The sequence below is a fragment of the Anas platyrhynchos genome, chromosome 3 (assembly GCF_047663525.1).
Source record: "Anas platyrhynchos isolate ZD024472 breed Pekin duck chromosome 3, IASCAAS_PekinDuck_T2T, whole genome shotgun sequence".
Taxonomy (NCBI): domain Eukaryota; kingdom Metazoa; phylum Chordata; class Aves; order Anseriformes; family Anatidae; genus Anas; species Anas platyrhynchos.
The window spans coordinates 61,336,899-61,481,077 of NC_092589.1; the positions used below are offsets into that span (position 1 = coordinate 61,336,899).

The 144,179-nt window shown below is 38.6% G+C and overlaps 2 protein-coding genes and 2 long non-coding RNA genes across 6 annotated transcripts; 2 read left to right on the forward strand and 2 right to left on the reverse strand.

Moving 5' to 3' along the window:
- Positions 1-29,115: 29,115 nt before the first annotated feature.
- On the forward strand, positions 29,116-89,675 carry HBS1L (HBS1 like translational GTPase). Of its 2 annotated transcripts, XM_027454489.3 has the most exons (18): positions 29,116-29,273; positions 31,100-31,165; positions 32,816-32,953; positions 36,055-36,249; positions 63,895-64,003; positions 72,604-72,860; positions 73,314-73,479; positions 74,434-74,551; positions 77,306-77,452; positions 78,150-78,224; positions 78,998-79,115; positions 79,298-79,366; positions 82,468-82,572; positions 84,601-84,691; positions 86,216-86,324; positions 86,952-87,052; positions 87,904-88,048; positions 89,001-89,675. In XM_027454489.3, exons 1-18 carry the CDS (start codon positions 29,231-29,233, stop codon positions 89,010-89,012), a joined length of 2,064 nt encoding a protein of 687 aa, XP_027310290.3. In that variant the 5' UTR covers positions 29,116-29,230; the 3' UTR covers positions 89,013-89,675. The 2 variants fall into 2 exon arrangements, with proteins under 2 accessions (XP_027310290.3, XP_071892089.1); XM_072035988.1 differs by lacking the exons at positions 29,116-29,273; positions 31,100-31,165 and adding an exon at positions 35,550-35,631.
- A 330-nt stretch (positions 89,676-90,005) lies between these two features.
- Positions 90,006-94,898, reverse strand: LOC140002192 (uncharacterized). The gene is made up of 3 exons (XR_011808365.1): positions 94,849-94,898; positions 94,666-94,755; positions 90,006-90,138 (listed from the first exon to the last, which is right to left on the reverse strand). It is a non-coding gene; the product is annotated as an uncharacterized lncRNA (long non-coding RNA).
- Positions 92,414-103,556, forward strand: ALDH8A1 (aldehyde dehydrogenase 8 family member A1). 2 transcript variants are annotated; one of them, XM_005014086.6, is made up of 7 exons: positions 92,414-92,622; positions 96,959-97,106; positions 97,497-97,652; positions 98,845-98,994; positions 99,610-99,866; positions 100,670-100,831; positions 102,188-103,556. In XM_005014086.6, the coding sequence occupies exons 1-7, from the start codon at positions 92,485-92,487 to the stop codon at positions 102,638-102,640; spliced, it is 1,464 nt and encodes a 487-aa protein (XP_005014143.3). In that variant the 5' UTR covers positions 92,414-92,484; the 3' UTR covers positions 102,641-103,556. The 2 variants fall into 2 exon arrangements, with proteins under 2 accessions (XP_005014143.3, XP_027310292.3); XM_027454491.3 differs by lacking the exon at positions 92,414-92,622 and adding an exon at positions 92,636-92,739.
- Positions 103,557-117,504: 13,948 nt separating this feature from the next.
- On the reverse strand, positions 117,505-119,860 carry LOC140002010 (uncharacterized). Its single transcript, XR_011807856.1, has 2 exons — positions 119,107-119,860; positions 117,505-118,994 (listed from the first exon to the last, which is right to left on the reverse strand). It is a non-coding gene; the product is annotated as an uncharacterized lncRNA (long non-coding RNA).
- Positions 119,861-144,179: the final 24,319 nt, after the last annotated feature.

The following is a 144,179-nucleotide window of genomic DNA, read 5'->3' on the forward strand; positions in this document are numbered from 1 at the left end:
ATCAACTGTAAATATTGCTTTCTTTTTCCCCCCTTTTATCCTGTTCTTGCACATATAAGCTGTGGTTGCTATGAAAAATAAATGACATTTGCTGAAGTGATATCCACAGAGGCAGAGTACCAGTGATACTCAGCCAGCTAACATGGAATTTAATCTATCTTCCTTTATTCTGTTCAGTCATGGGCCAGATAGCATGAGACTAATTTTTAAGATTCAGTTGATCTATATTTTAATTTAAAGACAGTACCTTGCTATTTGGGAAGGTTTGTACTTGGCTAAGATGTAGGTGTGTTTTGCCTGAGCAGGCTTTTGAGTCTTTGATGCAGAAACTTTGTGCTTACCATTTGAGTTTATTATGTTTGATCAGTCTTTATGGCACCTTGGTGTCCATGAATAAGCCTAGTCTTTTTTTGTGTAATCTGTAAGAGTAAAATAAAGAGATTCAGAACTAAATGTAATTTGACTGTGAAGCTGACAAAAAGCATGGGTATGATTCAGTACTTAATGGAGATCCTGCCCCTCAGCTTGACTTCAGTGGTTGCTGGCCTATGATATAAAGCCCTAAGAATGGGATGTGTACCAATGTTTGGTAAAAAACAAAACCAACTTTATTGATTAACTTTTTTTTCTTTTCTTTTCTTTTTTTTTTTTTTTTTTTAAATTTTACTTTTTTGACAAAAGATGACATATAAAGCAGAAACGTATATTTCCCTCTCTCTCTCTCTTTTTTTTTTTTTTTTAGAGAAAATAAAACTCAAAAATGCTCCAAATAGAATAGCATCAGCAATTCTGACTAACAATACTCATGTACTACTGGCTGTCATATTAGCATTTGAACAGTTGAGGCCAGACCACAAACCAGCTTATAAATCTAGCAAACTTATTTTTTCCAGGCAGGGTTATAGACAGCTTTCACTCTCTGAGCATCTGGACTACTGTTTCTAAATTAACATTAAATGAATGGTGGAAGTGTGGTGCCATCCTCAAAAGACTATTGTCATTGAAGTAGAAACAAGTGTAATTGTCAGATTATTGTCCAACCTGCTCTTGAAATACACCCATCACTCTGGCAGTGAAGTGAGTAAAGTCTTCTGCAATACATCCAGAAGACTTTAACACCCATCTTCATACCAGCACATAATCACTTGTATTAACTGAAGTGGCCTTTAAGTCAGATCTGTAATGTTTGTCAACTTCACAGTACAATATTCCTCACCAAACCTCTCCAGTACAGGCAATATCCTTCAACCTCTTACATGTATTTAGCAGAAGAACCAGGATGGCTACTAGGATTTGCAGGAGGACTGAGACACAGAATACATCCACTATGCACTCTGGATGTGAGTAGGATACTTTTGGGAGCTCATAATACAAGCACATATAGGGCACTGTCAGAAATCTCCCTAGCAGAGAGTAAACCAAGATTTGCTTTCTGTCCTAGCCATGTGATGTTGTTGTCTCTCCTCCAGTTTCTGGTCTGCCACACTGCCAAGATAGTTCCTCCTTTTGTGTTTATGGTGTTTTGCTTTTGTGTAGCATTGGGCAGGTTTCTTGTTTGAATTTTGGTTCACTAAATTTTCACCATTCTTCCCATTTAAAAAGGCTAGTGTGAACTGTGATCCTACTTGTGGCTGCCCACAAGTTTCTTTAAGTTGGATTTCCCTTGTACTGTGCAAGTCATTATTGAAATATTAAATACATCTAGAGTTGGAAGAACCATGGCAAAATCCACTTGAGATACTTTCTTTCTTTGTTGGGGAATTGCTGGTAACTGGATTTGAAACTAATTTTTTAGCCAATCTTATCTACCTGATGGTCACTGTATCTAGATTCTGCTTCCGTATGAAAACACCACATAGACAATGACAAAACTACTGTGGTTGAGATACAGCATATCTTCTCCTTCTCCCCTATATGCTAGGTCTGTTAACCTATCAAAGAAATAATTTACTTTGGTTTGAAGTGAGCTGTTCTTGACACACCCTTGTTGCCTGTTTTTATCACTTTATTATCTTCAAGGCACTTGACATGGATTGTTTAGTAATTTGTTCCCGGATTTTTATAGACTGATTAGTTCATAATGCCGGGTATCTTCACATCTTCCTTTTCCCTTCTTTAAAAGGTGTATGTCCTTTCTCATTTTCAGGAGACTCCTTTGTCCTCCCCAGGTTCTCAAAGGAAATCACTCATATCTGGGAAAGTGTCTCTGTTAGGTCCAATTTCAGCTAGCCTGGCTAATTCCAAGTTTCACTAGTTTTCTAGAGTAATTTTCATCTTGCTCTGCCAGCTAGAATGCAAGTCACTTATCTAAATCTTCTTTAGAAAGAATACACTTGCTCTTTCTGTGCTCTACCCAGTATTTTTCTGTCCTTGTTAAAATACTTTTTCAGACAAATGTCTTGATTTGGTTGCAACTTATTTCTGTGTTTGTGGTGTGAAGGCACATTTACTTTCCTCTTACATAAAGCAATGGATCTATGCATTTTTTTCCTCCTTTTCTAATACATTTGTAGCTACTTTTTTTTTTTTCTTGCCTTTTATGCTTCATGATAATTTAAATCTCTATTTCATCTGAGGTTTTCTGTTTTTTTTTTGTTTTTTTTTTTCCCCCCACGAACGTGTTTAGTAAATATATTTGTAAAATAATATGCCTCTCAAGACTGCTTGCTGTAACTGTGGAAATCCTAACCCGAAGGCCAGGAAATACAAGTTTAAGTACTACTTACCTTGCAAAATAAAGCTTCAAAATCAATGAGAATGAAAGCGAATAAGAAACAGACTACAATCACTGTTCAAAAAAAAAGTGACTTCTTCATCTGACTTGAAGCCAAAAAACAGTAACTATGTGTTATATGACATTATGAACTGACTCAAAGATATTATATATATATATATATACACACACACACACACACATATATATATATTTTTTTTTTTTTTTGCCTGTGTCTTCTAATATAAGGAAATTCTAAAAAAAATAGTGTCTGATACTATTAGGAAAATTGTGTTAAGTGTATAGTGTACTATTAGGAAAATTGTGTTAAGTGTATAGTGTGTGTATATATATATATATATATGTATGAGCTATTGTTTTTTCTGTAGAAGATCATATTGTAGATTTGACAGGGGAATACCATAGCTATATTATGAGATGGGTTGTACTGATCATGTAACTGACCTAAAATGTTTGGAAAATATCATATATACTTCACAAATAGCTTCTGTGAATACTTATTGTCCCTTGCATGATCATGCACCTTTCTCTCTTGTCTTTAGAAGTCTGTGTTTTTCTAAAGAGGATGTGTTTTCTTTTAAAAGCTGCTGTGATATGCCTTTGAGCATGTTTCATTTGCTGTTTTGACTGGCTTGACTTCTCACTTCAACAATGCAGCTGAACTACAAGTCTTGCATTAATTTTAATTCATCCTTTTGATAACATTAATAAAAAAGAAGTCACTCTTATCAGGGGTGAGGATCAAGGAGGATTAAGAAGCTGAAGCTTGTGGGATAGAATAGTGTGTGAATCAGGTTTGCCAGATGGGAAATGAAAAGATGAAGAAAGAGGAGTAGGGGAAGGCTCATGAAATAGAGGAGGTGGAGGAAATTGGGAGTAGAGTGTTACTGTGAAACTTCAGGCTTTGTGGGAATTGATGGTTATCAGATTTGCCTTCAAATATCCCAGAATTTTCTTAGGAGCACTATGATTATAGACAGTACAGTTCTGACATTGATTGCAACAGAGGAAGGTGGCTAGCCTCATTATTGTACTGCATGAAGATGGGAGCGGGTCACATGCGGCTGCTGTGGTGAGATCATACGATATGAGTCTGTGCAGGGGTGTGAATTGCTAAGTACTTCAGGATGCCTAGAGTAAAAGGCAGAGAAGGTTCAGATGCAGGCTGCCCAATGACCCAGCTCCAAGGCCTTTCCCACCCATTCCACAAGGCAGTGGTGGGGCATCTGAAGGAAAAGTTGCTTTACCTCTCACCTGTCATCACATCCTCCCCCAGTATCCCTCTGCCTAGTTTCTGGAGATGCATACTGAGTTTTCTTGCTCTTGGCCACACGCAGATTATTTTAAGTCACCTGAAGGAGCAGGGAAATTGACTGCAATGGATGGGTATCAAGAAAGCCAGGGAGCAGACTGGTTATGAATTAATGAACACAGTTGTGGCCACATTAATTTAAAATAGAGACAGAGTTATTAGCATGTTACTATTCATAAGGGAATTTGCAAAACACTGAAGGGCAGTTGGTGCCTACTCTGCGGTGAAAGTCAATGATGGCTAGACACCTGACTCTCTTCCTTCTGAATCACTTATAAGGGCTGAGAGAAAATAAAATTAGGGAAGAGGTAGCCTAAGGAGTGTTGCAGGGGTGAGTGGAAATGAAAAGGGAAAGAAAAGGAACAGCAAAACTTACCCACATTTTGGGCTTACAGGGAATGGCAATTCGCAATGGGTAGTATATGAGGCAGAAAAACACATCTGCATGCATCTGCAGAGAGAAGTTTTTATTTTTATTTTTATTATTTTTATTTTTATTATTTTTATTTTTATTTTTAACAAAAGAGTATTCCATGTAATTGCAGGTTTCATGTTAAAATAAGTTGATGCTTCATTAGAGCATTTGCAGTGTGGCTGGTCAATTTGTAGATATATATAGACATCCTCTGGAGTCCAAGAACCTTTTCTCTGACTTCCAGTGCTATGTTTAAAATAGCACTATGCCTGTTACTATAACACAGCTTTATCATGTGCACTATTCAAGTCTGCCAAAATAAATGGGGATGTAAAGGAAAGAGGGACGGTGGCTGACCGAGTAATATTCAAACTGTCAAATTCCTCATGAACAAATTAGCTGATCCTAATCTAGTTGACATTGGGAAACAGTCCAGGATTTTTTTAATTATTTTTTATTATTTTTTATTATTTTTTATTTTTTGATATAAGATGATGTTTTATTGGAACTGAAACAACTGCTTCCTTGGCTTTGATTACATCCTTCCTCATCAGAGTGCTTGGAATGGCTATCAGAGAGAAGTCTTATTCCTTGCCTTACGCATCTTGCATGTACATCAGTACAAAAGGTTGGGGAAGGGGAGAAGGCGAACATCTTTACTGAAGGCAGCCTGGAGAGGAAAGCCTACAGTAGTAGATGTGAAAATGCCAAGGGGTTGCTAGAAGGCTAAACCAGAACTGAGCCGTTCCGCCATACAATACCAAGCAAGACTTTGTCCTGGTCTTTCTCAAATGGGGCCTTTCCTTATCCATCAGCTTGGAATAATTACGTACTCATATTTTTTTCTCCTTGAGCCTGTTGGAATCAAACCTGACAACAAATGCAAAGACATGAAAGACTTCTGTTGTTGAGTTATGTGAGTGAACTGTGCCAGTTTTCAGTTGTCTTGGGAAATCTCTCGGTGTGCATATGATGTGCTTAAATATGGTGCTTGGGAAAGCTCTTCAGAAGTCTGTTCTTCAAGTTTTGTTCCAGTTCCAGCAGGCTGGTCCACAAGCTCAGCTTTCTGCTTGAAGAATGAACAATTTGTTACTTCAAATACCTTTGGGTTATAGATTAAAAGTGAGGTTTGGCTAAGTATCAGTGGATGTTTGCTGGATGCTGGGGAACTAAAAGGCCACAACCAGAGGGAAGAGAAGGAATCTCACGTCTTCTGTTCAGAGACAAAGACAGAGGAAAAGAAAACCCTTGAAAGGGGAAAATTAAGAGTTACAGCAACCACATATTAGAGCTAATTGCCCGGACACTTTACGAAATTTGATTTCAGTGTGGGGGGAACTTAATTTGCTCTTGGCAACAGGGTAGAATGCCTAATTCAACTTAACAAAAATACGTTTTTTGAAAGAGGAAACAAGACTGACAGAATTTTGGCATGTCAACAAAAGGCAAGAATACAAAAAGAAAAGGATTAGTGAAAATGAAGATCAAGAAAGGATCAAAAATATATTGGCTAGAGTCCAGGAAACATTTGTTACATTTTATAAGCAGCGCTATTCTTCCCAAGTGTGTAGAACAGAGGAACTAGCTGATCTTTACCTAAAGCGATATTGGCCACCCTGCGTGCTAATGAACAGATGTCCCCATAGGAATCAGAAAAGCATTGATCTCCATACTGTAACTGAAATGGAATAAACTGCCAGGTCCACGTGCATTAAAAACAAATGGCAAATTCAGAAGGGACTTGTACAATTATATTGATTAATAAGTAAATATTAATGTCTAATACATTAAATATGACACAATAAACTGGTTTTACACTTCATAAAAGCTTTTCTTGACTTTTATTTCTACTTCTTACAATACAAGGACTAGAGTTACTCCGTAAAATTATCTGTAGAATTATCAGGCAACAGGTTTAAGTGAAGGAGTATATTTTTTCCAGGTGATGCCCAAGTGCCATAGGATACCAAGATGTCCAAAGTACAGATGACTTAAAAGAGATAAGATAAATCAGTATAGAATGTGTCCCTCAGGAGGTTTCAGCTTTCACCAAAACTGCTCATTGCTGATAAATACCAGCATTACTCAGTACTTGGCCTTGTTCCTTATGTTCTCTCCTTAGCATTTTTGCTGGTGGCTGACACACAGGTCCAATACGGAACTAGATCAGTCTTAGGTCTGATCCAATATGAATATTCTTACAGTCTACAGTCTAGACTTGCATTCCTATGCCCTGATCATATTTCTGCCCTATTTTTCTAACAAACAATTTAGGAAAAATTGACACCCAGCTGAGATTCCCAAGTCAGACTTGGTAACTAATACGTAAGCACTCCTTTAAGAAGTCGAGTGGATTAGCTCAAATGAGGCTGAGAGTGGTTCAGTTAGCCTCTCTGAAATGGACTAGGAGTATTCACATGGTGAGAAATGATGTCTCAATGCAGTGCTCAATGAATAACCCAAGACCAGCTTTTATTTCATGTGGTTGCAATCACTGATGTATGCCTTGGAGTAGAACGAAAATTTGGAGCAGAATTACTGGAAGAATTATCTGACTATTGATGTTTCCCATCCCAAATTTTCATATTTCTTCTGTGTAATAAGATGCAATGGAATGAATAGACTGGAGAAATTCTTCCTGCGGTCTCAACTAGGAAGTGTGTCGTTTATTTTATTCAAATAATTTATCTGCAAAGCAGATTTAACTTGAATGACTTTCCAAAACTATACAAAGTTATTCCAAAACTGTATAATGTCAATTTTCAAACCTCTTGCCTGCAAAATTTGTCTGGATACTGTGAGACTGCTGGAACACTTTTTACCATGCCTAAATTCCAATCAAGCGAGAAAAGAAAAGGTTTAGGACAGAATACTGTGAGGACTGTCAGAAGGACTAGTAATAATAGAGCTGAGTCTGTCACTGCTAAACCCTGTATAAATGGACTTTGCTGAATGTGTCGACTTACTTTGATTTAGCTAGTCTCAAACAACCCACAACCGTCTTTTTCTGATATGGAAAAACTTTTTTTTTTTTTTTTTTCAGTTTATGTTATGTCATTTGGAAAGGGATTCATGCTTGACTAGAAGAAACGTTCTCATACCTGACAGAACGTCCATGGTTCTATTTTTATCTGCGCAATGATACTGGTGTAAGCAAGTGATTAAACATTCCTGCATAAGCAAGGTATGAGTCACTGGCTCAAACAGAGGCCATGTTAGCAACCAAAAGATAGAATCAGATGACATTCCAGTGGTCTCTGACCATGAGCCCTATTCCCAGTTCCTAGGAAATGACCATGACCACCAGAAGTAAAAGTAATTTATAGTCGGAGTTGGAGCAGTCAAGTTCTAAATGTACCACACTAGAAATGGCCTTCCAAGAGACGAGGAACAAGAAATGTAAGCAATCTTAACCTAATAAAACACTAATGTGCTTGTTTTGGGGCTTACAAAGAAGATGCAGGCTTGTGACATGAAAAGCTGTCCAAGCCATTTGTTTGAAAAAACGTTTTTGGAAACAACTAGAGATTGTTATCAGAGTTTTTTAAAAATGGCAATGAATCATCAGAAGTCATTTGCAATGACTCATAATGTGGTCAGAGTTTTCATATGTCAAGCAGGTATTTTTCTTAAAGAATACCTTTTGGTGTTTCTTTTTTATTTTCAGTTATTCAGGATATTACTTAGTATTTAATCTTCTGCAGAAGTTCATACTATTAGGACATTTGGCTCAGACTGCCAGACTAGCTCATCGTGCAACACTACCTTCTGTACCCCTTTCAGTTCAACTCTTACATGCTTCAATTGTCAAAACAAAGAGAGTTGAACTCACCTTTGGGTTCCATTAATTTGAGAGAGAAATCTACGGGTAGGTACCCAAGACTGCAAACTGCCACAAGATGGGTTTCATGGGCTTCTTCTCTTCCAAGGCCAGCTTTTGTGCAATTGGGGCCTAATCCAAAGCCCACTGAAAGCCCACTCGTGTTTGACTTCACTGAGCTTTGGATCTGGATTCTCGCTTAGAGCCAGCAGCAATATTGTTCATCGACGTTACTGCCTGTCACATTGCCAGGACGATTTAGCTGTCTGCTGGAGCAGTGCTTAAAACTCTCAAGGCAGAGGGATGCAGTTGAGCTCCAGACTTCCTTCTTAACTTCTGTCTTGTTAAGCACCTGTGCAATAACAGTTCTTAGAGGTTCAACAGCAGCTAGGTGGGTAGGATTTCATTTTCCTGTAATGCATGATTTAGTGTGGTACCATACTACTTCCTTCAGGATACTAGCCTAAAACCACTCCACCCCAATTTCAATAACACCTGTTAATTATTCGGTAGAATTTTTTATTTTGACTGTACTCAGTCTCTGGGGAAGATTTGTGCTGATGATTTTAAAGGTAATTTTCCATTTGGCTTGTTATTTAATCTTCTTTTCTCTATTGTACGTGACATACATTGGAATTTTTCATTATTTTAGCAATTAGTGCAGAACTGTAGCTTATAATTATGATCTATAAATGTTATTGCTTGTACCTGCAGTCACATCAGGAAGATGTAAAAAATGTAATAAAAGTACCAGAGAGTTTCCCCACATTTATTTCTTCAGAAATCAAAATAAAAACAAATGCACATGTAAAATCTCTGTACATAATTTTAAAGACATCTATTGTGTGTTAATTTTTAGGTAATTACTTCATTTTAGAGTAGTTTGTTGATCTGGGCAGAAATATTCTTCACCAGTAAAATATATTCTTATGTATAGGGATGGATTCTTAACGCAGGTTCAAATTAAAATCAGTGAGATTAAAGCTGTAATGCAGTTTTGCCAGTAGTAGCCCCCACACTTCTCCCTCCTGGGATTCTTGGAGTGAAATCCAAGGGTTTGCTGTAGGTGGAATAAGAACATCTTGGGGAACAGTTCCTGGGGCACCAATACATCTCTGCTGGGCAGAGCAGCTGGGATCATGGGATAATCTGCAGCAGTGTCCAAGCTGACTCCCCACTGCTCTTGTTAATGCTAATCTCATTTGCAGACAGTTTTGCCCTTTTGTCCGACTCACCAAGGCTTGCACTGAGTGGCACATGGATGGATTTGATGAAGAAGTCATTTTGATTCTCCTCTTCTGGCATACTCAAATAAAGCTGTGGAGGCATGTATGAAGTAGTGTGGTCTACAAATGTGTTATCTCCTTTCTGTTGTTTGACAGACTTTTGATCCCCTGCTGACTCATAAAAAGGCGAGTTGGCAGAAAAGCCACGGTGGGCCATGTGCCCCACTGGTGATAGCAATAAAAAAACAATGTCTTGGACTGGAAGTTTTTTTCAGCCTTTGTTTCAGGAGATATTTTTCATTATCAGCCTTTGCTTTGAAACATATATTCTTTCAATTAATTATATTCAGTATTGGTCTTGTAACAGTTTTGAAAGTGTTGCTTTGGCAAATAAATAAATGTATATACAGCATACGAAAATACTTTGGGATAGTTACTATTTTTTAATTTGACTTGAGATTTTTGTCACTAGTCTTTGGAGGAAATTGATAGTGTTAATCAAACTGAAATAATAATCAAATTTTCTGGGTGCCTATATTATAACAGCTGTAATTGTACATTGTATTTGTATATTCAAGTAAGCATTTGAATATATAGAATTGATGCATAAACATATAAAAATATTCCTCAGCTATTTTGTACACATATTTAATGGCATTTAAAGATGCATTTGGGGTACTTCTTCATGAATATGCTTATTGAAAAGCCTACTGCATACTGAATAATTCTGGTGATTTCAAAGATTTTTTTGTATGGTTAATTAATAGGTGGTTCTATCAGCAGAGGAATTGCTGGCTTTTTACAGATTTGAATCCTTTGTTCCTTAACCCTTTCCCCCACAATAGTCCCTTCTCTACAATAATTCCCTCAGTACCTCAAGAGGGAAAGAGATGTTGATGCTGTGGTTGACTTGGGGGTAATACTTGGAGGTATTGTAGTATATCAGTGGCCAGTCACTGTGAGTGAGTACATTGGCCAGTAAGCCAAATATTTTTTGTAACTGCCAAGTTCTCCTTCACTGTGCTCTATTGCAGTATATACGTAGAATGCTATTCCACCTAGAAGCTGAATTCCATGAAACACTGAACATCATAATTATCATTAAGATACTTACCACACATAAGTTTGTAGAAACTGGTCAACAAAATCAGAAGATATTGGGCAGGAGACATACAAAAGAAGGGACAGAAAGACCTCTGGACAGACAGCACAGTCAAATCCTCATTGCATTAGGAAACCAAGCTAAAAAAATGAAGCCAAGCTAAATAAACTGAAAAATTAGGGCATCTGACTCAGAGTATTTTCCCCAGCTATTCATTAATTCTAGGAGTGAGTTTGCCACAGACATCTCTATAGTTGTCCTGAAACTAAGTTTTCACTGAAAAAGTAAAAAAGCTAAAACAACAACAACAAAGTGTTGCATGGTCTTACTGTTGTAAGCACAGTCTTCCAAAGAAACATCAGTAAATAAAGCTTTTCCTACTTTGTTCCATAGTCTGGAGTAGGGAAATAGGGTAGGGAAATTGTACTACACATAAGGGCTATAAATACAATGTTCTTGCACAGTGTTTCCTCTGGTCTAGCTAGAATGACCTATAATTCTCTTGGTTTGGGTTCTTTTTATCTCAAAAACAATTGTCAAAACTTTTGGTGTTTTTGCATCCTCTTGGCCTAACTTTAGTGTTTCTTTCTTTCTTTTCTTCTTTTTTTTTTTTTTTTTTCTTGCTTCTAGTCTTCAAGGTCTCTTAGCACCTGTTGACTGTCTCATTTCCCACACTTTGTGTCATCATGTGATAACACCAGCTGAAGGGCTTCTTCTAAAACAACAACCACAGAGGCAGTCTGTGGTTTTGAGAAAGGCACATCTTGCAGAGGGCGATATCCAACACTGTTGTGATGCCACCTGCATCTATGTTTGAGGTAGTCTCAAAAGTAATGTGAATCATGTGTGACTGTATGAGTTCCAAAGGTCCAGTGTAGGACCTTGAAAATAAAATTAACTAGCTTTAGAGAAGTTAGTAACTATCTTAGCAAAAAGAAACAAATTTTAAGCATTGAAGTCAATTACCTCCATTAAGGTACTTTGGGGCCCTAGCTATGTCCTCACATGCCACAACTCCTATTTCTTAGCTCTTTCCCAGAAGCTATGGCCCCAGTCTCTGTACCACATTCCCATCCTACCCTGGGATCCCAATAGAAGTTGTATCCATAGAAGGTCATTTTTATTCAAACTGCCCCTGATTCAAGGGCTGTGAACATCTACTTTCCTAAGACCTCATTCCCTGCCTTCAGATATATCGAGTGAAGAAGGAAGTGACATCTCCTGACTATCTGAAAAGAAAACTCACCACTATCATGACAGAATTGTGATTGGACAAGAACAGTCAAGAACTCCCTCCTCCCTCCACAAACAGATAAAACTAGGATGGTATCAGTAGCTGCCTCTCAATGTTCAAGCACCTCAGCTTGGAGGGTTTGGCTTTCTCATGTCATTAGTTTTCACTAGAGTATATGATGCTTTCTGAAAGATAGGTACTGCCAAAAAGAATACCAAATCATGAGAAATACTGACAAAAACCAATAGGGTATATGATGACTAAATAGAAATTTCAACTACTTCACTAGCCCCCAGAATGAATGGGAACCTGAACCTGTGGAGAAAATTTAATGCTGTAAAGATTAACAGTGTACTCAAATTCATACTGAAAGATTGTCTATGTAATAAATCTTGACTTCTCCTCTCACAGACTACAATTATGGTTGATTTTAAGGCAGTCTAAGAAGACAACTGTATAGAGTTATGATTAGTTTGTTTCCTTTACCTTCACCTTTCCGTAAGTCCTCAGATTTTTCAATTATCAGTTTTTTAAAGATTTCTATGCCGTCTTGTTGTTTTATTACATTCAAAAGATCTTATCATTGCATACATCAAAGCCGTGACTTTTCCCTCACACACTGTTTTCATTTGGATAAAACCAACCTAGTGTCAATCAAGATGGCTACCACCTGCCCATTTTCTCAGCAACTATGGTCAGGTTTCCATAGCTAAGGCAACTGCTTCACCCCACTGCTTTCAGCTAGCCGTTAGCCTGCTGTAGAGGATAGCTATTACATCACATTTTTATCTGAGGGAACAAACAGGAAACAAAACATGCAAGAACTGGGATGCAGGTTGAAACTGCAAGAGCACTCATCTCGGAGACCCTGAGGCCCCCAAACTATGATAGGGTGTAGCAGATAAGGTTTTTAGACACATAAAAGTCAAGACAAATAGAAGGGAGGAGTGAAGGGATCATGACACAGAGAACTGCATAAATGACAAAGTACACTGCAGATGGAGAAACCTAAGAGAAGAATGCTGCAAGCTTAGATAAAGGTCACTGAGCTTTTTTATCCTTGTAAATAAAACAGGGTTCAGGCTCATACTCATGCACCCTTCTGGAGTTGCTGATACTTTTACAGTTTTATCACACTTCCTAGCATGGTTTTAACCCTAGACAATTAGAATTACCCTGGAAAATGTGTGGGTATTACAAATTGGACAGCACGTTATATGAACGTTTCCATTTAGGACATTTGGATAAAATGGGTCTGGATTCAAGCCACATGATGTCTGTGGTCTTCAGGGCAGCCTCCAATCTGTTTTTCTTAGTTGTATTCTTAGTTGTAGCGTGTAAAACCTGTTTCAAAAATGGAGGTAGAACAAAGTGGCCAGGATTTTTTGATGCAGGTCTTAACTTTTTTTTTTTTTTTCTGATTTTGAAGCATTTACTCATGAAATTATCATAAAATAATACAGTCTAAAAGTCATGCACCAATTCATAGAAGAACTCATTCAGATAGTTGCTGTAGGAGGTCAGATTATGTGATAACAGCAGTCTCTTCCTGATTGATAATATGTAAAATGATCAGTATTCCCGGACATGACAGAAAAGAAGTTTGTCAGAAAAGAATAATAAACTTGCAGAGAAAACATGTACAGGTGAGTTTAACTAACTTGAAGATAATAGCTGCCTCAAGTTTAAAGACAGGAACTTACGTGTGGGTCATAAAGTGTAACATGAACATAAAATATTGTCTTCTAGCTCTCACTGATGTTAGCAGGAAAATCTCGTGGTCTTCACCAGCTAGTGGATGAAACACAAATAAATGAAATATTTCCAGTTATATACTACTTTTATATATTATTCTTGATAGATTACTTTCTGTCTTTTGTACACAGATCAGATTTAATTGTTTTGTAAACGTTCTCTCACTTTTATGCAGATCACTGTTTCCTTTTAGGATTTTTTCAGGGGAGAGATTTTGATTTTTCAGAATCAGGTGGGTTGTGAGAGCAGAGATGGAAATAGTGAAATCGTCTCATTTTTGTTTCTCAGTGGGAGGCCCACAGGGAACAGTAAAAACAAGTTTCCTCAGCCCAGACAAGTTTAGCAAGATAATGTGAGGTGAGGGTTGAAATATATTCTCTGATCATCTGCAGGCCATGGATTTGATGAGCATAGAGCCCTTATTGTTGATGCTGTACAAATCCCCCAAGAGTTGTCACACTCCAATTGCATAACCAACCATTCAGTGTTGAGTAGAACAAATTTACATTACTGAATGAGGAAACTCTTTGAGAAATATTGTTATGTGAATTCTCACGTCCATGAATCAAGCAGCTAAAAAAATGTTTCTTACATATAGCTAATTTTTTTGATTGATGGTGGCTTAGCTGTAATTCCTTATCAGAAAGGAACGCCATAAGTCATGATTGCATGGTTAAGCCTGTGGTCTTACCCAGCTGCCTGCAGATCACTCCCAGACCCACGAAGGCCAGTGTTTGACCCTAGCTTCTTCCCCCAGTCTCCTTTGACTCCCATGCCTGTGAGTCACCACCATTTTTGTTCTACCTCGACCACCTCACCACTTGAAAAGCTCTGTGCTGGCTTCACTTCCTGGTTTTCCGTGCTAAGTTTAGTTCACGAGAAGCTGCTGAACTTCTGTACACAGGTAACATGGAGCTGGGGTTCACCACAATTGCTAAAGGTGAAGCCAAGGTCACCAAGAAACAGGAAATCACTAGCTGAAGGAGCAAACACCATTGACAGAAGAGCTATTTGTTCATCATTTAGGAATGTACCTGTAGATGTGTGTGTTCACAGAGGCTGGATCCCACTTCTCCAGCCCACACAGTGCATTCCCCAGCAGGAGCCCTGCACTCCAGCCCGCCTCACCACTAACCTGCACTGCCCTGGCACAGTATGAGCATTCTTCCAGCTGAGGACATTCAATTCCAACCAGCAGAAAGCATAATGAAGAGTAATTTGAAGCTAATACTTGCACACACTGACAATAGAGCTCTACGGTTTGAAATATGTACTCTGCACATCTGCTGAGCTGTGGTTATACAAATCACTCTGTATTTTTATTAGACACTTATTCATCTTCTAAAGTCAAGAAGGGGAAAAGCATAAAGAGTAAACAAAGACAGGCTACATATGGACTGCAGAGAACTGGTAGAAATTATTGATTTTTCAGTAATGTTTAATTGGCTGGCTTTCCAAAGGTCATTATTTAAAGATTTGGAATCTCTGTTATTACAAATGTCCCTTTTCCTTGAAGATTTTGTCATGGGGAACACGAATATAGAAGAATCCATTATTCCCTCCTTCCCTGGGGCTGCAATTGTAATGTTAGGCCAGATAGTACCTATTACCTGCCTGCTTCCTGTTATTTTTGGAAGGATCTTCAACGGGGTGAAAGTGCTTATTCAGGGTGTGGGAATAGGAAGGTTTTATTTCACTTCGAATATAAACTCGGTATTGAGCCAGTATTTTACATGACAAGCTAAGGACCAAAAAACATTGAATTTTATGTGAGTCTTACAATAATATCAAATAGATTTGGAAGACACCCTGAAATAATAAGAATGCACATCCTGTGAGGATCTGGAGACGATGTTGCATTATCATTCTCAGCAAATGCTCTACACCATGTGTCAGTGCTTGCAAACAGCATTTTTTTCACATAACCTCACAGAGTACTATTCACACAGTTAAGCGTGTTAGGTCTGTATCAGGCTTTCACTATAAATAATCACATTTGCTTATACCTTGAACAGATTGTTTGTTTGAGCATTCTCATAGGAATAAAACTTGTTACATCGAAGCAACACTTTCATCCATTCACCAGCTAAAATAGTGTAACTTTCTTCTCAACCTTGGTGATGCTAAGAGATCAATTTTAAACTATATTAAAAGTCTGTCTGTGTTTTACTTCCTGCTACTTTATAAAGTGCTACAAGAGGCAGTGTTAGCTAACAGTCTGAGAGACAGAATAGCAGAAAGACTAGCAATTTGTCTGGGTAAAACTTACATAGACCTAGTTTTATGTGTTTTGCCTTTTCTGAAGGAAACATATGCAACCATTTTGACTTTCCTCAATTTCAATTTTCCTTCCTTGATATGTACACCTTTTTGTGGCAATAATTTTGCCTTCCATTTTCATTCGTTTGAGTTATGTCCCTGGTTATTCCCCAAAGACTCCAAGATCTCATTTTGTACTTTGGAATAGCTCACAATCAGTGTGACTAATTAAAGCTTTTTTAACTTTCTTTGGTGAACAACACGATTTTCTACCATTTCACACATAGCTTTGGATACTTCTTAAAATGAATGCATGATGTAGAAGACAGGAAAATCAATTTATCTGGTCCTATAACTAAACAGGATTTATTTATGTATTTATTTATTTTTAAAGCATGTTTCTTGCATCCAGGTTATCAAATGGAATCCTGCAAATTTAATGTGCAAGCATGTTGAGGGATTTCTTGAAACAGCAAAAATCCTATGGCTTGCTGTAGCTGAGCAAACCAAGCTACCAGGGCAACTATGAGAAGTTCCCATGACAGTGTTCCCACATCGCCCAATTGAGGAACTCAGAAAAATATTGTTACCAGTAGCTGGCTTCAAGGACAAGGTCTATGTGACTGCTAATCACAAAGGGGTTGTTTTCTTGCAGGTGGGGTTGTTTTCTTGCAGTTGTTTGTCTGAGTGCTTTTGACCAATAATCTTGTGTGAAACACTGTCCACCCCTGTTAAGTTCTCTATAAAAGTTAGGCTATTCGGGCAATAAAATGGAGGAGCATGATCTGACTCTACTGTGTGTCTGTCGTGCTTTCGGCCGTGCTTCCTGCAACATATGGCGCCCGAACAGGCTGAGACCTGACCAGGACCTGCACAGACATCGCACCGGAGCAGGACATCGCAGCACCGGAGCAGACATCGCAGCCGAGCACGGACATCGCAGCGGCGCCGGGACAAACATCGCAGCGCAGCGGGACACCAGCGGCACCGGCACATCGGAACGCAGGTAGACCAGGAGACCAGCGGCGCCGCGATCTCGCCGCGCCGTCGGGACTTCGGAGCGCCCATCCGAGCGGCGCTTGAGCAGAGCGGACACCGGCCCGGACACACGGTACACAGGCCTCACGGTGAGACGCGGTACTCCCGCTGAGAGACGCGGAACACGGTGGGAAATAGAGTCGCGGCGGGACGTGGAATTGCGGAGGGCCGCGGGAAATTGACGTGATCACGGTGCGATGCGGGACATCCGAGATCGAGCTGCTACGGGAGACCAGAGGCATCAGCGGACAACGGCAGCCGACCCTCAGCGTGTGGCGAGTCGGCACAGAGCAGAGGGGCGGACATCAGGACCCTGCAGCCTGTCTGACGTGACCATGGAGGCAGCGGCGGCTGTGCTGCTTCTCTTTGGCATTCTTTTTATAAGAGGTTTATCTTGCAACGCAAAAAAGACTATTCGTCCCCAGATCGGTGTTATAACTATGTTTCTGGATAACATTCCGTGGGGTTGCCTCAGTCTACGGACTATTAATGACGATTTAGCTCTATTGCAGGGCAGGAGTGCAGAGACGCAGATTACACTGCCAAATGACCACCGGCAGGCTCGTTCACAAACAGCTTCTAGGATTGCAGCCGGCACTGCCTGCAGCCGTATAGCAGACGTTACACTCTCTTTCCTAACTAGTAATCATGTGTCTCATCCATTTGTGGTGAATGGTCAGTGGCAAAAAGAAAAGGGGGAGAGTAAGGGGCGGCAAAGACAGAAACGGTACCAGGAGGATGCCACTGACACTGACGGCACGGGTAATAGGAGTAGTATAAGTGACATAGGTGCAGGGCGGCGGCAGGCACTGCCGCGCTGTGGGGCATTCTGCCTGCTGCTCGCCCTCACCTGCCTGTGCACTGCTGCCGACAGTGCTAGAGCAAAATGTGAAGACTGCTCAGACAGCAGTGATGAGAGTGCTTGTGTGAAGAAGACGTGTGCTGAATCTGACTTTGTGTGCAACAGTGGTCAGTGTGTGCCAAACAGATGGCAGTGTGATGGGGATCCGGACTGTGAAAATGGGTCTGATGAGATTGCTGATCTGTGTTATATGAGAACATGCCGGGTAAATGAAATCAGCTGTGGTCCTCAGTCAACCCAGTGTATCCTGGTGTCCTGGAAATGTGATGGTGAAAAAGACTGTAACAGAGATCCTGATTGCAAAGTGATGAAATTAACTGCCCTTCTCAGACCTGCAGGCCAGACCAGTTCAGATGTGAAGATGGGAACTGTGTCCATGGGAGTAGGCAGTGCAGTGGTGTGAGAGACTGTCTGGATGGCACTGATGAAGCAAACTGTAACGATGTTATTCAGTGCTCAGGACCTGGCAAATTCAAGTGCAGAAGTGGAGAATGCATAGATATCAACAAAGTGTGTAACCAGCAGAGAGACTGCAAGGACTGGGGTGATGAGCCCCTGAAGGAATGCAACATACATGAATGTGACTGTCCAGCTGGGTTTGAGTTTGTAGACAAGAGAAACTGTGGAGATATTGATGAATGTCAAAACCCTGGTATCTGTAGTCAAATCTGTATCAACCTGAAAGGTGGCTACAAATGTGAACGTAGCCGTGGCTATCAGGTGAATCCTGCTACAGGAACCGGGAAAGGGCCATACTGGTACAAAAACACAAATAACACCTGTGATTACAATGACGCTGCTAAGCAGGATTTAGGGGTTTGTAGCATGGAGACAAGGGGTAACAACTACAGTGTTTGGAACAATTGTGCAGCTTTGGCCTTACCTCCTGATGTGCTTCTGATTTGTGGGGATGGGGCCTGGCAAGGTATCCCTGCAAATGCTATCAGATGTCCATGTTACTTAGATAAACTCATTGTATTTGCTCCTAGCTTGTTACAGTTGCGTGAGATCACCAGACATAAATGGGCATTGCTTGCATCGGATTGCAATGATAATGTTGAATTGTGTGGGGTTGCAGCTAGAGCGGCATTAGCAATTTCAGTGCCTGGAGTGGCATCTGCGGCCGCACGTAACAACTTAGAAAAATTGGTATGCTGGGCCAAGAGGCAAGCCTATGCCACGACAGAGATACTTGAGGAGATGTTACCAGATCAAAATAGTCTGCGACATCTGCTTTTACAGGATCAAGCTGCTATTGACATCTTGCTTTTGGCTCAGAGGAATGGGTGTGAGGACTTTAAGGGAATGTACTGTTTAAACCTTTCTGATCATAATGAGTCAATTCACAAATCCATTACTTTCCTGAAAGAGCATATGAGAAAGATTCAGTATGGTATCAATCCTTTCAATCAATGGTTCACTGACTTGTTTGAAACAAGGTGTAGATGGTTGCTGGGTTTAGTCACAAGGGGATTAAGGATTTGGTTTATGGTGGTGGTAATCATCGTTGTGTGTTGTAAGTATAGCTAAAGAGTCACTTGTAAAACTGCTGTGTTGGGCTTGGTTTGCTCAAAAGAAGAAGGGGGAATTGTTGAGGGATTTCTTGAAACAGCAAAAATCCTATGGCTTGCTGTAGCTGAGCAAACCAAGCTACCAGGGCAACTATGAGAAGTTCCCATGACAGTGTTCCCACATCGCCCAATTGAGGAACTCAGAAAAATATTGTTACCAGTAGCTGGCTTCAAGGACAAGGTCTATGTGACTGCTAATCACAAAGGGGTTGTTTTCTTGCAGGTGGGGTTGTTTTCTTGCAGTTGTTTGTCTGAGTGCTTTTGACCAATAATCTTGTGTGAAACACTGTCCACCCCTGTTAAGTTCTCTATAAAAGTTAGGCTATTCGGGCAATAAAATGGAGGAGCATGATCTGACTCTACTGTGTGTCTGTCGTGCTTTCGGCCGTGCTTCCTGCAACACAAGCACATTACAGGTGTCTGTAAATTCATTAAATGATTCTCATTTGAACAACGTTAATATATTTCAGAGACTTACATAATTCATAGATCTCATACAAATGAAAAACTACTCTAAGATCAGAACAGGATTCTCAATACAATCTATTGGTATTCATATTTGTTGATATCTGCATTTGAAATACCACTGTTATATCACTATTACTTTTGTGGGCCAGACTTGGAAAAGGACCACATTGTACTCAGCAGGGTGCAAATACAGAAAAAAATAAAGATGATCCCTTTTCCAAAGTATTTATAACCCCAGACAAGCATTCTTTCTGGTTGAGAAATAGTTAGTTGCCTTTCAACGTAAGTTATTTTTAAAAACTTCAAATCAATGGATCACAAACAATCTCTTTTTCCTCTTCTGTTTGAGAAGTGATCATTTTTCATGATATGCACTCAAAGATAATGTGTCAAGTCTGCTTTAAAATACTGGAAAGTGTCATGTCTTTATTCCAAGGTGAAGGAAGTCTTGTACAAGCACACAGTACAAAAGCTAAGCTCCTATATTTTTGTAAACTGGCAGGCTCCCTCAGCAGCCGGGGAAAAAAATCCGGCACCACACCCAAGCTTCTTTACGGCCCTTCCCTCAGGCACAGTTTATTATCTGAAATGCAAACTTTTCCAAGCAGCACGACACAAGGTTATTTCCCCTGACTAAAACTACCCCCAAGGGCCCTTGCAACCAGGAGTCAACGGATCCAAACGAGTTTCCCGGGCCTTAGGAGGCCTCAATTGATGCCTTGCCTTGGGTCGAATAACTGCTCAGGACAGGCTGGTTCCAGTGCTCCTCTCCCACCCTTCTCTGACTCAAAGGGGCAGCCGCAGCTATTCGCCTCCTCTTTGCTACACTCTACTCTTTTTTTTTTTTTACTCAATCTTGTGTTTTCACAGATAACATCCATTGACATTTTCTCACTGCCTGAGAACACAGATAAGAAGTTTTCTATACCTATTATTATCTTTTGTTGCTCAGCTCATGGTTCCTCTAGCAGTAATAGGGTGCCTCTCTAAAACAATTTACTCCACTGGAACTCGATGTACAATTTTGCAGTTTTGTTCTACCAAAATCATCTCCTTTATATGTTTTATTGGTCCGGTTAATGTCAAACTGATTCATGAAAGCCAATGCAATTATCTCCATTGACTTTCATGAGGTTTGGACCAGGCCCCAAATGCATTTCTATAAAAAGATGACCAGAACCTTCTAGCTGGAGAGTATTAGAATTCTGCTGTGGCATTTATTGAGAATGAAATGTGGATTTCCACATGAGCACAGCTGAATTGAAATGAAGTAGGAATATCTTTTGTTTCTTTTGATAATAATGCTTGTACTGATCCTGCTTGTAACATTTCAAATAATTCTAAACTTTCTTTTAACAAAGCTAAGTGACCAATACAGGATGCTGGCATTGCATCACAGCTGTAAATTATGATGTCAAAATTATGGTCTGTAATCCAGCAAAGCACTGATGCATCTGTCTAATGTTTCACCAGAATAAGGTTTCTGAATGGCAAGTAGATACTAAAATTTATTACTACGGGTTAAATTCATTCCTGATTAAATTTCATTGAAGTCACTTTTACCTGCCTTGCCAAATAAATTACACTGATTTAATTCATCTACTTTTAATACTGCTGAGTATCAATTATTAAACACTGAATAGAAGTAATTTCATTATCTGCTGAATATCCTACCATCAACTTAAGTAATGTGGATAGACTGTGACTATTTATATTAAATACTTCAGAGTCCAGGAACAGTTTCTGCCAAATGAGACAGGCTGTTCAGCAAACTGCGAAGTGATGAAACCCGGATTCTTCTGCACAGTAACTGTTGCACCCCAGATGCCCTTCACAAATGAAACCAGGGCTGTCTCTGCATCTCTGTGACACTATCACTGGGCCCATAAAATGGCTGACTTAAAACTTGGTACATGCAGGACATGCAATTGTTCAGTTTTGGATGTTTTCTTCTGTCTGAGTGAGCACTCGTGTGTCATTCTCTTGTATCTATCTCACCACTGAATTTTGTGAAGGAACATATGACAACCATTTATCCATAGGGATGTCTTCTACAGAAGCTTGTGAAAACAAACAAACAAACCACAACAGAAAACAACCAATCAACCAAACAAAAAAAAAAAACAAACCACAACCACCCAGATTACTGATGTAGAAAGAAAAAAGAACTTAATTATTGAGTTCTGAGAGTGAAGAGCAAAGAGAGGGATCAGCTTCAGGGACCAGCTCTGTTCATACATGATGTTGTTGTTATCGGAGCTCAGACATGTTAGCCTCTTCAAGGGTTGTCTGCAGGAATGATTTGTGCAAGGTACACTTGATTCAGCATGAAGTCTTGTGGGAAATGATTTTATCCATAAAAGAGGGATAGAAATAACTATTTCCATTGTGTACTTGCTTTTTTTTTTTTGGGGGGGGGGGGGGAGTAAGGGGAATGACTTTAGCTTTTAGGAGAACCTAGCTTGCACTACAACATTATTATCTTTTTCAGTAAATTTACTGCATGAATACAAATATTAAAAAGATGTGGACTTCAATTCAAAGGTGAACATTGATACCTCCAATCAGCAATAAAATAATGTAAAGCATATTATAATTTTAAGTATATTAAGCAAAATTTATGTGTCGTTAGCCTATACTCAGAAATATCTTAGAAAGTGAGAAAACCTTTCAGAACAGGATACTTTGGAGGTAGGACAAGCTATATCAGTTAAACTTTTGACACCATTGTTAAAACATTGATTCATAGAGCCTAAACCATGTTTGTTTTTATAAACAGTGTGAGTATGAAGACTGAGCAGATGAGTAAGGTACCTGCAGTTAAACTGACATTGCACACAAGGTAGCTGCTGCAGCACTATAAGGCCAAAAGTTAAATGTTCATTTTTGTAATATACGGTGTACAGACTAGAGAACTTTGGGCTGCTACTGTTGTTTTTAATTGGTGTTTCTCCTTTACACTTTGTGGCTAATGTTTTCCTATTATCAAGGTCTTGCATATTTTCTGCACCCACCCAACTCTGTGGTATTATATGTATTTTTTAAAGGTCTGAGTGACAAGTACATTGATATAAGTGAATCATCATTTTGCAGGCATAAAATTTTATCAGATTGGTTTTCAAGTAGATTTATACATTTAAGAAAGTGCATCTGCCATACAAGATTAGCGCATGGAAGATAGGACATTTGTTCTAATAGCAAGTGATAGAATTTTATACTTTATACATGTGAAACAAACTAGATAGTAAGTTAGCAACTTGTTAAGTAGTTCCTGGTTATCAGATACATTAACCAAAGCTGAACTTAAAGGATATTACTGTGAAAGATTAGGCCAAGTTTCCATTCCTTGCTTTATGTTCCAGGACTCCATTCAACCCTAGGGCAAACAACATATCCTAGGTTGATAACCTAATGACAAAACAAGAAAAGAAAAATAAAAGAACATCTGAAGTGCAGTATTTTCTTTAATTGCATGATGAATTAGCAATACCTGCTATGGGATTCTTTAGTCTGCAGTACGTGAGAATTAATCAAGGGAAAAAAAAAGGGACTTGTTAATTTCATGTAGAAATACCCCTTTAAAGTGAAGATTCTGGGAGAAAGAAAGCGAAGGCTTTAGTCAAAGACAGACTACAATCTCAGTCAGAATGACTTACTCATGTAGTGATGCTCCCTGTCACACTTCATAATACCATGTAAAGCTTTTCATCCTGACATACCCAAATTATAAAGATTTTGCAAGGTGGACGCATGCCACCATGGTGTGGAGGGCAGCAGGCCATACAAGCCCTGTCATGCTGCCAGTAAGGGGGTACTTGAAGTGAGCCTAACAAACACTGTATAGCTGAGATTTTTTCTCTTTCAGGTCACCCTATGACTTACCTAGAGCCCTAGTGTGAGTCTGCACTTCAAGTAAAACTGATACAGATTCACTAAGTTTGCCAGAGCCACAATTAATATATAACTATCAAATGACAATTCTTCTGGATGTCTTCCGGTAGTCTGAATTTATTCTTCCTCTGGGAGTTGTGATGTTTTCCATGTATTAGCCACGTATTGCTTGTTTGCTTGTTTAGGGGAATAACCAGAAAGAGCAAAAAATAAATCCCAGAAAGACTAGTATATGGAGTTTCCTTGACAACACATCCAGTCTGGTCTGCCCTAGTTTATATAATGGAGTTTGCCAAAGGCTTGTCCCAAAAACTCAGAAGTGTAGGACACAGAAAACAAATTCAGAGTAATTATGAGATAATATTCTAAAGTTTAACAAGCTGCCTTCCAACAATTTGGCTATAATTATGCCTCCCTCAAGGATATGTGTGTCAGCATTTCTTTTTAATTTAAGGCCTATATGTCTATATGAAGAGATCAACAGTGGAATGTCCTGGTAAGATTTGCATGATGAATGACTCTAACCAGGGAAGTGAGGGACTTTTCAAACTATGTTAGTCCTACTTTGATTTGCACCTATGTTGCTTAAAAGATATTTTTCAGAATATAAGTTCTGTTTTTCTGTACAGTGAATAGAATAAGATCCCAACGGTGTTACTGGAAACTTGCCTGAATCCCTATGTTTAAGAAATGTATTGCACCACAGATGTATTGGTGAAGACATACAGTTTATGATAATAGCAAGGATCCATGACAAACTTGTGACTGCTAAGTTAATATACACAATCACATACAAGAGAATGGTGCTACACCATAAGTATATGAGTCATCATAATATGCTTTAGCACAGACACGTGCATCTTGTTTAACCCTGAATCATAATGACAGCCTCATGTTTTGTCTCTTCCGTATGTCTGTAGCTCTCAATAATTTATTCTGTCAGTTGCCTGTAACAATTAAAAGTGGACTGAATCATTTATATGAAAATTTCAATCCCTTCCAAAACTTTTATGCACATTTTTAAACATTTGCTGTGAACATGTTTAAAGATTCTCATCATCTACACAAGTATCTAAACTTTTTGAACCCTGCTAAGCTTTTGACCTTGATATTTCTTCTGGAAGTGAATTTTACAGTCCAATTCTGTGTTGAATGAAAATTGTTTGCTTTTATCAGTTTAAATTTGGCCTCCTTTTAGTCTTGAGTAATTCCCTCTTTTTCTATGAGTGGAAGAAACAAACAAACAAGGAAACAAAAAGAAACAAAAAGAAATAAAAATAAACAAAAAAAGAAACAACCAATGGCTATTTCTGAGCCACTCCCTAGCATATGTTTTGGTCATGTCCTATTTTCTACATCTCCTCTGTAAGACAAAGTCTTAATCGTTTCAATCTTCATGTAAGAAATTTCCCATGCCCCTGACGATTTTCATCACTTGTCTCACCCTGTATCAACTGTACACTTCATAACCAATTAGAAGTGAATGCAACTCTCCAATTGCAATCATGTCATATCTCAACTTTTCATTTGCATTCAATGGTAAAAACAATTGATCTAAGATTTTCAGTGAGTGCTTTACTGTGGCTATGTTTACTATGTTTTCAGCAACTGTACTTGAATTCAAACTCCTGCTTTTGTAGCTGTGTGGTTCAACAACAGCACCCCTCCTCACAGAGGAGCTGAGCTTCCCTTTCTGGACCATCATGTGGTTCATTCCACATAAGAATTAGACTGAGAGAGAGCTGGGAGACAGTAGGATGACAGGAAAATTTGGGCTTGAGCCCAGAGCGGTCAGGGAAATACAGACATAGTGAAAGTCTCTCGAATCCTTACTACAACACTAAGATTATAACTTGTGAGGAACACAAAATGCTCCACATTAAACCATCCAAACAGGCAAATTTTCCACATCAGATTGCCAATTTATTACCTATTCATCTAACTTATTTGGATCCTGTTGAAATTGTATAAGGTCTAGACTAATGTAAATCACTTTAACTCAAACACAAAACTTGCTGTTCTGCAGATAGATCCATTCTCAAAGAAATAAAAAATATATTCAACAAGCTCATTCATGCTGTAGAAAATTGGAAACACTTGCTAAGTTATCATATGGACAAAATGATCATTTATTAATACTATTTGCCTTCTGACTCTTAATCAACTTCTGATATAGACGATTTCATTTTAAACAAAAACAGACACACTTAATTGGCTGCAGTTCTTTTGATCTAGTAGGATCATTTATCAGCTGGAAGAGTACATAGTGACTTTGATAATATCTATATTTTAAAACTTAACACACGTAATGCATAGTATGGTATGACATCTGGAATCATGCTGCTCTTTTCCAAACCATGTCTTGCTTAACTTTAGTTTAAAAAGAAACAATATTGAAATAGGCTGGATATTTTTTAACTAAGAATGTTATAACTGCTAAAAAGCTGGCTAACTTCATAACTTCACATCAAGAAAAAGTAACACCATTGAAAGGATTTTCTCCTTAGCTAAACAAATGATTAAATATTAAAATTACTTTATTCTGGATTATTAAATATTGTATTAGTTGTTTCTCACTGTTAGGAAAAAGAAAAAAAAAAAAAAACCAAAAAAAACAGTGGTGCTGGGGATAGGATTGCTCAGAGACTGATGAAAAAAACAGATTGCCAGTACTGCCGCCACCTGGATTGAGTCTAGTGGTCTTGGTACACTTCCTAATGAACACGCTTTAAAATAATATATAATCTCAGTGGGCAGGAAGGAAACAAATGCTCATAGTGCTTACCAGAAGTGACCTCGTTAGTCATTCCTCAGAACTGCTGGAGGCAGACTGACACGGTTCTCTGCTGGAGCTGTAATTGCTGCTGAAGGAGTAATGTGTAGTCAGACTGCTTTGCTACCTGGTGAATACCTTTCATGAACCTTGCATCCACTTACAAATAGCACTAACTGAGCTATAGCTAGGGCTTGAGAACTAAAGCTCATTATTTCCTGAACACTTCAGTACCTCGTCACCTTCCATAAAATTAGAGTGAAGGAAAGGCAAGGGATGATCACTGTGTATTTATGACTCTTTGATGATACTGCTGTACTATGAAATAAAAGGGAATTTCTGCATGAAATTCTTGTTCTTGTTTTGCTTTGCAGATCTTTATTTGCTATAAATTACTATACTTTAAATGAATAAAAAGAGCCACCTCCAAGTTTACAGTTAATGTTGTGGAAAGACTGTACAGTATGTTGTCTCCTACATTGGGCTTAGATAATCTTTGTATTTTTTAATGCTATTATATTTTTTTCTTCTTTTAAATATTAATTTTGAAATCTTGAAAACAATGTTACATTTGAATATCAAGCAAATGAAACGGGTTGTATCTGCAGAGATCACAGTCACTGAAAATCAAGAGTGATAACATGCTGAATGTGAACATAAAATTCAAACATGAAAAAATGATTAGTTGATAAGCAGCTGGTGATTTGTGTAAAAAGTGTGATTAGAAAGGATAAAAGAAACATCTTTGGAATATGATGGTCAGGTTTAAATGAGAAATGTTACTACCTGAGAGAGAAAAAAAATCTAAATTTACTTGAGTAACTGTTATTGGACATTTAACATTTGAAAAATGGGATCTAAGTAATTTTGGAGGCTGAAAAAACTGCTATTTCCAAGTTAGAGCTGTTGAAGGCAGACTGGGTGGATGTTGTGAGGGTAGTAGTGCTACAAGATCTTAAGTTACCTTACTAAAGGCTCAGATAGTACATGGTGAAATCATTTTTTGAAATTGGAAGTGTGTCACTCAACAGGGGATACCATCACAGCTCTGCACACTGTTACACAAACCTTTAAAGGATGTGGATCACATTTTAGAATTTTCTGCAAACATTCCCGTTGCAAATTTATTTTGAATGTATCAGTCTGCTCATCTAGTTGTCAACTTCCGCTGCTATCAGCAGCAATGGGAAACAGCTATTTAGAAATTTCACACATTTCTGTTGGGAATCACTACTGTTACAAATGCTTTTGGTACATTTTGTAATCAGCCTTAATCCTTTAATATCAGGATTTCAAAACACTCAAGACCTTCCAAAGGATGTTTTGTACCATGTAGAACTATCATACAGCAAAAGTGTAATGTTAAATCATAATGTATAGTGGCAATTCTTCACTTCTGTATCTTTGACCCATATCAAGAGATTGGGACAGATAGCGATTAACACTTCTTCTGTCAAACCTCTGCTGTAGAGAACATTTATGTCACCGAAGGTCATCAGTACACCAACTGTAATTAGAAATTTTTGTTTCCAGCTCCCCTTTAATCTTAGCACCATGTGAAAGACATTGTATAGATCGTAAGTTTGTGCAGCTGCATGTGCTGTTCTGTACAAAATAATTAGAAATATGCAAATAACACAAGGAAACAATCTGCACATTTGCATACAATTTGTATATGAACACAAACTTTGGCTTATGTTTAACATACCCTGCCTCTGGCAGTGACAAGGAAGGATGTGGGGCAGATAGTGACAGTTTTGGCTTGTGGGAGGGGACAAGACAGTAGCTGGCTGCCAGCTGGAAAACCAGGGCCTGTGTGCTTGTGGGGATGTGTGTCTGGAAGGTGGGATATCTGGGGACATCTGGGCCATGAAAGTGGCTGGAAGAGGCCGGATTTGTGGCGGTGTCTGAGGAGGATGAGAAAATGGTAAATAAAGTATCAGAGGTCTCAAGTGGAAGGTAGAGACATCTGACTGGAGAAATATTGGTGGGATCACCAGCCTAGCCGCGCGTGAGCACTGAGTGCAGGTATCTGGGGGACAGCTGAGCCGTGGAGAGAAGCAGCAGAGGCTGTGGGGCTGCAGCTCGGCAGAGGCACACCTGTGCTAGAGGCCGGGGAGCACCCGTGGGCCTGCGACCTCCCTGTGCCACTGAGGCTGTAGGCGTGTGCTTGTGCTGCCTGGCCTCAACTGGCTGTTAGGTGCTGCCTGTCACCGCATGGCAATGAAGTCAGAGCACGAACACCACGGAGCCCAGCACTGAATTTTTGGCATTTAATGCTGCCAGTAGCGACGCTGAACAACGCAGCCGGCATTCACCGACAGCCGCCCATGTAAGCGGGTCAGGCGCTGGGCTGCACTGGGTGCGGGTGGCCCTGTGAGCTCAGTGTAAGTGCTTAGACACACACGGTTCCAGCAGCTCAGCACCTTTGTGCTTAAAGAATAATGCCACAGACACTGAGGTCACACCTCAGATGTCCAGACAGCGGGGTTGGACGGCTGCGTGCTGGTGGGCAGCGACTGAGGGGAGCAGCGCCCATCCCTGCCCCTGCCCCTCCACCCCCGCCTGCTGCCACCCGGGCAGCGGCCGCGACACGCGGGGAGGGGGGGGGGGGGTGGAAGCACCGCGCATGCGCGAGGGCTGCCCGCGGGCGGAAGGGGCCTGGGCGCGCATGCGCAGCGTGACTCGCCCCGGCCCGGCGGAGACCAAGATGGCGCCCTAGTCCCGCCGTGCCAGCGCCAGCGCGGGGAGCGAGGCGCCCGCCGCCATCATGTCCCGGCACCGCAACGTCCGAGGATACAACTACGACGAAGGTAGGGGCGGGCAGCGGCCGCCGGCGGAGCTGCGGGGGCCTCCGCCCTCCTCAGACACTGCCCCGGGCCCGGCCCCGTGGCGCTGTGGCAGCCCCGCGGCGGGGCCGGGCCCGGGGCCGGGGGAGACCGGGGCGGGGGGGGGCAGGGCAGAGGCGGCCCCGTGCCCCCCGCGGGGGCTGGGCGAGGCCTCGCCCCCCGGCCCGGGTCCCTCCGGTCGCGGAGAGCGCGGCCCCGGCGCGCTGGGCCGAGTTGCGGCGGGTTGAGCTGGGCTGATCCGCCTGCCCCCGGCAGCGACCGCCTCCCGGGGGCGTGGGAGGGGCCTGAAAGCCGCCCCGGGTGTAACCGAGCCGGCCCCTCTGCGGGCTTGGGAAGGCTTTGGGGTCCTGCGCCCGCACTGGCCAAGGGGTGCCTGTGTTCTGCCACAACACGGGGGAGTTGTCCCAAAGGTAGAGCTGAGCGTCTGGGGAGGAGCCACTTCTCTGTCGTGTTTTACCCCACAGCTCGTTCGTTCCCTGCAAGCTGATGTCAGGGCTTTTACCTGTACGTTGGCTTTCTTTGTTTCCCATCCCATTAATTTACGCAGACTGTCAAATGTGCCCTTCACTCAAAGGTTTTGTTTGTGTTGGCCCTGGGTGTGGAAAAATGGCCCTACATCCACTTGATACCGTTTCAGATAACGCTTCGGTTTAGGAGCAGCTTTTTTGTTGCCACTCTTGTCAGATACAAAACATTGCACCTGTCCACTGAGTATTTCTTGCAAAGAGCATAGGCCGGGTTTTGTGTCATGTTTTTGCAACTTCTAGGGCAAGTCATTTAAATCTGTGTGAGCCATTACCATTGCATGGCCTGCCTTGCAGGTTATACTAGTGCAGGTATACCTAATAAATTACCAAATAATTCTGTGCCATTTTTGGATGGATATGTTTGTAATGTCCCAGCTCAGTGGTTGTTAAGTTGATATCAGAGTACCAGAAATTCTTTTTAGCTGCTAGCTTTTCCCTTTCACTCTTTTTTTTAAAAAAAAAAAAAAAAACACAAAACTCAAATGCAATAACATCCATTAAAAATGTTTTCCATGTATTTCATTCTTACTTAATGAAAAGTGCAAATTTATTTTCAAGACTTATGTAACATTAGAATAATTTATTTTTTATTTGGAAATAGATTAATTTCTCATTGTGATTCCTGATAAATAATTCTTGATACCATTTTTATTTTCTAATTGAGAGAGCATATGTCTGTGTGTAGGTAGTTGAATAGGATTCTTCCTTTTTGGCTGAGACAATTTTGTGTAGTCAAAGGGGATTGTGAATTGCATTTTTGCCTTACTGAACTTGAGTTGGCAGGTGGTTGACCATGGTGGATAGACCAGAGAAGAAAGGTGAGAAATCAATAAGTATGGAGTAGAAATACCAGTGTGAGTTACTGACGTAGGGATCTCTCTGTGGTTAGGCTATTGAGGTGTCAAGCAGAAATATCAAGAGAAACGCCATGGATAAAAGCCTGTGGAACTGTAGAAAGTTGAGTTTGGCTTATGAGGACTGTCTTCCAAAGGAGATGATGAAGGAGGAGGTGTGAAGCATTGCAACTTTAAAAAATTTTCAGCTAAGGAATAGTGTATTAAATGCTTAATTCTGTTCTCTAAAGAGAAAAACAATTCTACTGTTGCAGCATTGAATTCCTTACCTTGGCAAATTAACAGTACTTACTTCCAAAATACTGGAGATACATGATTTCTTAATACCATATATGAAAACTGTCATTTGAACCAATGCATTAAATATTTAGAAATTGTGCAGACTAATCTTAATGGTTTTGCTTCATAGATTTTGAAGATGATGATGTGTATGGCCAATCAGTAGAAGATGACTATTGCATTTCTCCTTCAACAGGTTAGTTCCAATAATTACATATAAGTACTGTCTACATGTTCAATCATGCAATTTTATTATCTTGGATAATGGATGGTCAGAATGTACTTGGAAGATATGAAAAACCTGGTTTATGGGGATGTGTTGATGGTCTTAAAACACATGGTGTCTTTAAAAAGTGTCAGTAGGACCTGGCTGGGCATAACAGCTGTGATTCTGCACCTGGTATTTGACATCTCATACCCAACTTTGAATAAATGTTTGGCAAAGAGTCTTATTGTGGAAGGCACCACTAGTCCTCAGTTCTCATGCAAGATTGTGTGGTGTTAAAAAGCCTCTGTGCTTTGGGGACATTGCAAAACAGGAGCAAATATAGTGATGTTGTGTGATTGGAGCGGCTGAACCTAGCTGAATTCAACTTGACTGTAAAACCATGAAGTTGTGTTCATCACACAATTCTCTGAAAGATTATTAGTTCAGGGTTTCCCCAGATTTGGTGGCAGTGTTTCTAGAGCTGAGTAAGCCCCAAAAATAGTATAGCTGATGTTAAGCTTGTGATACTGCAGGTAACTTGACTGGATCTAAACCCGCTGCATCTGTGATGTAGTCTGTGGCCTCTGGCTGCAGGTACTTGAGTTAATTAGGTCTTTAAAAGTCTGCCCCTCTGTCATCCTGTTCTCTTTAGATAAGCTAATCAAGTTGTGTGTTCTTGTTATTTGTAGTCATGCTTCCTGATTTAAATTAAGATGGTCTCATAGTCAATTTCTGAGTTTAACTGCTAGTATTTTGCAAACATTTTCTAAGAAATAAGGTAGTTTTATATTTGGTGATGAACTCCTGTAATGTATAAACTACTAAATCGCAAAATTAATTCTGGTGTTTGTGCACAGTAATTTTCTTAAGGATTCTTTCTATTTAATTATTTGTATAATAGTCTTTTAATGTTAATAGTTGTTTCAGTTATGGTGATTGAATATGAAATGGTATCTGTTTGGGAAACAGTTGCTAAGGTAATACTACTTCTGGATATTGCATGTGGTTTCAGTAAGTATTTATGAGCTTGGTAGAATATTAAATTTACAATGACATCAGAAACATAAGGACATCAGTTATGTTACGCTTTTTACATTTCTGTATGTCATATATGTCTGTATATATGTTAATGTGTATGTTAAAGTCAGAATGGAGTTATGCACCTGTTAAAAGTTTGGTGTGAATGTACATTTTAACTCATGACCTGTGTTTCCAACGAAATTCCACAAAAAGAAGAATGTGCTCAACTGAGCTAAAATGTTAACAATAGTTTAGTACTGCAATACTGTAAAAGCAGCATTTATTTTCATGCTTTTGATTTTTCCGGAAACTCTTTGATTTATTTATTTATTTAAAAAAAAAAAAAGTGGAGTAAGGCTATGAAGATGTTAGGCCACAGGTGGTAATTCAATATGAAAAATACTTTTTCATACCTGGAATATATTTTTCTATTTGAGTACTGAACTCTGTAGAATAATTTCGTTACATAGAGAGATACAAGGGTTTTGCCCAGCCTGTCTTTTCACTTGGTGAACACTGGTCAGCATCTTAACCTTTTTTTCTTGTAGATAGGTTTTGGTTTTGAAGGAAGAAATAATATTTGAATTGTTTTAATACTTTGTTTTTTACCTAATATAGCCGCTCAGTTTATCTACTCAAGACGAGACAAACCAGCAACATGCGCTGAGCCGTTAGAAGAAGAATATGGCTACGAAGGTACAGAAGATGCTGCTGGTTATTTTGCATCCAATCATCAGTTGGGTGATGTTGATAGAGGTAATTATAGAAAAACAATATTTCTCAGATGAATCTCTTTTATGACTTAAAGACTAACTAAAATAATCCTAGTTTAGGGTTTATTACATGAAAAAGACTTGAATTCATTAAAATTCATTATTTTGTAATCTGGTACTAGAATAGCATTATTTTGTAAGCTGATATTGGAGCAGCACACTTCATGAACAATAGCATTGGTGGTTCTTCAAATTTGTAACTACCTTTTGTGTGCCACTTGTAACTTTCTTGCATACAGTGAAATATGGTCTTAGTTTATAATTGGAAATGATGAGATTTGATATGAAATTCAAACATAAGAACAGCTGTACTGTTTCAGACATCTAGCTCAATGTTTTGACTCTAAAAATGGATGACTAGGGGAGAGTATAAGAAATAGAGTATTTATGGAATAGTCTCTTGCTTGTATTACGTTCCAAATTTTTGCAGTTAGGAGTATTTAAGAGGTTTTCTAAATCATGCTTTTCCTTGAAACAATGTCTGTAGATTCTTTTATCCTCTATAGTCTTCTCTAATATTGTTTTAAACCCACTAGGCTTTGGTTTCCATTCAGTCCTGCAGCTGTGAGCTCCAGGTTCCAAGCAGTGTTCCATGCTGATTGATGTGGGAAAAAATCCTTGCTTTTGTTTTTTAAACTTGCTAGCTGATAGCTTAATTAAATGTTTTGTGAAAAAGATTCACAAGTCTCTTTCCTAAGTATTAATAGCTAATTTAGTTCTTATGTTTGGGGGAATATTCAGGATTATTTTTATGATGTTAATAAGCACAAGGTAAAATGTATCGGTGAATGAACAGACAATAAAATGTATGAATGAAATTTGTTATTTAAAACAGAACTTGCAGAAAATTTTGTAACAACAGACATCTAGATTCAATATCAAGTAAATTGGTAAAACCTACGATAATATGCAGACGTGGGTAAATCTGTTAAATTGGGGTGTAATACAGCAGCCGTAATTAATGCTGCATAGGGTAACTTAAGAGAGAGCCTGTCAGTCTGTGCATAAAGGTAGTCTAGACAACACAGTAGACTGGGTTTTTGAGACCAGAGGAAGGGGGGAGAATCACTTTCCTCACCCTGCTGGCCACACTTCTTTTGATGTAGCCCAGGGTTTGGTTGGCTTTCTGGGCTGCAAGCGCATCTTGCTGGCTCGTGTTGAACTTCTCATCAACCAACACCCCCAGGTCCTTCTCCTCAGAACTGCTCTCAGTCTGTTCTCTGCCCAGCTTGTATTTGTGCTTGGGATTGTCTCGACCCAGGTGCAAGACCTTGCGTTTGGCCTTGTTGAACTTCATGAGGTTTACAAAGGCCCATCTCTCAAGCCTCTTCTGGTCCCTCTGGATGGCATCCCATGCCTCCAGCATGTGGCTTGGTGTCATCAGCAAACTTGCTGAGGGTGCACTCAATCCCACTGTCCAGTGTTAAACAGCATTGGTCCCAGCAGTGACCCCTGGGGAACAACACATTATCAATCTCCATGTGGACATTGAGCTGTTGACCACAACTCTTTGAGTGCAACTATCCAGCTGATTCCTTACCCACCAAGTGATACATCTGTCAAATCCACGTCTCTCCAATTTAGGGATGAGGATGTCATAGGGGAGAGTGTCAAGTGCTTTTCACAAGTCCAGATAGATGATGTTAGTTGCTCTTTCCTTATCCACCAGTGCTGTAACTGTGTTGTAGAAGGTCACCAAACTTATCAGGCATGATCTTCCCCTAGTGAAGCCATGTTGGCTGTCACCAGTCACCTCCTTATTTTCCACGTGCCTTTCCATACTATCCAGGAAGATCTGATCCATGATCTTACCAGGTACAAAGGTGAAACTGACTGGCCTGTAGCTCTATGGGTCTTCCTGTTTTCCCTTTTTAAAAGTGGGGGTTATGTTTCCCCTCTTCCAGTCAAAGGGAACTTCACTGGACTGCCACAACTTCTCAAATATGATGGATAGCAGCTTAGGAACTATAATCAGCAAGTTCCCTCAGGACCCACAAAATGGTCAGCAAACACATTGTCCAGGGTTCTTCATGTACTTGTTTTGACGAGCAAACGCGGGAGAGCATAGGCTTCTGTTTGCGTTATGGATCAAGGCTGCTGATTTAAGTAACCTTGTGGAAGCTGGAGTTCTGTGGTGTTGAATTTGTTCAGCAGTTCTTTAATCCTCACCATCTTTGAGGAGGTGTTCAAATAAAGAACCTGCAGTTTTCTTCCTGTTGTTTAGTAGTCTTCCTGAAATCTGAACAACTGGCAGAAGGAATTCATGATATTCAAGATTTTCTTCGCTTGTGTTTGTATCTGATAAGAACACTACTTCCAGTGAATGGCAACCTCATGAATTTTCAGTCTACAGTTGTGTGGAAAGTCAAGATGTAATAAGGTTTATTTTAGTTGGCAATTTTACTGGCTACTTTAACTTAAGAAAGTTTGCTTACCAAGTTGTATACTTCCTTTCATTGTCAGCTGTGCTCAAATTCTGAACATTAAAAATAGCTTCTATATATTTTTTTCACTTTTAAGATTTGATTATTTAAGTTTTGTTTTAATTTCCCTTTATGTTCTGTGACATTTTTTCATAGGAATGGAGAAATATGGTACAGATAAAATGAGATTTTGTGATCCAAAAGATGTTTTACAGTTTTAAGAAAGCTAAGATTGCAGGTAATTTTAAAGAGCTGAAATGTTGATCCAGGGATGCTAGTATTTATTTTTTTGTTAGGGTCCGAAGGTCCCAAAAATGCCGCTTTATTTTAGATCTAAATTATAACATCTATAAACACTTAAAATGTGCTGTTAAAATTATTCAAAGTCATTTTGTAAGTAAGTCAATGCAGAATCCCATTTAAGGTGATTATTTGTATTTCTTTTCTGCGGGTAATTGTACATTAAGATTTTTCAGTGACTTTAATGAATATATAGTAGTCAGTAATACGTTCCTTGTAGCAATATTTGAAATGAGTCAAATATTCTGCAGGGTTTAGGGATAAAATTTATCATGGCAAGAAATCAGGTGCATGGTGTTTGTAGGCTGCTTTTTAAGACTTTATTTTGTGCCAGTTTATAACAGTTGTTTGTCTTTTGTAGCCCGTCTTAATTCATGCCTTGATCAAATGAGAGAAGTTTTGGCAGAGTCTGTACCAGAACAAACAATGGTGCAAGCAGTACTGGATAGTAAATTTGATGTACAGAAGGCTTTGGATCTCGTGCTTTCCCAAGGCAGTAAGCAAAATGTGAAGACCCACAATGAGGATGCTATGATTGTAGGAAAGACGACAAAAGGTATACTGCTATTTCATTGTTTGGATTCAAGATGATTCATTTCTATGTACAATTTAATTTTGGCTTCACGAGCTGTGAAGGTGATTATTGTTGCGTTAGTAATTTATTGGAAGTTTTAAAAACACCAGCTTCTATTTCTGTGTTCTAAAAAGCATTTAAAGGAAGCAGTAGCTTTTCTTGGAAGTTGGAAGTCAAAACCTTAGTCTCGGCTTAAATTCAGACTGTAAGCAACCATCAGCATTTCACAGTAAATTTCTGTATTCTAATATACGACTTAATTGTGTGAATACATTTCCTAAGTTGTACTTATTGTTTGTTTGGTGAGCTGATATCTCCCATCCCAAATGCCTCTTTTTTTTTTTTTTGGTAATGTTTATACAGTAACTCTTGTGTTTTTGTTTATAATTTAAATCTTCATAACCTTTGCTGGCATTTCTTTGCTGATTTGTAAGGTTTCTTAAGTATTTCAGTAGATAAACATAATTTAATTGTAGAACAGTGGATATATATGTGAGTAACACTTAGTAATTAAATGCCTTTTCATGTTTCTTCTTGATTTTTGTTGCTGCTGTCTACTTAAAAAAAAATTGGATGTTTCGTTGTGACTGCACTTCCATCTGAAAATTATTGGCTATTGTAAGGTAAGGAGACTTACTTTGTTGTCCAGAAATATTTATTAATAAAGACAGTTTATCTTGTGCAGTAGAAAATGTTGCTGACAACACCAGCAAACCTGGGCTTGGAAACTTGACAGCCAAAGCTGGTTCAGCTTGTTACTCCTTAGCTGCAAATGACAAAATGCTCCTTAATGCTAAAAAATCCAGCGTACCTTCATCTGAAAAGAAAGGATTGAAATCCTCATCACTTGTTCTGTCTCATTTCAGTGATGATTTGTGTAAAGGATCACTTTGTGAGCTTTTGAATGATCAGGCAGAGAATCAACTACCAGAATGTGCTAATGTAGTAAGTTTGATTCCTGACAGTGAAGATGTTTGCTTTAGCATAGGAAGTAACCCATCTGGAAATTCTTCCTTTAAGAAGTTCAAAAGCAAGGAGACACAGGACTTGAAATCCTTGCTGACGCAGAATGTGGCTTGTGATTCTCTGAATATTCAAGACAGCATTCCTCTTGTTTCCTCAAATGTTTCTGATGGTAATAGTAATGCAAATTTTTATAGTCCTCCTTATATATCAAGTGCTTTAGGAAATTTGGCTCTTGCTAATGAAGTCAGTCATACTGCAGATAGAGAGAATGAACTTCTTGAAAATTTATCTTCACTTGTGCAAAGTGGAAAACAAGAAAGCCCCTCTTCACAGATGGCTGCTTTGCCGGTGTTAAGGTCTGGAAGTACATCATTGGCTGACTTACTTCAGGAGCACCAGGAAAGTAGTGCAAGCCACTGTTACTCTTTGGCTGATCTTTATACCCAGTCGACAGCAAGTCTCACAGATAGGAGTTTGGGAGCGTCATCATTGTCACAACTAGTAAGTCAACCACAAACTTCAGGTGGGATGCCAGAGTTAACAGGATCTTTGTCTTCGCTAGCCCTCTCTACAGTTTCTCCACTAAAGGAAGTTGAGAATTTATCACTCTCTGATTTAATAGCAGAGGCTATTGAAGTAGATAATGCTCAAGAAAAAAAGGACGTCTCCATGCTCAGTGTAACTGAGCCCTCTAAAAGAACAAACATTGATTTAAGTGTCCTTTTAAAAAATACAGATGCATCTGCAGAACAAAATATAGTAGGACAGTCAAATATCTTAATTCCTGAAACAAAACATTTAAAAGTAAAGCAGGGAAAAAGTTCTGGTTTTGCTAAAACAAATAAAAGGATCAAAAGAGGGCTTGCTTCTAAGAGGCAGGACTTGTCTCTTTCATGGGTGAAGGCTCTGTGTGCAAGACCTTCAGCTTTTGCTTTAACCTTATGTCTTCGTTATCCTCCAAAAGGATATAAGCGACACACAACTGGTATTCACAAAGCTTTCCTATACAGTAGACAAGTACAAGATGTAAAACCCAAGGAAATAGCTCCTGTAACAGCCATAACACCATTTGACTTCAAATCTGCATCTCCTGATGATATTGTGAAAGCTAAACAACAAAAAGCTTTTACAAGACAGTAGTGCAAGCAAAACTGAAATAATTGATGTTTATATGTTGGTATGTTGGAAAAAAAAAATAGGACCTGTTTGTAATCCAGAATTGAATTTTTAAACTTTTTAATTGACATAATAGTTCTCACTACTAAATTGATAACAAATTTGTATGTGAACTTCTAAGGTGTTGCACTGAATATTTTTATTTTTGCCTAATTTTCACTGACAATTTAACATTTTTAACTTTTATGAAGTCTTGAACTTTAGTGTATAGATAGTTCATGTACAAAATTCTGTAAACACTCTTAGACTTCTTGAAACACCCCTCTAGGGGTGTATGTGTATATAGTTGGGAAGAACACTGACTTATTTTTGTAAACAATTTAGTTTTGCTATGTGGTGTATAGTTTGGGAAGTGGGAACCTCAGTTTATATTACAACTGTTCTATTGAATAGTCTTAAAGCTAAATATTCTCCTAAGGTATGTTACTGAACTACCACTTCTTACTGATTTATTTCTACTCAATGTAGCTATTCTCTTCTGTCTTTATTGTACTTAAAATATTACAACAGAAATACCTTCAGTTTTTAAAAACCTCACTAACCTCAGGTTTTAATTAATGGTTGTGATAGGACATATATAGCTTTTTGATAGGACCAAATTTGTTGGGGAGCAAGTTAACAAAGTTAAAATTGTGTTCCCTGCTCTTTCCACTCTCCAACCAGCTGTCAAAATGTGAGTTTTTTGTAGATACATACCTGGCATGTGTTTCATAAAAAGATTTTGTAGGATTCTACAGTTTATTCTCAAGTATTTCAGAAAAGTATTGGAATAACAATTCTCCTTTCAAATTTAGCATGAGAGTCTTTGCTTAATGTAAAAAAAAAACATTTTGGGCAAAACATAGGTGCTGTTTGTATCTGCATCTTGCATGTTTTCAGGAAAATTCCCATGTTAGTGAAAGTGTGTTCTTTTCTACTGTTGGCACCCATCACTGTTATTTAAAGTTTTACACTGAAGATCAGAATCAGGATATTTTGGACTTAATTGTTTAGGTTGTTACCATATTCTGATGCCCTCGTAAGTCAAATCAGTAACTGCATGTATGTTTCAATTTTTCTATTAGTATACATTAATTCTTTTAATATACTTCCAGTGTCAGTGTTTTAGATCCTGATCAGCAATATGTGCAGTAAGGGTACTGCTGCAACTAAAAAAGAAATAAAATATATTTGTATATGTACTGCCATACATTTATCCCTACTAAACTCGGCAGCTAGTATGGAACAGGAGATAAAATTTTAATCTATTTTAAATCTAGTTTTCATTCAGCATGTTGCATCAAAAAGAATGCAAAAACTTAGGCTTTTTCTTGACTTCAGGTTGCACTATAATTTTCTTTCTAAATCAAAACAAATACGTTCCAGTGCTCTCAGGTACAGATTTCACGTTCTGTATATTTTGATCGTTCATCTAGTTGATGCTAGCTGTTGTCTTTTAGGACTATGTTGACTATGTTATGTTGACTTTTAGGACAGTTTAACCTCTGACCTCTTGAATAAAATTGATATTTCTTATCCTTACTAATAAATGTTTTATCTAATAGCAGTGGTGCAGTGTTTATGTTCTAGATTACTTCTTAAATGTAGCTGTCTGTATCTGTACTTATTTCAAGTGCCTTAAAGCATTGAAGAGTAAGTAATATCATCCAGCATACATACTGTGTTCTCATAACTTCATCACCAGGAACAGGCTTGATACATTTTTTTTCACTTTTTTGTTGAGGATCTCCTCCATAAACTAACATACAAAGAGTTTCTGGAGCCTTCTTGGTTAGTGTCATGTGCCTGTTCAAGATCTGTTTTAGAGTTCTGGCTGATAGAGATTGTACATATACACTATTTGCTTCATTTGTTAGTCTTAACAGCAAATTCTGATTTTTGAACAGCCCTAAATACTTTTTAGCAATCTGTTTATCTGGAGTTAGTCCAACTATTAACTTCATACTGCTATGAAGTTGAAATGTATTTTTCCCGGTTAGGCAAAATGTCTTACTTGAAGAAGTTTAATTATTAAAGTTCAAGTTTTCCAAAATGGTTCATGTTTTTCTAGTAGGGGAATTATATATTTTAGAAGTAAAATATTAGTCCAAAGCTTGATGTAGGCTATGCAATCAGTTTTTGCTTTCTTATGTTCCAAATACTATTTGGGCTCTAATTAACATTTTTGTAGGTAGAGTTTTCTAATAACATGCCTTTTTTAATTTTATTTTTTTCCTTCTAAATCTTTTCTCTCGTTCTTGTTGAACTTTTCATAGGTTTTGGTCTGTTTTCTCATTCCCTTGACTGCTGTTCTTTGCCTCAGACTTCTTAGCATTTGTAATAATCTCAGAGCCAAATACTGCATATATATACCAAGATGTATGTTACATGGGTTCATTTGGGTTGTTTGTACAAGTATCAGGTAGCAATGTGTGGTACTTGGAAATCAGTTCTGGCATGGGTTTCATGTAGATTAGACTTTGAACAAGTGAGTGAAGCTAAAGGGCATCAGCATTATATGTTTATAGGAGGTCTTACTAAGGATTGATACCATAGTAAACAATTTTGGATCTTGTTTGGTAGCTAAATTTTCATATATAAATATCTTTTCATTTGCATGTATCTCAGTGTTGTCAGTGATCTTGAAGAAGTAATAGATGCTGTTCAGTGTATAAGGAGGGGGGGAGGGATTTTTTCTTCAGTTTGTAATACGGAATCCTGAAATGAGCATTGAATTAGTACAAACCTGCAGGCTGAACACTGCAAAACTATGTGATGGATAAACCTGAATTCCAATGAATTTTCAGCAGAGATTTATTTTGATGCTTGCAAAATTTTTTTTTTTTTTTTATTTTTTTTTTTTACTAAAGGTAATATGTTACTATATATGTTGTTCAAATGAAAAAGGTATTTTAATAATTTCCTTAGTTATTCCTTAATTTTCTTTATATTTTTCTTAATGAGAACCAGGTTTGTTTGATCGGTGACAGTTTAAATTGTCCTAGAATCACAATGCTGCATGATATTATTGTGTATGGTATTTTTGCATAGGAGCTCTGTTCTGTCTTTGCACTGAACTGTGTCTGCTTAATGAACATTAGATTTAGTTATCAGTCTGTCTGTTTTATGCTTAAAACAATAAGCTTATTTTGTTGATTTGTGTATATATACATTTTTCCCCCATTGTGCAGCTAGCATGTGTTTGTGTCTACTATGAGTTAGCTGTGTTATTTGTTTTGGAATTCACATATTTACATTGTAAAATATTTGTGTCTATGTTGACAAATACAGACATGCAAAAGTTAATATTTAAGCTACATAGACCTACTCCTGCTGGTATTGGACTGTATACTCTTAAGGTATTGTGTACATTAAATTTATTTTGTACATATTTTTTAATTAAGTGGTTGCTGAATATTTTTTTAATATAAAATTGCCTTTTGGATATTGCTTTATGTGCTTAAATAAAATGTATATTCCGAAATATTGACTTAATTACAATTTCTTATTCTTTTACCTACTAGAAATGGAGTTGTAATTTAATGTTCTATAATGAATTTTTCTGTTGTGGGAACAGACTGTAATTCTTATCTAGGTTTGCACAGCATTATTCTTGTGGAGGATTCTTCTGCAGAAAGTAAGGCAAAAACTGGTACATGCTAGTGCATCTTCAGATGGGATACTGGGACTCCAATTGGCTTTTGGTTACAAATGAGTTTTTGAAGTTATTTAGATACTCTTAATAGCATTTTCAAACCTTATGAGGGTCATAGAAAAGAAAGGATATCAGTGAAAAAAAAATAAAAACGCTCTAAAAAACCTAATACTGGTTGTCTAGCTCTTTCTAAGTACATCTTCCAGTTTTCTAAGTTTCTTTTTCTAGCTGAACTTGTTTTGGAAAGTTAGGGTAAATTGATTTTGATTTCTATCTGAACTTGTTTTGGAAAATCTGGGCAAATTGAAAGTCAAAATACGAGAAGAGTAGGAAAATAACAGCGCTTGCTGGGATATCAGAAAAGATTGCTGCATTGTACACTCTGGAATGTGATTTTAATGTAGTTATATTTAGATTATTTTTAATCACAACAGCAAACGATATATTTTTTTCGAAGTACAGGATGTTCGAAGCATAAAATTCAGATTTTAAAACCATGACGTTAAAAGTTCACATATCTAGCTTTTATTTGTTATTCAGAAATAGCTATATGAGTAATTTCTCATTGAATTGTTCAGACAATTCTAAGGATCTTAAGCTTCAGAAGCAGCCAGGTACTTGAATTTCTGGAACTGTTGTACAATAATATTTCGAAGAGACTAGGTGGTACAGAGAGTTAGTCTTTGTAATTTTGTGTTCTGACTTTTTTACTCTAATCATATAATTCAAATACACTTTTCAGTAATTAACAATTTCTGAAACTTAAAACGTAAGCAAAAAGTTTCAGAGCAACTACTACTACTGCAAAAATGAATAGCTATGCAAAATTGTTGTATGAAGACAAGGTATGATTTTTTTATGGACTACAGGTAGTTAATTACAGTACCTTTTAGAAGGGCACTAGTCAAATACAGTCCTCTGTGTCTTTGAAATCTTAAGTGTTCAGTTTTGCAAAGTTCTTGTTTAAATATTTTTTATATTAAATGTTGATTATGAGTTGGGGTTAGGAAGGGAAAAAAGCAAAATTTAATCTCATTATAATTCACTAACTATTGAAAGTGGTTGCTTATCTGGTTTTGTTTCTTTGAGAATTGAGGTAATTTTTAATTGATAATGTCCTTTTTTTCTGAAATATAGACAGTTGATAAACTCTTAAATGGATTTTATGTTCAATTCACCATGTTTGATCTTCTGTTTAGATGATGAGGAAATGTCATTACTCCAAATTATCTATACTTCTGTGTGCTAATGGTTTTGATGTTACAGGATTTTTTCCATGGGGATGTAAGAGATTTTTTTTTCTGAAATTGTTGTGTTTATTGTCTAGTAGAAGACATGGATGAAACAACAGTCAAAGCCACTAGCAATTTATTTACTTCTCAGCAGCTCTCTTGCGCTTCCTAAATCACTGGATATAAAGTGTCGGTTTAATGAGAATGGGTCTGAATTCTAGTAATGCTGTACCCTACAGCAATTGAGTAATTGCTCCTTTACATAGACTTGTCTTTTGAAGTACTTTTTTTTTTTTTTTTTTAAATAAACAACAGTTAAAACTAATTACAATTTGTGAATTAAGGTGATTTTGGGAAACGAATGATTGTTATGAAGTGGTTCATAAGTTTCTGGTGTCTGTCTGGTTACAGAAGTATGTTACCTGGTTTGTGAAAACATTATGTTGCATACTTAAAAATGGCCTGTTAGAAACAATAGTGTCTGACTTCAGAGGCATGTCTGTGGTTTGATCAGTTAATAGATTTGGATATTTAGTGTCGGTAAGATTCCTTTAGGAAGCGACTCATTGCCCTTCTCTACAATGTTCTGTTAATAAAATGAATGCGAGATGACCAGAACTTGTAAAAAGTTGTTGTGGGCTTCAGAGATTACAATGGTAGATTTAAAAGAGAGTTCGTGCTTCATGAACAATTTGATAAAAATTGCAGATTTATGAACACACAGTGCAAATTGTGTATAATGAGAATATGGGTGCTCTAGAGAAGTCTTTTTTTTATTGTGAGGTATTCGTTTATTATGTCAATAGCAGATGAAGATGGACCTTATCTTCATATTTCAATTGGCTATCTTGAGTCTCTTTGCATTTATAAAATCAGAGTGAAATCTTTGTGTGTTTTTTTTTTTTAGGTGGTGATGTTCTTCACATATATAGCATTGCTCAGGTGTCTGCTTTCTTCTGAGCAGTGACTACTTAGTGATATTCAGACATTTCAGCTTGAAGTGTGCTGTTGCAGTATGTTTGCTCTCACTATAGTCAGAGAAGCTGTAAAGTTGAAATTTCTCAAAAATGTTTGCATAAAAATGGTACCTTCTTAGTCAAAAGGATCTGCATTCTGTGCATATTCATTTAATTTGTTTGCTTTTTCTGGCTAAACTACATTTTCATTTCTTTTTACCCTTGTTAGTATTTCAGAACAAATACAGATACTGGTGAGTGAGCTAGATTCTATTCCATTTCAGGCACTGTTAACGGAATTGTTAACCACTTTATGACACTAAGATTTTTGGTTTTAGTGATGCATGAGCAAGAAGGAGGTCAGATCTCTGTAAATGTGCCATCCTTGCAGGAAATAAAAAAATACTGTGAACTGAGTATGGTTAGTTTGATTGGTGGTAGGTAGCAAGGGATACAATTTTTTGTTTTATTTTTTTAATGAAGCCATTGTCATAGTTGAACTCTTTGGGGGCACTAGCTCTTTTGTATTATGGTTGCTTCTCAAGACTAGCAGGGACCTTTACAGGGCTAAATATATAAATACCTGATGAGAAACAAGCTTTGCAGTAAAGAGGCAAAATTGAAAGTAAGGCACCGGAAGGTGAAAAGCCTTACTCATGATGTGCCAGATAATCTAGGAATAGAATGCAGGTCTCAAGCTCAAGTCTACTTTTCCAAATATTGGACTGTACTGCTTTGTGGCTGTTAACAGAGAAATGTGTATTTCTTCAATGGTGTTTATCGATTATGATTTTTATTAGTAGTCCAGGTATTCAGATTATTGACGTAGTTATGAAGACAGTCTAGGCAGTTTCAAGAATACAGCCCACAAGCAAAACAACTAGATGCTTAGCTTGCATTTTCTTAACGTTGTTTATCTTTCAATTTTCTAGAATTCTTTCTTCGCCTCTATAAATATCTTCCTTCACTTTTGCTTTACACCAAAAAAAAAAAAAAGAAAAAAAGAAAAAGAAAAAAAAATCCAGATGCTACCACAGTGTGACTTAATGTAATTAGCTTTTTCTTTTCAGTCAGTTGAATGCAGCAAGGTTTGTTTTTGATCCATAATGATGGGGGTTTCTCAGTCCAAGGACTGTCCAAGTTTTGTCTTCTGGCATTATAGCCAGAATATCGGCCGGACATTGATATTAACAGGTAACTTTGGTGACTTCTGTGTTGTTATGGGCAGGTGAAGTTGGAGATCTTACTGAAAAAACTCATGAACTGATATTTTTCGATTTTATTTTGAGGGACAATTCCAAAGAAAGCTTGGAGGAAAAAAACATTCTGAAGTTTAATGGTGATGTCCAATATATTTTCACTAGCCAAGAAGAAACCCTGAGGTTTTACTTCCACTTATCATGCATGAAAATCAGTTGGCTATGCCCATATGGCTCAGAAGAATTTTTTCCCCCAACTTCTATTGACTTTGCTAATTATTCAGTAACAGCAGTTCTCAAATGCCTGCTAAGCCTATTGTACTTAGTGATACTCAGGTACTGCATGTATTCAGTCTGAGACAAGGAGAGTATGTTCTTTACTGAGTGGAAATGTACGAAATCTGACATGACTGATGATAGATCTTAAATCATGGAAAGTAATGAGAATTTAAGACTTCCGTGTTTTGGGTAAGAAAAATGTATACACAGACTTTAAGAGAAGTTACTGAATCTTGACATAAGGTACTGTGTGGGTTTTAGAAAGGAAGTGGCTTATTTCAGGGAAAAATGTGTCATCAGCAGTGAAAAGCTTTTTAAAATCCTTTGAGATACCTCTTTGAGCTTCTCCTTATATATATTGCACACCTACACTGGAAAAAGTGACACTCCAGGCCTTTTCTGAGTTTTCTTTTACTGTCCTTTAACACTAACATGGTTTACCTTTTTCAGACAAAGTATACATCAATGTAGAGTTGATCATTTTCACAGTTGACTACATCACATATAAAAGTTGGATATTTTGGTTGGAAACTTAGAGTGCTTAGACTAAAAATGGTTGCATTCTTTTTAGAAATTCAGGATTCCAGAAGGACCAGAGATATTGGGGAAACAGTAGCTCTACTTGTTCTTATAGTGGCCTTCTATGTCAGACCTTTCAGATTATGGTAAAGATCAACCACCATTTGCTTTTTCTGTGTCTGTAGAAGGTAAAGTGAAAAATGTACAAAAATCTCAGATGTGATTGCTGGAGAGCAAGGAAGGTATGGTTGGAGTCACAGTTTTTAAAAATCTTGCTAATTGGAAGTCTGCAAGGTAATACTCTTCACCTCCTATTTTGGTAAAACATACATTTTTCTGTCATGTTTATGACAAATTCTTATGTATGTGAATTTTCTCCGTTAACATGTGAGAACTATATATATCTGTAGATTCATTGATACTGTTGAAGGGCAGTTTTCTTCCCTTAAGAAGATTATTGGAAAGTCAATAGAGCAGTGGGTGCAGGAAGTTGAAGTTCTTTCTTTCCTTGTGTTTCTTTTTAGTCTGGGTGGACCGTGTTTCTAAAGTTATTTAGTAAACACTTTTAGATAGTATTGAATGTCCATTATCAGTATGTCAAGGTTTTAAATACTTGGTTTATATAGCATCGCACTGTCATATTTGGATAAATATGGTGCTGCAAGCACCAGTCAGTCTAATGCTGCTTCAACATGAGCATTCTGAATAATCAAAATCATTAAAATAGGAAGCAGGCTGGTAGGAGGAATTCATACTATAATGGTTAAAAGATGTAAAAAGTTAGAAAAGAAATAAAAAGTTATTTTCGTCATAGGATTCCGAAGTTCTGAAAAATGGTTGTAGAATTATGTACAACTCATGTGAAAACTATACGGTAAATAAAGAACCTCATCTTGGAAAACATAACTTAAGGAAGTAGTCTTTCTGAAATTAAGACTACAGAGATGTCTCATGCAAGGACTAGTTTATTATTTTATACGTTTTTATTAGGTCATTGATCAGATTTTTTGCATTGTCTGTGAGAAAAGTTTTTTTTTCTAATGTATTGGATTGACAATTGGAGTTCTTCAATAACAGTGAGTGTTCAGCTTTACCATTCCCAACCAACACTTACCCCACAGCAGGAAACAAAATTCAGGGACACTTGCTTTAAGGAGCTATTCATTTGAAGGCAGTTTAATTAGATTATTTATATTTTATTCCTCTGTTTTCTGAGGTAGAATACTGTTCTTTCCAGAGACAATCCACTTTTTGCACAATGTATCATTTAACAATTCTATGGATAAATGACTGCTGCTGTAGTGCTGTTGCATTATCAATTTGGAAGTTGTAACTTGCCTGAAGTTTGCATTTGAGTACTCAAAACAAGGCTGTTGACAACACTTGGACAGTGGTATTTCACAGGTGTACAACAATACATTTCAGCTCTAGAAAGTGGTTAACCTAAACATTAGAAGTATTGGTGTATCAAATTCAAAATTGTGGAAACAAATGAAGCAGTTTAAAATATAATCAGTTACCAAGAAAAAGGAGCTTGAATTCTAATAGGAAGAACATGTAAAAATTCAGAAATGAAATTAAAAGGCAAAAAAAAAAAATATCCCTCAAAGATGTTAAAATACAAGCATAAAATACAACATTGCATTGCAATGTATGTTTTACACTAGATATCTTTCCCTGCAAAAGCTATTGTTTCTCCCCTGTAAAATTTACGTTATCAATACCTGCTGTATCTCTCTGCTGTCTTCTGGATATGTTTCTGCAGTATTATAGATTTGTTCATTCTGTGTATTGTTACAAAACTTGTTAGTCAAACTCTACTGTATTATGGCATCAACAGAAATTCTGCCCACTCACTACTTGTGTGCCTCTGGTTTTACACAAAGTGTTTTGGCCTTGGGTGTTAAAATATTACCCCTTCTTAATCATCTTTCTTGTGTATACTTTCATGATTTCATGATGTCTGACACATTTCAGTGTTCAGAGTAGACACTTACAAATGCTTTCAGTCCTTAGGTTCTTCTCTCCCTACCCGTGACATTTAAAATTTGCAGTCAGAATCTCTGGTAGAAATTTATGCTTAAAAAGCCTTAAGCTTGGAAAATTAGGGTTGTTGGTAACTTTCATATGAAAGATACCTGTGTGTGCAGAACATGCGATGCCCAGTTGACAGAGACTGGGAAGAGCTGTGACTCGTTGCTTCAGTTCTTCCATATTTTTACTGCATTTAAAAACTCATATTAAATGGAAATTTTATATCTAATTAATTCCAGAATATGAGTTGAAGTTGTTTTGGGTACTCCTTGTTTGAGTCCTTGTTAACCCCTTTTTGTGGTTTTAGAATCACATTTTCCTATTTTTCAAGTTTTCCTTTTCCTTATTGCTGACCTACGTAAACAGGAAAATGACTAACTTTGCTTGTCAACTAGGCAAGATGGTGAAACTGAGTATAAGCAAAGCGCTACTGCACATGTAAGTTTAAAAAAAAAAAAAAAGTATTGCCACTTTTTAAGTAAACGTTATTCAAGACAAAAACATGATTTTAATTGTATGATTTAAATGCTATTTTTCTGGCAATATACATATGCTAAGAAATACTGTGAGGTAGGGGTGGCTATCTGTATGTATGCAGTTACTACTACAAGCGTGAAGTGTTTTAACTCCACTTTTACTGCAACATGGAAGAAGAAAACATTGAAAAAATGAACTTCAGTCCACACAGGTTCCTCTCGGAAGTCCAGGTAAAGTGAAACGCACTTCTTCAGGCTGGCAAGTGAACTCTCCTCTTCCCGATATTCATCTGCATCTGATAAAGTTTACAGAATTTATTTGAAACTCTATATTGTGTCCTACTATATTCAGGTTTTATACTAGACTTGGATACACAGCTTTTTTATAAATCATCTTGCATCTCTGAATGTTTTCAGCAATGAAGAATGGAGCCCCCAGTGCTGTTTCATGTCACTTTTATATTCAGGGTGTCTTTTCCACATAACGGGTCTCCCTTATTCAGAGTATGGTAACATTCAGTCTCTAGTCTTTTTCTAGTCTGAATTAATCAATTCATCTTTGATAACTCTGGAATCCTGATCTTAGGCTTGGGGCAGAGGAGTTCATTGGAAACTGTGGAATAGTTAGAAGTAGTTATCAGAGGAATAATGTATGTAAATTAACACAAATGTAATATAAATAGGTAATGCAGATAATGTAAAACGGGCTTCAGTTATAAAGGGAAAAGTTTATGTAGATGAATTAATTATGCCAAAGAGTAGGGCAAATTTTATAAACTTTTCCTAAATTCTAACGCAAAACATTTTTTTAAATGTTATCTTTTGCTTCTTAAATGTATGCTACTATGTGTATATATATACACATATATATAATATATATATATATTAAAAAAAAAAGTAGGTTACATTTTGCCTTGCTTACTTCTACCTTCTTACCTTAGCATGACCAGGGTCTTCTCGCAACAGTTTCCCTGATAAATACAATTACTGCCGAATACTAGGATATTGTATCAGTTAGTGAAAGCCCTACTGTCAACTTAATCAACTAATTTATGTTAGGTTCACTAAATTCCTAATAATATCCGCTGTTACTGGCAGCATACATAATGTGTTCCCTACAGAATAATGTCTTGTGTATAATCTGTTTTTGCAACATGTTTGCACAAACAACATGGTGCGTAGTGGTGGTCCAGGAAAACTGCCTTTTTAGCTTTCCGGATAGCTTAAGATTTGTCTCTAAAGTTGTACTAATAGATGTTTATATAATAATTGACTGCAGATGAATTCACTATACTTGATCAGCCTACTGCACTGATGGAGCTTGTGTTTGTTTTGCAAGTTAGATTCAGAGATCTTTAGCAGTTTCACACCTAGGTTTCAAAGATCCTTTGTCTGTAAATGTGTTGCCACTAACACATTTAAATAACAAAGAACAGTAAAGCTTTTATTTTTCAACATGCTTTGTATTTTGAATAGCCATTGCTTCCTCTGCAATTTTCCTTTTTCCCTTCCTAAGGTTAGACCAGATGATCTTAGAGGTCTTTTCCGACCTAAATGATTCTATGATTTAAATGCAGTCATGAACAGGGCAACATAGCAGAGTGGCAAACCAATTGTGTTTATTTTGGAAATGAGCAGGGTGTCTTAAATTAGAATTAAAGGAAATGGCAAAAGCAGATGCTGAAGCCCGTTGATCTGACAGATGAGACAACAGAAAAATAACAGTAACTGGAAGAAAATAACTTGGCAGTAAAGTATGCCTCAGTAGTTTCAGACTGCTTTATCTAATCATTTCCTTCTCAATCCATGCATGGAGAATGTGGTTGTCCTTCCCTAGGAATGTGTTTAGTAATGTCTGCATTTCTATGTTAGACAGTTGATGTTGATCTATTGAACTTTAATCTGTGTAGCACTGAGGACAAAATCGAGATTTTATTTTTTTGTTTTCAAATGACAGAAGTTGCTAGGGTTTAGGAGGTACATAAGTTTGAAAAAAAAGAAAAGTCCTTTACAGCACAGGAGTATCTGGAAAATGTACCACCAGAGAGCTCCTAGAGGTGATGTAACTACTTATATCAAAAGAGTTGTGTCAAGAGCTTTGAATTGTAGTAGTAAGATATAATTATACTAGCAAATTGGCATTTTTATTCTGACCAGTTAAAGGCTTGTCCAGTGGAGAGTTGTGAACATGTGGAATAATATCTTATCCCCCACTGATTTGGATGTCCTACTGAAAACTGGTAGATTGGTTTGACAAGACCCTTAAAGGTTTAATTGATGTTGAATGTCTTCGAGTACTTAAAACTGCCCATCTAAATAGAAAACATTTTAAAATCTAATTTCTTTTTAATTATTCTATGTCAGATTGTATATAAGAAAATCTGTTAAAAATTAAGTATGGTTAATGAAATTTCTATAGAAGAAATATAATGCTGCAGTATTTTTTTTTAAAGCTACTTAAATTAATATCTTAGTTGAGGAATAATGGCATAACCCTCCCTCCCCCTGTAATCTAAAATTGTCATATAGTAAAGGAGTGGAAGAGCAGGTATTTGATCAATATCAGACTCTTACTGGGATTGAAAAAGAAAAAACAACACCTTGTTAATTACTTCGCTTGGTTTTGATAAGCGTGTGTTTTGCTTCATTATTTTACATTTAGTTCTAGTAAAACAAGTACTATAAAAGGTGTATGTTCACTCAGCAAATTTCATTTGAACAGATTTTGTGTGAAATGTTTAACTTTACCTAATTTGCATGTGCAAAGGAGAACAATGCATTTTTAATGTCTTTTGTTTCCCACTTGTCCTTTCTTAACAGTTATTCTTTGTTACATTAAGAATGATTAAAAAAAAATTGAACCTGCTTAAGATTTTACTCTTCAAAATAATTGCTTTATTTATAAATTGACTTTTAAATGTGTGTATTAAACAGACACACGGCTTTTTGAGATCATTCAGTATATCATTTACCTCTTTACAAGGTTATACATTTCCAGTATCTTCTTAGGTTTTGGATATTAAGAGAGTGGTTGGAATTGCAAAAGAGGCGGGATTTTCAAGTTACAGTTCCACCTTTGAGCTATGGTGTTTTACAAAACCCTGTAAAATATATCTGAAGTACTTCTACTCTGTCCTTGTTCTTCCATAATTGGTAGCTTTTCAATTGTGGACTGGGAGTTATTTTCTGGCTTGAGATCATCAGCTGTGAGGAACCTTTTGCATCGTTCCATCAGCTGTATGATTAAGGGATGACCTTTTTAGTCCCATTTCTGTTGGCAGATACCATTGTTACCATCTCTAGCTTTACCTTTAATGAAATTGTAATGAATATTGTCATTTCTTTTCATCTTCTTTATAGGTAAAACTTTCAAAATTGTAGTCAGTTGCTGACTTTTTGTAAAATGGGTAAGTAGAGAACATCCATCTTCTGCCATTTAAAAGAAAAAACAAACCAGAAGGGGGCGTTCCTGAGGATTTACTATTGAATTAGCATAACATTGCAAGCAGAAATGCAGAATTTCAGTTAGTGAGTTTGTCTCCCTTGTACTCATGCAATTCCTACTAGTGTGATTAAATACATTTGTTTCAATTTGCTGTAAGCTGTGTGTATATTTGTGTGTATATATAGTTTTCAGTAATTGATGTACTGCTTGACCATATCTTTATTTTTTTAAATTGTACTTAATCTGTTGAACATTTTTTTTTAATAATGTCTTATGTTGCTAAACTGCTTTTTTCAGTAGCTGATGAATTCTCGACTATATGATTAAGTTATTCTTTTGGTCCCTTGAAGCCACACATCTTTCACTCTGAAATAAGGTTAATGTGCCCTGTGCTATGACATTGCAATCTCTACTGTGATCCCTTAAACCACAGAGTGGCACCAGTAAACGTATTTTTTCTTATACAGGGCTGACTTAGCAGAGAAATAGAAAAGTGAATGTGTGAAGTTTTATTTATTTTAATATACATATATGTGTATAAAAGTAAATTTGCCTGACTTTTAAGAAAGCAGTGATTAATTTTCACATATAGGTTATCTCTCTGACCCAGACAGGGTCTAGTGTGGTTGTAATGTTACCAGCAGAATGGGAGAGTTGCAGATTCAGAGAACCTAAATTAAATAAGGTTTTAGCTAATCTTACCTTGGAAGTTCTCACTGCACTAATAGTTGACAGTCTGGAACTCAAGCTGAAAATACTTGCAGCTTCAACATGCTGAATTGTGCAGGATTACTAAATACATTTTTTTTTTCTTCTGCAACTTTAAAAGGATACATCATTAAGTTTCTGGAAAAAGTATGGAACAGTTGTGGAAGAGCCGAACATACTTAACATGATGCCACTTTCTGTGTGCTATCGGTTTGCCAGTATAGTTTTCTTGTATATTATTTTCCATATTTTTAACTTCTTGCTGAGGATTTTAATTTCTTGCTGAGGATATTTTGGTGCATAAATAATAGTTGCGGGTTGGGAAAGCTTCCTCTTGTAAGATGACTTGCATTCCTGTAATACAATCAGTGGGAATGTACTTGTGTAGATCTAGTCTGTGTGTGTGTAAAAGGTGTGATGTGTCTGAATTACCTTGAGGATGTGCAGGCAAATAGCACCATCCTCTGGCATTATAATATTGGTTAAGAATTAAACTTGAAATTACTGTCTGTTACTTTTGGAAATTGAATTCTAATTGTAATAGAATGTACATATTGTACTTTCAGTTTTACATACTCATTTTGGGTCAAGCTTTTAACAGAAATTCTGTTAATTTGCATGGGCTGTGTGTATTCTGTCCAATTAAGTGAGCAGCAATGGATGTATCTTTTCAGGGTTATCCTGCACATTGTGCTGACTCTGCTCTTTGTATGACCATTTATGGTAGGAAGTTGCACTTCAGAAATACTGGACTGAGCTTTTTCTAAATCTGTGAGAGACAAATCACAGTCATTTAAGAAAAATTCGTTGAATTAGAGAACACCACCAACGACTCAATGTTGTCTTTGTGTGGGAGAGTAAAGATGCGTGGTACAGAACAACTGTAAATGTCTAACACAATATTTTTACAGCAAATTGTAACTTTGATTGCAGATTGAGAAGGAACATTATTGGCATTGCTAGAGAGTAGAGCAAAGAAATACACCTCCCACAAATAAGGTTTCGGTAGTTACAGGATGAGTTGTACTGTGTCACGATTACATGAAGGATTGGATTTTAGTCCATTTAACTATAAGCAATAGGCATGAGAAATACCTCAAGGACATTCTCATCAAGAACTTGACGGATGAGAAAGTCACTGTTTTGACAGTTGTGGATTTGTATTGGACCTTTAAATGTTTGTGTCAGAAACATCAAAAGGAGACAGCGGATACTTGTGTAATCTCTAGAAGATGACTGGCACTCCCCCCCCAGCCCCTCCAGGTCTGCCTTTTTGTACCATAGACCTCTGTTCCTTTTACGCTGGAGGTGTGATGGCTTAACGAAACTGGAAATCTTGAAATGAGAGTTTTACTCCAGCAATAGTGCCTTTCTTTCCTCATTAGTAGATAAACTGTGAATGTAAACCTGACTAATTGTCCGTGTCTGTGGAAAGACCATACCAATGACCTGTATACAGAGCTGAACTATGGGTTCTGTTGTTGAAGTATATGACTTGAAACATCACTTCTTTGAGGTGGGTGCTGGTTAGAATGCCATATTAAGCATCCAGAAATTGGGAGAGAACGGTTTAATTTACTAAGATACTGAATGTTTACAGTTGTGAGAAATTTTATATGTAAAATATACTACTCAGAGACATCGTTTTTTTCTGGGACATCAGGAATTCCAAATTACTTTCTCATGTTGGGTAAAGACAGTGTGATTAAAAAAATGCACTAAAGTGGTGAAAATAAATTTCCTTGAGGAGCTTGCAGGTATAGTAACAATGGAAAAAAAAAAAAAAAACACATGAAAGGAACATGGAAAAATGAACAATTTGGCATTTTAGAGGACAGATTGGAAAAGAAAATATTCCCAACTCATTAAATGAAGTCAAAGGACTCATTGCAATAAAGGATCAGAGAAAAAAAGTTTTAATTGGTAATATTCATTTTGTAATATTTAAGTATTCAAATACATACAATTAGAAGCCCTGATTGGTAAGAAGTTCCATCAGGAGGTATTTATTTCTAGTAAGAAGAACTAGAGTATGTATCAGTAACTGACTGCTGTTTCTGCATCATTTGTATTCAGTTGGAGAGTAAGTGTCAGTGGCAAGGGACTGGTGGGACTACAGCAATTTTGGCTAAGTTCCAGACAGAGAAGAAAATGTATTGTTGCCTAGGTATAACACAGTCCACCCCATCTACTTCAGCTTGATCTAATTTCAGTGCATGCATCTTTCTCACTTTCTCATTCTCAAATTTATTTAGTCATGGTCAAAGTTTTTCATTTGACTCCTATTTCTGCCTTAAACATTCACGTCACTCTGAGTTTTTCATTGCATTTCCATTTTTTACACTTCATTTTTCCAGTCTCTGTAGCTAGCCATCCCCACTCTCCCTATCTATTTTCCAGTCACTGACCTTGATTTTTTTCCTCACATTCACTTTTTTTTTCTGCCCATTGCTTGTATTGCTTTTCGGTGTTGATCCTCTTCTCGGTTGTTCATGCTTAGCTTCTGTATGTGATTTGTCCCTGAGTATGTGTCCTCTTGCTTTTTCCTTAAACACGTTTTTTCCACAGTTTAAGTCATTAACACTGTCAATTTTTATTTTTTTTCAGCTCTCACCTGCTTTGTGTTATTGATTTCTTGTAATTCTTGATAATATGCTTGCCTTTCTACTTGCCAGTGATCACTTTGCCATTGGCTTTTTCTCTTGCCCTCCAGTTGGGTTTAATTTTTTCTGATTACCCCAGGCAGGTTCATGCCTTTGGTTTACTGATGTGGTAGGAAACCCCAGGGAACACAGGAGAGGTTGGATTTGCTCTCAGGTGTCAGGACTTAGTCCAGCCTGGCCAAAAATAGCCAGAGCAGTTATATATTTAATGTTGAAGTATTTGGCTGATTTAGTTGTTAAAATTTAGGCCATGTGAGCATGTGCAAACTGTTTTCTAAGGCCAAGAAAAAAAAAAAAGGTATCAGCCTTGGGCAGGCACTTCACTTGAGCAGATGAGTTTTTTGGACAAAAGAGTTCAACTAGCCAAAAGTTGTAAGCATTGACAGCAAAGCCTGAACAGTGACAAGTGCCCACTAACTCTTAGCAGGTGAAGCTGGCAGCCTTTCTGCCTGTGCCCGCTGGACCTCCAGTTGTTGTAGTAAAGCAAGACATTCCTGCATCTTGGGTCATGGGGTAGTAAATTGTGGCGGTTGTGTGTTGTGGGGACTGCAGAGAATTGGCCGATGTTGGAGACACAGCAGGCTATTTTATGATACTCCCGAGCATCATCTCTTCCCCTCTGCTGTATCAAACCTTAAAACCAAAACAAAAAAAATCATGTAGTCAGGTGTAAGTAAGCATTTTTATTTTCATAATTTTTCAGTGAAAATACCTGCTCCTAGTTTCATGAAAAAAGTTATATTCACCCTCTGAAACTTTGCAGAGAAGGTAATAGTTACAACAACAAGCCAAAGTTACCTGGAAAACCCCTGACTGTGGTTTCTATTAGGAAATAACCTTTCTTTTAAAAAGAAAAAATTAAATGTTCTTGTTTGGGGAATTGTTTTCAAGTAAGATCTTTAGAATGGCTGTGAATCAGTATTGGGGGGACGACTTAGCATATTGCCTTTTATTTTTATAGACTTTTATTACTTCTGTAAGTGATGGATGCATCACTTACTACATCAACAGTAGCATCTGTTGCAGTTTATAATAGTACAATCCCATACCTTTTCATAAAATCAGTACTTTGAGCTGATGTAGTTTAAATACAGGAGAGTAACATTTTATTTTGAATTTTCACAAGTGACATATTTATTAGAGCTAGTTGGTATTTCTTTTTTATGCAGGGTGTTTCTGTGGGTGCTGAAGTTTTTGGGATTACAGAAGGAGTAGGAGAGACTTTCCTAAATGATCTTTGTTTCCTTTCTGTATTATCCTTTATTGCTTATATATTTGCAAAAGAAAGGATTTCTGCATGTCGAACTTTAGCCACCAAACTGTTGCATGAGAAGGAACTTAAATATTGGACTATAGGGATGAGTACATGGCAAATTCTATGTAGGCAGAACGATAGCAAACTGTGAATTTGGGAAATCTGGGGTGTTTTAAGTTTGGTGGTTGTGTTATGTGGCAGTGTAGGACATGGCCGGGAGCCCTGCGTTTCTGGTGCTATTCCCAGTGCTGTGATGTGTTGATAATATTAAAACTGTGCACCACCACCACTGATGATCCAGCGTTCTCTGGGGCAAACTTAACTGTGCCAATAGATGCCCCTGTGTTTTAGAGCATTTAATGGAACTTTTGATATTTTTAAATAGTTCAGTTGGATTATACAAAAAACCACTTTCACTACTGTGCATGTCTCTAACTTGACAGGTTTTTTATATTTCCTCATATTACTGTTTTCACTGCATGCTGTGAAATTTGAAGGGAAAAAAATAAAACTATACTGTTTTTTAGTAAAATTAAAGGATAAGATCTGTTGAGTTTTATGGTGTATATGGATAGAAACAATGAGAAGCATGTTAACTGGGATATGTTATGGTCAGTATTTTGAAAAAAGATGGCTACAATGATGGTTGTGTGTGTTAAATGTTAATATAAGCACACGTACATGTGGGCAAATAGATGGTAGATGCTTCTGAGCATGAGATTATATGTGAAGAGGCTGGCATCTCTTCATTTATTGTCTCATAATCCATATTTTGAATATTTTTTGCAATTTTAGGACCTTGAATTTAGTTTTAAATTGTAACATAGCATATAGGAAGGAAATTATTGGGATATAGGCCTCAGTTACTAAATCTGTTTTTCAGACAGGACTGTGTCTTGTCTGTACTTTTATTGCTAATATACTCACCAGTTGTACTGCCAGTAAGATGTGCAAAAAAAAAAATATTTTTTAATCAGTGAGTCATGAAACACTTGGAACAAGCGCATGACATGGTAGCATAGAGCGCAAAACCAGTGCCTTGCCTTTTCTCTTTTATGCAGTTGGTGGATGTTGCTGTATAATCAGTTGACAAAGGTTTAAGTGACTTGGTTGTGGTTATATAGAAAGTCTGTAGCAGAGCATGGGATGCAAACCATATCTTGTAGATCAGAAGGCATGGTTATGTGTATATTTTTCCATGGTACTACTGATTTACACAATACCTAACCCCTTCCCACCCCGTTATTAATGCTTTTTTTTTTTTTTTTTTTTGCTTGTATTACTTTGTGTGATTTATCTAGAGTGGAAACACAGTTTAATGCAATTTATTGGGAAGTTTTGCAAAGCATAATTTCTAGTTTGAGGATGAACACTAGAGTTGAATACACGTTTTACTATACATAATGCTAGAAAAAATGTTTAAAAGTAACTTCATGCTGAAAAATCATTTTCTGATTCTAGCAATGGGTTGCTGCTGCACAGAAGGATGAAGATTGGATTATCTGTAGTATTACAATACATATTTCTTTGTCACAAAAAATGAATATAAATTTATTGGGATTCTTAGGAACATGCAGTGTTCAGCTCAGGGGGCACTTAGCTTTCAGCACAGAGGTGTCTATCAGAAATAGTAGTTCCAGTAATTTCATTGGGGGGGAAGGGAGGAGAACAAAACATACAAAAGCATACAAAAACCTGAGTGGACATTCTTGTTTGAAACCTTGTTACTTAAGATTAAAAAAACTCAGGCTGTGAGTAAAAGGTAGGGATTGCATGGATGCTGCATTTATTATGTGAATAAACAAATTTCATTTTCAGAATGACCTTCATATAAATGTAACATTTTTGAGCACCATTTAAAAATAAAGTAGATGACTGAGGGAGGGCCTACTTAAGGTAATGAATTCTGTCTATTGTCAGTAGTATCTAGGCTCCCGGCCACATTCAGAATAGGAATTGTATGCAACTTATTTCTTTAAATGCAAGTATCACCTTTGAAAGTAGAAGGATTAACATGCACCAAGTAAAAAAAAAATACCTGAAGTATGTAAATGGCTTAAAGCTTTAAAGAAAAACTGTGATCTGGCCACAATTAGTTAATACATAACTCCTTTGATGGTGCTCTCCTTTGCCAGTGCTGCCTTTAGTTGTTTGGTACATGGACTTTCTTTTGGTGGACTGTCTTTTTTCCCTGGTAAAGCTAGGTTTAGAGGTTCCTGTCCCTTGGTGCTTTAGTACTCTTCCAGTTGTAGTAATGCAGCTGTTATGAAAGATACTGAAACAGAATTGAGGAAATAAAGTTTTAAAAACCCATAAACAATGAACCAAAGCAAAATTAAAAGCGCAAAGTATTAACTGCAGATTGGATGAGTAGACCTGTATTCATTTAAAGGAATTGCCATCTGAGAAGGCATAGGCTTCAGGCATGCCTAACACCATGTTATTTTATTCCTTTTGTGTGTGTGTGTTTTTGGTTGTTTTGTTTTATTTAGAAATAATGAAAATTCTAGTTTATTTTCTCTTAAGAAGGATTCTCTGTGTAATGATAAAGTTGAGTTTAGCGTTTCAGTGCCATTGAAAACTGTATAATTTTCAATTTTTGTATACAAAAATTACATTGTATAAATTTTATAATTTAATAAAGGGAAGCCAAGTTGTGAGGACCAGTCCCTGTGCTTAGGAATTGAAAATGACGACATTGTTTCATTGTCATCTGAACTAAGACAGTGTGGTTTTAGACACAATACTAGTGTTCATTTCTCCAAATTTACCAGTATAAACACTTTTTGCTCCCCACTTCACTTGGCATCAACAATACTTAGGTGAGATGGCAGCTGTTTAGCAAACTTGTGGTGTTTTTCTGCACTTCTAATTTACCTGGGAACAGAGTAGACCAATAATCGACTAATCGACAATAGTGAAAAGTAACTCCTCCATACCTCCAGCAGAGTTAAAGACCAGTATTTACCTTCCTGTTACTTTCAAAGTAAGTAAACAAATAAAAACTGAAAAAAGCTCAAGCCTATTATATGTGATAAAGAAGCTGAAGTAATCTGTTGGCTTGTTTTTTACAGGTAATCTTTACAAACATTTTTTTACAGAGGAAGCCCAGAATTTGGGGAGTTGCTTATGGTAGAGGAAGATGGTTGACTTTATCCATGCGCTTTTGCTTTTCTATTATGAACACACACGAGATGTTCTGATGTTTCACTTGGTTCCTGTGTATATGTATCTGCCTCCTGTTTTTCAGACTGCAAATACTTTACTTTGCCATCAGGTTTTAGGGTTGTACTTTTAATTGCAGTCACAATAGTTGTCACTTTTAGTTTGAAGTTGCAGAAGGTGTCACTAGTAATATTTTTTGAGCAAATCAAAAGGATCATCAGTGGGAAGACCACAGAGCAGTCACACGGAAGGGAGAAGCAAAGAGAAGAAAGAGAAAAGATATTTGGTTGTTAAGTTGTCACACACTGCCATAGTGAGACTGGAGTAACTTCAGTGCAGGTCTTTCTGTTACATTTTGTATTGAGCTCATCCTCATTTGACAGTGAGGCAAAGTGCATCAATGCATATTCTGCTTTGCGTTACTGTTTTGAATTGTAGCTACAGTATACAGGTGCAGTGATGTCAATGTAGTCTTCAACAGCAAGTATCTGTCTGAAAACTACTTTGCTTAAAATATTAAAATACACTGGATTTTTAATCATTCTGAGTTGTGGTAACTGTCATGCTGATATATAGCCTTTGTATTTTTGTAATTTATGAATGATTCCCTCTAATTTTTGCTTTTTGTAAAGCTAAAGTGAAGCGTAGCAAGGAGGAATTGGGGATTCTTTAGTAGTTTATTAAATATGCAAAAGTCAGTATCTCTCCATTTCTTATGCACTCTTGGTGTAGGAAATATTGCTGTTTAGTTGCTTGCATTTGCACTTAAGAAGGTCCAAATTGCACAATGCATGAAGAATGTTTATCAAGACTTTCTAGGCAAGTTTATATCCTTTCCCCTCAGAGGCTGATTTCCTTGCAGCTGCTCTTTTCCTAATCGGATTGGGATTACCACTCCTATGCTTTTTTCAGGGTTTTAGCAGACCTCAATTGCTATAGGATACTCTGCTTGCTTATTCAGAAGTGTTTCTCTTAAGAATTGTATCAGCATTGTGCATTGACTTCCTTTTAGTTCCAAGGTGCAATGTAAGGATTTGCTTTTGATCTTTTAAGTGTTGAATAGTTTTTGCTTTGTCTGCTAAAGCAGATAAGCATTTATCATGCAGTTTTCTCCAATGCCCTATAGATTAGATAGTAAAGTATACTCCTTTCCTGGGCTTCTGTCCTTCGTACTGAAGCTCGTAATTATTAATCTTTAATGGCACCTGCAGTACAAAAATGAAGGTTGGTCCTTATCTCAAATGAACTGTTTGATTTTATTGTACTTGGTTATAAAAACACTGGAGTTGATGCTTCTGTCAGTAGTATTACTAATGATTCGTGTTTGCAACATGGTTGTTGCATCTGTTTGAGTGCAGCCTTTCCACAGTTATCTTCTGTGGGTTGGTTTGCCCTTATATACAATCCCGGTTTTCTTCTTCAATCCACCTATACTGATCTAAGTGGTGTTTTTTGTTTTTTGGTTTTTTTTTCATCTCTAGACAGCAACAAACTGTTTTGTGCTGTCAGTGGACAATTATTTTACTTTCTCTTGTTCTTTGTACTTTTATTTTTTAAATGTTTGTTCACCTTTTTTAGTGTTTCCTATTTTTTTCCTCTGGTTTTATTCCTTTTTCTCTAGTTTTAGATTTCTGTGATTTCATTTGTCGCATCATGTGTTTTAGTCTTCAGTTGTTTCTGCTCAACCCTGTTTTCCTAGCCATGTTAAGTGTTTCGCATATGGAACCTTCTCTCCTAACAGCATCACTTCATTGATACGACAAAATATTTCCTGAGGGTTCATAATTTAAAATGCTCACTGCAAACTGAAGAATTACATTGTCTTATGACAGAATTATGCTGTCTCAGTGATGCAGTTTTAATGAGTCGTCTGGTCTTCTAGATTTTATCTAGAGAGTGAATAGCGTAGTACTTCTGAAATGGAAGTCAAATTCTAGATTCATTAAATGTATTTCATCTCCTTGTACATTTAGTTTGGATCAGTCTCAAACACCCCGACAGTTGTACAGATCAGAGCTTAATTTCTGTATTTACAAGATAATATGTATTTTTTTTATGTTCAGTGACTTTTGATTTTAGATCAAATGTAGCAAATTTTGCAAATAAATTGCAAGTTATACACAGGGTACATGATAACAATTGTTATCTTGTTTTCTTTCAACTAATCTAAGTTCATGTTCACTATGTGTTGTGTTTTTTTTTTTTTTTTGCAATTTTGAATTCCTAGCAGCCAGACTTAAGACGCGGTATTTTCTGAGAACTGACTGTCATTCAGCTTTCAAATGACTTGTAAAACATTCATGTTTAACTGGTAGTTGAAGGTGATGTCTGCTTGGAAATTGTTAGAATTGAAGTAAGAAGAAAAGATACCAAGCTGGCAACAAAAGTAATGCCTTTTTTTTCTGTAACTCATGTGAGTAACTTCTCATTCAAAAATAGGTAAAGGTGACCTGTGTAGAAGCTTGAATGTGAAACAAAATCTTTGTTTAACTGGTAGTCCTTGTCCTTTAATGTGAGAATTTTTTATCCTGAATCGTTATGACTTGTTTGGCCGTTTTATAATATGTAATTGTTGTTAACCATCATTTGTGGTATTGCCTTTATTTCCTTGTTACTTTTTTTCTTTATTTAGTATAATTGGTATGTAACTATTAATAATACGCATACAAAGTACTTCTTCCAGAGATCTCTAGGCATTTTATAACTAAAGTAAGTATCAACAGATAAGATAAATGAAGGAGGTGATGACCAAAGTAAATAAACTAAAAAAAGTTGCACAACAGCTTTTTTGGTGTGCTATATGTTGTAGACATATCTCTGGTATGTTTCTGTACCTTCAACAGGCTTGACCACAACTTTGTATATAACCTGCAAAGCACTATGAGCATGAGGTTTTAAAGGTGTAGCTGTCATGATTTAGAGTGCAATAAAGAGTTCATCTGTATGAGTAAGACCAAATGACTCCAACAGTTCATCTTACAGTAGGAATCTAAAATAATTTAAATTAAATAAATAAAAATTAACTTGTTCTTCAAAATAAGTCCTTACTTGTTGGTGAGTATTCAGAATCAGGGTATTACTTGAAGAGTATCAGCATATTTTCAGATGCATCAGTAGGTAAAGATTATTTCAAACTTTCAGTTTAATTCTGAATTCAGGTTATTGTTTTTGCTTCTCTGTGTATATAATGTCCTTCAGAACACAAGATACAGTCATTGTCACTCATACTGTATAAAGTTGGAAGTATTTTCCCATAGAGAAGGGGAGAAGGGAATTATTTAACATATTAAAGAGGGGGTCATGGAAAGAAAAGAGCTAGTTTACTACTTTTATTTATACTACTCTTCCCCATGGTAAATACATAGCTAGTTTGGGTATTTCTTGGCTTCTTTGACGTGACTAGGTAGGAGACAACTCTGGTCACAGGTCTCAGGAAAGGCCTGGTAGCTTGTGCTGCTGTTAGCAGTACCTCAGGTAGACTAGTGTTGTGTTCCTTTTTTTTTTCTTATTGGTTTAAACCTGTACCCTTGAGGCTTGCCAATGTTAAGGCAAAAGAAAACCTGTAAATAAGAATTAGCTTAATCAGCTGGTGAGCAGCTGCAAAGCGTTTCTTCATCCTTGTATAAAATGCTTCTGGCATTCTGCAGAACTGCTATCAAAATAGCAAAGCTCTTAAATGGTGTGGGTGTCAAGCCAATCCTTGGAGATACTGATAAGATTTTCACAATAAATACAAATGTTTGTGGATTAATTTGAATAAATATGTAACAGATAAAAGTAAAAGACTGAAGTGTGAGACTTCATCTTTATCACAGACTGCTATCTTTGGGTTGATGAAAAGGAATGTAACTTGTTAAGCTTTATATTTAACACCTGTTAGTCACAACATTAAGTTCAAACTTATTTTTGTCTATTACTAGGAAAATCAAGGGATTCCCAGTCAGCCAGAATGGAATCTGAAATTGTGCCAAAAGTTACCAAAATGACAGTGTCTGGAAAGAAACAGTCTATGGGATTTGAAGTTCCATGGTAAGCCAAAGCCCTCATACATCAAGGTACATCAGCAGCCCTTCTTTCAGACTGATGCACCTGTAGCAAGCTTTCTTCTTCTTTTTTTCTATTTTTACAGCAGTTTTAGTGTCACTCTCCAGAACTAACCATCTCAGCTTCTTGTTTGACTCACAATTACTTTCAGAAGATGGTACCTCACGTTTTGAGTTTAACAAATCCTTTCACTATGAATAGTGCAGAGAGATATCAGCTAGTCAGATTATTTAAACATCCGCTTCATAGAATACTGAACTTTCTTGGGGTTCGTTTATTTTAAATTTAGTTCTCTAAGTGGAATTATGAAATCAATAAATCTTAACTGCAAATGCTTGTTCTTCAAAGGAAGTAATACATTTAAGAATAATTTATGGGGAAAATAATCACTTATAGCTAAACTTTGCCTTCCTCTGCAGCTTTTATTAACTTTAACAGGTGTTCGGGGTACAACTGTTATAGAGAAGAATAGCGTAGTTGAGTAGTAGTTCTAATTTTACCCTAACTTGGAACTGTTGGGGGGATGCTCTTGTAAGAGCATGAAAACAGACATGCTGGATCAGAGTCCATCTACATCAGTAGATGCAATGCTTAAATAAATGTATAAGGACATGTTAAGCATGTTGGGAATACATTCTATGAAACGTCACTGCATGAAGCATTCTGTGCCCCACCGCTTCTTATGCATTGGTCTGGTCTGGCATTGTCTGGTCTGGTCTGGTTTCAGCTAACAATGGCTAATGGATTTTTCTTGTTTGGATGTGCTTATTCTGGTTTTGGGCACAATCTTGCTACTCTGTGGCAAGAAATTCCATAGTTATGCTCAGGAAAAAAAAAATTGTAAGCATGAGCATTGCCATCATCCTTGCCTCAGCCTGCACTGCTTGCAGTTCTGATCTGGAAAGCATTTTTGGGAGCAAGAGGGATAGCATGGTCTTTACTTTACAGTATCTTGTGCATGTTTGGTGAAACTATGTGGAAAGCATTATGATGCATCTACATAGTCTCTTCAGTGCATTTAATACAAGGATGTAAGACTGATGTCATTATTTTCTTAAAACTTCTAAATGCAATTGATGAATGACAGTGATGTCTCTTAGCTACTTAGATGCAATAAACTAAATGAAGAATTCCTGGGACTTTCGTAATTCTTTCTGTGCTATTTGAGATCTGAAATGCAGAGAGAGAACACAGTGTTTTGTTTTGTTTTGTTTTCTTTTTTTCTCCCCTCCTCATCTCTTCTAATTAGTGACTCTGGGTGTGACAACTGGACTTGATCATTAAATTCCTGTGAACTTAATGTAATCTTCATCTTTTGTGTTCCTATTACACCTCTTACAAAATGGAGTTTTTTTTTTTATGGTTACTTGTGTGGATTACAATGATTTACATGAAATTTTATAAAAAGAAAGGAGTCATGAAGGGAGTGAAAAGGATCTGCCAATTAGTCCTTCATAAGATCACTAGGGATTATATTGATTACATTTTTTTTTAGCTGTAATAATAACTATTTAAGGTATTTATATAGAAGTCCAAAATTTTGTATCTCTGTTATTGATTAGTGACTGCCACACCTTGTGTGTGTGTGCTCCATAGGGAAGGATGAAATGAGAAGAATGCTTTTTCCTTTGCAGGCTGGAATAATTCCTGGATATGCTAATGGTGACTCAGTCTTTGAGGGAAAGTAGTTGTTTCTAACATGGCTCTCAACCACTCTACTTCTCTTCATGGACCTAGAAACAGTTTGTATCATGCTTGCTTCTATTGTAGTGACATGGTCTTTTTTGTGACAAAAAGTGTTTAATTCTCCTCGCTTGTTTCAGCAGTACTGCTAAGTAAGAAGAAACCTCTCTTCTTGTAGAAATTGTATTGACATTAGGCATTTATTTTTAAGCTAGAACAAATAGGAATGGAGTGGTTTGGAAGAGAAGAGAATAAGATTTGGTGTATAACCAGTGGCTAGGAAAGAAAGCCCAGCTGAAATTGTGAAGTTACCTGCATGCGTAAAGACCCATGCTTCAAGGAAACTGTTATGGCCTCCTTTCTTTGACTGATTATAGGCCTCCAGAGGCACTATCAAGTCACTAGGACTTTGACATGAAGAACTGGGGAAGGAGGCCTTGACCATACTTGTATCTTATTTTTCCTTCTCTGCTCCAGGACAGTCTAATTTGCTCTGTTTCATTCCTTTCCTAACAGATGAAATTTGACTAGCTCCTGTCTAGTTTATGCATAAAGTCTGTGCTATTATAATATAGCTAATATTATACTGAAGTTACATGAAGCGCAAACATTGTCTTGCAAGTGTAATGGCTTTATAGCTTTTATTCATCCACTTATAAACTAATAAAACAAGGACACAAATGGGGGGGGGGGAGGAGACATGAAATGGGGGACAACACACACACGATATTTCTCCCTGTCCCAATTCCATGAGTGTCAGTGTTGTATTTTTCTTCTGCATTTATCTTCTGGATTATTGACGGTTTAAATGAGGATGAGTTGTCAGGGAACACAGTGAATTTGTTTATTAATGCCCAAGAGACTCTCTTTCTTTTAATTCTTTTCAAACTCTCTTCATGTTACTTATGCATTGATAAGTGTACTGTGAAGGGTTTGTAATAATACAGATTTCTAAGTACATAGTTTTGTTTCACTCACCAAAAGCTCAGTGCTCATAGCAGTTTTGATAAAATCTAAATTCTAAAACACCTGTAACTTATCAACCTTTTCAGTTTATGCCCCCTGCTCGCATTCCTGAATGTTTGTGTGGTGTTGGTGCAGACACCATTGAAGGTGATTGTACAGCATGTATGAATTAATTTTTGTTATCACCTGTTATGGGATCTTAAACATGATTCTTGGACAATGTTTTTAAAACCACTGGCCTAGCATTAGCAGAAGTAAACATTCTTTGACTAGCTACTCAGTCTTCATGGTTAGATCTTGTTATGAGGCATGATCTCATTTTAATGAAGATTCAGTTATTGTTACGTAAATGGATTATTAGAAGTCATGAATTGCTTTGAGCATTGATTGCTTTTGCCGTGTGTTCTTAATAGAATTGTCTCTGGAAAATGGAGTTTGCTTGTTTCTGACAAGCTGCCTTTCTGGTGCTCTAGCAAAACTAATTACCAAGCTTTTTCTTCTTGTTAAATCACGAAGGAAACAAGAAAAGGTTGTGAGCAAAAAGGGGTGATTATTTTAACCAGCCTGACCAATATTGTGTAATTAATAATTTTGAAAAGGGAAATAAATGTAGACATTCCTGTAATGACTATAAGTACTCCGAAAGAGTCGGTTGCATAAAAATAATTCACTAAGCATCCAGACTAGAAGATTGAAAATAATGTTTAAAACCTAAATTATGCAGAGTTAATCTTCAGAAGATAAACTTTCAGGTTCTTCTTTGAATGCCTGGTTGTGTGAACCTCAGTAAACACAGTTGTATGAGGATTAGAGTCCTTTTAAAATATGCCTTTTAACAGCATATGTTGTATTTCAGTGTTTCTTACTGTTCCCAGAAAACAGTGTAACCATAATATTTTACTCAGTTTACTCTTACTGTCTATCTTGGCAAGACAACATAGGATGTTTCTAGCCTGGCAGTTCTAATTTCAACTAAATAGTAATCCTTGCCAGGCTTCTGTATGTCTTCTGATTTGCTAACAAAAAGCTTCAGTAAGTGCTTTTGACATCTGTGACTGAATTGCTGGTGGTCAAGCCTACTGTAGTACATGAGCTCAGTGTAAGTAGAGGTGCTTAATTGTTCTGTTAGTTCAAAGAAGTACAGAGTTAATCAGTTTAATGGCTCCACATTAGTGAGCTAGTAGTGATGTGGCAGAAAGGCACGGATGTTGGCAAACCAAATCTGCTCTTGGCAGTTTGAACAAGTTTGTATACAAAGATGCAAGCAATTGGCTAGGAATTGCTCCTCCTCCAAGTAGAAATTTATCCTGGTATGGTGGTTCAACATAATTCAGACCACATTGGAACTTGGCTACCAAAGATGTTTGCTAATACATTTGGCCCTTATTTTATACCCTCAACTGCCTGCAGTAGCAACGTATCACATACTAGAGTGCTCTCTTATATGCTCTGTCTTTTGACAAATTTTCAATTAACTAATTTTGAAAAATCTCAATGGGAAAGCCTGAAAAGAATTTTCCATGTCATTCATTCTTTAGACTGTTAGAAGCAAAGCTTCTTAGCATTTTTCTGAACTTCTGTTAGTTGTTATCAAGCTTTCGATAAATTACTTATCTAGTTGCCATATCAAAGTCTTTTTTCCTGCATCTAACTGCATGTGCTTCTGTGAGATGTGAATTGTATGTTTCACCTGTGCATCTTCCTGTTCAGGTATCCGGTAATAAACACCCTCTTCTTTTCCCCAACACAGCTCAGCAAAAAGCTGAGATGGTGTAGAAGTACATCATACACTCTCTCCATTCTGATGTTTCTCTTCAGAAACAATGAGACTTGCATTAGCATGGAACAGTTTTTTTCAGGTTTCTAGAACATGGTGATATCTGAAACCTGTAGAAGTCTAAATGGAGCGGTCTACTAGCAAGGCCTAATGTCATGACAGCTAGAGTCATGTTTCACTCATTATTTTACTCGTATGTCTAGCACTTTCTCTGAAGCACCCAAATGAAAACTATTTGACAGTATTTAGCAGTGTTAATCACACCAGAAGGTACTTGTTAGTAAGAGAATAGTTGTTTCATCAGGCCTTGTTTCTTTGATGTCTTTAGTTTGAATGTTGCCATTCAAACTTGTTTTTTTGGAATCCTTCCTGACCTAGGCTTACAGGATCTTAGCATCTGAGACTAGAAAAAAATATTAGTTAAACAAATATAATTTAGAAGCTTACTGATAATCTATCTTTCAAAATACATTTTCATCTATTATGAGGCTTAATGTGACTGTCTTTAATGTATTTTGAAAGGTATAGGGAAAACAGAGTTTTGGGTTACATTATTTGCAGTTTCATCTAAATGTCTTCCTTTTAATTTTTTTCATTTTTGAAAATTTGGTTTTAGAAGTAATGCAGACATTGAAAAGGAGAGAAGGGACTGACAAATGCAATGGCTGTTTTGATATTGCTTCTTATACAGATGCTTCTCTCTAGAACTTAAAATGTTGGAATTTCAAGGAAAAATAACTGATATTGATATAAAATATCATACTTGTATTACAGTATGACTTTTGCATATAACAATAGTGTTTCAGTGTGAAAGTGTGTTTCAGTGTGAAAGTGATAGATGTTATGCTGATAGTGAACTGAAGGGTGTCTGGGGGAAAAAAAATGAGTCTTGATGTAAAACTTCGATCACAGCTGGTAAGACTTCTAACACAACTGAATTTTAACTATATTAGGTTTTCTTAATACATGGTTCAGGACAAACTGGTCTGGTGTGCTCTATATAATGTAGGTGCTTTTAAATATGTTGCTAGAATATGTAGAAAGCTCTGTCACTGCAATTCTATGCATATTGCTTTCTATCAACTTGATTGTTTTCAGTCAGTTTTTATGAAGTAAAATGTCTGTGTAGAAACATTGGATAAAATAATTGTCGTGCCATTCCACAGTAGATTTTTAGCTTGAACTTAATGGAATTTAAAAAAAGAGACTTCTGTTCAGACTGATAGAAATGCACTTTTATTTTACCAGTAAAAGAATGCATGAGCAACTAGTGACTATTTTCCTTGGAAAAATTTTCCTTGTAATTGCCTCTTTCCCATAACTGCACGTAAGACAATGATGAGTCACTGATTTGGGAAGTTTAGGAATTTAAGTATATCCTCTTATAAAGTGCATTCAGCTTGTCAATGTGCAATATTATATATGGGAGCTTGTCAAAGGCTATGCTTGATGGCACAGTACAACTGGTTTCTGAGTGTCAAATCAAAAGTGTCATGACTGTGTGACCGAAGGTGTAGATTGATATTGACTTGTTTTCCCTTAAAAGGCTTAGAAAATGTTGATAGGGTAACTTTATGTAAATAAACTTTATACAGAATTGTACATCCACTATGCAGCAGCACAGGTACTAACCATCCCCTGCAACCATCATGGCTGGCACTAATTAAATTTGATGTGTAGCTAATTTAAGAAAATTGTGGTTGTGTGTCCACCCTTGATGCAAGATTTCAACCTTGGATTGTGGAACTGTAGCCAAGAAACCAGTGTTCACATTTCTGCTTTGGGGTCTCACGATCTAGAGCAAAGACTTGGGTTTGGGCCTTACAAAAAAGATGTCAAAACTAATCATTCTGCCACAGTACCAGATATTTAGGTAGGTTCTGAAACTGAGTTAAAAAAGGGAGGCCTTATAAAATGACCAGCACTGGTTCCTGGTAGTAGAGAGGCTAAACTTGCATTAGATCTGAATATTTCCTAGGTTTAATGTTTTAGATTGTAACTCATGAACTGCTTTGTTCAGTAGGCTGACATGGTTGGACTTCTTTGTTTTCTGAGATTCAGGAAATGGAAAGGGACTAATACAATGCAAATATTCCTATGAAGGCCGATACAATGCAACTTTCTGTCTGTATTATCAAATGAAGATTCTATGAGATGGGATTCTGATGTACCAAAATAAGTAGTTTTGGTTATAAAAATTGAAAAGAGGAAAACTGTGAAGTTAACTGTGGTATGTAAATGGAAAGCGGAGAGTGAAAAATTCACTCTGGACTTGAAGACAGTCCTGTTTCCTTTTGGTAGCTCTCTGAAAGACTGCTTGAATCAGTTCCATAGAAAGTAGCCTGCACCACAGTGGTACTGCGTTGAAAAGGGTTCCAGTTTTCCAGAGGAGGAAGGGTTTTTTTTTTTTTTTGTTTTGTTTTGTTTTGTTTTGTAGGAGGCTTCATGTAGAAGAATTTTTAGAAAAACTTTCAAAATACTGGAATGGCCAGTGGTTTGTGTGTTAAAGCTTGCCATAACATGTTCTGATGCCTGTAGTAACTGCTTCTGTTTCTGTCTTGCTGTACACATTAATGACTCACCATGGAGCTCTGTCAGCCAGCAAGAAAGCTTTTGCTGTCTTGAGGATGTTATTTAGGTTTTGCTTTTAGTGGTCATCTTTGCCATAACACATTAAAAAAAATCATATATCCTCAGAACATGTACGTGAATTATGAAAATAACCTTATTTATAAATGGGAGAGAAAGAGTGTGAGAATAATGGTTGGAGAGCTGCCAGGCAGAGAAGGACCTGGGAGTGATGGTGGACAGTCGGCTGAATATGAGCCAGCAGTGTGCTCAGGTGGCCAAGAAGGCCAACGGCATCCTGGCTTGTATCAGAAACACTGTGACCAGCAGGGCTAGGGAGGTGATCGTCCCCCTGTACTCGGCTCTGGTGAGGCCGCACCTCGAGTACTGTGTTCAGTTTTGGGCCCCTCGCTACAAGAAGGACATCGAGGTGCTTGAGCGGGTCCAGAGAAGGGCGACGGAGCTGGTGAGGGGTCTGGAGAACAAGTCCTACGAGGAGCGGCTGAGGGAGCTGGGCTTGTTCAGCCTGGAGAAGAGGAGGCTCAGGGGCGACCTTATCGCTCTCTACAGATACCTTAAAGGAGGCTGTAGCGAGGTGGGGGTTGGCCTGTTCTCCCACGTGCCTGGTGACAGGATGAGGGAGAATGGGCTAAAGTTGCCCCAGGGGAGTTTTAGGTTAGATGTTAGGAAGAATTTCTTTACTGAAAGGGTAGTTAGGCACTGGAACAGGCTGCCCAGGGAGGTGGTGGAGTCACCATCACTGGAAGTCTTCAAAAGACATTTAGATGTGGAGCTTAGGGTTTAGTGGGGACTGTTAGTATTAGGTCAGAGGTTGGACTCGATGACCTTGAGGTCTCGTCCAACCTAGAAATTCTGTGATTCTGTGTGATTCTGTGATAATAGGAGAATAATGCGTTCAAGGTGTTTAGTATTAGCGTTAGTATAGTAATTTGTGGTAGAACAGAGTGGAAGAGAAGGTGAGTTGGGAAATCCAAATATCTGTAGTTCTAGATGCCTTGTTTTGTACATAAAACAGGTTTTCTCAGTGTTGATATGTGGCATATCTGTTATGGCTGTATGCAAACATTGCTCCTTAAGTTTCAGCTCTTAGTATGTAACTATATACTTACGCTTAGTATGTACTCTTTGTATTGCTGGTATTCTCTCAGTAGAATATCACTGCATTTAGCTGCAGTACTTTTAATTTAAGTGAAAGCTGTTTTAGGATGCTTCAAAGCTGACTTGGGCTCTTACTTCAGAGACAACCATGTCTATGGTAGTTCATCATTTCTCTCCCTGTCAAAAGAAGTGGCTGTGAGAAGCTTTTGTTTATGAGTTTCATGAATTTAACAAGATTATTTCTTATCTTGTTTATGTACACAGTACGTCTCTTGCAAGATGTTCAGAGCTGGTATCTGTGTAGTTTGCATCCAGTTGCTTATCACTTCCACCTTAATGGGCTTGTTTCTACTTATCAGATAATATTTGTCTGGGGCTTTTGTGATAGTGTAAGGAGAACTCCATTTTTCTCTTGTATTTCTGCAGCTTCTTTAACATTTGCATTCACTGTTCCTTTGTTTTATTTTCCCAGCATGATTGCTGAAGAAAATGGCCATGCTAACACACCTCAAAAAGGACTGCTAAATGAAGATGCTAGCATAACTTCTGGGGTAATTGAGGCAGTCTCAAAATCTGCTCTTTCACCCCAAGTAGCGCAGGTTTCAGAAGAGCAGAATGCCGTGCCTACTCCAGTAAAAAAGACGAGCAAGACAAAACCACAAATAGATGTGAAAGCAGAGTTGGAGAAGAGACAAGGAGGAAAGCAACTACTAAATTTGGTGGTAATAGGTAATACAGTTAATTACATTTTAGGCATAGAGATTTAAAAACTCCATTGATTGAATCTGGAAGTGATAAAGAAACGAAAATATCCTCTCTTTAGGAAAGAGAAATCTTATACTGTTTTCAATTCCATCTGTTTGACCATTGTTATGTGGAGGGTGTACATTCAGACTTGGCTAGACTGTGAGGTTGACATACCTTGGTTTTGACAGACAACTAGTTGGGTTTGATTTCATTCCTACAATTCTTTTTAGCATGGATTTGAATGTGGTACATGGCTATCGCGCTAATTACCTGTTTCAGTAAACTGTCAGTGAGTCAAAATCTTACGGATTACATGAGCATTATTGGTGTATGTGATTTGCATCTGTTTTTATTTACTTATTTATTTATTTTCATGTTGTACATTTATAATTTGTAAATTAGTTAAATTGATATAAATTTTATTTTCCTCCATAGGACATGTTGATGCAGGTAAAAGTACTTTAATGGGTCATCTACTCTACCTTTTGGGAAATGTGAACAAAAGAACTATGCACAAATACGAACAGGAATCTAAGAAGGCTGGCAAAGCTTCGTTTGCTTATGCATGGGTCCTGGATGAAACTGGGGAAGAAAGAGAAAGGTAGAAATATATTTAATGGGAATTATCATCGCTCTTCTGAAAGAAAAGCATATCTACTAATAATGCTTTGGTAGAAATATTCAAAATGCATAAAGATATATACTTAACGCTTACTAGCAAATATTTTGCTTTGTCTAAGTATGCATTATCAAAAGAAAAATAATATCCTGGTTTGGTACACAAATATGTACAAGAAATTGAGTATTTCTTCACATATTTCGGTGCTGGGAAGTGCAGAGAATAACTACAATGTACAAATGCTTGTAGTAGCCACGTTCATTTAGGGCTGTTTAGACCAGTTCATTTAGAACAGTTTATTTCTGCCAACTTTTTCTCATCTTGGTTATTTCTGTATGCTGTATGTATTAAAATGTTTGTATAAAAGGGTGTCAGAAGTGTAAATTAAGCACTGAAATTTTGGTTCACACGTGACTTGGATTATATTGAATATCAAATTTATCCTAATATATTATAAATTATTTTATTTATTTGAAGATCCAGAGGCAACTAAACATAATCTTTAGAAGTAGCATGATATCAGTTAAGGCGTGTAATTAATTTTTGGTATTTTATTAACTATGGGTGGTGGTGTTTGAGGAAATACTGTGATGAGCCTTAGCACTTGCATCCAGTTATCTATAATTTTTTTTTTTAGTATCTGTCAATTATGCATTTAAGATCCAGACTTCACGGCAGAAGATAAATTGTCATTTTTATGGGAAAAAGTTGGTATTTTTGCTTGACTTTTTTTGTTTCTTTGTGACTAGAGTTACTCAAAACAGCTCTAAAGGTCTTTTCCAGCAAGCAAGTTTCTTTCAACATTTTGGGTGCAGGCTGAATCAAATGAAAGCTGTAACATGTAAAATTTCATTATTGTTTTTATCATAACTTAATTTATATCTCTGAAGCTTTCAAAAACATTACTAATGGTGTTATGTGTATGCTTTGTTTAAGGGGAGTAACAATGGATGTGGGCATGACCAAATTTGAGACAAAGACTAAAGTAATTACATTGATGGATGCTCCAGGCCACAAAGACTTCATTCCAAATATGATCACAGGAGCTGCCCAGGTAGAGCGAGTCTAATGCCTTTCCGATGGTGTTAATTACATTTTTTTCTTAAATTGGCTTTCTTCTTCTTTTATATTCTAAGATAAAATGGAATTATTGATGATGCTAAAATACCTTACAGGTTTTTATGAGCTTACTAAACTTTAGAATTAATACACTTGTTTAACTTTAAAAGTAGTACTTTTTGGTAAGCTACCTATTTGGAGGAGACTTATTAGGGAAATAATTTGAACACTAAGTTGCAGTTTGATTAAATCAGTTGAGCTTTTAAAGCTATTCAAATCAAATGTGTCATATGCCTACTCAAGAATTTCTTTGAACTTGGTTTTGTAGGTAAAGATTTTTAGTGGTTTTGAGCTTAAAGGAAAAAAAAGATTTATTAGGTTTAAACAAGACATTATTCTATTTAATATATTTATAAGGGATAACTAAACATAATGCAGACAACAGAGTTCACACAATGCATCTGTATTATTCAACAGGACTGCATGCCACTGTTGTTTTGGGAATGGGAGGTAAAATCAAAAGCATTGGGCACTATACATTGAATTTAGTATGGCACCTATATTCTCATATAGGTCAATTATTTAATTTATGGTAATAATAAGTGAAATGAGGGAGGATAGCACATTGTTAAATGACATAATATGTGATTTTTTATTTCCACTTAATAAGGCATCATTTTTTAAAATGGTAGAATGAATTCTCTGAAGTTGAAAAGTTGGTGTGTTGTGACAGATTTTCTAAGTTACCATGTGGAGGCTTTTGTGCATGCTGTTATTGCAATCTAAAAAGTGAGAGTGTTATCTTAAAATCTCAGAATAGATACTATTACTGTAGTTTTACAGAGAGGGACTATGCTGTAGGAAGACTGGTTTGCCCCAAACCATGTGCTAGCTCTGTAGCAAAGCCTGGGTAAGATAAGAGTTCAGATGTTGTAACTCAAGGTTAGGCCACAGGGTAGTCAGAAGTTCTCAAATTATGGTGTAGGGTATGTGTAGTAACCTATATTGTGGAGCATACATTGCAGGGAGATCAGGATTTTTACAATTAGAATAGACTTTTTAGTTTCATAAGCAGAAGATGACTCAGCCTCATTATTTTCTTTACAATTATTTAAGTTGGTTTGTCTTTTTTGAAAAAAAGTGGTACAGCCAGCAAGTGTTATGATGCAACTTCCAGATCTACCAGCAGTTGTATCAATTCAGCAGGAGATGAGGCTGGCCGACTAAGACTTGATGTATCTCTGTTCCCTCAGCTCTCAGAATTGTGAAGGGCCAGTCTATTCTGAAGCCTATCGAGGAAATCACAGAAACAGAACATTTCTGGTGCCAATTAGAGTAGCCTCAGCACTAAAGAAATGGGTGGAAAGAAGCAAATATGGAAATGTCCCTGTGCCTTTGTATCATGGGGAATTCTCTTACACTGTGAATCCCCAACTGCTGTTAAACTAAATGCAAATCAGCCTTATCAGGGCCAGGCTCTGGCTTTTGATGCATACAGTTAATTCACTTAGGTCCCTAGGTATGGGACTTTTTTTTTTTTTTTTTATGATTCAGAAAATACAGGATGCCTTTTTCTTGTGGGAGATGTTTACCACAATGCAATTCTGAGGTTCAGAGCTGTGGGAAAATCATCCCTTGCTGTTTCACCGTTTTCACACATGCATAGCCTCTCTGTGTAATATGAGGTGTGGGGAATTTGCATTTAGGTCAGTGGGAGGAGGACTCAGGACTAGGACAACATGCTATCTTTGTTCCTTCTTCTGGTGCCCTGAAGCTTATCTGTGTAAGGAAAGAGAGAAAGCATGGCTTTTTCTCTTCTCTTTTCATTATGTCCAATTCAACTATCCTGTGAAATTGACTGTCATACAGCTGTTTTGACAGCAATACCTTTAATATTCACATCTGTTGCTGTTGCTTGGTTCATGGTGATGGTCTAACTGGCTGTTACTTACTAAAGCATGAAAAGTGTTTTGTTGTTTTGTTGTTGGTGGTGTTTTTTGTTGTTGTTAATGTTTGTTTGTTTGTTTTTTAGCAAACATATACATATTACATAGCAGCATTTAAACTGACAGCAAAATCCCCTTCTTTTTTTTTCACCTGTGCTTACATGCTGACTTTTCTATAGCACCATAGATTGTATGGTACCTATTTGCTTTTAATGTCATGACAGATGATAAAACACGTAAAAAGCTACTTAGTCTTTTCTACCTTATGAGTTTGGCATGTTGCAGTGTGTTGAGTAGATTGTGAAATATCTAACATGCAGCGGACTGCTTGTGCCAGTTGTCTACTGAGGTGATTTATCTGTTACTTCTGCAGCTTCTCAGTATGAGTGTGTCCAGACTCAGGCAGAGTTTTGGGCTTACCCAGCAATGAGAACTGGTCATTGTGCTCCTACCTGTTCTTAAACCTCTGGAGTATCGTCAGCTTTTTTTAAGCAGAGGTCTGTGCAGCACAAAAGGTACTCTGAAGAAGACAGGTTCCCCACACCAAGTATTGGCTTATGTTTAATATAAAGTAGTGGTGTATGACATTAGATGACATAGTGCCAGAATACCTCACCAAAGTAGGCATGAGATGGATAGAACTAAACAATTTCAGTTGCATATGAAGCACAGCAGTATTGCTTCCATGTAAAGTGCACTCTGTGGAGTATTGCTGATTGATATGTTTACTTGAATTATTACCACCTGTTACACAGTTTTAATTGTGTGTTTTTATTATTATTATATATATATATTTAATCTAGGCTGATGTAGCTATTTTGGTTGTGGATGCCAGCAGAGGAGAGTTTGAAGCTGGGTTTGAGACAGGTGGACAAACTCGAGAACATGGATTATTAGTGCGTTCTCTTGGAGTGACACAGCTGGCTGTTGCAGTCAATAAAATGGACCAGGTACTTATTTAATTTTTTAATTTAATTGCAGGACTTTCACCTAGGCTCGTGTACCGTAAGTGTAAGGATCAGTATTGTGAAACTAATAATATTTTGTTTTTCTTTCTTTGATTCTCAGCTCTTAGTCTCTTTTGTACAGAGTTTTCAACACTTTTCTTCCTATTCATGATTATATTTTCAAAGCATGCAAGAAGGGTAGTGTAGGTGCTAAAATGAGTAGGGAGATTGCCTCTCATAGGTGTGAAAATTTGGTATAAACTACTAAGCCACTGATACCTGCAAGGGCATTGTGGAGGTCATTCAGGTCAAATCCAAGAACGTTATTTAAACCTGTGAAGTGTGTTAAGTATTACTTGTTGCATTTTAGATTGTTACTGTGTCCTATATGATATTGTCAAATCTGAATGTTCTGTTTTGTGTAAATATTAAAACAAAACAAACAAAAAAAAGCTCTTTAAGGACAAACCAAACTTAAGGAGCTTGCAAGTTAGTTAGTGTGTTGATTGCTGTCATTAATTGTTAATGCATATGCTTTTACCTATTCAGCTGTCAACCCACCTGGAAATCTCATATTTACAACATCACTGGGTCCTGTGTGTGAGAACACCTACTGGTACTACAGACTTGATGACATGCAGCTGTTGTTTGTTGTCATTAGAAATCTAGTTTTATTGTCATAAACTGTTTTCTATTTTAGGTCAATTGGCAGCAAGAAAGATTTCAGGAAATTACCAGTAAGCTTGGCCAATTTCTTAAACAAGCTGGCTTTAAGGTAATGTAACTTTGAGGTCTTTGAGTAGAATGAGCTGTTGTTATGGTTGGGTTATTTTGGATCACTTTCCTGCTGTTACTATGTGCACGTAGTATAACAGATTCCTTTTCTTACTGGTAGGGTGCATGCTGAGCCTTGGATAAGGTTAGTCAATTCTTTACTGCTTATTCTGTCATCGTTTTTGTTCGGCCTGTTGAATCTTTGGGATAATTCACATCATGCTTAGTCTATTGGGATTGTTTTCTACAAAGCAGGACAGACCAAAGATCGTTTAACTCAATGTTCAGGATTACACGAATGGCAGTAGATGGTTTTATATTGGAGCAGGTCTTGGTGTGGATTAAGAACTAACAAGACCTTTGTCCATTTGCCATTCTTAATTCTACTTCTCATGTTTCCTTAGTTCAAACCATTTGGATTGATGACAGCCTACCTGAAATCATTGTGCGTAAAATAGCAATTCAAACTGAAGCATGCTTGTCAGATACAGAGTTGGAGTTTGTTACCCAAACCTCAGTTTCTAGTTGTTAATGTTGCTGTCATCATATTTAAAATATCTCTTAACTCCTTGCTGGAGCACTGTGATGAGGAATGAGATGAACAGAGAGGAAATGTATTCACCAAGTAATCTGCCTTCTCCAGGGGAAGTGGAAAATATGCCAACTGTTCTTTTAGTATCTTAGAAATGTAATACTGAAAAATGCATCCTTTGTTTTTTCTAGAAGATGCTGTTAACAATGTGTAAATAAATTCTGTTTTATTTTCATAATTAGGAATCTGATGTGGCTTATATTCCAACGAGTGGTCTTGGTGGTGAAAATCTAGTGACAAGAAGTCAGTCAAGTGACCTTACGAAATGGTATACAGGAAAGTGTTTGTTAGAGCAAATTGGTGAGTACAATTTAAAAACAAATACATCTTAGTCTTGTGTGTACCAAAATATATATGTTTTGGGGAAGATGTGGGAATAAGTTTTTGTAACGCAATATGATTGATTTATCCTTAAGTGATATGCTTATGAGATAAGACCTTTTAGAATTTCTGTATTTAAAGTACTATCAATTTCTTTGCAGATTCTTTCAAGCCACCACAAAGATCAGTAGAGAAACCATTTAGGTTGTGTGTTGCTGACGTTTTTAAAGGTTGGTTGTTTTTCTAATGTTTTCAGCATGTCATTGTTATTTAACACACGAAAGTTGAAAAATGATATAAAAATAGGGCTTAAATAGGAGCTTTACAGCTACCAGTAGACTTGAACAGGAATAGTAATTTCTTAAGCACTGTTCTTTTTGGAATTTTAGGTGGTAACAGTGTAGGAGAAACACATTTGTGTGTATAAAAAAAAAAAAAACAAAAAACAAAAAACTTCCTAATTGGCTATGTAATAAGTTGGTGATTCTGTGTACAAGATTTTGAAGTTCTTCTTTCCGAAACTCTTTCTTTTTAACTAGACTAATGTTTCTCTGATTTTTTGCAGGTGCAAAACTAACAGTATTTTATCCTCTAGTCCTAGATTATTTAAAAAAAAAAAAAAAAAAAAAAGGGTTGACTTTTAGGTTCATTTTTATAGCTGTTAATAAGACTTTATACCCAGCCAAGGAAAAAATTGAAGGCTGTTAGCTGTTCTCTAACACTGATATAAATATGGACAACTAGTAAGTAACTATAACCGATTTTTATGTCCATTGTCCGGAGAAAATAGAATGCATTAACCAATTAAGGTTTTTCATAGTAGGCTTGATATTTTCTGAGTTAAATGCACTGATCTTGTTCAAAGCTTTCTGCAGGTACCTTGAGAAATGTTGCAAACCAAATGACAGACAGGCATGATATGAAATGTTGTAAATACAATTAATCAAATAATATTATAGAAATCAGTATTTTTAAAAAGAAATTTGACTTTATGTATAAAGTGTTTATAGAGGAAGTACAAATAAACTGGATCAAAATACTGATTGTAAATGGAAAAATCATTTCCATGATGTTCTGATTGGGGTCTTTGAGAAAATACTACATGTTATGCATGCCCTGGGATAGCTTACTTAGCATACTGAATCCATAATGGTAAATAGTGAAACATTATATAAGAATTTACCCTGTTGTGTTATGCTAATTTTGTCATTAAAGCTGTCACTGTATTTGTGAGCTGTGGGAAAGTGTGTTGGGATTGTTGATTGAGATCTTTCAAAATAATATCACAACTCTTTTGTTGCAATAATCATTTCTGTGTTGAGTTAAGTTTCACAAAATGAGCAATTTTGATTAAATCTGCTCTCTGGAAAAATCTTTTTTTTTTTTTTTTTTTTTTCCTGCTAAGTAAGCAAACAAACATTGGCTTTGGAAAGAAACTCAATTTACAGATAAATTTACATCACTAAATGTGGCCTTTTAGGTACTTTTTTTTTTTTTTTTCTTAGCATGTGATCTCAAAACTTAACTTGGATGCTACCAGAGGAAGTAGCTACTACATGGAAGCTACTACCAGCGGAAGGTGCCACTACATGAAGCAACAGTTGTTCTCAGCTCTATTCCAGTGTGCATTCATAGTCAGGAGAAGTGGTCCATAGAAGTGTGTAAAAAAAAAAAAAGAGAGTGCTGAGTTTGCTTTATAGTTTGGAAAACTCTTTTCTTTATTAAGGTTATCACGGGCACAATCTAACTTGGCCTGGTTTTGGCTGCTGTCCTCCATAGCTCTCCTAATATTATCTCCAGGCAAGTTATCTCTTGACCCAAGAAGTATCTGTAAATTCATTTGCCTTGAATCCCCACTTACATCATTATATAGTGCTGTCTACGATGTGACTTGACATGACTTTAGAAAGCATTGCCAAGTATTCTGGACAATAAATATATCCTGGCAGAACCCAAATACTATGGTGTGTAGAAATCAGGCCTTTTTTAGGCCCTGACTCTGTCACCCATTATGCATTTTGTACTCACATTGATCTCCTGGGGAGGGGAGGGAAGCTGGCACTCTGCAAGAAACAATCAGCATGTGCAAGGGCAAGGCTTCAAACAACACATTAGTTTACCAAGCCTGAGCTGGTGATGGTGTGACAGAGAAATTAGCTCTTGATTGTGTCTAGGGATGGTTGGGAACCAGGACCCGTGATTCTGGTTGCCTGCATATGCTTGCAGAGCCAGCTTCAGGTTCTTTTGTATACCGTATCGAGGTGGCACGTGTACCATGATCTGTGGATTCTTTTTTATCTACTTCTCCAATTTTCTATTCTTTTGACATCCTATGTCATCTGCTAATTGACTGCATTCATCTTGTTTGCTGGAATGAATAGAGGAAATTAGCTCACAGGCAAACTGGTAATATTTTTACAGCTAGATAGATGGAAATGTTAATCAGTAATAGTGGTAAATGGAAAAGAAAGAGCTGGTGGTATGAGACTCAAGATTAATAGGACACACTAAAAAACTAAGATGCTTGCTGATCACTGGCTTCTAATATTTGACAAAAGGTGTATTTGCTTTTTGCATCGATACTGAAAATGTCTGCAGAATCACTGCAGAGGATTCTTTTTAAACACACCCACAAACACGCTACACGGATGGGGAATTTCTTAAGGTTTGTATGCATAAATGTGGATGTGTAGGACATCTCTTAAAAATAACTGATTAATTGCTGATCAATGAACATATTGGTAAGGTATGTGGACATTCGAGAAGAAAAATAAATCGCAGATCTTTTACTTAGAAGTGCATAAGTCATCCACAGATACAACTACTGTTAAATAGGACACGATTATTATTATTTTTTATTTTCTAGGAGTAAAAGAAACATGCAGACAAAGCATGTAGGATTCTGACTCAGTTAAAGAGTAAATGACATAGGAAATTGCACCTGTGTGCATGGGAATTTTAATGACAGTGGTGTATTTTTTTCAATTTGGAATTATAGTGAGGAAATCCTGAATTAAACAAAATCCCTAGAAATTAAGGGGCTTAATCTAATATTGAAAAACTAAAAAATATTTCTTCATGTTCCTACATCTGTGTAACGAAGGATATTTCTCCCTTAGTTCTCAAAAACATAAGATCTAGAGGTTTTGAATTTAATGTTTCATTTTCACTATGATGCACAGCTGGCTAACTTGCAAGTACTGAACTCTACAGTGGAAAAAAAAAAACCTTCGTTATATTAAAAACTTATCTATGCATTTCTCAAGGGCTAGCTTGTGATGGGAAATTGACTTTATGAAGTTGTTTCAAATTATTACTGTGTTTATTGCAGACCAAGGATCAGGATTTTGTGTGACTGGAAAAATAGAAGCAGGCTATATTCAAGTTGGAGAACGACTTCTGGCAATGCCTCCTAATGAAACTTGCACTGCAAAAGGTACAGTCTTCAGAAGCATGTTTACTTTCAGGTCATACTGGGCTAGAAGCAGTTACCGAAATGGTAACAGACTGTCAAACTGATACTAACTGTCAAACATAAAATGTGAAAGCATAAAACGAATTTCTTTAGATGTGACTGTGTCTGTATAAATATGTCTATGAAAAGTATGCAAAATCTTGCATGTTTTTTTTTTACTTTTTTTTGCCATAACAGATATTCCAGATGTTATGGTCTTATAATTTTGACATTGTTTTATGAGAAAACTTTAAAAACTTCTGAATTACAGCAATATCTGTAATAAATAAATAAATGCAGTACAGGAATCATTAATATTCAGCTTTGCTGTGCAGTGTTACTGCTGCTAGGAGGTGTGAAGATGCTGAACAACCTTTAGAAATGAATCTTATGAATTAGATGTGAAAAAGCATAAGAATTAATTTTATGCTGTTTGCTCTATGAGGTTTGTCACTAACCCTTTCATTAATATACAAACTTTCAGGATATAATTGTCCTGAACAACAACAAAAGAGAAGGAAATTGGATTTAAATTTTAATACACTTGATTTCTGAAAAGAGAAATAGCTAGGTCAAGATATTGAGCGTTCACCTGTTTTAGCTTTCTGTCTTTGTGCTGCAAAGCTGTTTTTGTTCTATATGCAAACAGAAGGATAAAATTGCGATTTTTCTACATGGATCAATGAGTAAAAAATGAAGCCCTTATAATAAATGAATAGGTAACTATTTGCTTGAATTCAGCAGTGTGCTGTTGTCACTATTCTGCTCTGTTCCAGAACCAGCTTGCTCAGTGCTAATCTGAGCAGCTCTTCAGTGTGCCTGTTTATACTGTTGTATGCTTGTTTGCAATGCACAGGAACGTTACCATAGTGTGTATAAGAATAGGTGTTGCACTGCTATAGTCACCCAACAGTTTTGGGAATGGGGGAAGTGGCATGAAAAAATTTTGGGGGGGATCATATTTGGTTTGAGAATCCCCAATGGTACAAGTCTATGGTTTTCTTGTGTTCCGCCCTCTCATATGGCTAAAATATGGGTGAAGATAAGGAGTGTTAGTTCATTAAGCATGTATTATTTATATTTATTGTAAAGAAGAGAGAATTTAATTTATTGTAATATATTAATGTAGTGTGCACATTAGAATCTCAGTTTTTCATTTTCAAGAAACTGTACTTCGTTTATCATTCTGTGAGAATGACACATACGTGTGAAATAATTATCAACGCTGTTTAAAAAGCAGTACTTAACATGCTTGTAGTTGAATGATGCTTTCTGGCATGGCTTTGACAAGTGTTTTTGGAAACATTTGCAAATAAATAAATACAATCTGTAGTGAAATAGAACTAGAGTCTATAAAATGTATGCAGTAATTCTGAAGTGTTTTTTGCTGAGAAATATCAATCTTAGTGTCTACCAAAAACCTCAGAATGTTTAATCGGGAATAATTAGTTTTATCCTCACCTACCAGCCAGGGTATCTTTTAAAATGTTTAAAATACATAGAAGTCAGAATAAAATGACTTTCAATGATGCTTTCTAATAGATGCGATGTCGTGAACGAAAGGCATCTGTTACGCTTTTTTATGAAAGAGTCAGCAAACCCACTTAAGGTAAATGAAAGTTGACATAGTACCATTAAAGTATATGAAAGATGCGGTCTAGGGTGTGCATGTGCCTCAAAGGAAGGGTGGGGCAGGCACGGAGATATTAGTACTACGGCATTTTCAGGACTGCGTCATCTGCGCTCTGTGACAAGTGCCAGGTCCCCTCTTCTGGCTTAAATAAAGCCATGTTATTGTGCAGGGTGGGGTGAGAGAATAGTGAGTCCTCACCAAGGAAGAAAAAATGCTTCCTCAGTGTTCTCAGTTAATAAGCTTTTACTCTCAACCCATTCATACTGAAAATTGATGAGTAATGGTTGATGAAGCACAAATGGCCCAAACAGAGCTGTTTGTTTGTAGCCCAGAACCTAGGTACTTCACTGTGAGGTTCTGTTCTTACTCATTTCCAGGAATCACACTGCATGATGAACCAGTTGATTGGGCTGCAGCAGGAGATCACGTTAGTCTCACTTTGACCGGCATGGATATCATCAAAATCAAGTGAGCAAAACGGAGTTTCAGTCTAAGTAACGGTTTGTTTTTAATGAAAAGCTTTATAACTATTACACTTAACAATCAGCGGTTTACTTGAAGAATGATGTGGCTACCAGGATATTTAAAACCGAAGTGATACATATCACCTGGCTTGCATGTACAAACGTTGGAAACATCTGCTATATGTACAACGGCAACCTCAGAAGAATACTGTTAGCTGTTGTATGTCGTGCTGACACTGGCAGCCTTCAGAGCCTTTTTCCTTAAGCTGTCTCCTTGGGTATCTGAAGTGCTGAATTAAATAAAGCCTTATTAGTAAATGAAAGAAAAGATTTTTGAAGAGCTTATGAAATCATAAATCATTCTAAAAAACACATCCAAACAATTGCCATTGCATACCAATAGGCAAAACTTCACAAGACAAGTTGGTGCTAAACTTTGTTCAACACATTGAGATGCTTTTTCTTTCAGTTGACCTTTTTTTTTTTTTTCCCCTGACATATTTAATGAGACACAGCAAATAATTTTGTGTCTATTTCAGTCTGTAGGTTTTGCGCTAAGCCTTAAACTTTTAGGTAAGTGACAATTGTTATTGAGGCTAGATAATTGGATCCATAACTTGTACAGTTTTTTTTACATTCCTGTTGGACTTCAAACATGAAACTTTCAAGCTTCTGTTTGGAAATCACTTTGTCTTGATAGTTTGCAAATTTGTACTCTGTTTTTAAAGAAAATAAGTAGGGTTTTTCTGTATTTCTATTTCACAATGGTGAGTGATTCTCTTTGGTAAATGGAAAAAAAGGCTTGATTCAATTCTTTGATGTCATTTCTCTTCTGGAGATGTAATAGATTTGTCAAGAAGAGGTACAAATTTAAGTCCTCTTGATTTTGATGCAAATAGATTACATCTGATATGTAGGTTTAATCATGCAACTCACTATCTGTGTGGGATTAATTTTTTCTTTCATTTTAGATGGTTAAAATTTGCTGCTCTTGGAAAGCTGTGTCTAGTCTACCTTAATGAGCCTTCCTGTGCTCGAAGGCATCAGCCTTCTTGTGACTCAATTTATTAGAAGTAAAGCTCTTTGGAAGTGAGTGCTGCTGAGAGAGCTTAAATTTTGAGAGTCCAGATCATGATGTTCATTTATTCACAAAATGGTTAAATTACAGGCAGCAGCACTGCAGTTTTAAGCACCTGGAGGTATTTCATGCTGTTGATCTGGAACAATTAGTCTCTGAATGAAAGTCTAATTCTTCAAAGTACCTACACACAGGAAACGGTGACATTTTTAGAAACTGATTAGCAATGGATGTAATTGTTCATTGAACTAGACAGACCTCTTCATGCATGCCCACAAAACAGCATAGACATTGTATAGAAATTAATTAGGTGACAGTTCTTAATACAGTGTTCCTGATTATTTTTTTTCAAGCTACTGTTAAAATGTTGTCTTTGCTTTGTTTTTCTTTCCAGTGAAGCAATTAATATTTCTAAATCAAGATGTCAAATTTTGTTCTCATTTCTCGTAGTGTTGGCTGTGTATTTTGTGATCCCAAGGAGCCCATTAAAGTTTGCACTCGATTCAGAGCTCGGATTCTCATTTTTAATATTGAGGTTCCAATCACTAAAGGATTCCCTGTAAGTCTCTTTGAAAATTCTTACTTTCATTGCAGGTTGCTCAGGGCTTTTCCTCTCTGCGTTCTTTCCCACACCCCCCTAATACAGAGTCATTTATTGTCCAGATGTACTTCCCTCCCTCAAGCAGAATCTCATTTTTCCTGCAATTTGAAGAGGATGTACGGTGCTTTAGGGTTGCTTATGCACATTCTTACTGACTTCTGATCCCTACCTAAGCATTTCAGAGAACGTGTTGTTCTACCACAGTCAGGCTAGTCTGTTCTTTTGAAAGCACGTACCCTGTAGGACTATAATGATGCATTTGATTATAAGATACCTTGGGGGTAAGGGGGTGGGGAATCAGTTCATGCTACGCAACTGCAATGACATGACACAAGCAAAACACTGAAGAATGAAAAATGTAGTTATGATGAACTAATACGTGACCTTTTTGTCATATTGGCAGAGAACACAAAGTGTAGTAAATTACTTTTGTAAGTTCCTGAATACAGTAACTCTTCCTGTGAGAGGATTTCTATAAGAATTTGTTTTAAAGATCGCTCTTAAAGAAACTTGATATTTTCAAGTATTAACACCTAGGATTTCTGATTATTTTATAATATTTAATAATTGAAAAAATATTTTTAGGTGCTTTTACACTATCAAACCGTAAGTGAGCCTGCTACTATTAGAAGATTATTGAGTGTCCTGCACAAAAGCACTGGTGAAGTGACAAAGAAAAAGCCTAAGTAAGTGTTTTAAATAGTTAATGATTACACAAGAAATGGGCTGATTTTTAGTTAAAATATTGGTAGCAAGAAGGTTCTATTAAGAAGCAGTAATATGTTTATAAGGACATAAAAATATACTTTCATTGTTATAGCTGGTTCATGTTTAGATTTCAGAGTGCTTTTCAAAGTGAAAAACTTTATTCCCACTTAATGAGTGCTGAGCACCTGAGAAATAAAATGACATAAAATTATCTCTTTTCTTCCTGAAACAGTGTGGGAACCTTGTTGCAATTCTGGATGTGGGTTACTTTCTAAAGTAAATTCTTCTACACAGTCAGAGTAAAACAGAGAATCTTCCCATACAAGTTAAACTATGGGAACGTTGCTCTTGTTATTTAAAGCTGTATTTGGATAGAGGTATTATTTGATATATACAACATTATCAGAATAATAATTTTCCAGAAATAGCATGGCTCAGACTGTTACTGAAAAGTAATGGGAAGAAAAGTCATGACTTCCACAGAATAATGAATTGGATCTTCAGTGTTAAGATTTGGGTTTAAAACAAGACTGATTTCTCCTAGATGTAAAAATCAGGTGCTAATGGGATAATTACATCCTAAATAATTTTCTAAATGTTGCAGTGGATGACCCTCTTTGGAAGCTTTAAAATTAAAATCAGATACCTTTTTAATAGGTGTGCTCCAGGTGAATGAGTTTTCAGTCTGGTTCCGTGGGTTACACTTGAAATCAAGTTCAATCATTATACTTTTGGCATTACAAGTTTATTTTTTTCCATTTACTCACTATTCTTGTTTTCATTTATACATGCATATGTTTCTAATAGCTGTCTCCATATTTACCTTCAGGTTCCTGACCAAAGGCCAGAATGCTTTAATAGAACTACAGACTCAAAGGCCTGTTGCTCTAGAGTTGTATAAAGATTTTAAAGAGCTTGGGAGGTTTATGTTACGCTACAGTGGTTCAACTATTGCTGCAGGAGTTGTCACAGAGGTATGTCATTGTTATAGTGGAATTTCTGTACTCTAAAGGAATAGTGTTGACTTCATTTAGCGTTTATTTTTTTATGACTACAACAAAGTTGATTTTACACCCTTTAACTTTTAAAAAGTGAATTTATTTTGCTGAAAAAGAGGCCAGGCTTCAGAAAGGTATAAGGAAAACTTGCCATAGTTATGTTCGATTTATTAATAAAAAACAAAATTATCTATTTCTAACTTTTGAATCTTGTATGTTTTTTCCCCTCTCAGTAGCTAAAAATAGCTCTTCACAGTTTTAGTATACATTAGTCTTTTTCCAATCGTGTAAGTGGGAGGAAGTTGTGGGGAAGTTTACAAGGAAGTTTGCTCCTTGAATTAGGAGCAAAAAATAAAAATGTCCCTTTATCTGTCACGTGAAAAAAATATTGCTATGATCTTAAAATTATGATTTAAATTCTAATTCTAGACCTGAGGGAGAGAAATTTAGTCACATTAACCAAGTTCTGGTACTGACACTTAAAGCTAAGTCGCTTGATGTCAAAATGTGCAATTAGAGCTTGAAAATTTTGGGCTTCTCTCTGGTCTGCCAGAGGCTCTCTGCTTTATGATGCTTTAATGGTATCTGGTTTTAAGTAGGATCCAGAATGAGGGCTTCTTTCTCTCTCTCACCCTCCCCCCCCCCCCCCCCCCCCTTACTAATTTGAACTTGTAATTATTACTAACTTGTATTTTGAAGTGAGTAGGGTGATACTTAGATCTATGATGTCTGGTATTTGTGGAACTGGGGACTAAACTGTTGTTTAGATATTAACTGTTTTAGTCCTTGTAAACTTGTTCTAGAGAATTTCAGAGCAAAAGAAGTTATTTTTCCCATGTTTAACAGTACCATGTTAAAAAGAGGTGATCATTTTACAATTAGTACTTCATTTTTCACCAGTTTTTCTTTCATTTGCTTTTATTTTTAGATTAAAGAATGACAGTGGTGCCAGGACTTCCATAATCCAACCAAAATGCAATCAGATAACCAAACATCTGTTTAAGAATCCAGTTACTTCAGCTGAAGGAACAAGTGCAATTAATTTGGGGATAGAAGATGGTGACAAAAGTTACTTTGTGTTAGACTTCTGGGGAGCCCTTCATCAGTCTCTCCCATTACAGAACAAGACGCCAACTGACAAGAAGTTGCTAATGTTGCACTTAGTGATCACAAGAGTCCATGTATTACTCCATGTGGAATTTACCCCTTAAAGAGCTTGATGGAAAAATGTTAGAAAGTTGAATTAGAGAAAAAAAAGTGGTGAATCATCACAAAACAAACTTCTTATTTCCAGACATAAATTGTTTACATATTTTCTTTGATTTGCTTTTTTTGCTGCACATTAATTCAGTAAAGTAACTTTATTGGTCTAATATATTTTGAGGTTTGAATTGAATGCATATTCAGGGAAAAAAAGAACTATCTACTCTGGTTCCAAGAGACTGGCATGTAGTGTTGTCCCAGGATTGTTTTTCCTGTCCCAAAACTTATTTAAAAATAATAAAAAAAAAAGAGTTTCTTTTGCTGTGTAGTGGAAGCTGTGCCAACATTGGCTAATTTTATTTTTTAAAATGTAAAATTAATAAAATAACTTAGAGCATAATTTTGACTTTTTTTTTCTTATTGAAGCACTTCTAAATTCTTTTACATCTTTCTTTGCTTTCCCTAGTTCATAAATTTCAATGTAAACTTTCAAACTAAAGTGCAAAATTGGCAAGTGGCTTGACTTTCTCTGGAAAAAATTTCAGCTTTTCTCCTGCTGCTTCTTAGTGCAGCTGCTGTGCGTATACGTCCTTTTCACCCAGATATAGTACTCTTTTGAACAAAAGCTGGGAGTACAATCTTGAGATATATGCTGAAGCCAGCTTGTTCTGGTTACTGAAGCCTGTAACTCCTTCCCACTTTTCAGGCAGAGGGCAGGTGAAGCCACCCAACTGATGAGAGTTCTGTAGAGTTCTTCTGCCATCTCCAGAATAAACTTGGGTCAACTCCCCTTTACCACAGTTTGGAAGGTGTGTGGGTTTTTTTTGTGAGAGGTCCTCAGGAACTCCTGGAAATGTACACAGCTGCAGCATGGAAAGAACTCTGGTTAGATCACAGTGTGGGGGGAAGAACTAGAGTACTCAACTGAATGCATCAGTCACTTGGTTTAACTGAAGCCTGTAAAGCTGTGTTCTGCATAGTAAACACAAGAAAGCTATGATTGTTATTTTGTTCAAAATCATGCATTTGTGCTGGTTCATACCTACTCTTTCCACACAAGTGAAAGGCAACCTGTTTTGTAACTGCATGCTTTAGCCCCAGTTCAGTAGGTATTTGATATACTTGACCACATATATAAATTTTATTCCTTGCTGCATGCATGTCTGTAGAAGTATTAAGAGATTCTTTATGTGCAAATGAATAATGCCAAATCAAATGAATACCTGAAAACTGTTATTGCCAAAACTGAAGCTTATGATATATCACTACTTAGTACGTCTTCTCATAGTCCAGAAATTGCGTTTAAATATGCAGCAGTTTCAACATGTCAATCATGAATGTTTCAGTGCATTTGTAAGATTCTAGAAGTGCATACTGCCAAGCTCCTGTTTTGAACCTGTTCCACTTGAACTTGTGTTCAGTCCTAGAAAATGTTAAGGTTGATTTTACGTCAGTTTATTTCTGAGGTACTGCCAGCAGAAGAATGTGTCTTCCGTTTTAAGACTTTGGTATGTTCCTTGCTGCTTGTAGACAAGGAAGTGTGATATGGAATGAACCTCTGATAACCCTTCTCACACATAGTTGCCATAAATTTTGCTACTCTGTATTCTGTGACTGCAGAAAAGCTTTCCCCCTGCATAGCCTGGGAGAGCCAGAGATATTACCTAATCCAGTTTCAACATGACTGCGCTACCTTTCGACACTGATTTGAACCCTTCCCCAGAGGCTCCAATTGGTTGACAAATAGAAGATCTGTTGTTGAGCAACAGAGCCATATCACCTTCATTCAATCAAGATTTGTGTTGATCCACAAGAAATTTTATGGCTTGGCAGTGGTCTAGGTTTCAAAACCTTGTTAGGCTGCTGACTGAGATGTCCACAATCTCCTGGTGATCATAGAATGGCTTGGGTTGGAAGAGACCTTAAAGATCGCTTAGTTCCAACACCCCTGCCATGGGGGGCATCCACAACTTCTCTGGACAAGCTGTTCCAGTGCATCTCCTCTGAGAGAAACTTCCTCTTAACCTCTAATCTAAATCTCCCATCTTTTAGTTGAAAACCAGTCTCCCTTGTCCTGTCATTGTCTGCCCAAGCCAAAAGCTGCTCTCCATCTTTTTTATAAGCCCCCTTTAAGTATTGAAAAGCTGCAGTAAGGTCATCCCAGAGCCTTCCCTCTCCAGGCTGAACATCTCCACCTCTCTGAGCCTTTCTTCATAGAAGAAATAGGCGTTCTGCTCTTCAATATGGATGTAGCAGTTTGAGTAAATGTGGAGTGCAAAGAGATAACATGCAATATTAGAGCCATTTGATAGTCTTAAGCATTCTTCCTTGGAGTAAAATATATTTGAGACAGCTGTTACTGGAAAGTTGAGGTTCTTGGGAAGTTGAAGCAAAACTTAATTATATATAACAGGCTTCTCTATAGTAAGATACTTTCCAATGGAATAGGTAGGAAAGACAAAACATGAAAGCAGGTGTCTTGTTCTTTTTCAAAGAGTGGATTTCTGACAACGTGCCATGAACTGTACCAGGCAGGATTGTGCTTCTCAACTGTTTTTAATTGAAGGGTCACTCGCTTAGTGACCCTTTGTATTGCTTAGTTTGAGGAAAATATTGAGTTTCTTATGTTTAAAATCTAGTGTCTTAGCAGAACTATTGGTTTGGAGGTAACAAGGACAAGTGGTGATGATAAAGCGGTAAACATGAGCTGTAGACAAGCTAGTACAAGCATCTTTTCTCTGTTTACTGATGTGAAGGAGTAAGTCCCTGGCTAAGTATTTGAACCTTGATTTTATTTATTTATTTATTTTTTGTATAGCTGTTGCAGAAGGACTTTCTGCAGACTGTAGCTTGAAAAACAGTCAGGGAGAAATTTTCCTGTGAGGCAACTGTTTTTCTCCCTTTCTTCAGTGCTTTTTTTTTTTTTTTTTCCCCTCACAAAGAGAGAGGAACTCTCTTCATAGATCTTAATCTGATCCTGCCTCCCTGCTTCAGCTCCTGGGGTGGGGGAAGTCACAGAAATAAGAATTTTCCCTCTTTACTCTTTGTTTCTGTTGTTGCCAGAGTTTCATCTGACTTATGAAAGAGCAATGCAGGGAAGACGGAGAGAGAGGGGAGGAGTTCAAACTTGCTGTGCAAATACTTACAGAACTACAAATCTAAATTGACACCTCTTAGGAAAAAATCGCTGATGAAGCAAGCAGCTAGCAATGGCTCACTCAAAGGCTCTCTTAGTGCTGGAAAACTTTATAGCTGGCAAATTTGTTCCCTGTTCCTCCTACATAGACTCCTATAATCCATCCACGGGAGATGTCTATTGCAGGGTGCCAGACAGTGGCAAGGAAGAGGTGAGTACTATCCAAGGGCACAGAGAGGTAGAAATGTTAAATGCGTATTGTGAGTGGGAGAAGTTGGAAGGTGAGAGATCAAAAAAATAAATGCTGAAGACTTCAACGTTTAAAAGAGTAAGTTCTTGATTGTGTTGTAACAGTGAACAGTGTAATTTATTGCTGCGGCAGCAAATACTGTAGTTTTTTTTTATTATTATTATTATTTTTTTTTAATTTTGCTATTAAAAAGTTACAGGCTAGAACCTAAGCCAATGTAAACAAACTTAGAGGCACTGTATACAGTGTTCTACGTTTGTGTCTTGATCGTTTGCAGTTGTCACTTAAAAGGATTTTGGCATTCTGGCTCTTCCCCTAAAGTGTCATAAAAGAAGAAAAAAAAAGCTGCAGAGAGTGTACATTTCCTCATGAAGCAGTCTGTCCTCTGCAACAACGTAATGCTTCCTAGACCTATGCTCTCTGATGGGATGAATATCTCCGGGTACCCTGAATGTATTCTAGTGTGGAAGGGTAACATAACGTTTATTGGGTGATCTGCAGTTTCATTGCTACTGCTTTATAAGGGACCTAGAAGTGTCTACCATATTGCTTCAGGTTTGGCATGGAAAGAAACAACTGGAAAAGATAACATAATGCAAAAGGCTCAAAGACTTGGAAAACAGTCACTAGTAGTGACTAGTAGCATTTTCATTTTCAAAACATTTATTTTTTAAAAAAACAAACTTCTACTATGTGTACCTGTTTCCTCCACTTGCATTTCATCCCTGTTGACATCTTGCTTCTTTCAGCAGAAACCTTTGCACTGTAATTTCAATTGAGTAAATATTTGCTAGATGCTGATGACCAAGGGTTAAAGTGTAACAGGTTGGGTTTGCTAGAATACATCTGTGTAAGTTCACTCTAACCTTTAACTATGCCTGAAAAGACTTCTCTTTGATGTGCAGGTGCAAATCTTCCTGTTTGCAGAATCATAAAAACAAGAGAGATGTGAGAATGCCAGAACAACTTAACCAAACTAGGCTACTGGCCATGCTGGAGCTGTAGTTCAAATATATGTGAAGAACAATGGCGTTTCTCTTTCAGGTTGGGGATTGTGCATAGTGTTTGGGTCCTGTAAAGTCAGCAAGTGCTATACTCCTGCCTTCAGACAGCTATATAAAAAGATTGGGCTTTGCAGAGCTGGCATCCACTGGTGACTAGTGGAATGTGCTGGAGGAGAAAGTGCAATCACAGACTGCTTAGAGGATATCCAGAGATTTCAAAATAAGCATCTAAGTCCAGGTTCAATGAAGAATTCATGTTTTTCTTGTAAGGCTCAACATCCTGTTAGAGATTTTGTGGTTGGTTTTACTGGAAAGTTAGGACACAGAATGGAGACAGAGGGGAAACCCATTGCTGGCCATGGTATTCAACACCAGGTCAGCTGCAGGGGCCAGGTGAGCTGGTTTCTGCCAAAACCACGATGCAGGCTGCACAAGTGCCCTGCATCTCCAAAAGACAGGCTGATGATTGCTAATTAGGCCTGGCAAAGATCTCTTTAAAAAAAAATTCTTTAAAGAATCTTGCTCCTATGCATCGTACCTTGGGGAATGCATATATAATGTCCTCCTCAGGGCAGTTTTGGGTATTTTGATGTGAACCTTTTAGGATAGCTTTAAAGTGTGTTCTTTCTGCCTCTTTCTTGTGCAGGAGAGGAAAGCAGAAGGAAGTGTTTCAGACACAATTTCATAGCTGAATTCGTATGCATGTCTTCTTTATGGCTTGACTGTCTTCACTTCTTTTTGCGAGTCAAACTAGGTGGCTGCTCCCTCTTACTACTTCTGTATGAGCCTTTTTTCTTTTTCTTTTGTTTTTTTTCCCTCTGTTTTTTTTTTTTGTTTGTTTGTTTTTTTGTGTTTTTTTTTTTTTTTTTTTTTTTTTTTTTTAGACTAGTCTACTGTCACTTCATTCCTTCCTTTGCTAATTTTATCTTCTGCTGTCTGTGAAAATGTGACTTCTTCCTTTTAAACTTGCTGGAGGGTTTAAAAATGCAGATAGCCTTACCTTCACATCAGCCTCTCTTGGAGCATTGCAGCACCAGGTGGAAAAGACAGCAGAGGAGAGGACAGATGAGAAGCAGCACCACAATGGCACCTAATGACGGGAGGGTGGAAGAACAAGTTAATTAGTGAAGGTGGTATCGTTTCACAGAGGATGAACCTTTTCAGGGTAGCCTGCCTTCCACACCTGACTCACTCCAGAAGCTGCAGTTCCCCTTTCCCAGGCCTGCTTTGGCCCTACTCCAGCAGCTTGGTGGTTGAACTACAATCAAAAGGGTAGAGTCTGGGTTTGTGGGCTTGGCCAATGATCTGTATGACCTTGCCTGAGCTGGTTTATCTCCCAGCCTGGCCTCCAGACCACTAACATCCTGTCCCTCAAACTCTGTCTCTTATTTTGAGGAAAACTATAAATTCTCCTGTGCATTTCCAATGCTGTGACATTAGTGGGGGCCAGAATCATCTAATTTATATTACATGGACATCCTCCTGGTTAATGACTTGGTTAGGTTACACAAAGCTGAAGAAATTTTTGAGCAAAAATGATGGGAAACCAACTAAGCTTTGGCTAAAAGCCCACCTTGATACATACATTAGGCAGTAGAAGCAATTTAGTGATATATAATCAAAAGTTGGTTAAATAGTGCATTTAATTAAAATATGTAAGGGTGTTGGTAGCCATTTTAGCAATCTGGGAGACTGGTAAACAGCATCCAGAAGGACCCACTTATAAATCAATAGACCCAGGTAACTACTTTAAGTGCCCAGAGAAAAAGACTGATGAGGGAGAGTGCTTTCAGTTGAATTTTAATTGTTTTAAGCCTATTCTGCTTTAGAAAAGTGCTGGTATTCTGCCAGTATTCAGAAAAGTCAGGCTGAAGGACCATGCAGAAACTATGTATATCTCAGGCAAAACACACCAGTAAAACAGCCACTATTGTTTTATATTTAAATATAAATATATTTAATATAATAATATATGTAAATTATTCTACTATAATTATAAAATATTATGTGTTTATAGTAAAATGATATATTTATATTTATATTTATGAAGTGCTTATGACCATATTGATGAACACTGGAACCACACTGACAGCAGGGGTAAGAATAGGAGTAGGCCTGATAGTGCCTCAGCATTTCTGCTTTCAACCAATTTAAACAACAATGGCAAAAAAAGCCACAAGACTTTGCTGCCAGCCTGGTGGGCTGATGTTTAGTACTGCTGCTCCATCAGGGGTGGAGGGAGACCTATTGTGAATGTGTTTGTGCTGTGCCTCCTCCAGCTGTGCTGCAGAGCAGTCGCCGAAGGGCAGTGGGACGTGAAGGCTTAGGCCGGCTGCCAGCCAAAACACCTCTGCAGCAGTTCTCTCCTAGGAGAGAGCAAACTAACCATGTGCACAAAGCTCTTGCTCCCTGTGCTTAAGGAAGTGAACCTTCTGGACTCTTCCCAAGTTTCAGAGGATCGGCAGACAGAAATACATGTCAGTTATAAATGTATTATGTCAGTTGGGGGAGGAAATTTAGAATGGGTAAAGGGAAGAGAGAAAGGAAGGAGACATTTCATATTTCCAGTACTGCAAACCGCAGTTTTGACCTCACACAGTAAGTCACTGGTCCTTTTCAGTAGTCTTATCTGGCTAATGTCTAGCATCAATATAAATGCATATAAAGATATATATATATTTTTTTTTTATTTTTTTTTCACATCTGTAGACTTCACTAGGTATTTAATGAGAGAAATAACTAAAACCCAAGAGTTAAAAATAAATAAATAGTGCTCCTTTCTAATGTGAAGGGAAAAGGGAATCAGAGGTTAGCGGGGCATGCAGTCTTTTCCTTCCACAACCCCTTACTTTCATCACTTATATCCTGTGTTGCAAGGCCAAACTGTGGACATTCAAACTGAGGCTCCATTTGCTCCAGGCAACTCTTGTACCTTCCCTCATGAGAAACCAGATTCTGCATGGGTTGGACCAGTGGTGCTTGCTGGTGCCAGGTGACTGGCCTGACACTTTCTCCAGTCCTGGAGGGTTGCCTGCAAGTTTAGAGAAAAGCCAGAGTTAGAGTGAAATGCAGTATCAAGAAAAGAAATGGTCAAAAGCATTTTTCAGTTATGGGATAGTGTCTTGAGAAAATGAAAATGGAGAATCTATCAATAGTCACAACTCTGAAGAGATACAGTGTTCCCAGCAATGTGATTTGGATTATTAATCCAAATATGAGCAGGTTTGATTGATTGATATTCTCTCTAAGGCCTTTCATTAATATTCAGCACTGCTCTTTTGCTTTTTTTTTAGGTGGAAGCTGCTGTCAGAGCTGCCAAAGATGCCTTCCCAGCTTGGTCCTCAAAAAGTCCATTGGAAAGATCTCGGATCATGAACAAATTGGCAGACCTTATTGAACATGACCTGGAAGAATTTGCCCAAGCAGAGTCAAAGGATCAGGGTAAAAATGTGAACTGTTCATCTCAAATACATTGTCTTGATGAGCACTGGAACAGAGGACGTGGTCCAGATTTTTAGCTGTGAGCTGTTGGTTCAAACTGTTGTAGATGTGCATGAATTTTGTAGAAGTCCCTGATCTGGGATTCCTGTGGCATCTGAAGTCTTGCTTCTCTGACTTGCAAAGTGTTGACTTGAGCTGTTACATATTTGTGATGCAGTATTACAGGGGAGCTGTTATTGATGGTGATTATGCTGTGCTGGGGATTACTTGGGTGCAGGACAAAAGACATTTCTCCCCAAGACATGCAAAACCATGCATTGTTAGCAGTGGTGTTTAGAGGAGCTATTTACTGCCTGTAATAACACAGCACTGTGCTTGGTTTTGTTTCAGGAAAAACTATTACGTTTGCTAGAACAGTGGACATCCCCCGGGCCGTGTACAACCTCCGGTTCTTTGCCTCATCCATCCTCCATCACACCACAGAGTGCACCGAGATGGCAAGCATGGGCTGCGTGCACTACACCTCACGGGAGCCTGTGGGAGTTGGTACGATGCTCCTGAAACCCCGAAAACTGGGCAGTGCCTGCCTCAGACAACTGGGAGATGACTTTTTTTCCTAAAGCTAGCACTTACCGTTTCCTGGCCGCGTGCTAAACATGACTTGGCTGCTAGATCCGGAGCCACCCCATGTAAATTCAGTTATGATACTTTGTCGTTGAAGTGCAGCAGCAGCTCGCAACGCCACATCTCAGCCGGGGCACGGGGGGCTTCGAGCCGGGGAGCTGCTCTGCTGGGCCACTAGATGCTGCTCTTGCTTCACAAAGTGCCTGGGCCCACTTTACGAGCGGTGGAGTGGCGAGGACTCCATTATTAATTTTATGTGATTAGGTATAAATGTTCCAAATTCACGTCTAAATTGCTTAAAAAAAAAAAAAAAAAAAAAAAAAAAAAAAAAAAAAAAGAAAGCGGCTAAGCTAGAGGACCCTTTATAAAGTTTTCGTGAGCAATGGAAAACAAGAAATTTGATGAAATTGCTCATAAAATTCACTCTTTCTGAGGCCCTATTCCTACATCTGCTCAGTCAAACAGTGAGGAATCCTGCTGTGGCTTTTATGAGCAGTCACACTGAGCACTTACAGATATTTTTTTCCTTCCATTTTCTTTTATTATGTAAAGTAGAAATATTCCCAAAGGCAGTTACTGAAAAGGAAAAAAAAATCTGGTAATTCAGCAATTTGTGGAAACAGCAGTTAGCACATTGATAAACTTTGGCACTCATAAGTTAGACCAAAATTTATCAGGGAAAAAAAAAAAAAAAAGAGTCTCCAAGTCTCCAAAGAGTAGCATAAAGCAAGAGTGATCTAGGCTAACACAGAATGTTACCACAGACCAGTTGACGTAAATAGTTTTTATGGCTTTGCTGTAATGTTCCTAGAAAACCCTGAAAAGCAGTTGTGAATATGATTCTGTCCCAAATAAACAGCAAAACTCAGAGTATGGCTGATCACTTTTAGGATCATTTGCACAGATCTTTTAAAATTATCTGCCTGTGAGAATTACTTCTAGCTGCAGCTTTATTGTGCAATTGTCTGGAAATGCAAGTCATATCTAAATTTCCTTCATAAATCTGAACTGGTTTATAACTGCTTGCGGTTACAGGATCAAGTTTTGTATCCCATTAGACTGAACTCCTGCTTTTTATTTCTATTTATTTATATACATATTTTTTTCCTTGTAGCTGGTTTAATCAGTCCTTGGAATTTGCCACTGTATTTGTTGACCTGGAAAATAGCTCCTGCCATTGCATGTGGAAATACGGTAGTTGCCAAACCAAGTGAGATGACATCTGTTACAGCTTGGATGATGTGCAAACTCTTGGAGAAAGCAGGTAAGTCCCTTAATATGTTAGGCTGGATGAATTGTGTGGACCTGCTGCACCATTTCTGTTGCAGAAATTGGAGTGCTAAAAAAAATTGGGAAAGATGGTCTACTGCAACTGATTATTGCACTGGAGAGTGAAAAGCTCTCCCTGTGATCATACTACTCTATCTGTCCACCCCAGCTATTTCCCTATTTTTTTCCACTATCTTCTCATGAAAAAGTCTTCCCATGTCTCCCTTCCCACTCCTACTCTCCCCTTGAGAATTTCCTATGTCCATTATGCCAGCAGAGGAACTGCAAGAGCGGGAGATGGTGAGAATCAGCCCTTGGTGATTCTCATGGTTGCATTTGGTGTGCTTTTTAGAAAAAAATGGGAGGAAAACTGCTTTTTCCCTGTTACAGAATAAATGAAAACTGAGTTACTGATGATGAACGTCAGGCAAACTGATGAGTGGAATGGGTTTTATTGTTTAACCCATGACTATGCATGTCAGCCCCTGCCTAAGTTGAGGGTCAGTCTTTGTCTCTAGTAATTTTCGAACGCCAAGGACAAAACACAGACAAAAGAAATCTACAAAGCAAGGGAAAGGGTGTGATCACTTTGTGCCTCTCTTCCCATGAGGGATGCCCCACGGGGTAGTGAACGTGGTGTTTGGAACGGGTGCCAAGGCGGGAGAAGCCCTCGTCTGCCATCCCGATGTGCCCCTCATCTCCTTCACGGGAAGCACGCTCACAGCCCAGCGGATCACGGAGAAGAGTGCCCCACACTGCAAAAAGCTTTCTCTGGAGCTGGGAGGCAAAAACCCCGCAATCATCTTCGATGATGCTGACTTGAGCCAATGCATCCCCACGACCCTGCGGTCCAGCTTCGCCAACCAGGTGCCTCTCACCTCTGTACTCTGCATTTGCAGCAGGAGGTCTATGTGTGTTTGAGAGTGAGCACATGTGCCTGTACTCTTGAATCCAAACCCTAAATTGTCAAGGGCTGTTTCCAGATTCTTTGTTATGAGCAAACCCCAAGTGGAAAAATATGAAAATATTTTCATTATTCCACAAACAGGGAAACAAAATAATGAGGTGCTCTTCCTAGGGCTCTCCATAAGAGGTAACAAAGTAGCCTTATCTCTCTCAAAATAGATATATTGTTTATCCCCCCAGGAAGCAGTTGCTTTAAATCCCTTCCTGCAAGTTAAGTGGAAAACTTTTGTTGGAATTTAATTAGGAGACTTCCCCCAGATTCTACCAGTGTTCCCGTTTCTTCTTCACCATCCTCAGGAGAGATCACCAAAGCCATGAAATCACATCAGGGCTAGCATTCAGAAAAAAAATAGTCTGGCATCAGGAAGGAAGGGAAGGGACAGAAAGATCATTCAGAAATGGAAATCACATTTTCTATGAAAAATGTTGGGGAAGATGGCATGTAATCAATGAAAAAATCAGATCTGCTTGGGTTAGTAAGTGACTGAACAATCCTGTTATTACTGTACTCTGTTTTTTTTTTTTTGTTTTTTTTTTTTTTGTCTTCCTTTTTGATCTGGGAAAAATCCTGCTTTGCAGTGTTGGTGATTGTAGCTTGCACTCCTGAGGCTGCAGGGAACCAAGTCTTATTGTGAGAAGTAACTTCTAAAACCTGTGAGTTGTACAATGTAATATGAACTGATTTTGTTTGCTTGTTTTGATAGGGTGAAATCTGTCTCTGCACCTCCAGGATCTTTGTTCAGAGGGGTATATACAGTGAGTTTGTGAAGAGGTTTGTAGCAGAGGCCAAGAAGTGGAAGGTTGGGAACCCCTCAGATCCTACAGTCAACATGGGAGCACTAATAAGTAAAGAGCATCTAGAAAAGGTAATGTTACATGGAGTTTACTTGATCTTATCTCATCTTTTAGTGCATTACAAAAGGTGTTTTTAGAGGTATATGCCATGTCCTCTCCAAGATTAGATGCGAGGGATTAGGATTCAAAGCCAATATAAGGTATTTGTTTAGTAAAGTTTCTGTTGGCTGTGCCCTGGGATAATATGATTACTCTGGAAAAATCAACTGAATGGGGAAAATAATTTAAAATAAAAGATTTCCCATTTGAAGCGAAATAAGTCAAAACGGGTATGCTCAAGTCATGAATTTATACTGACCAATGTTACAACTCAGCAACATTTTCATGTATTTTAATATTGCATTTGCTGAGATCACTTATTTGCCTCATCAGTTAACGGCTGAGGTAAAAGTCTTATTTTTATAACACTCTGCACATTCTGGTGGCTGCAAGTGCAGTTGTCTAGGAATGTCAGCAGGAATTTGGAATTGCATGGGTGTAGAGAGCTGAGAGTGCACAATTAAATGCTGTCTGCTTCAGTGGCTTACATGAAATGATTTTTTGTGGTCTTAGACAGAGTTCAGCAGATACTCATGTCCCCAAACTATCTGACACGATCAGTATAAACAAGAAGCTTCCAGAAAACCGCAGACTGAGAGAGAAAGACAAACCTCTTCCTGAGGCCTTGGCACATTCATCAGCCTATTGTGAAGTAGAGTGGTAGGAATGCCCACTGCTTGAGGTCCTCTGTCTGTGGTACCACAGAGGGCTTCCGAGTCTAACCTACAAAGGTGCTTAAGAAAAAAAAAAGAGAAAGAAGCGCAGTGGTATCTCTGTGGTTTTCTATAGGGAGATAAATGAGGCAATGATTTTGGACCAGAAGATGTTCAATAGCATAACCAATGATAACAACATAACCATAATGATAACAACAGTCATGGAAATAACTTTATTAATGAGATTTTCTGTAGACTTCATCATGGCTTCATCATTCTATTGGTGTGTAAACTTTTAATAAGCCTGCCAGTGAAGTCAAAAAATATTACAGATCACTCAAAGTAAATGAGTGAACCATGGCACAAGAGATATGGCAAATCGCCCAAGCTCCTGGAAAAAGGGAGGAATGTTCTGGGACCACTTGTATTTTCACCATGGGTCCTACTCTTTTGAGAATACTTACTGAAGGGCTGACAGTGATGCCTGCTAGGTTTTTACAGGAACATAACAACAAAAGTTGGGGAATAACCCTCTGTCATTAGAAAGGAAGTAATGGCAGTGTGATGCCATTAGAGATATTCCTGGACTCTGGTTGGTTTGTCCAGACTGGAGAGATGGACTCTGAGAATCTTGTGTCCTTTAGGAATGATGTTTTCCTGCTGTTTCCTCAGGTAAGGAGCTATGTGAAGAGAGCCCAGGCCGAAGGGGCTAGAATCCTCTGCGGAGAAGGAGTGGATTCCTTGGATCTCCCAGCTGGCAACCAGAAAGGCTATTTCATGTTGCCCACCATTATTACAGAAGTCAGGGATGAATCTTGTTGCATGCAAGAAGAGATCTTTGGTCCTGTGACATGTGTGGTAGTGTTTGATACAGAAGAGGAAGTGGTTGAAAGAGCCAATGGTGTGAAATATGGCCTTGCAGCCACTGTGTGGTCCAGCAATGTAGGACGCGTTCATCGGGTGGCACGAAGGCTACAGTCCGGATTAGTGTGGACCAACTGCTGGCTTGTTAGAGATCTGAACTTGCCGTTTGGTGGGATGAAAGCCTCAGGTATAGGAAGGGAGGGAGCAAAGGATTCCTATGAGTTCTTCACTGAGGTCAAAACCATCACAATAAAGCACTGATGTAAGTCAATGGAAGAATTTTAAGGTAAAATACATGACAGTAATTAGTGTTACCTTAAATGGTTTTCTGGAATACAGACTGCTGTTGTGGCCATCTTTTTCTTGAAATTTGTTCAGGAAACATCAATGACACCCCAAATGGTAATGTTGAATGTGGTCCTTCATGCTAGATGAGATGATTGGTGTGGACTCCACAATCAACCCATCCTAAACCAGATTGCTTGGTTATCTTACTGAACTTAAAGTAAGATTTTTTTTTAGAGTAACCATGTCTCAGAAATCTTTCCCTCTAAGGCAGAAGAAAAAATGATGCATAATGATGTACCTGTGTCTGGTGAATTACATTGAGGGACAAAGAGACAAGTACATTGTGAGGTTGATATTGTAATGAGAATGAGCCCGTTTCCACTATAAATAGTACATTCCATGTACCAATCCATTTTACACTTCACTGATGTCGGACAAAGATTAATGCTATAGCACACTGAATGCCTGAGGCAGTACCTTTAATCTATTAAGTGGTATGAAATCATGGGGTCATGATATTCTCATGATATACAGAGGCAATAAACTTTTTAATTATAACTTGTTTTACATTACATTGTTGAAACATCCTAACACTTGTTCTCTAACTGTTCTGAAATTACAGCTTTTTGTCAGTTCTTGGTCTCAATGGTGATGTTTTTCACATCCCTGTACACTGATTTGTCTAGAACGGACAGCATAATTCTTCATTAGTAGAGGCTGGAAGTGACTTCTGTGAACCAGCTGTTGGAAATATTTGTCACAAATACATAAAACCACTGGAAAAATTCCCCATTCATTTACAGAGCTTTTTAAAATTAAGTATCTCATAAACTTGTTCACATTCCATAAAAAAGAGAAATAAATTAAGATGTATGTCTTTCTCTGCTGAGATGACTATGTTGCTATTGAATTTTCTACAGCAGCCTTTTGTGATTTGTTTTCCAAGTTTTGAGCTGAATTTCACAGCACACAATACTGCATGGGGTTTCATAAACTCCTGTATTCTGAGAAGAGATAACTATGCGTTGCAATGTTTTTCCAGAACTGTTGGGAAAGAAATGCTCCTTTAAAATACAAAAGAAATGATGAAAATTACTACTAACGAGACATGGGAGAATGGAGTAGCAAATTACTCTGCTGTTCATCTGCACCTCAAAGAGAAAATAAAGGAAGAGGTTTGGGGTTCATAGGACATGCAATTTTATTATAATGTCTATAATATTTTTAGAGTTATGAAGTTATGATATGCAGGGCAGTAATGGCTTGTAAAGGTGGTTTCAGTCAGTCTAGAGTACTATCTAGACCTTTGATGCTAATCCATTCCTGTATGTTTCTTCATAAAACTTTCTTCATAGTGTACCTTTCAAAAGCATGTTTTCTAGAGAGGATGTATTTTTCTTTCAAGAGTTTGGCCAAGCTAAAGCAAAGATTTGCACTTTCCTTAGTAACAATCAAAATGCCAATAAGGTGTTTTAAATTACCTTTTTGGTATGTGCTTACTTCTTGCTCTCTGTAAGTGCCTGATGGTGGGAAGAGTCACTGGCATAACAGCCATGCCATTGTCCTGTCCTTGTGTAAGCCATGCCAGGGACTGTTCTGAAAGTCTTGGAGTGGCAGTGGGTCTCACCTGCTCTTTCAGGTTTCACTCCAGAGTAAGTCATTGGATATGTGGTCCCTGAGATGTCTGAAAAGCTAGTTTTCTCTCTCAAGAGGCTTTTTGAAAATTATGGGTATCTTAGGACTGACACCCATGTGCATAATGAACCTTGAAATCTCTGGGTCCAGCTCAGCCCTAGTGCAGACCTACCAGGCAGGCTGGGAACTTAATCATATCATGGGCTTGATACAAGTACCCTCAGCTGGAAATGAGTTAAAGAAGCACATAAAAATGATAAGCTTAATGAATCAATGTATTCTGAAGAAGCATAAGCATTTCTATTTTAAAGCTCCTGTTTTACATGCCTACTTGTATCCATGACCGTATGGTGGCAGCAGAACCCTTGTTTTATTGTTTTAATCCCTCAGTTACTCATTTTGCTAGGGGCTGAATGAACAATTATATAAGTGCATGTTTTACTCCATTTTTTAAAATATATATAATTCTATTTACAAATTCTGTTTGAAAGAACAAAAGAAACTGTGAAACACTTCATTAATTTGGGGGAGTTTTCAGCAAGAGCAAAAGGATATTACACAATTTGTAGGATTAAATGAATTCCTTCACCCACCTGGGTCTGGTCTGGGTTCACTTTTAATGAGCTGGCTTTTCTTTCAGGTGATAATTTTGGCTTAGTGTTAGATGAAATAGGAGATTTCCAGATATGTTTTGTCTATAGGAGACAAAGGCCTGTGTATCATCCATGTGTTTCTGGCCCAAGATGACAAGGTATTTCACAGTGAGGTGGAGAATTAGGTGGGGAGGTGACAGAACTCTGCAGGACCCCCAGGTGAGGTGTATGGAGGTGGTGGCTCTGTGCCCAACATGGCTCTGTGGGTTTCCCTGAGGTGAACTCCATTGGTGAACCCACTCTGTGGGTTTCCCTGAGGTGAACAGTTTTGCCATCCCTATATCCAGCACCACAGAGAGGTAAGGGAGGTCTGCTGGTGCTAACGGTGATACTTACATTTGGGCAGGAGGAGAACCCATGTGAACCCATGAGAGAGAACAAGGTTCTCTCTCTCTCTATATATTTTCCACCTGCAATGGACTCTTTTTTCCTCCAGTTAAGGTGCAGTTTAAGAGCTTTTCTAATTCTCCTACTTGCCTCTTTAGGTGAGTAGAGTTTGGCACAGGTATATACACACGTGTATTACCTGGCGGGGAGATTTCCTGTTTGTAGTAATGGGTAATTCTTGCATTTCAGATAGCCACCTCCAGCCTCAGGGCCCTTGCCCACAAGAGTGCTGCTGGTGCTTGTGGCTGGGAACATGAGTGACATGAGAGTGGTTGCTTGCTTGTACCAGGCAGCTCTCTGTGGGGATGCTGATTTCTCCCTACATATGAAAATTTATGAACTTTCCCATATTTTCTTTATTCAGACTGACTTCCAGCATAACAAGGTGTGAAGGTGCGTGGATAACTTTCCATCCTACAGATGAAGTAGTCAAATAATTTTTTCCTGATGAAGGCAACTAGAGCTGCCCTCAGTCCCAGTGTGCAGCGAGAAAGATATCCTGAAGGATGAGGAAAGTTGATCTGGGACCTGGAATTTTCCAACCCAGCAGCAAAGCCTTTTTTTTTTTTTTTTTTTTTTTTTTTGACTACCCTGGCTTGTGTGTGAAATCATGTGGCCATTGTGACATTGTGAGGATTTGTTTAATTACTGTTATGTAAAGCCTGAAGAGTTGCTCCATCTGTTAATTGTTACAGACCGAGACAGTACAGTTCTTTTTAGCACCAGAACTGTATCTCACTGGTGTGAGATGATTGCTTTACATGGGTAGGTAGAAATACATTTCCTGAAATGTACATCTCTCAATTAGCATAGTGATTTTTGTTGTTGCTGTCTCTTTCTTAGCATGTTTATATCTGTATCCAGCTATTGTGTAATGCTTGAAAACAGCTTTGCTTAGGGAGACTATTGGCGTGCTCTGGAGAGGAGACAGATCAGTTTTAATGTTTATATTCAAATCAAATTATGTCCCTGTTCCCACAGTGTTTGTAACTTTTACAAATACTTCTTGTTTTGCCTAACTCCTAGTGATGAAAATGGAATTCAGCCTCTTGCCTTATTGGGTCAAACACAGTTTAATGTCTAACTTAACTCAAACATACAGAACTCAAATATAAGCTAGACTATTTTTAAAACTTTAGCTTTGAATTTCAATGCTTTAAAAACTATATCTTAAGATTCAGATTCATGGTTAGAGACAGATCTCTTGTCTCTTCCAACTAGAAGAAAAAAAAAAAAAGTGAAAAAAAGAAAGGAAAAAAAAAAAAAAAAGAAAGAAAGGGATGGTGTGTTCCTGAGGGAGTTATGAGGACCTTTTTGTCAGGCTATCTGCTTAGCTGAGGTATAATTTTTTGCCCAGACTGACAGGATGTTTGCTCAACACCTGCCTCAGCTATAGAGGGATGTAATCTGAAGTGTCTGAGTACTTTATTTCAAGTTTATCATTAAGCCTGTGGACTTTCTGTGTGGTGAGAGAGTGAAAAATCAAAATTGATTGCAATTTTCCTGGGCTGGGGGAAGACCTGGGTCCCACTTTCCACCTCAGTTAGTAGTTAAGTATGCTATAAAAAGCTGAATGTGATGACCAAGGGAGGCTCAGAACAGTCCCAGGAAAGGTGGCTGGGGGATTTTCTTGGTTGAATTCTTTTTCCCTTCTTTTCAAGCATTTGCTTTTGCAAGCTGAGGATGCAGCTTGTGCTTAGAGGCCATGATGCACTAGTTTTGTTGATCTAGAATATACAAAATCCCCACTGGTAACACCTGAGAACTAAATGGAGAGTGTTGAATAATGAGAAAAGAGGGAAGTCCTGATGGATAACTGGTTAAACTGGCTGTATTTTATTGCAGCTGAATTTGAATTTATGCATCCAGAAACTATGTGTACAGCACTGCCTCCTGAAAAGGACTAGTTAAAAAGGATTTGGAGGTCATGAGGGAAAGCACAATCAGTATGAGAATACCAGCCCAGGTGAATCAAAAAAGGAGAACCCAACGTGAGCTCTGCTACAACAGTGCAGCTAATGGGGGAGACAGCATGGTCCTGGAAAAGATAAACAGAGTGTGCTGAAACAGCAAATAATCTTTTATTTTGTATGTATTACTGTCATGTCATACGTCTATTTCTGATATCTTTTAAAGTGTGGGGAGGAAGGTAAACAATTTCCAGGTTTGAAAAAAAAAATACTTCTACTGTGGGATTGAGACCTTGGACCACGTGTTGTGACATCCTTCGGCTTTAAAAGTATCTGCTTTACTAAGACTGGTGGGATCAGATGAAGGGAAGCAATTACAGGGATCTGTGATGAGTCCAGAGGGGAGGATGCACACTGCTGGACTCATATTTGGAAGACCAAGTTTTGTCTTCTAGAACAGGGGAGGTGGTGGAGCATATCTGGCAGACTTCCTCTCTCTTGAGCAAGTGAGTTAACCAGAGCAGATCCTGGCCTAACAGTGCCTCTCTCTGGCACAAGGTGTCCTTAATTGTCTCCTCGAAAACATAATGCTCCCATGGAAAGGAGCACGAGGGTGTCTCAGCTTCAAATGCTCTATGGCCTGTTGTTAGAAGTGTTCTGCTTAGGGAAAGTGAGAGATGTGGAGCTGTGACCTATCAGGTAGATCTGGCCAAGGTTTCTCACCTGGCTACAGCTACTCTGTCTCTGTGCTGGGCCTTGGGAAGATGTGATGGACTTTGCAGCCCTACTCATGTGAGGGTAGGGTTGCCTGGTCTGAGGAGCCTGCTGGGATGTGGGTAGGTGTGGGATAGATGCTAAACTGCAGTTGAGACTGAGACACAAGTATTTGTGCAACTTCACTGCAGATGGGTAGGCATGTGGAGCTCTGCACAGTTAGGTGTAAGATGAAATAAGAATGTTTCCCTGTGTATGAGAGGTGCTCATTTACTATAACAATGAGGCATATATAAGTCCCCACAAGAGCAAAATGTTTCTTTCAGGGTAAGGCTAATAAGAACTATCTCTTAGTTTCAGAAAAATTGAAGTAATTATAAACCATTTATTATGGAGAAGTAAGGACACATTCATTCACAGAGTGCTAAACTTGTCCAATTAACTCTGGGTTCCTGAAATAATAACATAAAAATTATGCTGCCGTTCTAGTAATTGAATTTTCTCCTCCTTTGGGAACAGTGCATATTAAAATGATGGTTTACTCTCTGTTACAGAGAGAATTCTTGGTTTTCTTCAATTTTGGCTCCCTCAACACAAAAGTCAGGCAAAAGTTGCATTTTCTGCAGCTGTAAAATAGCATTACAAGGGTTTATTAAAAAAAAAAAAGGAAATAAAAGAAACATTTTCTAATCTTGTCTTCAATTTTTAAAACAGCCTTGTTTACACTGGCTTGACTTGAGTGAATCACTGTGTTTACCTGCTGAAAATGCAAACTTTTGTCCTCAGGAGGAATGCCAAAATATTTTTTGGTGGAGATGGCTGGATGTAAACCTGATATTCTGCTTGGGATTCTTGTGCTAAAATATCCATGTTTTCACATGAGTACTTGCTAGCTGCAAATAGACAATTTCAGTTGCGCTTAATGGTTGTATTTCAGTCACCCTTTTCCAAGAAAGTACTGGAGCCAGTTTGCCATGTAGAGGACATTGAGTAGCTATGATAAGATAGTAATGGAAATTTGATTAGGAATTTATCTCCTTCCTGTGCTGTTTTGCTCCCAGAACTCCAATAAGCTGTCTGAGAATGGAAAGAATAGTTCTGGAGCTCATAATTACATTTCTATCTTTAATCATATTTTTTTTTCAGAGCTGTCAGCTCTGACTCTTCAAATGCACAGTGTGGATTTCTTTGTGTATCAGGTACATCTTTGGACTTTTTTTTTTTTTTTTTTTTTTGTGGCTTTGAATCATATGGCACAGTTGAAAAACAATATCCTGCAACAGCCATGTGCACAAGTCAGTCAACTGTTCAAATAGGAATTTGCTCTTAGAGTACTCTGAGATTCTTCTAAATCAGTACTCTGAGATTCTTCTAAATCAGTAGACTCCTGTGAGAAGCTTCAGGCTGCTTCTTTTCTTGGTGAAATATTTGGAAACCTAGGTTTTGCTTTTGTACAATAAATACATGTATGTGCATAAGCATTCAAGTATGTCATGTTCTTAGAGTGGTGCTCCAGTAAGGAGTGAAAGCGGAGGTATTGAGTCATGTGCTACCAAAAAGAATCTGTCTCTGGTCTGAGACCTTGTCTTCCTGTTCAGTTTCTTTCCATGAACAGCCTAAAAGAAAAATAGTTTTGACTCCTGAGCTCTTTAGAGTACAACCTGATGTTTATTTGTACTGCTTAGTCCCGTAGGCTCATCTAAATAATAAAATTCCTTTATTTTAAGAACAAGGGTTCAGAGGAGGTCACATTCCTCTCAGCTGAGATACACTGATGTCCACTTTTTATCAGCTGATGGTCCTGTGGTTTAGTGGAGGACTTGTTAGTGTTAGGTCAGAGGTTGGACTTGATGAACTTGAGGTCTCTTCCAACCTAGAAATTCTGTGATTCTGTGTTGCTGTCTTCCTCCCTAAGACTCTATTTTCTTTTCCTCCCAGGGTCTAATCAATACCACCAACCCTTGTGAGATTAGAACCAAGTCAGTAGGAATGTGAAGTAGTGAAGGTAGGCACGTGCTTTGCTAACCAATGTGCCCTGCACTTTGCCTGAGAAACATGGCTTTTTACCCCTGGGCAGAAATGTACATCTCCAGTCACTCTTTCTGAGGTTTGGCAAGGTTACTGCAGCTTTTTGGACAGGAAGGCGAGAATGTTCTATCCAAGAAAAAAAAATCAATGAGAGGTTGTATCTCTGATTTTTACCTATGCCTAATCATTATTTCCCTCTTAATTGATATTTGGAAATGAGCTTTCATGCACTCAGATTCACTTGTTTTGCTTCTAGATACCAGTTCTCACTAGTGTTAGTCAGTGATATAAATTATTTAATGGGCAAACTGTGCTTCAGAAAGAGCTTTTTATCTGGGCTGCTATGTACTTGGACAGGCACAAAAAAGATCACTTTTGGGAGAAGCTGTCTAAAATATCTTGTATTTAAACATCAAAATTGTTAGCTCTGAATGTTGAAGAAAATGTCACAGTGTTCTAGCAATATTTACTCTAATGTCCCACTTGAATTGCCTGTCAAAGATATGTAGTGAACTTACATTTCCAACTGAGGTACAGCTTGGAAATAAGAGTTTCTAAAGAATCCCTGAGGCTTCAAGCAAAACTTTGATGAATAATCCTATGATTGGACAATTTTTCTGGCATATATTTTCTCTGCAACATCTATCTGCTTTTTATATTTTTCTACCAGCAAAGATGGATACCGGCTATCTGTTTTTAGAACTTCACTTGGAGGTCTTCTCAACTTCAAAGCTTTAATATCAAATTTAGCTAATTAAGCCTCCTTGCACATCTTACATCTAGAAGTGTGAAACATATTTCACTTTGCTGCTAAGGCAATTTGTGTGAAGAATATAATCTAATACCTGCAAGATATTTTCTTCAAAGGCTGTCAAGGGTGTTTTTTTTTAATCTTGTGCAGTCATGACCTGAAAGGTTTGGATAGCCTTGCCAAAGAAGAAAGTCTCTTTGGAAAGGGGAGGCAGAATGGTAAAATGGTCCTGTCTGGAATTGTCTTGTTTATTCCTTCCTTTGATTGTAATGTGGTCTATGAGTTCTCCAAGCACCCTGGAAAATGCTCACTGCTGAAACACAGGGAAAAAGACATTGGCTGTTGTGTATCCTGGCTGCTGTGCATCTGGTGGGGATGAATTGGAGCATAGATGAGATGGGAAAAGAAGGAAAGCATTCAGTATATATTACTCAGAGGACCGACTGCTTTAATTCAGGCTATGTCTGGGTAGTATTTATTTCACTGTGGGTGGCTCTTGTAGATCCATTTATATACTTTGAAACCATAAAGAAACCATAAAGTACTAGTAGATGGTATTTACACCACAAGAGAGTTCATAGATGTAAAGATGCCAGAATTTAAGTGAGAGAGACTCCAGTGAAGGTCAGAAAAAAGAAAAAAAAAAAGTGTTGGTACTCAAATCATGCAATACAGTATTACCTGAACACAGAGAAAAAGTGACAGCTGGCTCACACGCATGCACAAGACAGGAAAATCTCTCAAATTCTACAGCAATATTCTGAGCTGTATTGAATTTTCATTTGGATTTCACTGCCATTAGTTGTGTAAGAACTCAGCTTATTTCGGATTAAGCAAGCAGCCACTAAGGGCTGGACTTGTACTTTGTGGGTGTCATTGGAACTGTCAGATTTTGACAGCTTTTGAAAAAGCTCTGTTCCGTGAAACTAAGTCAGATCATTTTGGAGATTAATTCACAGCATTATGCTACTTAGCTATTCTCCTGGCTAAATTTAAGAAATGAGATTGTCTTCAAAGCAGTGACTGTACATAGACTAAGCCTTGACTGGCCAGAGCAGCAGGAGCATTAGGCAGGCCAAATCAGGGTTGTGCTGCCTTATCTAACCTGGAAGTTGTTCAGGTTTTCACAAACCTTGTCTAAAATCTTTTGGTATGCAGCCCTGAACAATTTGCTGTGCTTTGAACATCTACAGGCCTCATTTTTGAGCCTGCATGCCTCTGTCTGAAACAGCAGTAATGGGAGTAATTCTTATTTCTCTGTAGGGGAAACTAGTCCGTATTTGCATGTTGTTAATGGGAAAGTGTAAATGAGGAAAGTGCTCTCCAGTCCTAGAGAGGCCTTTGAATGCAACATTTTATTCTTCCAACATAAATGGATATATCTCTACTGCCGAGGGCAGCTCTGCTCTGCTCAGGGGAACACAGTTCTGGAGCTCAGACCAGCCCTGCAGAGCTGGGGACACTCGGCCCATTCCCATTACTTAGCCTTGGCTCATCACAAGAGGAATTTGGCTGAGCACTTGTGAAATCTGCAGGCCTCTTAGCTTTCCACTCAGAGGCACAGTTCTCCACTGCAGACAGCCATGAGATGGTGTGCCCAAACTATCATTTAAAGGTGATTCTATATCCTGGATCAGCATCTGTCTCATTTTCCCCCTTTGCCTCCACAAGCTCCTAGAAGGTTAATACAGTTCATGTTTTCAGACAGCGTGCAGAAAGCGCGGCACTGCACCCTTTCCTCAGGATGTATCCAGTGCAGGGTAATCTTTATAAAGACTATGTCCTGAACCGGGAGGTGAGGGTCATGTTGCCACACATGGAAATGAGAAATTTTTCCCCGCACTTCTTGTAAACGTCAAAACTAAGTGATGAGCTCTGTGAGAGGTGAGGGGAATCTCCCCACCCCATCCACGGACCTTTTGGCACCACATTGTGCAGTGTGAAGTCCGCTCCACCTCGTATGATAAAAGGAGTGCTTCTATTTCTGCCTCTTGGCACTGCTGTCCCCCTGCCACAGGTTCGCAGTGATAAAAGGGCTGTCAGGTCCTTAGGCTGTGTGGTTGTGGCCAAGGCTGCACTTTGTCCCATTGTTGTAATGCAAAGCTCGCAGTCCGGGAATGAGGAGTGGCTCTGCTTGGTAGCAACCTATTCATGATACGTTCCCATCTGTTCTCGAGAAGAAATACGGGCAGGGTCATACACTCCTTCCTCAACAACACCCTTATTACCTTGAAATTACAATTTCCAAAGTGGCATTACTCTTGCTTTGTGTAATTTAAAAATTATGGCTCCGCACTTTTTAGGGTGGTACTTTTTTCTACTGTAAAATGTTTGCGTGCAGGCTTGCTTCCTCCACCCATAATTCTGAGAAAAATATGGTGAAATTATGAATAAAAGCAATCAGATTTAACATCCCAAGGGGACCTAAATGTGTTCCTCTGCAAATTGAGGAAGATCAGACAATAACTTCAGCAGTAGGGACTCCTCTCTGCCCTGCTGAGGCTAAAGAGAAGAAACTCATTCTCAGCATGGACAGAAACTGCCAGGAAAAGTGCCAGCAGTCAATGTTGTTGCCAAGAATCAGATCTAACTCATCCACTTTGTGCCGCTCAGCAAAAAAGCATCGGGCAGCACCAGATTTTGGGCTATGACCCTGCTGTGATCCACGGCTGAACCACGAGCCTGGCCTACTGAAGGCCCTGCAGCATGTGGCTGGCTCCGAGATATTTGGGGAGAGGCAGCAAACTTGTTTTTGTCATGGTGACAGGAAAGCATGCACACACAGGTACACACAGAAACAATTGTTCTAAACAGTGAAATTGCACCAGGATCATTGTAGTCTCCCTTCTGACAAGGAATCTGCTTTAGCACCTGAAGTGTCAACATATCTTTTGCCAGGGTCTGATGTGGTGGTTAGCCACTGAGGTATGTATATAAACACATGTAGTCTTCCTCAAATCCCATTATCTTACAATTTTCCAGAGTAGCCTAGAGCTTGTTTCGTGCTGCTTTATCTCCTTTCAGAGTTCAGAGAGAGCAGCTGAGCATGAAAATAAGATCCCTGATTTTTTTCAACACTACTGATGAGCTCCCTGGGAGCACAAAACTGCCATGCAAGCATATTTTTCCTGTAATCAATCTTGAAAACAGTAAATATGATGGTTGAGTTGCTATTAGCCCATCATATTTTCTCTTATTCTGTCCCTGTCTACCTCCAGTCATGTTTGGGATGTTTGAGTTTGATCTGTAGCTAGTACCCATGCAGGAGTTTTGGCAGTTTCCTTGGTTTATACTGATTGGCAGTTCGTCCTTGTTCATTGGGGTAGCTCAGAAGGGACACTAAAAGGACACAAATACTCTGGAGTGTCTTTTAAAAAGAGTCCTTACTCAGTCTTTTGTGCCTGCCAGGACTTGTGAAGCTGCATGGGCTTATAGGGCCAGATTCACCAAAGGCTTTAGGTGGACAAAGCAAGACCTCAGTGCTATTTAGACAGTGACTTTTCATGTCACCATTTCTCAAGCCCTTGCTTAGAGACCATGTAAAACTGCAGTCTCCAAAGGTCTGTTGTCCTTTCTGCATTTAACATCAAAATTTAATTTACAAACCTTCCTTAGAGGTAGCTTATGACAGAGCAGGAGAGCTGGGTACACAAAACTTTCATTTTCTTGCCTCCTGTCCAATTTATCTAATGAAACTTAAATGCAATTTTTAATAGAAATATCTGTGAAGATATTCAGCATGGGAACACAGACTATCTTTTTCTCTGTGCTGAATGTTTCTGTTCACTTTCTCTGGGCTCTTTATGCATGCCGAGGACCACAGATTTTACTTTGGGAACAGGCACGTAAAAGTTTGGTGTTACTATGTGTAAATTGCACAGGGCTGTTGGTCTTTGCGTGACTTCTTGAATGTTTTTGAAAGGTTAAAGCTGAAAGGAGAAAATGGTGTCATTATCGAGGGAAAGGAAGATCACACTTTTCCTATCACTGCGTATCTGATTGCCTGCTCTCTCCTTCCTCTGCCCAGCCCAGGCTATGAATAGGGAGTTCGGAGGTGTTTCCTGCAGGCCAGCTGCAGCATTGCTGCTGGAGAGCCTCAGCCACAAGCGAGGAACACAGGCCAGATTGAAAGCAACATTTTACTGATGACTGATCTCAGCTGATGGGGGAAAAAATGACTCCTTGGTGAACTGGGCTAGCTCCCAGAAAAAGAATCCATCGCTTTGGAAAAGAGATTAATGAAGGACATTCAGCCTCTCTGCTGGCCAGTGGACAGCAGCTTGCACTGCAGCCACCGGATTAGGCGTTTCGTTGTGTCACTGTGCGATTGTTTATATCTTCCGTCGACTAGCACATTCACTTCCCTAAAGCAGAGTGGGTGTATAATTTGCTATTTTTTATTCTTTATTAAGTTCTAAATATAAATCAACCCTGAAGGGCATGCAGAGCTGACTGATTTGTATGGGATGGGAGGAAGCTGGGGAACTCCCCCAGCCCACAGAGGTCTCCTCTCCATCTCAACTTTCACAGACTTCTGAGCCTAGCTAAGAATTTTCATTTCTGCCTAGTTGCTGCTTATTCAATGAACAGTTTCCCTTAGTCTGCAGAATTAAGACCATTTGATATCTCTTCTCTCAAATGCCACAGAGAATTTTATCCATAAAATCATTTGCAGTGTTGAATGCGTTCCTAATTTTTGCTTGTGCAAGCGTATGTTCTGATATTTATAAGCCTCTTTGTCAGTAAGTGGCTGAGAAAGCTAAGATTATAGGGTATTTTAGTAGTGTTGAACTGCAAAGTGAAACCTTCTTGAACAAAAGTTGTTGATAAATGTAATGCTTTTATATATACACATATATTTTATATAATGTTTATATATGTATATAAAGAGAATGGATGGAGCAGTTCTGCTACTTCTGCAAAACATTTTGAATAATGTCAAAACAAAAGGGAATATGAAGTTCTCATAGTGGTAACATGTACCCACGTATAGCATGCAAGGTGTGTGGCTGGAAGGCCCTATTAATTTTAAGCAGGAGATCTAGTGTCTGTGAAGAATGAATTCCTGAGGCTTTCCTGTGCCACTATCAAAGATGTTTTCCCACCAGGGAATTGTTTAACTTACCTCTGGACAAGGAAGAGATACTGGTTTTCATCTTATAGCCATTGATCTTTATCAGACCATTGGGGTACATGTCCATTGTTAAAGACAGTGAAATACAACATTTACAACATTTTAAATTCATAAATAAGAATTTAAAATAAGTAGTTGCCTAAAGCTCACCAATTTCTTGAAACAGAATTTGATTCAGATAGTTTCCTCTAGTCTAATTTTCACCTCTAGTGACAAATTATAATTTTATTATGGGATTTTTTTTTTCAGCCTCCTTTAGCTAGGATGAGACTTAAGCTAGTGTCTTTAAGTGGGAGGGTGTCGTGGTTTAATCCAACCGGCAGCTAAACACCACACAGCCGTTCAATCACCCTCCCCCCTCCCTCTCTGGGATGGGTGAGAGAAATGGGAAAGTGAAGCCCGTGAGTTGAGATAAAGACAGTTTAATAAGACAGGAAGATAATAATCACAATAATAATATTAACAATAATAATAACAAAAACAATGACGAAAATAGTATTACTACTACTAATGTGTACAAACAAGTGATGCACAATGCAATTGCTCACCACCCGCTGACCGATGCCCAGCCTAACCCCGAGCAGTCCCGGCCCCCCTCCCCCGGCTAGCCACCCCTATATATTGTTTAGCATGGCATCAGATGGTATGGAATAGTGCTTTGGCGAGTTTGGGTCACCTGTCTTGCTCTGTCCCCTCCCAGCTCTTGCTGCACCCCCTGCCTGCCTGTTGGCAGGACAGAGCCAGAAGCTGAGACGTCCTTGGCTTGGTGTAAGCACTGCTCTGCAACAGTTAAACCATCGGGGTGTTATCAGCACTCTTCTCATCCTAAGCCAAAACATAGCGTTCTACCAGCTACTAGGAAGAGAATTAACTCTGTTCTAACTGAAACCAGGACACCCTGAAAGACTGGCTGACAGCAAACTGTGTTCAAATGTGCAGTAAGCTCTGATATCCTGAATGAACACAATACTCAGGAGATGCTGTCTGTGGCTTCCCCTCCTTTGCAACGGAGGGCTCTGTCTGGGCAGCGGGAGGGAGATGTGATCTAGGAAACCACGGCAATTTTACTTTCAAGTTGATGTTGTTTGTTGTCTCCAGTGGCTGGGGGTCACACTTTCCATCAGGATGTCTCTGAAGTGCCCCGACAGCCCCACAAGGACGGTGCTTTGTGCCTGAGAGCGCAGGTACCAAGCATGAGCCAGGCAAGCTGGTGCTCTATACAGACAGCCACCGCAGGAGCTTGCAGCAACACAAGGACTGAGCTGCAAGGAAGCAAGCGTGCCTTGTAAGCAAGCTCCTTTCGCTGGAGGAATGAGCAGTGCTGCTGCTCGTCTGACAGCAGCAGTCCCAGCAGCACGGTGGGACAGAAAGAAATTCAGTCTAAGCACTGCAGAGCCCCTGTCAGAGTGTTTTGTGGTCAAAGAAGGAACAAATTGCTGAAAGAGGGAGCAAAGTGGTTTCCAGAGCCACACCTGCAGACTCTGCTCTCAGATTAGGACACTTGATCTCCTTTGAAATTCTCTTGGTGCCAGCAGCTGAAGAAGCGGAGGCTGGTGCACTCGCTCCTTGTGCAAAAGGCAGAGCCCCCCGAGGTTTCCCCAAGAAGGGCAGGAAAAAGCAGCCGATGAGGTTGTGAATCAGAACCTTTATTTCAGCAAGGTTTGAGAGACGTGGGGTGGGGTGGGGTGGCACGGAGGCGCGCTGAGCTCTCTTGGTCCATAGCTGCGGGGCCCGTTGGTGTGCTTGTAGGCCCATGGCCGGGTAGGGACGGGATCCTTGTGTGCTTCCTGCTCCTTTGGTGGCTGTGGGTGTAGAACGCTGCCCCAGCCTTCAGGTCAGCGGCCGCGGAGGAAGAGGACAGTGGCAGACGTTGTTGTGCTCGGGGCTCTGTGATGGGGTGCGAAAGGAAAATGATCCAAAAGAGCAGCCCCAGCCTGCTGCCAGGGTCAGCCCCTGTATCCCCGGGAGAGGCTCTGTGAGCCTGACAGCAAGGCTGTCCATCCCGGGTCTCCCTCATGGCCAAGAGTCAGCCTTGTTGGGCCAGGCCTTCCCGCAGGCAGTGAGACTGTGGTGGGGACAGTGTTGAGGCGATCTTATCTGTCCTGGAGAGCGCTGGCAGCTCTTCTGTCTGAGTTCTCAATGGGAGAGTGACCAGGAGTGTGCCGTGGTGTGGTCTCATCGCTGTGTTTGTGGCTGAAAGAAAAGAAACACCAAACAGGGCAGCATCCCCTGTGACCACGGGCAGCCCCTGCCTGTGTGCCCGAGGGTCTCCAGCTACTCACCGAGGCTGTCTGTGTCCCGTCGTCCTGATGGAGAGGTCACTTCTGTCCTGGCCTGATTCTGTCACATTCCTGCTTGCTGTGGACCACGTTGGGTGTGGGTTGGGGTGATCTTACCTGTCCTGGAGAGCGTTGGCAGCTCTTCCTTCCAGCTGAGTGGTCGAGGGCAGTGAGGCCAGGTTGTGCCGTAGTCTGGTCCCATCCCCAGACACACATCTTAGAGCGTGTGTGTTTCCAGCTGTAAGAGAGAAATCCAAAGGGCAGCAGCCTTCGCCTGTGGCCAGGAGCAGCCCCTGCCTCCCAGCCTAAGGCTCTTCCAGCCTCACAACAGTGCCGTCCATCCAGCTGCTCTGTGTTGGCCAAGAATTACCCATGTTTTACCAACTCCACAGGCCTTGTGATCATGGTAGGGAATGGGTTGGGGGTAGCTTATCTGTCCTGTAGAGCGTTGACACATTTTCCAGCTGAGGTCTCAAGGGGAGAGAGAGGCCAGGAGTGTGCCGTGGTCTGATCCCATCGCTGTATGTGTCTGGCTGAGAGAGGAGAAGCAACAAAGGGAGCAGCATCCCCTTGTGACCACGGGCAGCCCCTGCCTCTGTGCCCGAGGGTCTCTAGCGTCTCACCAAGGCTCTCCGTGTCCTGTCGTCCTGATGGCGTGGTCACTGCCGTCCTGGCCTGAGTGTGTCACTGTCCTGCTTACTATGAGACCGTGGTGGGGTGTGGGTTGGGGCAATCTTACCTGTCCTGGAGAACGTTGACACATTTCTAGATGACTTCTCAAAGGGAGAGGCCAGGAGTGTGCCATGGCTTCATTCCCTCGCTGTCAGTGTGTCCAGCTGTAATAGAGGAGGCAACAAACCAAGGAGCCACTCCCTGTCAGCATCAGAAGCCGTCCCTTCTTCCCTGTGTGAGTCTCTCCCAGCCTCCGAATAGTGCCATCCATCTCACATCTTCCTGATGTCCAGGAGATGTTTGTTGTAGCTTCAATGTGTCCCGTTCCCACTTAGTGTGGTGAGACCGTGCTGGGGAATGTGTTGGGGGTAGCTTATCTGTCCTGTAGAGTGTTGGCATTCTTTCTGTACAGGTTCTCAAGCGGAGAGCGGCCAGGAGTCTGCTGTGGTCTGGTCGCATCCCTGTGTGTTTCTAGCTGAAAGAGAAACACCAAAGGGAGCAGCATCCCCCTGTGACCACAGGCAGCCCCTGCCTCTGTGCCCAAGAGTCTCTAGCGACTCACCAAGGCTGTCCATGCCCCGTCATCCTGACGCAACGGTTGACTCCCGTCCTGGCCCGATTCTGTCACCTTCCTGCTTGCTGTTGGGGCCTGGTGGGTGTGGGTTGGGGCGATCTTACCTGTCCTGTAGGGCGTGGAGAATTGTCTGGCCCAGTGCTGGCAAGGAGCAGGCCATGGTTTAGTTGGGTCCGTGTGCTGCAGGGCGCTGAGAGCCATTTGAGGGGAGGGCCTGAAGAGAGAGGAGAGAGGAGCTGAGTTCCTCTGGTGGAGTTTGTGTCCAGAGCTGAGGCTGAAGCAGGAGCAGGCAGCTGAGCAGCCTCCCCGTCAGCACGGGCAGCCATGGCAGGGCTGCGTGGCCGTTGGGGCCAGCGTTCTGTCCCCGCCCCTTTGTGACATGGGGCACCCCCTGCCTGCTGTGCCATGGGCGCTGCATCCCCATCCCCATCCCCATCCCCATCCCCATCCCCATCCCCATCCCCATCCCCGGGGGGTGGCAGCAGGTGATGCGGAGCCCAGGCCCAGGCTGGGCGGTGGAAAAGATGCCCAGGTGTTTGGGCAGGGCTGCGGGGCCATGCCAGGCAGCTGTGCGAGCATGCTGGGGTCTGGCTGGGGCTGTGCTGCCTGCCCGCTGAGGAACCTGCTTTGGCAGGGGGGTGGGACCCGATGGTCTTTCCAGGTCCCTTCCAACCCCTACAGTTCTGGGATTGATTCTGTGATCCCCACAAGCAGGGCAGGGAGGCACTTTGCACCTAGAAAGAAAATGTGTGGAGCCCTCTAGGAGAGCTGGGAGCAATTTGTAAAGAGGGCAAACGTTAATCTTACTCTTTTGTATTGGGAATGTTGTGCTCTCAAGAGCTGCTTTCATTCTGCACCTGTACAGCAAGAACTCAACAGGTTGGGGTCCCAGCCTGGGCCAGGTTGCGTCAGTATCCCTGGTGAAGAACAATCAGAAGATCATCTCTCTTTAAAGTGAAAAGGCCATAATATATCCTTGCTGAGCAATTCTTACTGTCACAAAGATTTACAGTTTATGTGGTATTTTAACCCTGTGTCATGGTTTAACCCGGCTGGCAGCTAAACACCACACAGCCGTTCGCTCACCCTCCCCCCTCCCTCTCTGGGATGGGTGAGAGAAACGGGAAAGTGAAGCCCGTGAGTTGAGAAAAAGACAGTTTATTAAGACAGGAAAAGAATAATAACAATAATAATATTAACAATAATAATAAAAAAATCAATGACGAAAATAGTACTACTATTACTAATGTGTACAAACAAGTGATGCACAATGCAATTGCTCACCACCCGCTGACCGATGCCCAGCCTAACCCCGAGCAGTCCCGGCCCCCCTCCCCCGGCTAGCCACCCCTAAATATTGTTTAGCATGACGTCAGATGGTATGGAATACCCCTTTGGCTAGTTTGGGTCACCTGTCCTGGGTCTTTCCCCTCCCAGCTCTTGCTGCACCCCCAGCCTGCCCGTTGGCAGGACAGAGCCAGAAGCTGAGACGTCCTTGGCTTGCTATAAGCACTGCTCTGCAACAATTAAACCATCGGGGTGTTATCAGTACTCTTCTCATCCTAAGCCAAAACACAGCATTCTACCAGCTACTAGGAAGACAACTAACTCCGTCCTAACTGAAACCAGGACGTCTGTCCACACCTTATTCCATACTATTTATTTCATGCTCAGGTTACACTCTTTCCCATACATTCTAATTAATCACCATTTCATCTAGGGTATATAGTAGTAATGGTAGTGATGACATACAGTATTATATAGTAATTAACATGATATAATTCAATTCATGGGCTATTCTCACCCAGTATTAAATCACCTTGAGGTACACACCGGACCTCTCCGTTCTTTTGCATCACCCACCAAGTGTATCCAGAATGGGTTTGCATTTTCCTGAGGCAGGAGTAGTCCAGACTGTTTTACCCAGCATATTTCTTATGTGTACTGCAGGAACTTTATCCCCTTCTACAGTACGTAACAGGTTTGATTGGGCAGGTCTAGCTCGGTTGGCAGATCCCCTAGTATTGTCTAACCAGGTGGCCTTTGCCAAATGCGTATCCCAATTTTTGAATGTCCCAGCGCCCATTGCTTTCAATGTAGTCTTTAACAGTCCGTTGTATCGTTCAACTTTCCCAGAGCCTGGTGCATGATAGGGGATGTGATACACCCATTCAATACCATGCTCTTTGGCCTATGTGTCTATCAGGTTGTTTTGGAAATGAGTCCCATTGTCTTACTCTATTCTTTCTGGGGTGCCATGTCGCCATAGGACTTGCTATTTAACGCCCAGGATAGTGTTCCTGGTGGTGGCATGAGGCACCGGATATGTTTCCAGCCATCTGGTGGTTGCTTCCACCATTGTAAGTACATGGCGCTTGCCGTTGCGAGTTTGAGGGAGTGTGATGCAGTCAATCTGCCAGGCCTCGTTATTTTTATATTTCAGCCATCCTCCTCCATACCAAAGAAGCTTTGACCGTTTGGCTTGCTTGATTGCAGCACATGTTTCACAGTCATGAAAAACCTGTGCTATAGCGTCCATGGTCAGGTCCACCCCTCGATCACGAGCCCATCTGTATGTTGCATCTCTACCTTGATGGCCTGAGGTGTCATGGGCCCATCGGGCTATAAATAATTCACCTTTATGCTGGCAATCCAGGTCACCTGAGCTACTTCAATCTTAGCAGCCTGATCCACCTGCTGATTGTTTTGATGTTCTGCAGTAGCCCGATTCTTGGGCACATGAGCATCTACGTGGCGTACCTTTACAGCCAGGTTCTCTATCTGAGCAGCAATATTTTGCCACAATGCAGCAGCCCAGATGGGTTTGCCCCAGTGATGACAGTTGTTTTGCTTCCATTGCTGTAACCATCCCCACAGGGCATTTGCTACCATCCATGAATCGGTGTAGAGATAGAGAACTGGCCATTTTTCTCGTTCAGCAATGTCTAAAGCCAGCTGAATGGTCTTCACTTCTGCAAACTGACTTGATTCACCTTCTCCCTCAGCAGCTTCTGCAACTCGTCATGTAGGACTCCATACAGCAGCCTTCCATCTCCGATGCTTCCCCACAATACGACAGGACCCATCAGTGAACTGGGCATATTTCTTCTCATTCTCTGGTAACTAGTTGTACAGTGGGGATTCTTCAGCACGACCCACCACCTCCTCTGATGATATGATAAAGTATTTGCCTTTGGCCAGTCCATAATCACTTCCAATATTCCTGGGTGACTGGGGTTTCCTATTCGAGCCTGCTGAGTAATCAGTGCAACCCACTTGCTCCATGTAGCATCAATTGCATGATGTGTAGAGGGAACCCTTCCTTGGAACATCCAGCCTAGTACCGGCAGTCGGGGTGCTAGGAGGAGCTGCGCTTCAGTACTGACCACCTCCGAAGCAGATCAAACTCCTTCATATGCTGCCAATATCTCCTTTAAGTTGGAGTGTAGCGGGCCTCAGATCCTCTGTAACTGAAACCAGGACAGAGGGTATCTGATATTCAGAGTTATGTAAGACCTGACTAATATTGCAAATTAGACTATGGCCAGTTACAGTGAATGAAGAAACACAGCGGTATTAAAGATGTAAGTGGAGAAAATTAATAAACATTTTATCTGATGAAAACAGGGAAAGTCTAGGGTATACAATTGATTTAATGAGATGTTCCTGACAAGACCAAAAATGGGTAGCAAAACCAAAAGAATTTTCCATGTATGTGGTCCCACTTCATTGCGAAGTAACACTTATTAATATGGTTCAGTCTTTTTACTTAATTTCTTGCATTAGCAAGTTACTTTTATTTTACATGAAAATTGCCCAAATAAATACCGATTCATTTTGAAATATACTGTGGAAAGTACCTACCGTGGTTTTTGTTGCTGTTGTTGCTGTTGTAGGTGGTTTTTTTTTGTTTTGTTTTGTTTTTGTTTTTTTGTTTTTTTTTGTTTTCCAACTATACTCTTGGACACTTAGTGTAGGCCTCTTGCTGTCAGAGGTGTATTTGAATTGGATTTCAGGGATGTTGGTACTGTACTTTTAAAAGGTCATCAGAGACACACTCAGGACCTCACTGCTTCTGTTGATGTTTTTTGTAGCTATCTGCATTCAGTTACAAATCCTGTATGTTTTTGTGGTAAGTGATATCAACACCCTGAGTAGGAATTATCCTAAACTGATGTCAAGGAAAGAGATCTGACATTTTTCTACTGGGCATGGTCACTGAACAGATGGGATAACTGTAAGCTGCAAAAGCTCAACTACACTAACTACACTTCAGCTCAGTAATGGGGACTCTCTACTGGGGAACCAAGTTTTCCCTCACAAATTCCAAAAATATAGTCCAGGATCAGCCTTCAGAGTGTCTCCTAAAGCAGGCAATTTAGGGGGTCTGAGGTTTCTCAACACAGCAAAATAATTTCAAAAATTTGTATAAACTTACATGTGACCTTCAAGCCAGACAATAATTTCTCTATTCTGTCCTCATCAATACTTTTTTTATTTATTATTTCCCACATATCTATTTTTGATTCTGGCTAGTTGTTGGTATTTCTCTGCTTACACTGAACAAGATGATGCTATATTTGTTCTTTGCTCTACAGGGCTCTGATTGAAACTGAACTCATATTTTGCACACAGTAAACTATGGGCTTATGATGATGAATTGGATATCCCCTTTTATACCTCCTTCCGTCATGATTAGCATTTGCATAATGTAGTCTATTAGGTGTTAAATTTTGAGGAGGATGATTTTTCCTTACCAAGGTAAAGATGGTTGCCTTGTAGATTAAGTATCTGTTCTACAGTGTCATCTTTGGTCAGGGAGGCAATTTCTTGTTTATTCTGCAGTATCAAGCTGTCAGAGCATGCTGTAGACTCATTGACTTGGTGCAGCTTATCAGAGCTAATAAAGACTTGCTGTGGTTTGTTGAGCAAACAGGAGGGACATTAGCTATTAATGAAACAATTTAATTCTGAAGCTTTAAATTTCCATTTAAAAACCAAAGCACACCACCTTTTACCACAAGCACTGTTCAACCAGTTGTTGTCATAGCAGCTATATTGTATTGGAAAAATAAAAGTCATTATACAGAGTTAACCACAGATTTATTTTTAAACATATGCAATTCTGGCTGACCTCAGAGGAAAACTTGCATGCTTAAATATCTTACTGAAGTCGAAGAAGTCTCAGAAATACTATTATGCCTTAAGACAAAATCTTAAATTTAGTCAAGTTGAGGTGCCTCTTTAATAGTCAGGGTGGCAATAAACAATGGAAAACAAAATCTGGCATTCAAAGTTAATAGCCTGAAGTTAATGATTGCTTATTTCAGTATTATATTTAGAAACAGTGGAAAATCAGGAGCTATGCCAGGATAGAAATATAAGGACATAATTACCAAATAATGTGAGAAATAGCAAACTTATTGCACTATTCAAGCAAGAGCATTACTGTTGTTTTCAGTGGAAAGTTGTCTTTGCTTGTCCCTATCAACTATGGGCATATGAATAGCTTCACCATGGTAAGTCAAACTGTCCTGAGTCTAAGCCATTGGTGGTTAAAAGAGGCTTGAGCCTGAGCTTTTGGTGTCCATAGCTTCAGATGGACTTCTCATTTTACCTTGGCCTTGTCTTCAAGTTGAGCTGGATAAACTTTGCTTTATTAGCTCCTGGCATAAGAGTGCCTTCTTCCTGCTTAGTTAGCTCACATTCAACATTGTCTTCAAAAGTGTGTTAAACAGGAAAATGTCATTGTTACTTCTAGGATAAGAGTGTTAAATATAATCACTACTGCACGCAATACCCTGTGGCAGCCAGGTCTTTACCATCCCTCTTACCCCTGAGCAGAGGTGATTTCTGATGCGCAGTAGCTGATACAAGGTTTGTCCTTGTCAGTGTGTAAGTTGCCTTAAAGCTGATGGTGTACTGACTACCTTGCCCATCATGGTAAATAGAAGGAATGTTTAAATGCTCCTGTATGTAATGAAAACTGCCTATGGATGTACAAAAGAGCAGTGGAGTTTTTTGGAAAGTGTTGGGTAAGTGATTTCCCTTGGGACAGGATGCAAACACAGAAGTAAAGGTACCTATAGGACGTTGTCAGTTGTGTTGGTAAGAGTCAGGCAACCTGGAGACAAAGTGGGAAAATGTGAGTTAATTCTGCTGAGGCTGCTGGGAGAATCGTTAATTGATTTCAGCAAGGGAAATCACACTGGATAACAGTGCTTATCTAGAAATAAAAACTAGTTCTCCCAGTAATTTTCTGAATTCCACTGGAAGTCCAATAAGTGGGAATTCATTTCTAAAATGAGGTTTGATATATCTGCTATGATCTCATTTAATAACCTGGGGATATGCAAAGCATCCTACAAATGTAAATGAACTAATCACCCAGCAGACTTCTGGGGTGAGAAAAATATGATCTCCGTGTTATAAACTGGAAACTGGGGCACAGAGAAGATCAAAGATTTAGATAGGCCCTTTGGTTCTCTTCATAATTAATACACGTACCATGTATAAAATTAGCCAGTTAAAAAAAAAGAAAGTTATGTGAAACTGCTAGCTACAGAAGTCAGAAAAACTGGTTTATTAACCAGAGTTATATAAAAAATATACTGATCTCCAAACCTTACATCAGTGAGTATAAAGCATGGTTTAGGGGCATCAAATCATCTTATTTTTCTCCTGGCTAATATTATTTTCCATCTTGTTACACTCCTCAGGTGCCAAGATAATGAGGTGATGATACTGTTTTAGTTATAAAACCCAGAATAGAACAGAACAAAGAAACTAATATGGGTATAAAAAATATCTTGAAATTGCTGTGTGTTACACTAAAATCTATTAGATTAAGGATCCTACACACCATTTTTATGGGCATTACAGCAGCACAATTCCACAGCCTTTAGCTTAGTGGAATCTGATTTAGACTAATGTGTGTGAAATTGGGCTGTACTTGTAATTTGATTCTGTGTTTGCATTTGGAAGGAAGCTCATTTTTTTCTAGGCTAGAATTTTAGTATTGGAGGCTCATATAGCAATGAAGAACCTTGTGAGCTTGTCTGGGCTTTGCTTCTGCTTAAGGCCAGAGCAATTATATCTATATGTTTATTAAATTTGTCCTTAAAGAACTCTGATGATAGTGAGTCCGCAGCTTCTCAGGTACTCTATTGCAGTGTTGCTACCCATACAGCTAAAATGCTGTTTGCTAGCATCCAATCTGAATTCTCCTAATTGCAAATGAAGGTCTTACAACTTCCTCCCATCCATGATGGACAGGAAGACCTTACTACTTCTTTATTATTTTCAGTAGCTTTTTATATAGTGTTAGATGATTTTATGGCATTCAAGCCTTCCTTGTGTGTCATATTTTCTAGATCACTCTTGTTCACTCTTTTCAGCTGGATTTCTTCACACCCTTCATGAAGGTGACACTGAATATGGGCTAATACAATCCAAGTGGGAGCTTTCCAGGATGGAATAGGGCAAAGGATGGCTTTGTGTGCCTCATGTAATCTGTAGTCTGTAGATACTTATAGTATGATATTTGTCTTTTTGACAATTACATGACAGCACTGAACAAAGATTGGATCTCAAATATTTCAGCTCCCAGGATCAGTTCCTCTGTTGTTCAAGAAACCCTTTCCCCACTGTTTTCAACAGACCTTTCACATTCCGTATGACCATGCAGTTATTATGGCCCAGTACAAAAACTATAATTTTCCAGAAAGTATTTCCAGTTGAAGGAAAAAACAGTCAAAAACACACAGAAAACTAGCTCAAACACAAATGTACACTAGTTCCTATCTGGTTCCATATCAACAGTTTGACTTGTGCAGGAATATGTTTTAATTTTTCACTAAAAGAACATGGGAGAACAGTTACTGCTAGTCCTTGCACAATTGTGTTTCTTCTTTACCAGCACTCTCTTTACTACAGTTAGAGAGAAGAGCATGTTCTTGTTGGAGACCTCCCTCCCCAGTATGGGGTTAATCCTGAAGTCCTAACACAGATGGTAAAAATGCATTAACATTCCTGGAATGTTTTCCTAAGGCTTTGAGGAAAGCCTGAGGATCCATGTTTTGAGTTTGAAAGAAGTCTTTCCTCCTTCATTTACACTGGTGCTGTATTAGCAAGTTCTAGTAATGGTTAAGTTCAGTACTTTGACTTTCATCATGAAACATAGCTATTGTTATAAAGATAAGGTACTACTGGTGTTCTGAAATACCCTCAATGGTCTTGAAAGGTAATATATTGTTGAATGTTCAGTATTTTAGTGCTCTCACATTAATTTTTATCTCTGAACATAAATCTAATCCTTTCTGATGTGAATCATGAAATTGTTGGCAAGGATATTATATGCTCTTTTAAACAGTAATTTTCAGTGTGTGTGCAGTTGTCAGGAAAATTCTGTTACTCATTTTTTGTTTCATAGTACTATTAGACAAGCTATGATAAAGACAGTGCTTTTTGGAATGGTACATTCAGCACAGCAACTGAGCAAAAATAAAACAATCCTGTGCAGATCTTGATTGCATCTAACCCTCTGACTCCTGAGGAATGGCAGTGCTTCATGTGCTCATTGCATGCTGATCACACATTTGTTGTGGGATGCAGTGACTGACAGGACCAGTTCTCAACATCTTCTGTTATTTACAACTGGAAATCCACAAGGAAGGTCTGGTTTGATATTTCTTGAATTCCAAGTAGGTAGGAACACCCTGATTAAAGGTAAGTACTTTACTCAAGCTATTTTTTAATACATATTATATCTATCTAGTATATCAGTTATCTATACATTATACATATCAGCTAGCTACTCCTGATTTGCTGGTGGAGCCACTCATTCACCATGGGAGGCACAGCTGCCTGACAGGCTTCAAACCAGTTTAAGATCTCAATGTTCTGATCATTGTTTGTTTCCTTATTCACTTGACTGGCTGTCTTTTCATTCTGGTCCTTGTTTTCCCTATCTGTAAAAGAAGATAATATTATTAACTTCTCTCATCTCACAGGCAGAGCTGCCATGAGATAGCAGGCGTCAAACCATCCATGCAAAGCTGAAGTCCACATTAGGAATTTGTAGACTTGGAATTTGTCTATTTTTTTTGCTGATAGTCTTCACAATTTTCAGGTTAATTACTTCAATTTCAACATTAAGCACTTTGGCCCAGACAAAACAAAAACAGCCTAAAACAGTGCACACACACACACAAAAGCCCACCAGACCTGGACTGCTGAGCTATAGGGATTCTTGCCTCCTTGAGCCTCCTAGACTCTTGCTTTGGTATGTCCTAGATGCGATGGGCTTTCTTTGTGGGAGAAGGGGGAACAGGGGAAGAGGAAGGGTATGATTTACTGCTGAGTCGTACCTCAGAGCAAGGACTGGATGTTGCCAAAGAGTGCATTCAGAGTGGAAGTTGGGTGGCACTCCTGCACCTCCTGTGCTTAGGGTCACTGTGCTCTAAGGTGGCGTAGGAGCTGTGTTTGGCACTCCCAAGTCCCAAGCTGGTAGGCTAGTATTCCTCTTAGTCATTTTGCTTTTGGTTAGCAATGAAGAAGATGAAGCATGGATTTAGTGGTAAGTGAAAGGTAGTAGTCCTCACCCACATCTGCTGACACAGGGGTTGTCACATACTGATGTTGAGGCCATGCTGCTGTCCCCCAGTCCCCACCTGTATGAGCAGCTTGTAGTGGTCTCCTGCTCTGGGGCAGCAGTGCAGCAGTGAAAAAGCGTGGGTTTCTTCAGGCCAGATGGAAGCAGAAACAGAAATATGTGCTCTTCACCTGTACCCAGCCTGGTACTTTGTTCATGAGAACACGTGGCTTCTGGACAGCACCAACACCTGAATCACATCTCACAAGGAGAGGGATAAATCAGCTTTTAAGTAACTGTCAGCATCAAAAGATCACTGTATGTTCCCAGAGTTGCCTGTGCTGAGCAGTTTGGGTTTTACTTTTCTCTTAAAATAAGAAAGTTCCTTCTCGGTTTTGTAGTTTTCCACACTTGTAAAATAAGTCTTTCAGAATAAAATACCTCTTTGATATATTTATTTGAGATAAATAAGCACCAGTATTGCACAGCTGATAGCTGGCAGTATTAGATATTATTCTCTAGGACTTTGGAATCATGCAGTAACATTTTAATCACTGTTTGTTGTTGTTGTTTTAAACAGATTTCCTTGGTTTCCTTGTTGTTGTTTGTTTTTTTTTTTTTGTTTTGTTTTTTTTTTTTTGTTTGTTTGTTTGTTTATTTTTAAAGCAAACAAACCAAGCAAACCTGTTCTCATGACTGCTCAGAAAAACACTGACATCACGAACAAATTGAACAGGTCTAGAAGGCAAAGAGTACACTCAGATGCTACTCACAGAAAAAGCTCATGCCTTCAAGCCCAGCTGACAGCCCAAGAGGCAGCGGGTGGGCAGCGGGAGGGAAGAGGTCCTTTTAACTGGTTCATGGTTGCAGCGCTCCTGCTGGCACTGAGCTGCAGCAGTTCTCCACTCTCACACAGGCACCAGCTCTGGGCACTGACGTATCTCTGCCTCTTGGGAGCTGTTATTTAGTACAGCAGCAGCTAATTAAACCCTGAGAAGCAAAGTGCTGGCTAAGTGAACCCCAGCTACATCTGCCGAAGCTGCGCTGCCTTTTACATGGGCCTCGGGGACCCTTAAATTTATTAAAAAAAGAAAATAATAAAAAAAAGTGTCCTTACATGCTGGCTTGCCTGAAGCTGGCAAACCGATGATGAGATCCATTGCCCACCAGTTCTCAGTGTCCAGGGCCAGGCACTGAGGCCCGAGGTTCCGAGGTTGCTCCCTGGTCCCTGTCCCCGCAGAGGGTGGTGAAGGGGGTGATGACTTTCATCCCAAACCTCCCCAGCAGCTGTTGCCCACTCACCCCACACACTGCTGTGGGAACAGGCTGCTTGCCAGGCTCTTTCCCCTACCCTGAGATGTAATTTAGGTTTTTCTTAGCTGAAGGTGTAATTTAGTGGGTTTTTAAATTTTATTTCTATTTTTTCCTTGAGGGAAGGACTCGCTAGATGGCACTGTGTCACTGCGGGACTTGCCACCTCCCTCTGTCTCTCGGATGGATGAAAGGCATTGCCTACGTCTTTATTTTCAGCTCTCTGCTTTCAGCCTTTACTAACGGTGTGTGCGTGTTATGGGGTGCCTAAGTCGCTGTTAATAAAACTGTGCTTTAGCACAGTTTCCCTTTCTAGCTTCAGTAGCCCCAGATCATTTGCCTGTAGGACTTTCTTGTTAGAATAGACTGTATATGACCTGATTTTCTACTTTGTTCTTTCAACCTGTTTCCCTCCCTCTGGTAATGCCAATGCAACAGGCTCGGAAGACAGGGTGAAAAAATGGGACTGAAAATTTAGTTTTAAACTGAACTCCCCCAAATCTGGGTGTTTGGCAATGCTGATCCCCAGCTAGGCTTATAAATTTTGGAAAATGAACAAAAAACCAAAAATGATAAATGTGTGTGCTTTGCTACATGTACATAAATGACTAACAGACAGCCATCCACTGACACATGAGCACAGATAACATTGTTCACCAATCTGTAGTTTCAATAAATTATTGCTTTTATGTGCTGAAAATATTTGGGTAGAAATACCTTTAAGTAGGGGCTTGACCAAAATTAACTTTAGCCACCGAGCCTTCAACATTGGGCTGACAGTCTCATGACTACGGAGTTGCTTGGAGTAGTTCAGTATTTCTATACCTTGTTGGGTTCCATAAATTCATTGCTTGGCAGAAAAGGGGGATAAGTTTATGAAAAAAGCATTAAGAATGCATAAAATGTTTACTTTGGTCTGAAGCCTGAGTGAAAAGCTTATGGTCATTTCCTATTGGCTCAATGAACCTTAATATACTACTGTTTCTGCAAGAAACATTGCCAAATAGAAGCACTTGGAAGGAGTGGGTGTTGGAGCTCTTTGCAATGTCAGGGAATCATTCTCACTACTGTGCTGTTTTGATTATAGCTGGTGTGGCTGCAGCACAATTACCAGGGACAGAAATTCCATTGTTGGTGGAGAGACCAACAAAATTTGTGAGAAACAACACTGCTCACAAAAATGTGATTCATGGCTTAACGCTGCTTTAATCTTTTTTTTTTTTTTCTTTTTTTTCTTTTTTTTTTGGGCGGGAGGGGGGGGGTTGTAACACCATTAAAACAAAAAGTGTTTGAGTTTTTAAACTGAATGGCTTAAAAGGAGAGGTGCCCAATTCCCTCTCTTTTATTAAGGGAGTTCGTTATGAAGGGGGTCTTATGATAGTTATCAGCCTACAGGTAATGAAGGGTGATAGATGAGATTTGTCAGATAACTCATGTTTGCCAGCAATCATTAGACACAGATTTTAAGTTATTTTGTTGTATTTCCCCTTTAAATTCACAAATAGATATTTAATTCTGTGAGATTTTGCTGCCACTGAAGGATGTGGTACTTCTGCACGCTCCAGTCTCTCCATAGCAACTGTAAATGGGTCAAGTACTGGTGCAGCTGAGCACACAACAGCTGTGGGAAGGCAGCTACAGGAGTCGCCCCGTGCAAAGCCCTGTGTGACCCTCTCCTGGAGCTCCCACGTATGTTGCCTCTTGGGACAGTGGATTGCTGCAGACAAGAGGTATCAAGGACAATGTTGCTTGGTGGTCACGAAACCTTGAGCATCCCCTGGCTATGCTATGGATTTTATTAGAGGCAACTTGTTTAGATATCATGATTTTAGGCCCTATTTGATGTTGCACAAGCCCATTATTCCAGGTCCATGTAATTATTGTGGGTATTTTCCCATAGCAGTGCAGAGTTTGTTTAAAGCCATGTTCCAGACTCACAACCACGAGAGTCTGGGCCTAGGCAGCCTGAGGGAAGCACTAGGAGGAAAGAGAAGGTGGTGGTGACACTATCACGTTGTGGAGAACACATTGAGGGTAGAGACACTCAGGGAAGCAGCATGTGAAGGAATGGTATCAGTCATGTTAAGCAACCCCATTCGGATCCCATGTTATATGGCTTGTGAGGCTACTTACCTTCCGTGTGGATAAACAATTATGTGGTTTGAAATTAACGTGATTCAGTTCTGCAGCTAGAATGGACAAGATGAAACAAGAATCGGAAATGACCCAACTCTGCAATATTGTGAGAGTCATTCTAGATTGATTGTTGAGGGAGAAAACCCAGAGATGTTTAGCCATAAATTAGAGTAGTGCTAAACAGATGAAATGGAGACACGCATTAGGATTTTGTAACTCAGGGACACTGAGGGCAATTCTCAAGGCGAAAATGCAATTTACATTTCTGAACATCTGCCCATGGAAACTTGGGTGGGGAACTTTAAACCTAATCTCTGGTGCCTGTAAGTCTTATTATAGGATCTTTTCATTCCCACAGCAGTCTTGATCATTGAGCAGTGGGAATGGAGTCATTGTCCTTCTCTGCTGATCTGTGACATGAGGTGTTACATTTTCTGAATAGTTTCTATCATGCAATATGATCATAAAATGACAATAAACCCTTCTGAACAACCATTTCCATTGTCAGAGGAAGGTGTAGTCTTGTCAGTATGTTCTTTGTTGGTAGTGGTCTCTGCCAGGGAAATCGACACACTGCTAGTAGACTACATTAATTGAATCTTTGCCAGGTATACATTTGCTATGAAACAGAGACATTGATTATGATTTCATTAAAGTACAAATGAGTTTCTATTCATCTTCAAAAACAATACGACAACAACAACAAAAACAATGGCAATCACAGACCTTCCGGAACTATTAATACACAACCTTCACTGGGAGAAATAATGTTTTTGTCTCTTGCATGTTGACATAAACAAATAACTCTGTGCAACACCAGCAGATCAGTGCACTGAGGTAGATAGATAACCAGCTGATATATCAAAGTTATTGATGGTTTGTGTATTTTACTGTGGACTAGATTTAATCTGGCCCCCTGATATGCCCATCTCAGACATGGTTTGGAGCTGTCTGAGCAGTCGCCAATCCAGTCATGGTCTCCATTATTGACTGGGATGAGCTTGGTACACAGGTGGATGGAGGAAAGCTTTTGGATGAGTTTCCTCCTCAGATAATCTAGTTTGAATATCCTAAGGCCACTTTGTGAACCAAACTGCCAGATGGTAAAATGGGATTGGCAGGGGCTTCACTTCTTCACTGTGCTACTGCTGTGAACCAGAAGAGCAGTGTGAGCGCAACACAGCGACCCTGGGTTTTGGGGTCAAACACTTCTGGTGTCTAAGTGGAGACTGTTTTGTTTTCAAGTCATTAAGAACTCAGCAAGGAACAAGTTCCTTTGTCTGCAATATTGTCTAAATGATCACTTAGCTCACCATGGCAGTAAATCTTTTTTCTTTTTCTTTTTTTTTCTTTTTTTTCTTTTTTTTTTTTTTTCTTTCTTTCTAAAATACATGTCATGCCACAATAGTTAGATCATTTGCCCTCCGGATGTTCTTCATACTGTTCATCTAACCTGTTAGCACAAACCTCCTTTTCTTTTGAGTCTTTAAACACACAGGTGAACTTGTCTGAGTCATGCATGCTTGCTTGTTCTTCAGCATCATGCAGTGACTATAGTTATTCTTTAATTTAAGGACAGATAATGACCATGCTTTCAAGTGCATACATTCCCTTTGTGTGCTGAAACTGAGATACACAGGAGCTGATTTGGAGGGGTGTGGGGCAGTATCAAGTTGATTCAAATCACTGAAATTGTATTGCTATAGTCCTTTTGAATATTATTGACTATTCCAAAGGAAGCAGCTCTATTTTTTTTTTTGTTTTGTTTTGTTTTTAATTTAGATGTGCAAACGAAGAAATGGCTTTAGATGTTCTTCAGCAAGCCTCACCATCACACAGTCTGTGGGCGTCTGAGTTTAATTAAATTAAATTGTATCATTACTGGTGGTGGAAAATGAATAAAAATGAACAGCAGGTGAAGAGATCAATATCAGTATTTTCAGTTTAGGCTGCTGCTTTCTGTCCCTTGCTACCACCATGTCATCCTTTTCACAGTTTGTTCAGCCTTCATCTTAAACCTAGCTGGATTTCTTTTCCCCAGTTTGTCCAGAGTTATTTGAACTTGCTAGGACTTCACTAATTTGCTGTTTAGATGCCTTTTGTTTTCCAGATTAGATTTATTCAAAGACCTTTGCTCTTTGCCAACACATAAGCTTTATAGTCATCTTGTGATTAACTGAAACATCTAGGCCTTCAATTTTGTCAGTTGTTCTCAGATATTTTTCCCCTCTGTGACAGCAAATCTGTAAGGATTTAAATGGTTTGTTTATATTTGTTCTATTACTTACCCAACTTGGCTATCTCTGGTCATCGCAGAATCTCTCTGTGATGATATTCTTGGCCTTTACTTCTTTAACACTGTCTCCCAGCTTTGTCAGGAGTAAATTTCTTTTTGTTATAAAGGTCAGTGAAAAAAAAAATAATAAGGAAAGAATTATCAAAGACCAGAGACTGAATCAGAAACTCTCCTCTGACTCAACATGTCTGGTCTGTGCTGGCTTTCGGCACATACCAGCTCCTTATAAATGTAGTTATTCTTCTCTTCTCCAGCCGAAATACTAATCTCTTGGGTAGTACTGTATCACTTGCTTTTCTAAATTAAATCTGATGCATTTATACGTAATCATGGAGTTGCTGGGGTAGGAAGGAACCTCTGAAAATTGTCTAGTCCAAAGCCCTGTTCAGTGCAGGGTCATCCAGACAATCAGATAAAAATGGTTGGGTTAGTCTAGCCTGACGTGCACTTGACAAATACAAGTTGCAATTCATCCAGGTTTAGTTTAATCTTTCCATCTTTAACAGGTTTCTGATTGGAAATATATTTTAGGACCTCTACCTTGGTTAGGCATATGTGATGAAATTCCTTGTTGTGTGTGCATTTGTTAGGGAAAGAAATCTCTACTCGTGAGTAGGAGGGAATTCTAAGAGGCTGGTGTTTCATCTGATCTGTGGAATATGGTTCAGCTGATAAGAACCTGTAGTGCCTTTCTGGATTTATTTTTTCCCCAGTATTATCATCAATAATAGCATTTCAAATAAAATGTCTTTCTGAGCCTGAAACTCAGCTTGCTAATCCTCACCTTTGCAACTGAGGATGTTTCTGAGAAGAAGGACTATAGTTTCAATTAGAAAGCACCTACAATGTAAAATACATATAGTTTGGGTACATAAATATCCAAAACTTTCTTCTAGACTTTCTACACTTATTTCAATTTGTTCTGGGTCCACATAAAAGGTTTTGCAATGGATAACAAACAAGCATAATATCCTCTTGTCTGCTTGGGGAAATTTCACATAAAAGCATCTGTAAGAAGGAAATGACATAAAATGAGATGACAGAAATAATGGAGATTTAGATGAGGAAAAATCATCTCTCATTATGAGGTAATAAGATTGCTTATTTGGCTGTGTATTAGAACAGATTTCATGAATGAGATTTCTGGTGGTGAAGCTAGATAATGGAATGAACATCATTTTCTTGCCATTGGAGTTGGTAATTTCTATCCTCAGTGAGTGTATTACTTGTGTGTTTCCAAAAATTATGCATATCATAAATAACACCCATATGGAATTCAGTAAAGCAAGCCTGATGGATGTGAACATAAAGAAAAACAAATTCCTTTCCATTAAATGAACTAAATCCTGACCAAAAAACAAAGCAGATGACTAGAGCAATGGTGGATCAGACAAGCAAATCTTAAGGAACAGTTTGTGGCAACTGCATGTTATGAGATGCAGGAGTTACCAGCAAGATAGATTGGCCATACTGTAGTACAGTATTATATACAATTCTCTATCAACTTTATGAACTGTGTTGAGAAAAGATAACTAAGGTGACACAGTCTTTGATATGCTTATGGAGGAATTTAACTTTAAACATTGTTTTTTACTAAAGTCAGAGCTAAGAACTGCCTACTTAATAAGGTCAAAATACATCCAAGTATTTGTGGGATGAGGGGGTAGCTTTTCTTCATTGACACTAAATCTTTATACTGTCCATTAATGGTCAATAGAAAAGAATATTTATATTTTTGATGACTGGCATCATTTCCAATACACACATTTTTATTTTATTTTATTTTATTTTATTTTATTTTATTTTATTTTATTTTATTTTATTTTATTTTATTTTATTTTATTTTATTTTATTTTAATTTCCTTTTTACTGCAAATTATAGCTCTGCATATACAGATCTGGAAGATACCCCACAGTACTTTCTTGGCAGTCCAGTCTTGATGTAAAAACTTCAAGTCAGTAAGTAACATACCCAGGAGGCAGCATGGGATGCACTCTTCTCTCAGATGCTCTGGCTCCCACTGGTCCCATGTGTGCACTTTAGGGTGTTCTTTCTGACACTAAATAGGTTGGGAGTGGAGCCACATTTCCAAAGCTGAGCACTTCTTTTGGTTCCTCTTCCTATAAAAGAAAAGGGAGGGGAGAGTGGATAGGGAGTTGTCTGCCATAATACCTTTGTTCTGAAATTCACTTTCTTTTGCTTGACCCAGACTGAATTAGTTGAAAATGGGGTTTCCAGGTTTGGCTGTAAGGGAACCACTTCTCAAGGCATCAGCAGTTGCCAGCTTTCAGGACAGCCTGCACGTCCTTGCTTCCTAAACAAGTAGTCCGCTCCCACCCACCTTTCCTTCCCAACCTTAAGCTCCATGCTTCTACACACCCTTTTTAAGCCACAGTTCACTCCCTGGCTCCTATTTCCTCCTCCTCCTTTCCTATATGTCAAAATGAGGACTCCAGGACTCCAGTCCTATCCCTTTTCCTTCTTAATTGCTCTTCGCCCTTAATCCCTGGTATAAACATGATCCCAGGACATTTTTTTTTTTTTTTTTTTTTTTTCCAAGACCAGTGTTCTCTAACTCATTCTACAAAGTTCCTGCTGTTTGTGTTGGAGTTATGTGCATGGTTGTGTTGGGTGTTCCTGTTTGCACTCTGGGAACCACAGGAGATTTACCCAGCACCTTTTGTGGAAACCTCCATACAGCCATTGTCAAGAGCAGCTGCCGCCAGCTGCCCCACAAATTCACATGTAAGAGTTTTCCATACACCTTCTGGCATGCAGACCATAGATCAGGAATATCATATCTTGACATGGGACTTGTGGTGTTGCCAAGAAAACTGAATGACTGGGTTTTTAGGTGTGACAGGTAAATGTTGTGCATATACACTTGGGAGAGAGGAGGGAAGGAGAGTCTATACATAATCTGCAGGAATGTGAACTGGGCATCCATAGTATTTTAGTGCCTCTAATGATTTGTTCCATAATCTCTAATATTATATGAAGCATTAACTTCTGCTTAAAATTAAATTAGTGCAAAAATAAGTTGTCACTAAACCCAATTCAATCTTTTACAGCTTTGTGAGTCTGTGGCTTGAAGTGATTGCTTTTTGTCAGTATCAACTTTTTGATAGCTTTATGAAATCTGCTTTCCAGTTTTCACGACATAGGTGTATTGCTTTTTTTCCTTCTGAAATATTTGAATAAGAATGGTATTTCAGACAGATCCCAAGGAGCTGGCAATTGCTCATATAGCCTACTGAGACTGACTGGTTTAAGAAAGTCAATCCAGTTGAGGGGAAGAAAAAAAGAATTAAATGTCTAAATGTTAGATATAGTCTCATGCACATTTGAGAAACTCATCATGCTTCGTATTTAGACTATTCTTAGAATGAATGGGTCAATTAAACAATCAGGGGACATTTAAATAAACAGTAAATCGATGGTGAGATCGCTGTTAATTCTGTTATGTTAGCATGTTCTTTATAGCCATTGCCTATGCCCATGTATAAAACCTACTGCTAATGCGCTTCTAATGCTCAGGAGGCATGTTCCCTGATAAGTCAATCCTATATAAACAAAGCAGTGTGTATCATGCAGAAAATTGATTGAAACCTGTTGCCTGTTGTAGCAAAAGATCCAGTGGGATGGCTTTCAGATGCACTAGTGAAGCATGCCCAAATAGCAGGGAAACATGATTTTTCAGAGCTTTCATAGAAGCTTTGTCAGTATGTATTCACAGAGCTATTAATAATGTGGATGTGTCTGTGCCTGGAATCTTTATTTGTAGCCATATTTTAAAGGTAAGTAGTTTTTTTCTCCCACTGGGAGCATCATTTTTAGCAGGTTTGAAAAAAAAAAGAGTCAGAGGCTCTCTAGGATATCCAGCTGAGTGATCCAGGCAGCTGAGGTCATGTAGGCATTGACCTAGGAACAAGCTGCATTAAGCTCATCTCTCCTCTCTGCTATTGTTGTCCTGAAAGATGGGAAGCACATTCCTCCTCTTGGCTTTCTTTCTTTTTCAGTATTGTCTATTCTGATTGTTGCATCTTTGGGACAGAGAGATTCAAGTCCAATCCATCAAGATCTCAGGTGACTTTCAGAGGGGTAGGTCTTCTTTTCATCCACTATATCTTTCTAGACTGAATATAAAGGAAATTTATTTTAGATGACAAAGTCAATATTCAAGTTTGCTTGAGCTGGATAGTAAGTTGCTATGTATGAGTACGCCACAGCTGGACTCTCTAAGAACATTTGTAACGCAAATGATCATTATGCCTGGAAGTGTCACTGTCTTACCTCCAAGGCTATATGCTGGCTTTACTGTATTTTAGACTTTCCTGTTGATTAAAGGTTTTAGATGATTTAAATACATTTATTCAGAAGCCATCTGCACATAGTCCTTGGAAGCCAGACCTACATAACCCTGCTTGAGTAGGGGGTTGGAGAAAATCAACTCTAGAGGTCCCTTCCAAACTCAACCATTATGTGATTCTGTGAAATACAACTGAAAATTAAAGACCATGCAGAAGAGGAAAAGAAAGAGAAAACCTATTGATGGAGTGATGGGATAGCTAGGAGCAATTGCTGTTTGTTCATGAAGATGTTTGCTTTGAGGTGAATGCAAAAGGAATACTTTAGGCGTTTGGCCAGACTGAGCTGTGATATACCTCTGTGACGAAGTGGCAATGGGGATGAACACAGCTCATTTTGCTTTTGGGTGGAAAAAATGTAGGCAACAGCTTGAGCCTTTACTATTTGAGTACATTGGTTTCTGAAGTAGAATCTCTCCCTCTCTTTATGCCATACTTGCCCTTTTTTATGCACTTTGTGAGCGTGACACTGAAACTGAGAAAACATTATCTTACTCTAATGATACATGCCTTAGGGTAGCTGTAAGTGATAGCAGCGTTTTTTACATTTTTAAATCTGTTTGTTATCTAGGATAAAAATCTATGGAACCAAACCACTATCTGGGACAACTTCCACTCCTTTGGATTAACCTAACCAGTTAATTTCCTTACTTCATTTTTTTTTGCCTTTCAAATAATTTAACACTTATAGTCACCTCCCATTTTAGAAGCTGTTTGGCCAAGCTAAACACATTTAATGATTTTAATCTTTCTGAGTAAATCAATCTCACATACTGTATACTGAGGTTATATCAGTTGGACAAGGTGAAGGAAGCTAATGTCACGGATTAACATTCCCACCCTATGTGTGTTCATCTTGTTGCCAGATGGCTGAGAAAAGAGATTTTTAATATATTCCTGGATAAAAAGAGAACAGGAATACTTATCTCCTTCCAGAAATCTATGTGGCTTAGCAGTGAGGGTAGTCCAGCAGCTAGAATATTGGAATTTATGAATAAATGCAGGAATGCCTGAATTTCAGTCCCGTCTTTACCTTCTTCCACACTTTTTCCACTATAGGCATCAGACTACTTAGGACCAAACCCAGAGCACCTAGGTATTCTCCTCAGCACTGGAAGACCTGACTCCTAAGTGGTCACTCCAAGAAAAGTGCAGGCTTCCCATGCCATGCATAGAAGCAGCCACCCCCAGAGAGGCAGCCGTGGGGAAATGCACAAGGAAGGTTTAGGCACCAGCTTAGCAGGCCTTGTCAGAAGTGAGTACTTCAGATATCACAGGCTTCTTATCTGTGGACACTTCCCTCTGAAAGGGTTTAATTTCTCAAATGGTGTGGTTTTGAACCAGATTCACCAGTAGCTGCATGGAAAACATCCAATATGTAGGAGAGAGGGATTCATTGGTTTCCTCTGCTTAATTGGGAGCAATGGCCTTCTTCATCCCAGGGAGGTGCTACAGCCACAGATGGTGCTTCCCATCCCCTGTGCTGGGGCAGATAACACTTGGATTTCTGATTGCTTAGGACTTAGCTCCTGTGTAATTGTCAGGGACTGTTAGGGCTCAAACAGTGCTTTGGGAGTATCCTCAGAGCCCTGTGTCCCAGGTAGTTTGGTGAGAGCTTGAATGAAGACCAGTGACACCCAAGGCAGGCGTGAGGTTATGCAGATGCTAAGCAGCAATTTTGAACCTTTCCTTGCAGCCTGCCAGGGGGCTCAGGCACACCACTCAACAGAAGGCAGAAGGGGTGAGGGACTCACCTGGCAGATGGGGATAAAAGTGCTCAGCTGGCACTTGGGGTGCTGTAAGGATAAATAGATTAAAAGATTGTGTGGTGCTTGGAGGTGTGTGATGGGGGCTTTGGAAGAATTTGAGATCGATAAAGGCTCAGCAGTACAATAAATACTCTCTTAAGGTTTAAGCACTGCAATATTCTTGCTGTCCTGAAAAGAGGATCTATTTCTTTCTAACTGAAAAAAAAAATCATTTTTGTTTAGCAGTTTTTGTAAAAGAACCATTTCCATTTAGATAAAATGCCTCCCCTTTCCTCTCCTCTCTTTTACTTATCTTTTTAATGGCAATCCTGTATTCAAATGTTGGGATTATAAAATTCTAATTTCTCTCCTTTTTTAGGGGACAAAACCAAATCTGAATTGGTCAGCTTTTGAAATAAAATTCCAATGTATATATATTTTTTACACTTATATTCCTTTCTAGTATGGGAAGTGTTCAATTTTTACTTGATTCCACCTGATAAATCAGTAGGAGTTGGTTTAACAGCTTTGGTTTGTATATTTCAGTTTCACATCTCAGCAACTGACCTAAGGAGAGCTATTGCAATCTGTAGAAAGCTTACTGATATGCTTGTGATCTCTCTGTTTTATAGAGCATTGCTGTTGTTAAGTGTATGGTTCTTATTGTGTCGTAGTTATATCTATGGTAAAGTGTACTAACAGTTAAAATCCTTTCTTGGTTCCATTGATTACATTGATTCTTTCTCTCTCTCTCTCTCTCTCTCTTTTTTTTTTTTTTTTTTATATATATGTATATATACCAACACTCTAGAAGAAGAATTAAGCAATAATATTAATAACACAAAGTGCATAGTTGAGTAAAGTTGCCAATTTTTGATGAAGATCAAAATCTGGACTTCTTTTTCTCTGGTGTAATCTAAAAGCAATTAAGAATGCTGAAGCCCTCTCTGTTTTTCCTACTGCTCTCCCTTGTGACATTTATTTATTCTAATTCTCAGGACCTCAAAGACTTTTGTTTGTTCTCTGTCACTCATTAGCATGTGTGGGATTGGAATCTGTGGGATTTCTCTGTTTAAAAACACAATGTTTTCTTCTCCACAGATGTCAAGCTCATGAAAGTTTTGATTTATTTTAATGGCATACGTTGAAGGAGATGGATGATGAACATTACTCTTTTCTTTTCAGATTAATGATCAATTACACAGACGTCATTTGTATGCTCTGTGTTTGCTCTGTTTCATCTGCGGTGCCCAAGCATGGTACCACTTGCATTTACTGGCTCTTTGCTGGTAGGGCACTTGGTAGTTTACTTTTGATGGTACAAGTCAGATTCAATTTAACTTGTTCTTTTTAATTCTGAGGTGATACCTTCAAATGCTTCTAACTAATTCTCATTTTTTTTTGTTGTTTTTTTTTTTTTTTTGTTTGTTTTCAACAGCATGTCTAACAAACAGAGCTTGTTTGCCTTAAGAGTACATGACATGACTGCATGGTTTTATTTCACCCAGCACATTGCACATCACATTTTAATTTCTATCTAGAGAAGCAGAACTTGTCTCTGCAGATCTTTGCAACAATGATTACACTGACATAAGGCAAAATGAAAAGTGTGCTCAATGTTTGTGTTATGCTGTCCTGGGAGGCAACTTGCTCCCAAGTAGAAAGCTTCCTGCTTGATGGGTATTGTGGTGTCTCTGTTAGTTTATCAACATAGTTTGTCCTTAAAAATGAAAAGCAGACTTGAAAAAGTGATGTGTAGTATAAAATAAGTTGAGCTGGTCACTGGGGCTACCTTTGTAGAGTAGTGTATGGGGAAATGGATAAAGAAGGAAAAATTGAGAGGGAACTGGGAGCTTAGGCTTCCAAATCAATGGCAAGGAGACAGAGATCTTGAAATCTGGTGAATGAGTTGCTGTTTATTATGGTAGAATGCCCTAGAAACAGATGTTGGAACCTTTAACATCTTTAGATGCCCAGCAGGAGAAGTGACAGGACAGCAGTCAAGTTCTTGACAATTTCCTGTCTTTCACGACAACTTGGTCAAAAAAATCTTGGGTTTGGCCAGTTAATAGCTTCCAATGAAATTCTGTTTTATTTGGAAATTCCCCAGTGAGTGTAATAAAATCCGTATTTAATTGTATAGAGGATATATGAGCCAGTAATAACTTGTGCTGAAAAGGATGAAAGGACAGAGACCATCTAGAAAAGGCTCCACTGAACTCAATTGTTCATTTGATGTATGGCCTGAAGAATATCAATGTTATTATTAAAGACTTGCTGACTTGAATTGAATGTAGCTCTGTTGAATGATCCTGCCCAAATGTCTTCATAGTCTTTCCTGTTGCTTTCCCTTTGTTTTTAATTACACATTAATTACACATTTAATTTTCATGAAGATAGAATAGGTTTTGCCCATGAGTTCATCTGCTTCTCTTTTTGGTCATTGGCTGAACTTCTAGTCCCCTGAGACATCATTGTGTTCCTCATTTCAGCTGTCACCCACTGGGATCAGAATGTCTTTTATTTGTCTTCTCTGGATCAGACGGGGTGGAAGAGTGCTACAGTTCCACTACAGAATCTACTTTTTAACTGAAGTGACATTTAACACGTGTCCTCATATATATATATGTTATATAAGTATGTATTTAGCAAAGTTCAAACATTATAGGTACTGTTAGTAGAGACTGATAAAAAGAAAGAGATTCAAAGAATTTAATCATCACATCATTTATTTCTAGGTTCTTCCTCCCCCGACTAGACAGAAAGTAAGAAGTGCTAGTTTAAGGGATGTTAAAAGGATGTGTAAAGATCAGGTGACATAAGCTACATGTATCTTTGCCATATCATCTTAATTCTCATAATAAGGCACCTGGGATGTATAGTCTTATTAAGACATACCAAGCCACTCCTTTCCTGCATGGCAGAAACCTGGAGCTGCCTAAGGAACTCTCAATTAGATTGGTTGTGTAAAAATATCAGAAAAGAATCTAATATGGGAGATATTGGCTTATTACAGCTTTTGCTTTAGTGTTTTTGTTTGTTGTTGTTGTTTTTTTGTTTTTTTTTTTTTTTTGAGTGGGTTATATTATTATTATTATTAATAACAAATAATAACAACAACAACAATAACAATCAATAATATTTTTTCCTGGTGACTTCCCTATATACAGACAGGACTGAGAAAGAAGTATGAGCTTCAACTCTGACTAGACTTGTATCTTTCCAAGGAGCAGATGGCCACAGCTTTTCCTCCTCCCTCCTCTGCACCAAATGGAGTTTGGGACTGGGCAATTTTCAGAGATGCTGCAATTTAAAGCAGAAGAA

Bases quoted from the DNA above. Each gene is read 5' to 3' on its own strand.
- HBS1L (XM_027454489.3), top strand. From the start codon at position 29,231: ATGTCCCGGCACCGCAACGTCCGAGGATACAACTACGACGAAG. The intron at 36,250-63,894 runs GTATACTGCTAT...GTCTATTACTAG, and splicing joins TGTAGGAAAGACGACAAAAG to GAAAATCAAGGGATTCCCAG. The intron at 74,552-77,305 runs GTAGAGCGAGTC...TATTTAATCTAG, and splicing joins TGATCACAGGAGCTGCCCAG to GCTGATGTAGCTATTTTGGT.
- ALDH8A1 (XM_005014086.6), top strand. From the start codon at position 92,485: ATGGCTCACTCAAAGGCTCTCTTAGTGCTGGAAAACTTTATAGCTGGC. The intron at 97,653-98,844 runs GTACGATGCTCC...TTTTCCTTGTAG, and splicing joins ACGGGAGCCTGTGGGAGTTG to CTGGTTTAATCAGTCCTTGG. The intron at 99,867-100,669 runs GTGCCTCTCACC...TTGTTTTGATAG, and splicing joins GGTCCAGCTTCGCCAACCAG to GGTGAAATCTGTCTCTGCAC.